Source organism: Echiichthys vipera (assembly GCF_963691815.1).
Source record: "Echiichthys vipera genome assembly, chromosome: 1".
NCBI classification, from domain to species: Eukaryota; Metazoa; Chordata; class Actinopteri; order Perciformes; family Trachinidae; genus Echiichthys; species Echiichthys vipera.
In genome coordinates this window covers 26,516,830-26,641,369 of record NC_139826.1, presented here as the reverse complement: position 1 = coordinate 26,641,369, position 124,540 = coordinate 26,516,830, and the positions used below count along the sequence as shown (strand labels likewise).

At 39.4% G+C, this 124,540-nt stretch overlaps 5 protein-coding genes across 5 annotated transcripts; 2 read left to right on the top strand and 3 right to left on the bottom strand.

The window, feature by feature from the left end:
* Positions 1-3,334: 3,334 nt before the first annotated feature.
* On the bottom strand, positions 3,335-41,026 carry mybpc3 (myosin binding protein C3; the record flags this gene model as incomplete). Its single annotated transcript, XM_083920362.1, has 30 exons — positions 3,335-3,683; positions 5,019-5,205; positions 6,594-6,730; positions 6,838-6,997; positions 8,671-8,810; positions 8,891-9,086; positions 9,733-9,821; positions 9,985-10,152; positions 11,247-11,381; positions 17,248-17,436; positions 17,532-17,636; positions 17,879-18,038; positions 19,963-20,102; positions 20,185-20,214; positions 20,308-20,414; positions 20,489-20,654; positions 22,616-22,782; positions 23,835-23,940; positions 24,047-24,171; positions 24,443-24,575; positions 24,706-24,869; positions 25,610-25,636; positions 27,144-27,203; positions 29,842-29,890; positions 29,994-30,111; positions 30,358-30,506; positions 31,078-31,155; positions 31,686-31,820; positions 33,573-33,842; positions 41,002-41,026. The coding sequence occupies 30 exons, from the start codon at positions 41,024-41,026 to the stop codon at positions 3,655-3,657; spliced, it is 3,744 nt and encodes a 1,247-aa protein (XP_083776488.1). The 3' UTR covers positions 3,335-3,654.
* A 2,473-nt stretch (positions 41,027-43,499) lies between these two features.
* Positions 43,500-53,045, bottom strand: spi1b (Spi-1 proto-oncogene b). The gene is made up of 5 exons (XM_083918647.1): positions 52,680-53,045; positions 52,142-52,232; positions 50,622-50,818; positions 47,435-47,585; positions 43,500-44,787 (listed from the first exon to the last, which is right to left on the bottom strand). The coding sequence occupies exons 1-5, from the start codon at positions 52,719-52,721 to the stop codon at positions 44,477-44,479; spliced, it is 792 nt and encodes a 263-aa protein (XP_083774773.1). The 5' UTR covers positions 52,722-53,045; the 3' UTR covers positions 43,500-44,476.
* A 14,363-nt stretch (positions 53,046-67,408) lies between these two features.
* Positions 67,409-83,682, top strand: slc39a13 (solute carrier family 39 member 13). Its single transcript, XM_083915711.1, has 10 exons — positions 67,409-67,567; positions 69,944-70,309; positions 72,519-72,626; positions 74,396-74,538; positions 77,567-77,677; positions 78,809-78,898; positions 81,638-81,688; positions 81,860-81,992; positions 82,559-82,658; positions 82,925-83,682. Exons 2-10 carry the CDS (start codon positions 69,982-69,984, stop codon positions 82,998-83,000), a joined length of 1,140 nt encoding a protein of 379 aa, XP_083771837.1. The 5' UTR covers positions 67,409-67,567; positions 69,944-69,981; the 3' UTR covers positions 83,001-83,682.
* A 2,834-nt stretch (positions 83,683-86,516) lies between these two features.
* Positions 86,517-94,201, top strand: tmem276b (transmembrane protein 276b; the record flags this gene model as incomplete). The annotated part of the gene is made up of 4 exons (XM_083914035.1): positions 86,517-86,913; positions 89,390-89,503; positions 93,576-93,713; positions 93,954-94,201. The coding sequence occupies 4 exons, from the start codon at positions 86,517-86,519 to the stop codon at positions 94,199-94,201; spliced, it is 897 nt and encodes a 298-aa protein (XP_083770161.1).
* Positions 94,202-98,837: 4,636 nt separating this feature from the next.
* gas2b (growth arrest-specific 2b) lies at positions 98,838-109,741 on the bottom strand (the record flags this gene model as incomplete). The annotated part of the gene is made up of 7 exons (XM_083920352.1): positions 98,838-99,047; positions 104,461-104,568; positions 104,655-105,252; positions 106,368-106,431; positions 107,879-108,020; positions 108,664-108,773; positions 109,519-109,741. The coding sequence occupies 7 exons, from the start codon at positions 109,739-109,741 to the stop codon at positions 98,838-98,840; spliced, it is 1,455 nt and encodes a 484-aa protein (XP_083776478.1).
* Between the last annotated feature and the right edge of the window lie 14,799 nt (positions 109,742-124,540).

Below are 124,540 nucleotides of genomic sequence, written 5' to 3'. Positions count from 1 at the left end.
ACTATCTGCTGCTTTGAATGTCCCAATGAGCACAGGGGCCTCCATCATTCGTAAATGGAAGAAGTTTGGAACCACCAGGACTCTTCCTAGAGCTGGCCGGCTGTCTAAATTGAGCAATCGGGGGAGAAGGGCGTTGGTCAGGGAAGTGACCAAGAACCCAATGGTCACTCTGTCAGAGCTCCAGCGTTCCTCCGTGGAGAGAGGAGAACCATGCAGAAGGACAACCATCTCTGCAGCAATCCACCAATCAGGCCTGTATGGCAGAGTGGCCAGGCGAAAGCCACTCCTTAGTAAAAGGCACAAGTTATTTATATAAGTCATGTTTGGAGGAAACCAGGCACTGCTCATCACGAGGCCAATACCATCCCTACAGTCAAGCATGGTGGTGGCAGCATCATGCTATGGGGATGTTTTTCAGCAGCAGGAACTGGCAGACTAGTAGGGATAGAGGGAAAGATGAATGCAGCAATGTACAGAGACATCCTGGAGGAAAACCTGCTCCAGAGTGCTCTTGACCTCAGACTAGGACGGCGGTTCATTTTTCAGCAGGACAACGACCCCAAGCACACAGCCAAGATCTCAAAGGGGTGGCTTCAGGACCACTCTGTGAATGTCCTGGAGTGGCCCAGCCACAGCCCAGACTTGAATCTGATTGAATATCTCTGCAGAGATCTGAAAATGGCTGTGCACTGACGTCTCCCATCCAACCTGATAGAGCTTGAGAGGTACTGCAAAGAAGAATGGGCAAAACTGCCTAAAGAGAGGTGTGCCAAGCTTGTGGCATCATATTCAAAAAGACTTGAGGCTGTAGAGGCTGCCAAAGATGGTTCTAAGTATTAAGCAAAGGCTGTGAATACTTATGTAAATGTGATTTCTTTGTTTTTTAATTTTAATACATTTTCAAAACTCAAGAAAACTTTTCTCAAGTGGTCATAATGGGGCATTATGTGTAGAATTTTGAGGACAGATTAATTTAATACAATTTGGAATAAGGCTGTAACGTAATAAAATGTGGAAAAAGGGAAACACTGAATACTTTCCGGATGCACTGTATATCTGAAATTTTAAACTTAAACTAAAAAAAATATTGTGTGATCACACCTTTCTGGCTAATGCAGCAGCTTAAGTCGCTGCACAGATTGATTTAAGGGACTGGAAATTCTGAACATTGCATTATGTCATAGAACATGAAAATATTGACTAAAATCTGACACATTTTTTTCACCCAGCAGAGTTCTTCCTTGAACATCTGTCAGACATGCTGCACAATGGTGGAAGTGTCTTAAACCGGCTCTCAGAGGAGAATTTACTGTGAACTCAGTGATTTGGTTTACATGGACATGCAGAACCTGTTTATGATGAGGTTTGTGGAGTATCCCGGTGATACGCTAGAGCCCGTTTATGAGAAATCCAAATATGCTTTCTGGAGTTCAGAGTGTAAACGCACTCAACAAGGTTTGTTCTTCTTACCAAACATTTTACATACTCTTACATACTGAGAACCATCAAATAGTTCAACCGCTGAAGAGAAATGATGCACATTTAGTTGGCAGTAAGATTAAGTGTCCCAAAAGTACAACGGTCCGGACTGAAATATCTCAACAACTATCGGAGGAATTGCCATAAAATTTTGTGCAGGTGTTAATGTTCCTTACTCTTCATCTGACGACATAATGAGGTCAAAGTTTAAAAAATGTAACCAGTCAAATTTCTAAACATATACTCGATAGCCAACAAACATTTTGATATATTTTAATGATTCATAATTGATTTTGAGTGAAATATCTTAACTGTTGAATGGATTGTTGTGAAATTAGGCGCAGGCATTCATGTTCCCCAGAAGTTTATTTGTAATAGCTTTGATGCTCATAATATAACTTTAACTTTTCATCTAGAGCCGTCATCAGGTTTCACTTTAACCAACACTCAGTCAACCTCAGTTGTTGTAACACTGAATTAAGATGGGGAACACAATAAACATGATTCCTGTTAAAACATCAGCATGCTAGCGTCGTGAGCATTTTAGCATGCTGATGTTCAGTGGTGGAGAGTACTCAAATACAATACTGGGGTACTTCATGCTTTCATGCAGCTCTGTACTTCTACACTTTTTACTCCACTACTTTTTATTTGACTCGCAGATTCAGATTAATACAAAATATCAACTAAGATATGTATTTATTTGCAGCACCTTGACCTGCTGCAATATTTAAGTGTGTACTGCATAAATAACTTAAAGTATGTGATAATTTTTACCTGTCTACCATTTTGACTGTACTTTAACTTGAGAAAATACTTTGGTATTTCTACTTTTCTGACTACGTTTTCTACCACTGCTGAAGTAATTATCTATTCTAAATACTGCTGCACCTCACAGAGCTACTAGCGGCGGACAGTATTATTAAACTGTTTCAGCTGAAGTTGCACATGAAGACATAACTTTAGGAGTGACATGTTTTGTCTAAAAGTGACCTTTCCAGGCCTGTTAACACGTATAAGACATTTGTGCCGTTCAGTGGAGTTTCCTTTCACCTCCAGTCATCGTGTCCACCACTGCTGGCTCCTTCTCTCGTGTTCTGAGCAGTAACTTGGTGATGAGTGAAAAATAACCTCTGGGATTGTATAAAGGAACCAACATGAAATTTTAGAAGCCCCGCTACCTGTGAACCGTGTAGCCTTTTCACATGTAATTTGTGGATTTTAGTGAAACCCCGTGTCAAAACACCCGTGGAAGTGGAGGCACAGGGGGGGTATTCCCCCGTGTACGTTAGTAGCTGTGACATGTACAAAGGCTCGCTGGCTCTTTTGCAGCTGTATGTCGAGAGACCACAGGAAGTATTTACATCGGAGGCATCAAAGGAATAACTGTCGAGTGATGTTCGACGAACAACGCCATGTGTTCCTCTTCACTGACGCATTTCCTCCGTGGTAAAAGGACATCATAGCTATTCCAGGCCTTCGCACACATCCCTCTGTGGCGTGCACATTAGGCACATGCCTCACACCTCTGGCTTTAGCGAGGCTTTATTACAATAAATTTAAAGCCCTCAACAACTCCTGTCCATTGCTCTGGACTTCTGGGTATCAGTGGTGTGTTCTTTGCATTTCCTGAATACCACAGCTGTTACAGCTTTCATGATGGCAATTTTGGGAATGGTATCAACTTGTGCACCGTTGCTGACTACACTGTAGCATAATGCCACTACTTGGTAACATGACTGAATGAAAAGTCTCACTCTTGTGTTTTTGGAGCATTTATATGGACCTTTTGAAAGCACAAACAAATCCAAACACTACAATTTGTCTCAGCTGTAATAGACGAGAAACAAGATGACAGTTCATAAGTTAATTTCATTAATACTGCAAATTCCTTTGACTATTGTGCATATTTACTGGACACCACTTTTCATTCATCTCTACTCTGAGAAAAGAGCATAGAGTTCAGTCTTCCAGTGGCACACACGATACTAGCAACAGTGAGTATGACGAGATGCAAGATGATTCCAGGAGGGAAGTGGTGCAGAAACAAAACAAAAACAAAACAAAAAAAAAAGGATATGGGCTAAAAACACAGTTTGTGATGCAGGTGAAGAGTTTCTTGTGAACATGCAGGAGACAAGTGGATCTTCTCTTCAGTCAGCAACTCGACCCTCTTTACTTTTTCTCATCTTTAGCAATTTGAGCTGAAAGACAGGAACAAAAGTCAAGATACAGAGGCCTTGATGCATTGACTAGTGGTAGCAGTTTCAAAGGTAATAGTACATGTTTTTTAACAGTGCATCCCTATTTGTGTAAAAAGGAAATACAATTGCATGACCTACACTCACGGTAACAGATTTTTTTGTCCACTTGGGGGCAGCAAAGACAAAGTGTGAACACATTTTGACATATTATCATCTGACTTTAAAGCCCTCCGACTTTTGTTGAAGACTGGACTGAGCAAAGAACGTAAGCCCAGCTCATACCAAAGATTTGCGACGAGATTAGTTGAAACTTGCAATTACGTGCAACGTGCGGGTCTGCAACATTCTGAAACCTGCCCGTTTAGACCAGTGACATGAGGTGAGACGATGTATCATCTCCATAACAAGGACTCTCTGTACTCCCGTTCTAACCTCCGACTTTTCAGGCTTTTTTTCGTAGCTGGATATAATTTGTAGCATTATAAAATATAAATGAGGACGTAGACAGTGAGATACTTGCTACAGCTGCATTTCTAGTTATGATGAAATGGCAAAAATACAGTTTTTACTTCCCGGATTCACTGCTTTGTTCTGGATTATGGTGCTCACTCTCCTTATTCATTGTATTGCTCGCTCGACCCTCTCTCTCTCCATCTCTTGTTGCGCCTACCATTTCAACCAGCTGACAGTTTAAGTGACTTCACCAGCGGACTTTGCTGTTGAAACAGATGGCATGTCTTACGTTCCAAAACCAGCTGCTGGCGATTTGAAAAGCTAAATCGCAGGTGACAACATCGGCCGTTGAAGTCCAGATGAGGCGGGTCAGTTCACACTGCTGCAACGCGAATCTTTGGTCTGAACTGGGCTTTAGACGTTGTAAGTGGTTAATATACCATGGCTATGAACCAATCAGATTGCTTGATTTGAGCTTCCTGTCTTATAATGCTTCATAAACAACAACAAAAATTGTATCTAGAGATGAGGCTTTTTTTTACAATATTATTTCAGTTTTCTGTAAATTCTGCAGTTTTCTCTGGGGATTTTCTTTCTTCCTGTAATCATAGACAAGTTCTTTTTTTTCCAGGAAAGTGTTTAGAGATTCCACCACAGGAAAATCAAGTGACATACTTAAATCTGAGGAACATTCTTACTACATATTGATTCTCATATATACACCAAATTATGTTTTTCTTAACAGACTGACATTCATGATAAAATATGTTTGTTTTTAAATGCAACAGAGGGGGAAATGCCAGAGGAAAGGATCGTCTAAGTGGGTTGTGAAAAAGAAAACACGTGCATTTCTGTCTCTGTACCATCCAGCAGGATACTTACGGCGGACCTCCAGTTTACACTCCACTATGTCTTCTCCGCTGTCGTTGACTGCTTTGCACATATACACTCCCCCGTCGAATGTACAGGGCTTACGGATCTCCAGGGTCAGAACGCCTTGTTTGCTGAGCATCCGGTACTTTGCTTCATTTGAGATGTCCATCTTGTTTTTATACCAGGTCACTTTGGGCTAACAAGTTAGGACAGAGTATTAAAGTATGTCAGGTGATACTTTCCACAATCTGCAATACTCTTACTACTGCACAATTCAGCCATCAATTAGTACTAGGCCATTAACAACCATGATCCCTGGTTCATCTGGTGGATTCGGTGTCACTGAGGATAAGTTGCTTATCAATTCTTACTCTGGAAACAGCTGTGGAAGAGGAAGTTGAGTTTTGATTGTTTTGCTGTTTTCAAAGTCTGGACTGAACTTCCATGTTTAACTTTTATGCAAACACAGACAGAAAGACCTAAAAGTAATCTGAATTCAATCATAACAGCTACTATGATAATGGTTGAAAGCCTATCATTGCTCTACTTTGTGCCTCCTCGTCTCCTCTCTCTCTTACATCCTCCTGCCTGCGTCCTTTCAATCAAATTAAGGATGTCGCAATTCCTTAAAATCAGCGAGGATGCACAGGTTTATCCTTTTGTGGAAGTCTCTTTGGCACTAGAGGCATCACATAGCTGCAATATATAAAATCACATGCGTATTTAACTGACATCTCATTTCATTAAATGCCTGTTGCCTCGACTCCTCATATCTCTTGCCTGCCTCCTCCGCTCTTATCTCAGGTGGGAGGAACTAAGACACGAGGATGTACAAACTGAGAAATGAGACGATGGGCTGGGAAAAGCTAGAAAGTGAGCCTCAAGTAGGGTTTGTTTTGTTGTTTTATATTTTACTCATTACAATGAAAGTTATGATGATTAAAGCTGTTCTTACCTTTCTGGTATTTTTATACTTTTCTTTTGTAATCTTAAAATGCTTCTAATAAGCATGTAAAACTAATATGTAAAAAAAACAACCACCAGGTGTTAAAAACTCATCAATAATCAATTCTCATAAATTTTTGATAAAAGTCGGACCAATAATTTTATTCGGTCCGAAAAAAAGTGATTTGCCGAGCTTCCTGCCTGTCATCTGTCGCTCTGTTTCACTTGCACTGCTCATGCTGGGTTCCAGTGCCATGGGAAGTCGGAAGATTCTGACATCCAACAAAGCAAAGTGCACTGGAATAGCTGTCAAAGTGGAACCTCCTACTAGCAAATTCAGGGTATGTCGACCTCCCTCGAATTGACTAGTAGGAAGTTCCACTTTGACAGGCATTCCAGCGCACTTGGAGGTCCGAATCTTCAGGTTACCCATGGCACTTGAACGCAGCATTTCTCTCTCAACAAATGTGTCAGTGGAGGAGGTACTTCAGAGGTCAGGCAGGGGGAAAAGGGTGGGACTTTGGAGGGAAGCGCTGAGTTTTCTAACTGACACATGCAAGAAAGGTAAGAACTGCTTTAAATCTGTGATTGAATTTGATGCCAAACATCCTTTGCATATTATGTGATGACCCTACTGACCTTTGGCATTCCTCTGACTGAGCAGCTGAGGGTTGTGCTGTATCCTGCTATGATAGAACGGTTCACCAACGGATGTGTGAACTTTGGAGCCTGGGAGAAGTCATGTTCCTTGTAGGAGGGCGGCTTGTACTCGATACCTGAGGGGAGAGAGAGACGAACAGTTGGGTAATTGGGCATTGTTTTCTTCATAAAATCAGAACCTTAACTGCTTTGTACTAATTATGTACGTGCAGTCAGAGCTCACCTGTTTTCTGGATGTAAGCACTGTCTACTGAGTTGCAGGGCTCGAGGCTGAGCCCCACCAGGTTGGTGGAAAAGCCTCGGAAGACGTACTCATTCCCCATGATGAGGTCAGACGCAACGCAGTTGGTTCGCCTGTACTGCTCGTAGACCGTGAACCACTCCTTCATACGAATCACAAACACAGGTTTCAGATTCAGTTGTTTTCAGTTTAAAATGTAGTTTATGTTGTACATGTAACTATAGGAAAATGGGAATAAATGAGCAAAGAAACAGCTTCCATATATGAAGAGGTTACTAAATGATCGGGTGGAAATGGTGTGGATCATATGCTGTGGCCTTCACAGTCACCAGACCTCAACCCAACTTTACACCAGTGGGTGTTTTTGGATTGATGTGTTCACAGCACGTCACAACACCATCTCAAAGTGTTTTAATCCTCCATGCATGGGCACAATTACACTGGACAACACTGCCTGTGTCTAGTTGGAGGCTGGATTAATTATTATAAAACACCTGATGATGTAACTACAGTCACTTTAAATCAAATATTTGTGCAAGTACAGTTTGTCCTATGATAATGAGAAATGCAAATGCGGTAAGGTTGATGGTGAGCTTAGTGGGGAGTTGTAATAAGGAAGTAATTTCTCTCTCTTATAATGTGAAAATCAATGTAAATAACTAATAATATAAAGGCCGAATCATGTTATTCGCATCACATGGCCTTATTTTTCTTCTAATTAAAATCTGGCAAATAACATCATACAAAAACATTCATATATCACTGATTTGATTTGTACCTTAATAACAAACCTGAAACTAAGTATTGTAATTGCTCACAGTTTAAATGTTTTTATTAAGGTATAAGAATGAAATAAGATATGGGCAGATTTAAACTGCATCAGCCGTTATCTCTGACATCTAACAGGTACACAGCACATTGTTATCGGTCATTTAATAATCAGCATCCCCAAGCTTGCTACACAGAGACGCAAGTGAAATTAATTTGATCTAATAATGGCTAAACTGAAACATGACCCATCAGATATGCCGGGCAGGAGAACAATGGCCTCGCATCACTGTACAGACAGTCCGCACCAGGTCAGGGCTACGAGGATAAGATTAGGACATTCCTGGCCGGCATCGTTCCTGGCAGCTCGAGGTGGAGGACGATGCCAGTTGGAAGTCTTTTCAACGGCCCATAATGCCTCACTCTTGGCCCGCAGAGGCGATCGTGCACTCAGTGTTGGCTGATTACAGTTTATGTGTCACAAGGGAGGCTAAAATATCCCTCTGTGTCCATGCAGCATTCATCCTCACACATGTACAGACGCACACATTCAGGTTTGTAAAAGCAGCTTCACAGTAGCTCAGATGGTGGTTGTCGGGTAAAACTAAAGGCTTGTAATGGATCATTGCCTTCCTCTGAGAAGACCTCTGGGTGTCACGTTTTTCCACTCAGTTCCCAGTAACCTTGGCTTGAGACCAGAGTTAGGCCAGGTCCAAACTACTTTCAATTTAATCCGGTTAGGTAGTGTCAATATGTCTAATATCCATGAAGTAAAACCGTAACTGATGTGCATTTTGAGGTGACGAATGCAGGAAAATTTGTTGCTCCTCATTTTGACTGCAAAAATTTCTTGCAAGATGGTTAAGGTTAGGCATTGACCTTGAATGGTTGAGGTTACAATAAGCTGTCGGGAATAAAGTAATGTTGGTAATGTCCTACGACCATAAATTTGAAGTGATTTAATTGCCATAATAATCGCCTACCATCAACATCAGAAGCCTGATTTTAGCTTCATTTGAATATGATATGAAACAGACGTAAGCTCACCATGGTCTTCTTGTCAGCTTTCTGAATGGTGTAACCAGTTATTTCACAGTTACCGTCGTCCTTCGGTGGCTTCCACTCGAGTGCCACATTAAAGCCCCAGATATCGGTGATCTTTAGAGCCATAGGTGGACCTGGGAGATCTATAGAGGAGAAATATAAAATGTGAGTAACTACAGAGATTGTTTCTATTCCTGTTAATCCCCACGGCCATCCTGCTTACCAACAATCTGCAGCGTGATACTTGCTGTGTCCTGCATGTTCTCAATCTGCACCTGGAGATCGTACTTCCCCGAGTGTTTTCTCTCCGTCCTGCGGATGAATAGGATCGTATCCACATCGCTGTTCCTCACGCTAGCGAATGTTGGGCTGAGAGTCTCCCCATCTTTGCTCCATGTGACCTTCGGCCTGGGTTTACCCTGCATGACCAAAAAAGGCAAATGAAGGGTTTCAGTTTAAGATGAAGTGAGTGGCAGGTCACAAGTCACTGGAGATGGAAGAAGTAACATTTACATGGAAACATGGTAACAACTTTTGGATGGATTGCCATGATATCGGGTACAAACATGATGCCCAACCCAGCCTGAAGACCAACTTATTCAGGCAGGCATTCATTTGATGTAGTTCTTTTTCTTTTAATTTCTCTGCCTTTTTTATTGGATATTTTTATTCCGTTTTATGAACTTAGAATATTTTACTTGTGTATGTTGTGTTTTGTCTGTTGTGTTCTGTTTTTAATGCCGTACTATCAGTTAATGCACTTTACATTTTATGTATGAAATGTGGTATACAAATATTTGTTTGATATCATATCATGGTTAATATATGTACATAACTTAGAAAACATTTGAAAAAGTTTAAAGTTCATGATTTTGTACCAGATAATAGAAGAAAGAAAATAATTTTGCTATGAACTTAATTTTAATCAGGATTTTATCCTTTTTTCCCTGCATCTCCCAGACTAACATACATTGAGTCTCTCTGGTGTTTACACTGTGTAAAGAAATAACTAAAGCATCTTGGTGTTTTAATTATTATTTCAAGAAAGTGTACTATTTACGGCACCTGGAATTGAATCACAAGGTTGACAGTGTCTCCAACTTTCTTGATGAGAGTCTGGCGGAGATTTCTTGGGAGCCAGATTTTAGGGCGTTCTGTAAAAGTAAAAAACACAAAAAAGGAGAAATCAAAAACGGAGGAAGCTCAAGACTGAAGGGCGAGTTTAAATCAGGAGCAATATTTGGTTTAATGAGATATAATGGTTGAAACTAAAGGAGCAGAGAGTCGTCAGAAACCACAAAATCTATATATACTAACGCATGATCTCTCTGATGGTGACAGGCTGAGCCAGGGCGGTGGGAGCGCTGGGTCCTGCCATGTTGTAGGCTCGCACCCGGAACTGCAGCTTGTCTCCCGTGGTGAGATTCCTGATGGTCAGTGCCGTCCTGTCAGTCAGACCCTCAGTAGCTGGAATCCATTCATCCGCTGTGACCAGGAAACACACGACAGGAGAAACAACAGTTCAGTTTGGCAAATAAATTCACATATATAACTAAAATCCCAGTCATTACAATGGCTAATGTGGTCATTAGATCACCGTGCTGACGGCCTTGAGGCAGCCCGAAAGAAATGCATTCATCTAAACTGACACGTTGACGAAAGCATGGAATTACTAAACTCTCGTATTAGTATGCATATTTATTTTTTTCCTGAGAAGTCACTCTTAGCCTTCCAGGTTTAAGATAACAGTAATTGATTACACGTTGCTTTTAGCTTGTTCCTTACACCATGTGGCATCAAAACAGCACAAATTGACTTGTCCAAATGACCACATTGCAAATTTAATCATCCGACTATTTCCCTCCTAATACCGTCACTGAGCCTCTGGCTTTGGTAAGCGGTATGCCTCACTATGTGGAAGTGACTGGCATTATTATTTCTTGTGTTAGACAACATAAAGCTTGACTTAAACATTGCTTTTCTAACTTTGTAAAACAAAATCTAACATATATAAATGTATTGGACTGTTGTTTATTATTACAATAATAACAAAACTTAAACAGAAATCACAATATCAGTAAATAATGTATATAGTATCTTAACATAGAATTGAACTAAATAGATTCAACTATTTGAGTCAGTATCGGTCTGATATCAGTATCAGATCGGTGCATCCCTAAGTGGCGTGCATATTTTTGGCCATGTACAGGATTTGGATGAACTGAGAACTTCTAAGGACTTTCAATTGAAAAGACTGTTTCGGTCTGTATTGGCTAGCTGTGAGCTGTTAGAGGCAAACAAAGTAAAAGAGAGAGGAGAACAACATTTGCATTATAGCATGTTGTAATAACACACACACACACACACACACACACACACACACACACACACACACCCCAGAGATTTTCTCATCCTTCTCTCATCTGACAGCTTCTGGTAATCTGACTGTCCTGTGTGGAAAGGTCAGTTGCTGCTCCACGCTGCGATTAACTGATGTGAACATAAACTTTGATGATACATGCTATAAAAAAAAAACCTTCCTTATCAAAAGCATGCAGGCGGATGGCTCCAGCACTTACTGCCCTCCTTGCAGTACTCAACCCTATAACCCTCGAGTTCAGCTGAGCCGATCCTCTCAGGCGGCCGCCACTTCAGCGAGATGGAAGTGTCACTGATGTCGTCCACGCAGAGTCCGATGGGCTCACTCGTGGGGGCTGAGGGTGAGGCAGAGGGCAGATTATTGGCTTTGTTAGTCAGTTGGATTAATACATTCAGAATTAAACACTGAACTGGATGAACCTGATCAGGAAAAAATAACAAAAACTGTTTCTTTTAAGGTGGAATGAGCCGCATAAACTTGCACAATTTTGGTGGCTTCTTATGTTCAATTGAATTTACTTACCTACGGAAAACAGAAATTAAAATAGCAAAAACAGTTGTGTTGTATTATTTGTTTATCATATTTGGTAATCTTGCATTAAGGAATACATTGGTGTAACTACAGTATAGTTTATGTTTGACATAAAACATGCTCACAATCCAGGGGAACGTACCTATGTTTCCCAGGTCCTATGTTCCCCGCTTTGTATGTGACCGGGGAACATCGGACCCTTTTTCTTAAAAAAGGGTTCTATGTTCCCCAGACTGTTAGTTTTTCCACAAATAGTGCTGAAATCCACGACAAATAGGCCTATGTAGACCCTAATACTACCCCCTAACCCTAACCGTAACCTCTAACCCTAACAAAATTCTGAATTAAGTCAGCGAAGGCAGAGGCTTATGCGACCAGGGAACATAGGGGTGACCCCCAATCGGGAGCCTGTGATGCCTGGTTGTGTGAGAAACCAGAGTGAACATTTAATTTACTAATAGTGATGTTAATTAGTACAGTTTAACAATAGACTGCAGACAACAGCCAACAAATACCACGCCAAGCTCAACCCTTGAAATATCAGTGGTTGTGTTATCAGTTATCAAACCAGTCTTAGCCTGTAAGCCTGCGCACGTCATCCAGGGAAAGATGAGCTGCCTGACTGACGTGGAGTTCATGGCAGGGCTGAACGTCTAAGTGCCTGCTGTGCTCTCTTTCCCGCAGGGATGAAATGACACTATTCAAGTTTGCATTAAAAAGTTTTGAGGTATATCAGCTACTTCCCACGCACCACTTTCACCACAGAAGTGTCAAAAGCCCAACGGCCAGTGTCACAGAAAGGTTTTAGCTGCAGAGACTAAAGTGCCTTGTTTCCAAGTAGAAAAACAAACAAACAAATGACGAGGCAATATTATTTTTAGTGTCTAGCATTAAGATTTAGGATCTCTACTCTTATTTACAAGCTTACTCATGTCAAATGTAAAACTGTAGGGGTCAGGAGGAATTATGGTGAAGAAGAAAATATCTATTATAGAGATAAATAATGGTCATCGATTGCTAAATCGCCATTCAATTATTAAGTGAGACTGAAGAGAATATGAATAATTCCTGCTGACACGTTGTGAATGTCACTACTGATTCATCATATCAAACACAGTCGATTCAAAGGTCACTTTAGCATCTAGAGGTGTGACCTCCAGCAGCTAGTTGATTCATATACTTTTGTTTAAACGATCTCTGCAGCGGTTTTACCCAAATTAAGATGAATATCCAGCGACTAATACTGGAAATATGATCACCTGGGATGAGTAACACTCATACTACAACTAGTTGTGCATGGTGCAGTGTACAAGTGAAGAATCGCCTAAATGGCATCAGAGAAGAACATCTCCTCATTGTTCCGAGGTAATATTTAGTCATCCATATATTTCCATGTTGACAACACAAGTTCTCACTGAAAGATGATGAATTTCAGTTGAGGCCAGGGCTCCATGTCACAGGACAGAGGTTAAGTATTCAGAGTAAAGCAAATGATGGGAACACCTGTCAGAGGTCAAGGGTTTCCTTGTTGGGCAGAAAGTCACAGCAGCAGGAATTGTTTTCATAAGTAGCCCCGGGTGCTCTGGACAAAAAGGTGCGGAACAAAAATTTTACTCAGATGTGTTTTTTTAAGCAAATCATCAACAGTGTGATGACTAAAATGTGCTTAACACTTGCAAACATGTACACAGCTGGGGGACTGGAATATGCAGCTACTTTTCCCATTCACACATATCAACATAATCAAGTTTTAGTTATATTTACTCAAAACTAAATGATAAATATCCAACATCTCAAAATTAATAATCTCTACTACCAACAGGTTGCGGCTCTGGCTCTGCTTCCACAGGGGTCTCCTCTGCCGGGGGACCACTTTCTGTTGGTGGTGTGTCATTGTCAGCCGGTGCGCCCTCTTCCCCGCTCGGGGCGGCCTCTGCAGGAGCGTCTGCTGGTGTTGGTTCACTACTGGATTCTGGTCCCTGTTCGACCACACAAAGTGGAGGCGTCTCTTCTGCAGGCTTGCTGGCTTCCACCACCTCTGCTGGTGCCTCCACTGGAGCCTTTTTCTCCTCTTCCACTGGCTTCTTCTCCGCTGTCTTTGGAAGTTTAGGCTTTGTCATTCTTTCTCTGTATGTAGCAGTCCTGATTGAAGCTGGTGGTTGTACGTGTCAGCCTCTTCTGCCGGATGCCTTGCTCTAACCTCTCATTCTCTCACGCGCACACATGCAGTCTCTCGTCCTCTTTGCTGTAGTGACAACAATGCTTCCTCTAGAGCAGCCTCTACAGTAGCATTAACCTCTGTGTTAAGCAGCTGGTCAAAGCAGTGCCGAGCACATCACGACTATTATTTATAGAGAGGGATGCCATGGATAGTTTCCTAATCGGCTGTCTCACAAGCAAGTGGCCATCTGGATACAATGATGTTTCCTCGTACATCAACAAGAGAAGGACAAGATAGTTAAAGAATCAGTGGTAAATTAGGAGACAATCCAAACCTGAGCCTCTGCCTTATAGGAGACTGTCAGGATATTGAGGACGGACATCTTACTAGCCTGGTCCCAGACATCAGGATCACCACACACATCTATGGATGTTCAGAAATTCAAATGGAAGGAAGTGAAACAAGGACGTGTTTCTATGTCCCGACATGGAGAGTGTCCAGGTGTTGTTTACTGGTGCCTGCTTCATCGTGTACTTTCTTTGAAGTATATACAAGATTTTCACGAGGAATATACATAGGAGCAGCAGAGAGTCTGGGGAAGAAGTGAGCTTTACATACTTCTGTAGCCCACCTCTCATAACACACCTGAATCTCCGTCAGCAGTCAAGTTGCATTGTGGATAATGTATGGGCCAGGTTCAGACAACAAAGAATGAATGGAATAAAACAGATGCTATCTTCAAATGAGTCTGACAACGTTCTGCTGTTTGATGGCAATGCTCAATTGAGTTCCCTTTAACTATCTGGACCAATAGAGGATCAGTGTCTTGCTCAAGGACACTGCAGACATGGGGAGGGGCGGACCAAAACACCAACTCTCCTCTACTTCAGCCACGCTTGCACTTCGTAAAGATGAAGTTGGAAACTGTCTGGAAAAATATCTTGTTTTTTTTTTCATATATGCTGAAATTGTCTCTTTGTCCTGACAGCACAATGAGACAGATGATAGTAATGTATCTCTACCTCTCTCTTTCTGCTCCTACTGGCGTCTTCAAGACACACTTCCCCCTATGGCAAGTTGTTTTAACATTTTAAAAAAATTACACTCCTATCTGTAATTAAATTTAAGATATCCATAGTGTCATTTTTCCTAGTCAAAATTGATTTTTTTTGTAGTCAGAATGATGATTTCAGATATCAACAACGTCAGTCTTTCTAGTACGGATGATGACGTCACTTTTGCCATTCATGTGTATTGGGCTTTCAATTTTAGATATCCACAATTACATCTTAGATAATCTAGGATGAACATTCTGGATATATGTAATCTCATTCTTACTAGGAAAATTGCAGTTGTACATATTCGTACTGACATTTTTGATAGTCACAAATTTCGTTACGGATATCTGAAATGTTTTTTTCATTTGAGATATCTGAAACAATTGGATTGTAGATATCTGAAATGGGAGTTTTTCCTAGTAAGAATCACATCACAGAAACCACGAATGTTCATTCTAGAAATCTAAAATGTATTTGTGGATATCTCGAATTAAAAGCAAAATACACATGAATGACAAACTTCACTCGTACTAGTAAGAATGTCATTGTGGATATCGGAAATGTTCTTTTTGACCAGGAAGAATTGGATTACAGGTATTTGCAATACGGATCCAGTCTAGATATCAAATGTTAAACGGCTTTCCATAGCACCCAACCGACCAGTCAGACAGAGGAGTCTCAGACAGAGTGTCAATGACTGCTCTAGCACCGATCAAATAAGATTAAATTTTCTGTTACTGTGATAAAAAATTCTCGCATAAAGTGTTTTCAGAAACATATATTAGTGTACTTTTTAGCTTTAAAATGAGAACTAGCAGCTAACAGCTAAACAGTTGTCTAAAATATGTTTCTGAAAACTCTTAATATCAGAAATGTGCAATACAATAACAGCTGCCTAGTTTCACAGTCTGATTGGAGTTCAGAGCACACAGAGAGGCTCTGGGAGCAGAGAGAAACAGCAGATGGAGATAATATATCATCTTTTCACAGATCATCTGTCTCATTGGGCTGTCAGGATACAATGACAGTTTCAGAAAATACGAAAAGAAAATATGTTTCATTGAAAGTTCCCAGCTTTAAAGAAGTAAATTAAAACTGTAACACTTTGGTGTGTTATTTCCTCTTCAAGACACAACACAGACACACACTGGCATTACTCAGAAATGACCTGTGGATCAAGTATGTGCAACCTATATTTTTGTTTCAAACACAATCCACAGATTACACACAGGAAACATGACCCCGTCCTGTCATGACCACAAATCAACCAGGCCCCATGACCAGAGTGAAACCTTAGACTGAACAAATCAGGCATGACACAACCAACCATCAAAAGACAGACATGGCAACTTCCTCACTGTCTACTATATTGGAACACTTTCAACAATAAACAGCTCCTGGAACATGCAATAGTCCAAATGTCTGAAAAGGATTCATTGAATGCACCAAGTAGGACAGGAGCTGGTGTAAACCTGTTGGTAAAGACCAGGTGGTGGGTCTGAAAAGTGAAGCCAATGTATTCTTTCTAATGGCCAGCAGGGGACGACTTCATTGGCTGCAAAAACAGTCTGATTGTATATAATCTAATAGAAACGAATAGAAATGAACTTGTTTTTGTGTGTTGTCCGCGTTTTTGTGTTAGAACTTCAGTCTTTTTCGGCATGAATATACCTCAAATAAACCATTGAGACAAGTTTTTTGGGTGATCACCTATTAATAGAGAAATCCGGGACAGTCTCTAACAGCCAGACATGGCTAACACTGATTAGCTCGGGGTGGAGCACTGAACCATACACAATGGCTTTTTTTAACCAATAATACTGCTCACAATTGCACCAAACCTCTGCAGTAGCATGATAACAGTCCCTTAACAGAAAACAAGCAAAAACGACGTGGTAGGCGAACCCGAGGTTTATTAAAAAAGACTGTTTAACAATGCTACAACCTTTAGCAGTCGGCTCTGTTCATATTGACAAACAAGTCGATTATTGAGTTCAGTTCTATTATTTTTTTGTGTGTAGGGACTGTTATCATGCTACGGCAGAGGTTTTGTGCTATTTTGAGTAATATTAGTGGTTAAAAAAATTTTTTTGGGATGGTTTAGCTCTCCGCCCCGAGCTTCTACACAATTTTTCTGTTAATAGGTGATCACCCAAAAAACTTGTCACGATGGTTTATTTGATGTATATTCATACTGAAAAAGACAGTGGGTTTGCCGGAGTTACACTTGAATATCACGTGAATTACGAATGTACCTTGCTTACCAAGCTAGGTGGCACTGTCGTTAACAGGCAACTTAGCCTTTAGCTTAGTGGTCATGTGGGAAAGCTCCACACTCTCGTCCAGATATAGTCCCTTCAGGCTCCAAAAAAACCAAGATGGCATCAGCCAAAATGCCAGACTCTAGGCTTTAATACTGTAGTCCGCAGACGGCTTTGGTAAAGACTCACCGATTGGCACAAAAGGCTGCGAGGCTTGACTGTGACGAGACATGCCGATGCCATTGACAGCGTAGACTCGCATCTCGTACTCCACTCCTTCAATCATCCGCTTGGCTTCATAGGTTGTTTCAGAATAGGGGTCAAAGTTCAGTCTCATCCACCTGTAGCTCTTCTTCTTCTTTCTCTCAAGCACATACCCTGAGAATTAAAATGTCATAGTAGGCTTGTCAGAAAAATCAATGGGAACACTTACTAATAATTTGAGGGAATGAAGCACTTTAATATGATTTTACCAATAATTGGTTGTCCACCATCAAACTGAGGGGGATCCCACTGGACAACACAGGAGTCCTCTCCTACGCTGAGGATTCTGGGAGCCTGCGGGGGATCTGGAACATCTAGTGGGGACAAATGGCTCATGGTCAGGAAAAAAAACATATATTTACACGAAGTACAGGTGATGAACTGATTGGCCAATCAGATTTACAATTGTCCGAATTTTTTAAGAAAAAAATTCCATTTGACATCTAATATTTTTATCTTTATGGCTACATGCCATGGGAAGGCTTTCGTCTACATGGTGATGAAGATGAAAACCCTGACTGCTCTCATTAAAATTAATGGGGGAGCTCAGTCTTACCAACAACTTTGACATTGATATCTGCAGTGTCCTCCCCTGCAGGGTTTCGAACCACAACAGAGTAGATTCCCTCGTCCTGCCTCTCTGTGCCTTCAATGGTGAAGATACAGTGTCCTCTGATGGTCTCAACATGGACTCTACTGTCTCCCTCTGTGATGACCTACAACACACAATTAACCAGTTACTGGATTGAGTCTAAACTGATTGATAGCTCTGTTGCACGTTCTGCAGGTAAAGACGTACATGTAGTACATTAACGTCATGCTACATCTGGATAGATGATGAAAACTTCCTAACACAAAGATTCTTGACGTATTTTTGCGAGTCATGCTCTTCAAAGCCAACAACACATGCTGATTTGAATATGCGACTCCAGATGTCAGCGTGCAGATGCAGAATCAGCGGCTGAAATTAAAGTTTCATGAGTTGCTCCAAAGGGTAATTGTGTCCATGTGCTGATTGCTTGTAGTCAGAATATTGTTATTATTGATTTGGTTGACAGGAACTTATCACTGAAATAACCTCAGGAGGAACCTTAAGCCTGTACGGGAAAAACAAATACCTGCAGTAGGTTGAGTAGTAGACACAAACAAATCTTGCCCCAAGGTCCATTTCCTGGCTTCATTTTATTGAATATGACGATAGCTGTGCCAATACCGTATTTTACCATCCCAAAAATGTGAAGGAATTTTGCACCACTGCAGAATATTTATCATGTTACTGTAGTTGATTATATAACTGTGTATGTATGTTTCCGTCACTTTTTAAAGTCCGAATACACAAGCTAGTCTTGCTTAGCCACACCTATCTGCACAGCGCTGTGTCAGCACTGGAGTATGGTCCGGCTACATCGGCTTAACATTCTGGGATAGGGGGAAAAATCTCTGTCTTGTTTGTATTTCTTTAAAACTTATCATAATCGTCTTGGGCAGAGCTAAGCCAATGGTGCCCTTGCAAAACAGATAGCGGAGATAGCGGAAGGGATAAACTTATCCCAGCCCTCTTCATCCGGTGACTATACAAAGACATACTTACTGCCCAGTTTCCTCTCACCTGTGTGTGTGCCTGTAGGATGATTCAGAACATGCTCTTACCTTATTGACATTGACAGGATACTGACCACATGCAGTTTTTGTTTATTTTACTGTGCTCTTAATGCTATGTAAAACTGAGAGATAAAAGCAAGACACATGCATGTTAATAGTCACTGGAAAAGCTACTTTTCATGTGTTTGGCTGCACCTGTTTGTCCAGTTGTAACTACTTCAGCATGTTCTTTCTCTGGGGTTGTAAAGCATTAAATCAATATAACACAACCTACTCAGTCAAGTAGCTGCATGATCAGTTACTTTGTGTCTTGAAGTGGAAACAGAGTTTAGAGTGTATGTATGCTTCTCCACTGGCTATATTTGTACATCCGACACATCACACACAAGCCTGTTTTCTTTAGAGTCGAGGTGGTAATGTTATTGTCAAAAGGCATAAAAGTTAAAAAACAATTCTGTCGACATACTGACTTGGATTTCATACAGGACATGCACACTTACTTCCCCATCCTTCACGGTCCAAGAAGACATCGGCCCTTCTTTCTCTTCTCCGTCAGGTTTTACAGAACTAGCCTACATTGAGCAGAGCAAAGCGGTAAAAGCCAAAGAGAACAGAGAGGGCATGCAAACCCTCTATTTCTCCTCAACTCAAAGATCAGCATGCAGCTTGGCATCATTGAATTGAGCTGTTAGCTGGCATCATTGAATTAAGCTGTTAGCAGCATTGTGCTTATTCAGCTTATGTTAAAATATCTTAATATCCCAGCACATTTTTTAGCAGGGAAGAATGCATTAGTTATCATAACATCTGTGTGTTTACAGAGCTAACCTCTGCCACTCAAAATAGCAAACAGAGAGTAGTTTCCTTACGTTTGTATTATATATCAGAACTGCAGTGTATTGTTTATATTGTATACTACTTTCTCAGTAAGCCTCAGATTTCCGACCTTACCTACTGTGCTTTGGAAAGACGGTACAGTAGATGTCAGATGATGGATGAGTAGTTGATTAATAACACAAGTCTATTTGTCTGTTTCACCTTCTCTCCTTTGGTCCAGATCACTGTGGGAGCAGGGTCTCCAGTGATAGGGACATCCAGTCGCAGCTTGTTGCCAGCCACCACCACAATGGTTGACTCAGCAGTGCGACCCATGCAGTCCAGGTGGATCTTAGGAGGATCTTATAGACGGTGTGAAATGGTTAAAATGAACAGACCCTTACATTTCATCCGGTTTACTACAAGAGCATAAATTTGTGGTACCTTGGCGCGGCACGTAATCAATCTTCACCTCTAAAAAACAAGAAAGTAAAAAACAAGTCAAATTTAGCTTGTAAAACTATGAATGATGTTAATTTTTAAGTGTAAAAGCCAAAGCATTATTACCCAGGAAATTGAGTTTAGCGGAAAGGTTGAAAGCGTGGCCATCTGGAACAAAAGTGTAGTCTCCCTCATCCTCTGGTTTAACCTCATCAATGGTCAGCTTGTGGATCCTAAAAAGGACAATCAGTTCATGTTTTTTGGGATATATGTAGCATATTTAATGCATGTGTAAAAGCGTCCTCACCTGCCAATATGTGTGATATTTATTCTGGCGTCGGGCTTGACTTCTACACCATTCTTGTACCAGGTTCCCCTCACGTTCTCATCCGACACCTCACACTTAAACATTGCCTGATCCTTTGCCTTCACTGTGAGGTCTGCAATGCTCTGGTAGACTTCCAGGTCTTTCTCTGCAGTCAGAAAAAAACACACAAGCTAAAACCACATGTAATGGAAACTATCGAGGCCTTCAGAGGAGGTGCTACTGTACGAGACAGCGGAATAAGATGCAATATGATGATGATGTGCGATGATAATATGATAAAAATTTAGATGCAGACATTGTAAGCGAGGGTAATATAGTAATAACATGTTTGAGCGTGGGGTGTTCATTATCTTTGTGTGGCCTTTGTGTGTTGTATCTTAGCAACGGGCACAAGGGGATAGTTAATTGGATTTAGGGTAGAAAATAAAGTGGGAAGATATGAAGACCAGATGCGGGAGCTTTGGGCTATTACTGTATATCACAAGAAATAATGTACACGTGAGTTATTAAAGCTATCCCAAAGGAATTGTTATCTGGGCAAGTTAAGTCACACCACGCTCCTTTTAAAGGTTACAGGAGTTTCACATTAGCTCGCTACCAGGGACGGATGGGAATGGCACTATAATGGGAGTTCTGCTGTGGACTGAGGTGTTGGACACACATGCGCACACATATATCACACATACACATGAATATATACGCAAAAGAGAGAGTATATATATTCAATATATAGAAAGGACTAAATTATGTTTTCTACAAGAAAAGGTCAAATTCTAACCATACACTGATGACTGTCATGTGATGATTTTCTGGTACATAATGATCTGCTCTGTGAGCTGATGACACTCAGATGAAAGGTTACTGGGTGGTAAAAAAGGAGGGTGAAACTAGCTGGGGTTTATAGTTTGCCTACGTCCATGTACGGATGAGTTTGAACTGTCCCCATCCAGCATTTTTTGATCACCTGTGAATTAAAATTAAGCATATTTATCCACCTTAAACCTTTACCTGCAAAACATGGCACGTCTTAAATACACTAGAAACCATCACAAGGTTGAAAAAACATTAAAATCTGACTACTATCTAAGAATCACACTTACAAAATTGTGAGAGGCCCAGTGCAGATCGTTCACCAGCATCACCAGGCTGCTGGGACTTGGTACTAGAGGAAACACTATCATCTAGTAATAAAACACACTTTAAAACCACAACTCACTCTTTATATAAAATAAAGACTTGATTTTCTACCCTCATGGAACGAATCTGCTGCAGCTGGTAAACATTGTGAAAGTGTAGCATTGCCAGTAGGACTGAGTATCTGTACTTGATACCTTTAAGGTATCAACTGAAATACCCCAGTACCAAGTTGTATCGAAACATCTCCCGCCAAATGAAACCTGCATTCAATCTTCTTTTTTTACCTTGATGTAGGGAAAATATGGTTTTGTGGCCAATAACGAAAGTGTTTGTCTTGTTAATGTGACTTGTGATGGGCCCGGTAACGCAGCAGCTTCAACCCGCACAGTCTTTTTTGTACAGTTATTCAGTACATATTTTAATAATCTGAACACTTTGAAAATGGATTAGTGTAGAAATAATGTAAAGGAGAGAAGTGAATGCTTCCATTCACATGGCGGGTATCAAATGATGTAGTACTGTTATCCCTATCACTTTAATGGTACTGGTTTTGGTACTGGTATCTTCATTTTTTAAACAAAATCCAGCCCTAATTACAATATTTTTTATCTTTCAGGCTTTATTTCGCCTGGTGACACACGGTGATTCTGCACCTATTTACTGACAAAGTGTGAAATTGAATCAACGCAACAAAACACAAAAAAATAAAAATAAAGACCAGAGAGAGAAACCGGGTCACTTAAGCAGACCTGTGGCCTTAAAGTGAAATATGGTCAACATCTTCTAACTTTAGCTGGCATGTAGACTTGTTAGCAATAACCTTGGCAGAATAATGTGGTGAGAGTCTCTATACCCCAAAGATAGACAGCATGCCAGGAGTGGCAAGGCCACGCGACTATTGGTAGGGTATAAGAATGTACACTTGAAGTGTTCATCATGCTGTACTCAGCACACGTGATTGACACTCACCCTGCACCAGGAGTTCAGCCATGGACTCGCCACCATTCGTTTTAACCTTGTAGTGGCCGCAGTCTTCTTTCGTAGCCTCATTAATGATCAGGACATGTTTGCAGCCGTCTTTCTTGAAACGGTACTTGAAAGACTCGTCTCTTGTCAATTCTACACCGTCTTTCTCCCTGCACAGAAATTCACACACAGCAAACCAGGATTAATGTGACTAAAAAGTATCATAATTAATCTCATAAGAAGGTCCTTTTAGAGCTGGTTAATACTTTGATTTTTGAACTTTCAACCACATCTCACATTGTTCTCCTGCCTATTCAGTATATGACCTATTGTTTTTCCACAAAATGGAAAGTCCACATTTAGGTCTTATGATGACAACAGAGTTCACTCCATTTGCTGAATGAAGACAGTGAGATTTAGTGAATGCTTTAAAAAACTAGCAAATGGACCTTTGAGTTTAGTAACACACCATACAGTACTGTTCCAAATTGTCAAAAACAAACATGAGAGGCATGAGACACATAGTACTACTGTAAACTGCTGATGTGACCTTTTTCTTTGAGGTGATAATTTACACTCTGTCACGGTGCTCTGCAGATGGACATGACAAACTCAAATGGCATCTGAGCAATGAACACCATGTAAGACTGATGGAAATATGGCTTTGAATTCAAAGAAACATTAATTATACTTGTTTTGATTTACTGACTGTTAACCTGACAACATTGGTTTATCAATCCTTGAATAATTAACTATCTTTTAGTTTTTAGTAAGCCAGCTTAGATGGATAGATTGCTGCTGAAAATAACAGACAACGATTACAGAGGCCACAAACATACACAAAACATCTACAAACAGCACAAAATGACCACAAAGAGGCACAAACGACGGCACAGAAAAGTAAAACGACTTAAAATAGACCGCCACAAAATCAGCCCAAAGACATGCAAAACAGTCATAAAGGGACACAATATAGATGCAAAACAACTACAAAGGGACACTTCATGACAAAAGTAGACTCTTTGAGACTCTTTGGGTGTCTTGTTCGTATGTAGACATGTAGGTAGAAGGCCTACGTGTCTGCGCCCAGGGGCCCATTGTCTCATAGTCTGTCCATGATGTCAGCAAGAACAGATTTATGTTTAGGATTTATGATGCAATAGCATGTGCATGTGACTCCTAACAGACAGTTGATTTGTGAGTGTAAAGAAGAATATCTAACCATTTAACGTTGGCTCCTTCCTCAGAGACTTCACACTCTAACTCCACCCGCTCACCCTTCATGACCATCTGATCCTCCAGATTCTTCACAATCACCACAGGAGGCTCTGCAGAAAACGGAGAAGAATTAGAGGTTGAACTGCTCCTCTTCATCTTGCAAATTATTTTTAAAATTATTTGTTATGTTGTAATTGTCCTTTAATCCTTAAATACCTTTAACAAAGAGCTCAGTGGTGCATTTCTCCTCTCCAACCACGCAGCAATATGCTGCATCGTCTGCCAAGGAGCAGTGGTTGATGGTGAGGTACCGCATGTTGCCAACGCTCTCAAAGATGTACCTTTACAAAGACCATTAAGATTTTTTACAGAGGTATGATGAAATGGTAAACATGAGCTCATACAGTTTTTATTTGCTCTTTGACACTTACTTGCTAGTGATGTAATGAAAGATGAAGTTCATCCATATATGGAGAGAGACAGAGAGGATTAAAACGTAAAATAAAATAAAAACGTTCAAGAACTTAATCAAGTATTGCTGCTGTATTTGGATGTTCCATGATTTACAGCTCCAGCTTTGTTTACGGAGGTGAGGTATTTCTAAATTCTAACCTTCCAGTTGGTTGAATTTCTTGTCCGTTCTTCAGCCATTTCACCTCAACATCTGGATTGGTGACCTCGATGGCCATTTTTATTTTCTGACCCTTTGTTACTTGGTAAGCAGGGTCCAACTTTTTGAGGAAAGCTATGTTTCAGGGAAGTTAGACATACAATAATCAAGTTACAATTATGTCTAAACTTTATCTGGTCAGAATTAGATCAGGTGCAGCCTTGGTGTTGTGCCTTGTGTCGCCTACTAGGAACTCTGCACGAACCTGCACTTTTCTTCTCTTCTTTCTTCATCTTCTTCAGTCTCTTGAGCATGCCTCTCAGGTCGGTAATGCCATGCTGAAAAGCAATCTTCTCATATTCTGAAGAAGGAGCATGGCTGAGGATATCCCACACGTCCGTGTCAGGCTCTGTAGTCACCTGCACGGCTCTAATAGACGTGAACCAACCAGAGGAGTAGGTTAAAATCAGTCACTTAGCACAGAGTTTGAAATTGACTTTATGAAAATAGACTAAAGGAAGCAGGATATAAAAGAGGGACAGTAATACTAACATGATGGAAACACCTCGTTAACAGATTACACTATTAGCTATTAATGAATAACTATCAAGCAACTGATGATTAGTCAACTTCATACATTGTTTACTAATTTATGGCAAATAAAATGGCGTTAAAAAGATGTTGACAAATGTTTTCTATACAAAAATGATAAATTCTTGCACCGCCGAGAAAGTGGTACGATTGCATGGATTTGTAATTGCTTTGGTTTATTATTTTGCGTGGTCATGAACATCATCATAAAAGGGACAATATAATGTTCATGTGTGTTTAAAGCCCTCTTGCTAATTAATCCAAGCACATATTATATTTATGGCCTACCTTCCTCCCTCATTAGAGTTGTTTTGCTAATAATTGTGATATATTTGCTAAAACGATGACACGCTTAAAATGTGTTACCAGTTATAATCCCCATATAGTCTAACTGAGAACTAATGAAAAAAGGAGCTTGATGACTTTTCTACTCCTTCTCTCCACTCCATACGATACTACTAAACTATAATAGAGTAATAAATACATAGATGACTTTAAATAACTGAATCCTGACAGATGAAAACATGCACAACAAAGTTTTCCTGCGACACTCACACATCATGTTGGCAGTTTCTTACCGATTTGAGGATTTTAAGAAACTGCTGCTCATTCAAAGGGAGAACCAAGAGGCAAATATGGCAAAACAAACCAGACACGTTAAAACACAGCATTTTGACAGCAACAGTCAGCATATTAGAAATATTCCTTTAAAGCGGATTAAATATTATACCAGGGGCTGCAGTAAAAAGCGTGCATGCACGGGATTAAACAGCGTCGTTCTTTGTTTGGGGTCTGACATGATGTCAAATTTGCTTGTGCCGTAGTATCAGTGCCCAATAAAAACAGGGTTCCTACACATTTTCCATTTCATAGTTCCATACTTATCCAGACCTGGAAATGACTCAAATTAACTTTCATACTTTTTCATATTTTTCTCCACTGCATAGGAACCCTGTAATTATCTGGTGATGGTGTTTGATGCACAGATTGATTTTTGATGTGTTGTGAAAGTGACTTGTGTTTCTGAGGACTAGTCCACATGTAGGTAGGTCTTTTTGTAAACGTAAAGCTTTTTCTTTGCTCACTTAAAGGTCACTGAAAACGGATCTTTTTGGAAACTAGATTCTCGGGGGTACGATTTTTTCGTGGAGACAACAGTAGCATCAGAGTGTGCACCGTTATCTTCTTTGTGAGGTGTCACAGATCGTCACGCGCAACTTCACGCAGTGTTGGACGTGACCAAAATAGTGGTGATTCTAACTTTGCTTACAGAACTTTTTACTGAGTTGTCCAAATTCTCCGGTAATACCTTTGGTTCCTTTGACAACATCTTCTCCTTCTTTGCGTGATTGGCCACTATGGCTTTAGGGTCAGGGTATATCAACGCCTGTCAGTTTGGCATGCTCTCGACAGCCATTCAATGTGTTAATGCATTTTCTTTTGGACAGAGATTTTTTGTACAGTGCTTATGTGGACGGATATTTTGTTTTGGGAATGAAGGAGGGTTTTCAAAAATACTCGTGTACATGTAGACTAGGAGTGAAGACCTCAAAGTGTCAGAGAAAGTCGACTCTTGGGAAAACCAAGGGAGAGAACAACTCTATGCCTGATTGGTACTAAAAACGTGTGAGTCATTGTCATATGAATGAGGAGGCGAAGAGTGCAGTATTAGTGATCTCAGGATTAAGATAGTGTGATAATAAACGTGAGATAAGATAGGGTGACTAGATTTTAAGAATCCCATACGGTGTGAAATCAGGACTTACCGCACCACGCTGCATGTGTATATATTTCAATGCAGCTGTACATTGTATTTTCACGGACAGTTTAATGATTTGAAGAACCTTTTGCTAACTCAAAAGGATGCTGAACCTAACTTTCAATTTAAAATCCTGATCATGTCACCCTAACTTATCTTCATGCTCAGGCTTTTTTTTTTTTACCACATCAGACTTTTAGTTTGCAAATGCAGAAGTAGCTTACTCTCTGAAGAAACAGGACGATCCATAAAAGAATCAAAGTGAGACAGAAATAGATTATCAAAAGCAGGGGGAAAAAGTGACCTTTGTACCGAAAGTCTCCAGTTACTGTCACAATTTTGTAATAACTTACCTCTTCTTTAATAAGGTACTGAAGTCCAGCTCTCCGGAGTCTTCTTTTCCATCTGTACTACTGCAGAAACATCAGCCACCAGCAGCACAACATCAACATCAACATCAACATCAACATCAACATCAACATCAACATCAACAGCACAGTGGCTTCTTGATTGCTCCAAAGAAAAGATGCATGTAAATATTTCACAGACATGGCTTGTTTATAATATAATACATTTTACCACATTTCTAGGCTTTTATACAATATGAATAATTTTCTGTGTACTCATGCTCCAATTTGCAAGGGCAGAGAGATACTGACCGGTGCAAATATTCAAACACTAAAATAAGTTTGAAAAAGAAAACTGAGAGGAAATGAGTGCTTTAAAGGATAAAAGAAGTGACAGGCAGCTGTTTTGCTGGAGGAGCAGGTGTTGCCATGTTTAAAGAAACATTATTTTTGTACTTTGGGAAATGCTCATTTTTTAATTCATTCATACCACTTTAAAGTTTGTGTGTTAACTATGGAACCAGAGCTGAGAGTCCATTAGCTTAGCATAAAGACCGGACGCAGTGCCGTTACAGTCGTTCCCAAACTGCAATGACCGTGCGGAGATGCTAAGACCGTGGAAGACCCGGTAGGTGCTGACCAATCAGAGCAGACTGGCCTTGTTTGGGAGGGGGTCTTAAGGAGACAGGCGGTATAATAGAGCGTTTCAGACAGAGGGTGAATACAAGTATATTCAACACAGATAGTACGAGAAAAAGACTGTGTTTTTTTAACTGTATGTTATGTCGTAAAAATACAAGTATGAACGTGAAAATTAGTATAAACATGGGACTTTTAAAAGATATGCCAACCAGGACCTCTAATTAACACATTATGTTTCATTTGTTTAATCCATACAAGTGTATGAACGACAAGTTGTGACCTCTCTGGGCCTCTCTGCACCTTAACTATTAGGCTACCAGTTAACTAGCCAGGTTTACCCCTCCAGTCCTGCTAAGTTATTTGCTTAAAGTTAAGTCTGGCTCTAGCTTCAAATTTAACACACACATTTGAGAGTGGTCTTAATGCCAGACTCTCAGAAAGAAAGAAAATGTACAATTCCCAAAATGTCCAATTATTCTTTAAAGCCATGAGCAGCAGCAGCCATCCAAGCAAGAACAATGCAAAACACTCAAGGTTAAAGAAAACAAAGGTCACCATAGGGTCTGCTTGACTCTAATCCTCGGGATTAAAGATAAAGACAAGGGCATAGATTTGACTGTTTGCTTGTCTCCTGCCTCTGATCCGACAGCAGGATTAGAAGTTGAGTCTGGTTTATGTGGTGATGTTACAACACACCATAGCTGCACTTCCTCTATGTGGAAACCCTGTGGAAGAGCTTGTTTACTGAAAAGCCCGTGTCTTAGCACATCATGCCCTTTCAGTACGATCAAACCACCGTCAAAGCTCACTCTGCCGGGTAGCTGTTTGTGCAGCTGGCTCTGCTGATTTGATCGAGACCCAGGAGTAGTAGATCAGAGAGAGCTGATGGCTGCAACCAGCACACGGTACTCAAAAGTTTAACAACCAAATCTCAATGTATCCAGATCTGCCTGAGTCAAAGGTTACCACAATGACAGCTACTATCGACTACATCCCGGATTTTGAATTTGAGTTCTCTCAGCTCTCTCATGGTCTTCGTTCTGTGGTCGTTCGCTCAAAATTCAGCAGATTGGAGGCTGCACCATCCACAACACTGGTTCTGTTTGACTTGATTCAGAGAAGAAACAGGCCACAGAAGAGGGACAGAGTCTCTGATCCTGGTCCTGGTTTCTCTGTGCTTTAACAATCAGAATTCTCAGAGTTTGAATACGAGCCTCCATTGTTGCAACAAACCCCCTTTACTACCTTGATTGCGGTCCACTTCTCTTCTTACTGGCTTCGCTCCTAATAGGTTAGCATTTCCACAATAACTTGTTACACAAAACATGGTCATTTTCCACCTGAACACTGATGTTTGGCAACTCTGTTAATCTCTTAAATCCTGACCACCCAATATAATGATTAATATAAAATCTGACGTATCGAGTCTGACAACAAACTAATTTTGCTCTTGTTCAAATTTTGCAATCCACCATAAGTTATTCAGAGGTTATTTTTATGTCTTTTTGGCACGTAATTGGCTATTGATTAGCCAAAGGAGGCAAGTTTAAGTTGCATTACATGAAGTTTAACTTTCATGTAAGTCATAGTTCCTGATTAGTCATTAACACACATTAAACAAATTGTTAAATGTAAAAGCTTTGCAGTGTTTTTGTTTATTTATTAAAAACCAACAAACAGTTTAGATCTTAAAACTTTGAAAACAAATAAATGTGATCTATTTTCAAATCAATTTAAAGCAGAATAGCAGCTGAAACAACATTTTAGCTGAATATGTATGCATATATCAATTGCATTACTTTTACTATAAAATGATTAGTTAAAAGTGAATTTGTTTTGTAACTGAAGTATTTCAGTACCTATGCTGTAAGATTTTGTTAAGCCCTGTAAGAAAAAGAAACACATTGACTTTTATAACTGTGTGACACTATTGATGAAATGTGTCGGGGGACCAGCAGCCAAACACACGAAAATAAAACCAATCAATCAGCATAAAATAATTGATAATGTGACCAAAGGTACTGTGTTTTTTAACAAAGTAATAAAGTCTTATAAGACTTACGTGCGTCTAAAAGCTGTTCTTATGTCGAAACCTTCAGGAGCACAAGCCTCTGAAATACAAGAGAATCATTTTAGAGCCGAAAACGATTAAATTAGAAATAAACATTAATGAGTGCCACAAACAAACTAGCCTATAACAACAGCCCCACTCACCATGTACAGTTAATTCAAAATTACAGCTGTCAAACTTGTCTCTGGATGCGACCTCACATCTGTAAGCTCCAGCAAAGTTTGGCTTGGCTGCGATGATGTGCATCTCAAACGTGTAGACCTGCAACCACATGCCCGACGAGAGATGAGGGAGGGATTACAGGACACATTGAGACTAAAGTCTTCGATTCAAAACCTTGTTGTTCTGTACTCATGCTTTGTTGCATGCTTTAACTTCTAATGACTAAATACATATATTTGAATAAAGAAAATCACACAGGCCTACTATGTGTTTCCAGACAAAATATGATTTATGTTTTTGCTTATATGTTCTTGTGTTAGTGCCTACAGCATTAGTCTGCAGTACCTTATTGCTGCGGTCATACGTCTCCTTTAGCTGCAGGTGTTTTCCAGACTTGCTGGCGAGGTCCATCCACTTCCCTTTGAACCATTTAACAGTGGGTTTCTTCAGCAATGACTCAGCATTCACTTTAGCCACAATTGTGATGTTTTCACCTGCACAGAAGATGAATGTACCATGTTGTTTATTGAATATAATAAGAATTATTCCCAAAGGGAAATGTCCTGGGCATAGTGCTAGAGTCTGTTGCTTCACATAAAACATCTTAAATCCTAAGAGACATTTGACATTAACACAGGGCAGCTTAAAATAAAAAAAACCTGCATGAATTAAAAGTGCAAAACTGCTTGTGTATGTATTTCACTGATGCAACATACATGTCATGTTATATATCTCTGTGAACCTCCATTTATTGTATCACTTTGATCTAGGATGAGCATATTGGTTTGGGCAGGTGAAATAAACAAACATTGATCAACATTAAGTATTCAAATTTACTTTAATAACTTTACTTAATAACGTACTTTAATATTTCCATTAATTACCCTTCTTGTGACATTTAACAAAACCTTACCTAGCTCAGTGTTTGAACTAAAAGGATATAATAATGAAAGCGTAAACAGTCAAGTTTAACCTTTTTATTGCACAGAATGTGATAATTCCCTCCACTTCTGTAAGAGACAATTGACACACATTTTAGATTGTTTCCCATGAAAAGACACTCACCTACAGTGACCTCTCCACTATGGGGTTTCTCTGTGAACAGCCCTATCAGGTCCTGTCTGGTGTCCGGAGGCTGTCCATCTGAAAACGCAACATGGTCAGAGCAGAATGCCACAACATGAAGTTGAGGGATCAAAATCAAACAATATTTAATTTAGAGCTAATGAAAAACCATCTTCATTAGGTATAGTGAAGCAGAATGTTTCAAGTTGCTGAATTGCTAATTGTTTATTTATTTTGTTATTGGTGATGGAAAATAAACACAGAAATGTGTAACATGGAATTACAGGCTGCAAAAATAATACAAAACTGTATTAGTTTCAGTATGAATTCAAGGGTTATCAGGCTCTCACATGCTTATAAGACAGAACTTACACTACATACAGAGGTGAAAGAAATAAAAAAAAGGTACAGCGTGCATATGTGTCAAAGCATAAAATATGAGATATAAACCTGGTGACAGCTAAGCCCTTGTGTGTAAACATGTAATGCACTTATGAATTATATCAAACAGCCTGCAATGTTCTTGGCATGTCCAGGGAAAGCTTAACTCAAAGATAATAATGTTTTATTACAATGACTTTACAAAGGAAAGGGACCGAGTAACTCACCCTCAGCTGGAGGAGCATCATGCACTGGGGCAGCAGGCTGGTCCTCTGTGGGTGCTGCTGCAGACGGAGCAGGGGCCGGTTCTGGTTCTGCACCAGACTTTCTGGGCACATCACCAGGGGCCTCAACTGGAGCTTCTGTTAACACCGAGATAACAAGTCACAAGTAAGAGGCACAATGCACTGTACGAAAGAAATCGTCTCCAAAAAAACAAGTGACCAATCTGCCAGACTTCATTTATATTTGTCTAGAAAGTGTGTGTAAAATACAGAACTTTACTTTACTTTAAGTGAAACTTTGAGAAAGATTGAACATGGTGTACACCAGGACACAATATCAGTCAACTTTATACATTTATACTATTTCATTTATTTGATATTCTTCTAAACACTGTTTAGAGTGAAATATTCCTTGTTGAACATTTATCACACAAATATTTCTTATGCGTTATCATCTTTGAATGGCTGAACGATTTTCCATGCGTTATCAGCTGCCTCTCATGCCTATCCTGAGCGCCAGTCAAGTGGTGGTTACTCATGAGGAAATAATGTGCTGGTGTGAGGGTCAAGGTCTCCATGCAGACAGAGCGGGTGGCTATGATATGAGCCACAGACAGCTGTAGGACGTCTCTTGTAGCACGCTGGGCCCATTAGTTTGCTGCCTTTCTTCAGGATTTGTTTCCACCTTATCAAATCCAAACAAACGACCTCAGCGGGTCACACTGACAGACTAATGGCGCAAACGTTGCTCAGTGACACACTTAGCACACAGTCATTGCATCCCACAGAACAGTGCACTTTAGACTGTGAGTGGTGGAAGAAATGATAGTGATTCAAGAAGTGAGGGTAAATATCTTAAAGGAGTAGTTTATTTTGGTAAAACTCGTCTGTTTGGTTAATAGGAAGCTGCAGCCAGACAGTTAGCTTAGCTTAGCATAAAGACTGGAAGCAGGGGAAAATAGCTGGCCCACCTCGGTCTAAAAACAAAACATCACCTCTAAAGCTCATTTAACTTGTTATAGCTTGTTTGTAAGAAATGTCAAGCCCTGAAAAAGTTTCCGGGCATTGCGGCCCACTTCAAATGCCTATTAGTGTTTTTCCTGCTGGTCCACAGACATTTCATTCGGATGAAGTAATACACCTAAAAAAAGTTCAAACAGTATTACAAAAAGAGGGGGAAAAAAGGCCTAACTCTGCTCTACAGCAGTTTTCCATAATGGTTAGGGTAATGATAATGGTTACAATGGGGAAATTATTTTAAGGGAGATTTTCTTCATTGCAATACAGCAAGTGGCCTCTAGGGCAAATTGGCAGTAAGTCTACAGGTCTTGACTCGCTCGAAGTGGCCATTTGAGGAACCACAATTATTTTGCTCCTTTGCATTGGCTTCACTTCCACTCCCGGAGGTTTCCGCCAGGATATAACGTGTTAGTTAGTGAGCTGTAGAGGTGCTGGTGCGTAGATTTTATTAGACAGAGCCAGATTGGCTGTTTTCCCTTACTTTCTGTGTTTATGCTAAGCTAAGCTGTTTGTTTGCTGGCTTCATCCTTACATAAGCAGACAATTATGTGAATGCTATCAGTCTTCTCATCTAACTCTTAGCAAGAAAGCTATTATAACATATTTCAAAATCTTAAACTATTCCTTTAAGAGCAAACAACTCTGAAAGACAGACAGCACAAAGCTGTTTCAGAGACTTGCTGTGAGCAGTTGCCAGAGTGAGCAGAATGTGAGTTCATGTGCAGAAACATTAAGTGCATTCAGTGCATCAAGTATTTACTGCCTCAGTGGTCTCCTGCAATGAGTGCTATATTATGCTTTGTGCTCTGTGACAGCTAGGAGAGCGAGCAGAGACATCAAACACACAGCTGCAGCATCAAAGTCTCTCACCTGGCTTTGATATGACCTTCAGGTCAAACTTGACCTTTGACCCCCCAGCAATCACTGCATAGACATTGGCATCTTCCTTGGCGATAGCTTTGATAGCCAGGGAGTGCTTGTTTCCGTCAGCTGTGATCACGTATTTGTCGCCACTGGAAATGTCCTTTGAGTTGCACTGCCATTTTACTTTAGCATCAGGCTTCTCGGTCTCTGCTTCAAAGACCACGGGCGACCCCTCCTCTGCCTCCTGAGACTTCGGTTTCTTGGCAAATGCTGAAACTAAAGAGGGAGGGTGGGTTCAAAATAAAAAAGTAAGCTGTTTGAAGTGTCAATTAGACTTTGTTTTAACGAAAATCAAATAATCTCATTAGGAGTTTTAATGTGGACAGAACTATGCTGATGATGTTTTAGAAAACCTTTGTTCAGAGTATATTAACCTTTTATACTCAGTGTTGTGGGTGGGATTAGAGGGGCACTGTCTGTACAAAACAAGAACAAGGGTTGTTAAACTGAATGGCAAGATAACTGGGGAACCGTATTACTTACATGGAAGACCAGTACACCATGAATTTAGCTCACAAGATCATAGATTCAATGCAGTTTCTAATGCCTGAATATACACTTTAATCTTCAGCACAAAGGTATATTGTAGCACGCCCTGGATGTGGACTAAAACAAGTCACATTCTTTGTCCGACACAGCATTTGGTTGTTCTTATGACATAGTCTGAATTTGGCACGTTCTTCAACCTGCACTTGGTTTGCCAAATTATGCTTATTTTTAAGGACAATTTTATGATGCTTATGTTTTATGTTTTATTATGTGTGGTTGATATTGTTCTGTAGAAGCATATTCCTCCATTCAACCATTCATCTATTGAGTTGTTCATCATTGAGTAGAATTAACACGTAGCATAAGTCTTACTCTATGTTCCTTGAGTGTTTTCTTAAATGAAATAAAAGAGAGAGAGAGAGAGAGAGAGAGAGAGATAAGGCAGTAATGAGGGGGCTAATGGGCAATTCATATTTTAGCAAATGAAGAAGAGAAAGGCTCATGAGCTGAGAAAGTACAGTGTTGTACAGTCTGCAGCACACTGGGTGGGGCTAGCTGAAAACCAATGAATTTGCCTTTTCCCCACTCCACACAAAACGCCTGAAAGCACCAAATATTTAGCTACTGTAAGTCTTATCTGTGTAGTCTTGGATTTATCTGACATAGTTTCCATTTTGGGCTTAGTAAATATTACTCAAGTAGTAGACAGCAGACAGATCAGAAGAGAAGAAGTTAATAGGACTGAAAACCTAGAGGGTTATTCAACAAAAACACCATTTAACCACAGTCGTGACAGATTTAAAGGTGATCTTAAGACTGTCACCTGAGAACAGTGGTGGATTAAGTATTCAAAACTATTACTGCAGCACTAGTCTTAATGAAGTGGAAAAATAAAGTAGAAGTCTCCTTAATTTCTGTAATTTCTCTCCTACAAAAGTATCATTAGCTAGCTGTACTTTAAAGGCATATAAAATAATGTTTAGACTATAAAAGCATAGAATGAAGTCAAGTACAAGTAACACAAAACTGTACATAAGTACAGTACCTCAATAAATGTACTTAGTTACATTCCACCATTGTCTAAGAAGATGTTGGTCATCACATGATGGCACACATACTAAATCCATCTAGTGAATTAAAGCCCATTTACTTGAACTAATCAGCATTCAATCAAAACATTAGCTTGTTTTTTAATCGTGGTGTAGAGTGGAACTAAACTGAACAAAAGTCTGATGAAAATGAGCCCAAAGCCAAACCAACGATGATCAGAAACTCATCTGGAACATCTACAACAACTGAACGTCAGCACACAATTACAAAACTATCTACACATACTAACAACAGCAACAGACGTGGGCCGTGATCCCAAACAGAAAAAAAAAATCAATACATGGTGTCTATGGTCAGTTTATTAATAGTACCTTTTAAACTCATCGTGTAAAACACCAGCTGTTGCCTTTCCTGCTGTGCAGAGGTCTTTTTTCATTTGAAAGTTATAGCAACGTCACTGTCCAACACTTGTCACTTTTAAAAATAACCTAAAAATACTGATAGTCACTGACAGCCCTGAGAGTGAACATGTGTTTCACCAGGTGTTTGGAGTCATGAAATGTTCATAGGCATAATTCAGATGCATATTGTTTCCAGGTGTGTTTATTCTGTCCTGAACATACAGAACAAAAACTCCATGTGTTGCAAGATGAGCTTATGAGTGTATATATATATATAGGATGTGTACCAGACGAATAAATGAGGCTGACGGGCTTCAGCTGTAACAGGGTCGCAGGTATCAAAGTTGAGGGATTAACTGGACTCTATTTTTGAGACTCTGGAGGCACAGAATGAATGATGTGCCCTCTGTCTGTCTGCAGCCAGCAATCTCTGCTGCTATGCTGTCAATCAGTCGTGCTGCTTTACCTTTCACACCATTATCACGGTTTATGTAAAAGGACTTCAACAACTTGGCTTAGTAAGGCTAATTTAAGGACATGAAGAATAGTGTTGGTAAAGTTTCTTGTGGCCAGAACAGATGATTGTTCAGAGTCTGTTGATTAGTGTCTCTTTGTTCGTCTAAATACAAGATACTGTTGAGAAAAACTAAATTCTTCATTCATTTATTATCAAAAGTTTTTAAAACAAACTGAAACTTTAAAGTTAGAATCGGAAGGAATTGAGATAAGCCTGTGGATGTTCTCATTTTTCCAGGTCATCGTTATCCCCAAAGCAATTTCAGTCAAAAGCAATTGGACTTGGTTATTTGTCTAGGAAGACAAGTCTGGTCCAACAATTGGACCTTTGGACCAGTCCCAGCCTGGTCAGATGCGTACATGAACTGGTGAAGCCTCTTGGATGAGAGGTGACACGTCCTCCTACACAAATAACCAAGTTCAGTTGCTTTTGACCAAAATTGCTTTGGGGATTGGAATAGAGATGTGTTGTTTGTAGCGGTCACTTTGGCGGTAAGATGTAACTGCGGGCGAGCCTCTGGGACCCCTTCTCCTACAGTTCCTGCATCGGTCAGACAAGAGCAAGCCTGACTGGGAATTCAGACTTGCACGTTCCCTTGCATTGCACTTTTACTTGTTGGAAGTTGGAAGTTCACAAATTCTGAGTACAATGGAACGCAGCATAATAGCCAGTGACGAGCTCCACCTGGGCAGACCAACCGCTTTTTACTGACGTCAAAAGCATCACTAACATTTGCAGCGCATTTGCATTCAGAGAGGGAACGTCGCCACAGACTCTCAGATTGAAATACTGGGCAAAGAGGCAAGTAGAAGTGCTCTGATAGTGTCAATGATAAATAGTAACCTTAACAGACAATTAACTATATGAAAATCTCACGGATTATATCTTTAATATTGATACCTTACAAGGTTAACACTTGTGTTTTGTCTGAATATAATAATTCATTAATACATCCATTTATTTAGTTGTTTGTTTTACCCTGCAGTATTTTTTGGTTCCCCATTTTGTTTGTATAATGCACACATGAATGGAGATATAAACGGCTCATTCTAAGGTAACAAAAACAAAAGATTCTTAGTTTCAGGTGATTATACCCTAAGGAAAACATACTTTGAATATTATATTCCATTTCTGCAAAAAGTGAAACTGCACTAAATCCTACACACTTAACCTTTAAACCTGATTATAACACATTTTTTGGCCACTTAGGGGCAGCGGAAACAAGTTGTGAACACAACATTGACATATCATCACTCTCTAAGTTGATATGGTAAATAATTTACACATCCAGCAGTTACAGAGCAACATAATCATCCATTTGTAGTTGTGTTTGTAGCAAACTGACGAATGTAAATCCAATATTAACTCTCTTTTAGGTCTACAGAGGGAAATATCGACCTCTTAAGCTGCTCTTAACTGTGTCTATCTGCTGTTTGATGCTGTGGAAGTATTTTACAGGGGGGCTTTAAGGCTTTATTGCTAAAAACAGCTGCCTGCTGCAGCTGAAAACAACCATATATGAGAGTGGTGAGAGTGATCCAAATCAGTAAAGTTGTGAGCTGGGCAGCTAAACAATGAGCTTGACCTCTCTGAGCCAAGGAAAGCTGCAACTTCAGGTGACAATTCTGTGAAGGTTCATCACTACAAGCGACAACTTTCACACTGTCATATTGTCATTTTTTATTTCAACAATATTGACCATAGATGCTTTAATATACATGTTTTACTTTAAAGTTACCAAAGCAAACCATGTATACCATAATACTTTAAAACACTGAAAAGCATCCTGTTAAGTGCAGATTGTTAATAATAATTGATAATAATGTACCAGGCGCGAGGCGATCATAACTGTTATTGTCCTGAACAAATCCACGACACTAAAAGTCTTAGCACACACAAGCTGGCCATTTGGGCTGCAATGTGTCAGCTGATATGTGATATGTCGAGCCCCTCACTCCACGAATGACAATCCTTCCTCACCATAGAGAGGGAAAAAAACTGGAAACTCATTTGTCAAGTTGGAATCCGCTCAGGCATTTTCGGATCAGTGGTGCATTTTGTGAATGCAGTGATGCTGGAAATACGACCGTGTCAATTTCACTTCAGACGATGTTTCCATCTGGATGATGTGACGAGTTGATGTGACGTGTTGATGTGACGTGTAACCTGGTTGGTGACACGGCCAAAAGGAGTTCAGAATAACTATCGCACCATGGAAAAACTTGGACTAAGGATGGATAATTGCACGCAGTATGCTGTGATTTTGGCTGCTGGAGAGCATTCGAACCAAGCTCCTTGTGTCATCTTATTATGGGATGTATTTGAACTATACTGCTACTGGTCTACTGCGTAATAATGTCTCAAAACAGCTACTTTTCATATTGGTTTACATAGCATAATGCCCTGTTTGTATATTATTTCATGATGTTTTAAAGTTACGAATCAATGCATCTCTTATTGTCCTACTGCTTCAGTTTCACTTTGAGGAATAACTAAAATGAATATTTTATCTTGTTGTAAAAATTGTAATTTTTCTAGTTTACATATTTCTTTTATCCGGAAATAATTAACCTGTAAAATCAAGTGATAAGCTGGTTTTATACTGCTGTACATACTTATATATACAGTGGGTACGGAAAGTATTCAGACCCCCTTAAATTTTTTACTCTTTGTTAAATTGCAGCCATGTGCTAAAATCATTTAAGTTCATTTTTTTCCTCATTAATGTACACACAGCACCCCATATTGACAGAAAAACACAGAATTGTAGACATTTTTACAGATTTATTAAAAAGAAAAACTGAAATATCACATGGACATAAGTATTCAGACCCTTTGCTCAGTATTGAGTGGAAGCACCCTTTTGAGCTAATACAGCCGTGAGTCTTCTTGGGAATGATGCAACTAGTTTTTCACACCTGGATTTGGAGATCCTCTGCCATTCCTCCTTGCAGATCCTCTCCAGTTCTGTCAGGTTGGATGGTGAACGTTGGTGGACAGCCATTTTGAGGTCTCTCCAGAGATGCTCAATTGGGTTCAAGTCAGGGCTCTGGCTGGGCCATTCAAGAACAGTCACAGAGTTGTTCCGAAGCCACTCCTTCGTCATTTTAGCTGTGTGCTTAGGGTCATTGTCTTGTTGGAAGGTGAACCGTCGGCCCAGTCTGAGGTCCATAGCACTCTGGAAAAGGTTTTCGTCCAGGATATCTCTGTACTTGGCCGCATTCATCTTTCCTTCAATTGCAACCAGTCGTCCTGTCCCTGCAGCTGCAAAACACCCCCACAGCATGATGCTCCCACCACCACACTTGACTGTAGGGATGGTGTTGGGCAGGTGATGAGCGGTGCCTGGTTTTCTCCACACATACCGCTTAGAATTAAGGCCAAAAAGTTCTATCTTTGTCTCATCAGACCAGAGAATCTTATTTATCATAGTCTGGGAGTCCTTCATGTGTTTTTTGGCAAATTCTATGCGGGCTTTCATGTGTCTTACTCTGAGGAGAGGCTTCCGTCGGGCCACTCTGCCATAAAGCCCTGACTGGTGGAGGGCTGCAGTGATGGTTGACTTTCTTGAACTTTCTCCCATCTCCTCACTGCATCTCTGGAGTTCAGCCACTGTGATCTTTGGGTTCTTCTTTACCTCTCTCACCAAGGCTCTTCTCCCCTGATTGCTCAGTTTGGTTGGACGGCCAGCTCTTGGAAGAGTTCTTGTCATCCCATACGTCTTCCATTTAAGGATTATGGAGGCCACTGTGCTCTTGGGAACTTTAAGTGCAGCAGAAATTTTTTTGTATCCATGGCCAGATCTGTGCCTTGCCACAATTCTGTCTCTGAGCTCTTCAGGCAGTTCCTTCGACCTCATGATTCTCATCTGCTCTGACATGCACTGTGAGCTGTAAGGTCTTATATAGACAGGTGTGTGGCTTCCTTAATCAAGTCCAATCATTAGAATTAAACACAGCTGGACTCCAATGAAGGTGTAGAACCATCTCATGGATGATCAGAAGAAATGGACAGTACCTGAGGTAAATATACAAGTGTCACAGCAAAGGGTCTGAATACTTATGTCCATGTGATATTTCAGTTTTTCTTTTTAATAAATCTGTAAAAATGTCTACAATTCTGTGTTTTTCTGTCAATATGGGGTGCTGTGTGTACATTAAAAGGAAAAAAAATGAACTTAAATGATTTTAGCACATGGCTGCAATTTAACAAAGAGTAAAAAATTTAAGGGGGTCTGAATACTTTCCGTACCCACTGTATATATATATATATATATATACTGGTAAATGGATAAACTGTCCTTTAAATTGTGACAAAAATGATGACTTAAAGAACTGTTGTAAGTCAATTAAACAAAAAATAAACATTATATAAACCTTTTTATGTGAAATGTAATAAACCAATTATTCTACAAAGAATACAGTGTATCATAACAATATTGTGCAGGTCTCAAATGAGCAGTTTTCTTGTGGTTTACAGTTGCTTAAGAGGGGTGTGTGTAAATGTTTTCTCACACATATTGTCATACCACATTAGTTTCTTCGAAAATATTACACAGACAATGTAGAACAGAATACTTTATATCCAGTTGCAGCATATTGATAAGTTTACCATTTTAATAAAAGGTCATATGCGCTGTAGACTTTTTCAGACATCTGGTCTGACAACAGAATTATGCTTATAAATAAAATGTTATTCAACAACGTACTGAAAGTTGCTCTATTTTCACGTGTTTATAAAGTCTTATTAATATGTTTAATAATAAGAGATGGGATTTTTAGTTCGCCATTTTAAGGGACCCAAGGGCGCTTTACATGACAGCAGGACAAGAGACAACACACAAACAGAGCAAACACAACAAAAATAAAAATATATGTAAATAAAAAAAGTAGTTGAATGAGAGTGAGAGCACATTTACCTGCTTTCTTGACTGGCTCTGGCATCCTGAATGATCTCCTCTCCTCCACAGTGTGACTCAGTGTTCCCAAACAGCCTGCCTGCCGTCCAACTCCACCTCATGCCTTTAATAGTGCTGCCCCCCCCCCCACCCCCCTTCATGAACCATCCCACCTCTACTGCCATTTTACTTTTCCCAGGCCGACACAATGTCCAAAAACACAACAACCACCCCCTCATACTCCCCATTCCATCCCAGCAGCAACCCGGCCCCCAGCCCACCCCGCTCACGTCTGCCCCACCCCAGGCTATATTTCAACCATCCTTTCCTCCAACACCTCGGCTGAATGACAGGCCTTGAGAGGGAGGGGGAAGGATGTATGGCAGGGGTTAAATTTAGAGCCTTGAATCCAAAAAAAGTTTGCTCTCCCCACATCTGTGCTGCACCCGGTCACCCCTGTAAATCTAAGAATGATAACGAGAGGATCGTTGAGAATACGAGATCTATAGGTTTGTTTTATGTGTTGGCAGGGATGAGTGTGTTTCCCTTTAAGGAATATTTCCACAGATGAAGAAGCAACGTTTCGTTTTGGTTATTTCTTTTCCAGACTTTCTTTACGTTCAGTGTTGTTTAAGGACAAGCTACAAGTCTGACTCATTTTGTCAGTTTAAAAAAGCTCCCAGGAACAGAAAATACACTAAAAATGACACATATACTAAACTACAAATAATTAAAGTAAATAATAACAATTCTCAATATTATACTATGTTTTGCTGTACTATACTACACTATGCTGTGTTTTACAATATTATAGTTTTTCTTTACTATATTATAGGCCGACTATGTTTTAAAGTACTGTAATCGACTATAATGTTTTATTCTACTGTACCGTAGTATACTATATCTACTGTACTATACTACCGTACATACTTTACTGTGTTTTACAATATTATGCCTTTACTAAACTATACTGTATTATAGGCCTACTATGATTAAATGCACTGTAATGGACTATGGTTTACCGTGTTGTACTATAGTATACTATATCATTATATTTCACTGAAGTATACTAATACTTTACTGTGTTTTCCAATATTATACTATACTATAGCTTTTACTATACTATACTATGTTTTAATGCACTGTCATATACTATAATGTTTTATTCTACTGTACTGTAGTATACTATATGTGCTGTACTATACTACAGTATAATATACTATACTATACTATGATGTTATACTATTTTTTTTACAAAACTATGCCATAATACATTAAAAATGACACATATACAAGTCTACAAATAATTAAAGTAAATATTAACAATTCTCATTATTATACTCTGTTTTACTGTACTATACTACACTATACTGTGTTTTACAATATTATAGTTTTTCTTTACTATATTATAGGCCTACTATGTTTTTAATGCACTGTCATATACTATAATGTTATTCTACTGTACCGTAGTATACTATATGTATTGTACTATACTACAGTATAATATACTATACTATACTATGATGTTATACTTTATTATTTTTTTTACAAAACTATGCCATAATACTGTATACCTATCAGATTATAAATCAACTATAAATATATAACTATATTTAAAACCAGACTGTAATTATCATAACTAATGTGACAGGATGAAGAGGATATCCCTCTTAAAAGCTATTTTACGTTGCAGTCTCAATCTAAATCTAGTCCGTTTTTGCTTTATGATCTTAATCTGGAAAACTAACTCTGTACCAGCTGAACCCTGCAGAGGACATCAAATTGTGAGAAGAGGTTTTAGTTTGACCACAGCAATGACCAGGGCTTTATTCATAATTTGAGCTGAGAACTGTCTTTTGTTGCTTACAGTAAGTCAGTTTGCCATGGAGCACTTGTTGTGATGTTTTTACTGACTTTTACTTCTGTAAATGTCTTTATCTTTTCTGACACGTGATCCCTTTTGATGGATGTAAGTAAGTAAGTAATGGTCCATTGCATTGTTTTCTATTCTTTTCTAATCACAGTCATTGCTTTCCATCTTCTCACCTGTCAGTTCTGGGCATCAATTCCAACATGACCATTGTGGGGAGCTGTTGGCTCTTGGGACAATAGATGCTGTACTTATATTTACACACAGCATGTTGCATTTTAGCAAATTATTACTTACTTACTATTACTATAGCATACTATACTATACTTACTACTTACTATTATTCTTTGTATAACAGTGTTTTTTTATTGTGTTATATGTATTATTAATTAATACTATTTATGTTCTACTCTACTATTTAAATGTTAATGTTTGAGGTTTTTAGGGCTGTTCTATTATATGTTATTGAACTGAATTTAATCTGCAAACGTGGTTTTGAAATGTAAATTAATGTAATTAAAGGAATACAGTTAATTTCCTATTCTTCTAAGTGTAGTGAAGTTGATAAGCATTTCGTACAGGACAGTTCGGTGAAAAATGCTTTGTTGATGAAATGATGAATGAAACAGTTGCTATAATTAGGGCACAAACTATGAACACTATACAGAAACACAGAGATTACAAGCCATTCAAGAAAAACTACATATTCAATGCAGAGAAAAACATCTGGATGCACAGCTGCATGGCTCCTTTTACAGACTATTAACATGAAAACTTTGGGCTTTGCCTCTGACAGTAGAGAGCTGCTGCAGTGTGTCAGGGTACACAGGCAGATATATGTAAGAACAGTTTTCTGTTTAGCAGAAATAAAATATGAGACCTCATCTAAACCTAAAACAACTTTATACAATGATTACTTCTTTTTCTTCCTCTTCTTTGTGTTTAACCTCTGATGTGAGATGTTATCACTTACATACAATTACCACACACAGTTTTCTTTACAAGCAATTCTTATTATCTTTTTTATTTATAATGCAGATTTTTATGTATTTGTACAAAACCTTTGTCCTGTAAGTAATTATAGTAATGGTTTTATAATGGCCCTCAAAGGTTAGTTTATCCCATTAATGACTACTTTGTGTCTCCTGGCATTTTAAATATGACATTGCAATTATATATACTGTATATACACATAGTAGTACACATGGTATTACACACAAGAGAACTTGAGCCCGTCCAACACAAGGAGAGTCAGACAGAGAAGGAAGAAGGCCTACTGGGACATTTCAACTCTCACTAGTTACATGAAACAAAACGTTAATATTGAAAATGTATAAACAGACTTTTTCCAAACAGTGCACGCAGTGATAAGTGTGTGCACTCACATTTAAAAATGCGTACTGAGCAGCACAGTAACCCAGGGTATACTTTAAGATGCATAAAGTGTTTTTCCCTGTTTCCTTTTCACTGTACACTCTCAATTACTGATCCCACTGTACAACTGTACTGGTGCTATTCACAAAATGCTATTTACCAGATAAGCATGTTTGATTAAGCATCTAAGACCACAGACTACAACCTAACACTTTTCGTGCATAAATCTTGACATTTCAGATCTACTCCTGCCTACATATATTTCCTCTCCAGATGAGTCTTCCCCAGCACCTCATCACTGAACTGGTACGTCAACTTCTTCTTTATTTTTTTCACCTCTCCAGTTTTGCCATAGTTGCGTAAGGCACGAGCCATCTTCTGATAGGTCATTTTTTTGCGGTTTCCCTTCTGGATTCCCCAGCGGTGCGCGAGAGCCTCCTTGTGTTTGGAAGAAAACTGGAATGTCCCTTTGTCTCTGTCCACCCACCAGATACTGTCCTTCATATCGCCGTTCCTCAAAAGGTCCAGCAAGAACTGGTACAAACGGATCTTCTTTTTATTGCCTGTTGGAAACAACAGATAGTCGCACTGTTACTCATTTTACTGAAATGGACCTTAACTATATTGATTATGTACAAATTTAGTTACTTACAGAAACCCTTTCATGCCAATAAAACAAAATAAAACCTAATTTATAAGCTGTTGAATAGTGACTATAAGGTAGGTGGTTGCATTGTTTTGCTAGTTTCAACCAGCCTCACTGATTTTCATGGCACAAAATATTCTGTATGTTGTCTTTGTCCTCTTTTATAACATTTAATATGGTTTAACTTAAAAACAATCCAATGATTACAACAGAAAATCCTAAGAAATAGTGGCAGTTGCAATCATCGGTGAGTCACCACTTTAGTGTTTTTCCACATTGTCATGGTGCAATGTGATAAACCTAGTTGATGATGGATTAAAGTTTTTAAAAAAGGTTATTCAAGTTCTTAAATATCAAAATAAGATTAGATAGTGTACATGATGACTGTCTGTACCAATATATTCTTGTGTAGCAACTATGCTTTTGCTAAATAGGTAGCAGAAGGTCCCCAACATGTGCCAGATGTCAGGTTTAATTCCAGCACTGTACAGTGAGCCAGACTCGTACCAATGATCAAACTCAGTGTTTGAATGCTGAACTTAAAAGAGAAACCCAGGAAAAAAATAATGCTCACCATGCCTCAAAACCACCAAAACTATGATCCTCATTATCTGTATTATTTTAATATTAGTGCTAATGAGACAGTTCTCAAATTCACTGTGACTTAAAAAGTATTTGTTATAAACCATAGATTACCGTCTTACAGTCCTCCTTGAATATTGTATATTTCTGCTACCACTTTGTAAACGGGCAAATGACAAAAACTTAAATCTGATTCTAGTTTACAAAAAAGTTATTGACATGCAAATGATCAACCCTGTCATTGACAGCTACATACGTAACCACAGTTTTCTTACTCTAGACATACAGTATGTTCTTTGTGTGCAGTGGAGACGTGTACTCTTTTAGACACCTCATTGTTGCCATAACTTAAGGTCCAGGCATGTTGCCTTCGAGTTAACCTCGTTTTGAACATAATTCTTAGATTGATGCCTTGAGCCAGACAGATGGTCTCCAGGCTCTGAGAACCATGTTTACTCATTTATTCATCTGTTCTTTATTCATCACTGCATATTGCACAGGGAAATGCAGTGTAAGGCCATGGTCAGATTAAAAAATGGCATTACATTAACAAACAAGAGCTGTCCTGATGTGGGCATGATATAATAAATACAGTGAAGACATAAATAAAAAAGAATCTCATGCAAAAGGTATACTACGCACAAACCCCTTGGCTACAGGCACTGTGGACTCCGTACCAGACACTACTCAGGCTCAGCTGCCCTGTAAGAGCCAGGGCCAAAAGAGGAAGTGAAGAGCATGCGCTTAATCGCAGCATGTCACCTCCCTCCTAATATGTGACAAATAGAAATGTGTTCCCCCTCAATATTTGTGCCTCCAAAAACGAAAAGAAAGCTAATTTTCTCCCCTCAACATTCAGTGTTAAACCGACTCCCAAACAAACTGGATGCTCACTGAACTCTTCCTGCTTCATGTTTGTGTTCATGTCAACCAGAAGTACTGAATAAAACAGCTGTGTTGGCGGCTATGCACAGTTGATTACTCACAGGTCTGCTACAGAAGTCAAACAGTCTGTTTGAATTGCAACGTCTGTGTTGCACACTTTGAATATAAACCAGTGTTTTACTGGTGTTGTTGATGAACACAAGCATCTTGACGGGTGTTTGTTAGTCTAACAGGCTGGAAGATGATCCGAGTTTCATTGTCAGTCTTTTGAAAACTGGGACTGTTATTTGTAGTGTGACACTATACTGTGTCGCTGCAAACCGACCAGATTATCATTGTATTGGTGGTCAAAACGCACACAATCTGTGTCCTATGTGTTCTTTTTTTTTTTTTTTTTTTTTTTTTTTACAAAACATGCTCTAAATGTGTGGTGCTGAGTTGGACACAAATAGGAACTAGTACAGACAGCCTAATTTCCCAGATAAGCAACATTAGCCATTAGTGCTCTATAATAATGTGCTGATGGCTGTCCACATTTATGCAGCAGAGCTTGGTTACAGTAGACAGGGCAAACAAAAGATCACTCCTTAAATTCTCTGACAAGAAGTCGTCTCAAAGGGTATCCCCTACCTAACACCTACTGGTTTATTTCCACAATCCAATATAAAAATCTAGGCTTGTTACCAAGAACATTGATAAGAGACGAATAACCATCTGCCTGTTTGTGACTGTACGTCTGTTAAAGATGCACGGCCGGCAGTGTAAAAGCAGTTGTGCAACCAGTGGCTCATCCTAAAAGTGCATCTTAAATAGTCAGCAGAACAAAAAGCTGACATGACTTAATGCCAAACCTCCACCATCCCAATGCAAGGAAGACAACACTGACCTACTGCAACACTGCTTTAGAGTCTCTACACTGAAGAATTTAAAGCAAGTGACTTAACACTTCTACATATACCATGACCTGGTTGGCTGAGAATGCTCACATGGCCAGCACAGTTGCTTTGTCTTAAAGTATCCGTGTTAACTGCTCAGTAGAAAGCTGGAGCGCTTCCCCCACTGCACATTTGCGAGGTCCTGTAAATATATATCCTTACCCAGCTCTCCGGGTGTGATGTAAGGTACTCGATCTCTCAGACACTCCTCATCAGACACCTCCAACGGGGGACTTCGTCCTCCGTGCTCCTCATCATCAGAGCTGCGCTGGGACACGTGTGGTTGGTACACAGGCCGAGGGAAGAACGCTACCTACAAACACAGGCGTCAAAGTTAATACGTCTTAAATGGAAACATCATTAATGACTTGACTGGATTCCCAGTATGGTGCTCCAAGGTTGTTGTTTTTTCGTTTGCTTTTTTAAAATACAGTTCCCATACTGTATGAGAATGTTACATGTATAATCACTATTGTATGTAAAGAGAATATGTCATGTGGGTCAAGCATTATTTTATGTATTTGGAATCTGACTGGGAAAAATAATACAAACAGTCCATCCATCACCCTCAACCGCTTGTCCCTGATAGGGTTGTGGGGGGCCGATCCCAGCTGACATTAAGCATGAGGCGGGGTACACGCAGACAAGGAGAGAACGTGCAAACTCCACACAGAAGGGCCCCAGCCCAGATTCGAACCAGCAACCCTCTTTCTGTGAGGCGACAGTGCTTACCACAGTGTTTCAACTGGTGTCCCTTAAATTCAGAGAATACATTTACTCAAAGATTGTACTTAAGTCAAATTTTGATGTACTTGTACCTGCGTATTTCCATTTTAAGCAACTTTTAACTCCTACTCCATTACATTTCAGGGGGAAATATTTGAACATTAGCTCCACTGCATTTATTTATTAGCTCTATTTTTCAGATAAACATTTTACATAATAAAACATATGAGCAGTTTATAAAACATAATGCCTAAACTAAGTAACGTTTTGTGAATGAATACCAACCATACAGACAACACTAAAACTAAAAGCATTATCAGTATTTTTGCTTTTGATGCAAACTTTGATACTTAAGTAGATTTCATCGCTAATACCTACAGTATGTACTTTCATTGAAATATAGTTTGGATACAGAACCTTTAGTGGAAATGGAGTAATTTTTTTTATAGTGGGGTATTAATAATTCTACATGAATCCGATGTGTGAACTGTGTGAAACATGTTTCCACATAACATTTTAATTGACGATGCTCTAACACCTTTTTATTTTCAACATATGCATCTTTTTTCCTGTGGCAATCATTTTTTTAACAGGGAAATTTGGCACGCACACCAGTAAAAGACATCATCTGACCTAAAAGCACACATGCTTTGTGGCTTCTTTGTAAAGGATACAAACAACAAAGGTTTTGTAACTGAAATAAACATTTCTTGTGTTCTAGTCCCCAAAGCAATGTTAGTCAATACAACTGGACTTGGTTATTTGTCTAGAAAGACGTTTCACCTCTCATCCAAGAGGCTTCATCAGTTCATGTACGCATCTGACCAGGCTGGGACTGGACCAACTAACTGGTGTGGAGATCCAGGTATTTAACCTCTCACAAGGGTTGGTGGGAAGTAGGTTTCGACTTTGTCTAACCTCAAAGAACAACTGTTCACAAATGCCTCCTGTGACTCCAACAACTGTCGTTAGGACTCAATAGAGCACTAATGAAGTCGAAACCTTCTTCCCACCAACGACTGTCACTCTAACGACGGTCGTTGGCACTTGGAGCACAAAGGGTTCCAGTGACATCATCGGCCTTGTGAGAGGTTAAATACCTGGATCTCCACACCTGTTAGTTGGACCAGTCCCAGCCTGGTCAGATGCGTACATGAACTGATGAAGCCTCTTGGATGAGAGGTGAAACGTCTTCCAAGACAAATAACCAAGTCCAGTTGCTTTTGACTGAAATTTCTTTGGGGATAACGATGACCTGGACAAATGAGAACATTCACAGGCTTGTGTTCTAGTGCGTCTGTGCAGTGTGATACAATGAAAACTGGAATATAATATCTTACTTTTGTTAATATCCCATTTGACTTTGAATGCCTTTCATATATTAGAAGTGGGTGTTATATTCATAATCCTAATCAAATTGAGGCTTACATGTGACTTGTGAAAGAATAACATTTTTCATCACACAGGATATATTTTCTGTTTCATATCTGACTACTTCACATATACTGTATCACATATATTGCATGTTTCTAGCACTTTACTTGGTGCTACATCACACGGTGTAAAATATTTAAAACTGTGACACTTTTGGCCTTACTGTAACCTGAAATAGAGAAATTGTTGGTGTGTTCAGCCAGACAAATCTGACATGTAGCCTGTAATCTTGACTAGAATTTCAAATATTAATAATAGAACCGCAAAAAAATAGTTTTGTACTCAAGTTTACAGTTTTTTTTAAATGCACTCTATAGCAGGGGTGTCCAATCCGTGTCCGTTATCAAGCAGCCGAAGCTCGTCACAGGTTTGGTTCAGGTGTGTTAGAGCAGGGAGAAACCTAAAACATGCAGGACAGTGGCCCTCCAGGAGCAGGATTGGATACCCCTGCTCTATAGTCTATATATATATATATATTTTTAAATACATGTAAAGAACTTTAAATTTGCCTTAAGTGTTTGAATTGTGCTGTATACTGTTCGTCAACACAACAAGAGCTTGTAATTATGGATCAAACGTGTAAGTGAAGAGGTTTCAAATTTGACTACTGTGCTTTAAAACCAGATATCTGTGTTCAGGTTCACTGGTTCACAACTGGAGGGCTGGAGCGTGCAGTTGTGAACTTAACTGAGCCTTCAGACTCTATTCAAAGAAAATGTTCTATTTAAACCGAAAAAATAAAAATGTAAAGTTAAAGTTTTTCTTGTAACTCAATGATTCACTTCCTGATTTTTGTCAAAGGACCCTAAAAAGGCCTCCAATTCCCTGAATGTTTGCTCTGATTTTAATTGTGCTGAGTTTGAAGACGGCTGCAGTGAGCCGGAAGGATATTTGTAGATTTAGAGGTGTGTATGAAGGTCATAAAGCCTCTGTGTTGTTGATTTCCATTCAATCATCAGTTGCCTGTTCCTTGGAATTATGCTTTGAGTGAAATTACTGAGGAAAGTTTTACTTTAGTCCTCAATGTTATCACTTGAACAATGAGGGATTGCAGTCATTGCAGTCAACTCACCTGTACCTCTAATGTAACATTGCATCGCATTTCAGTTTTCTGCATTTTAATTAATTGTGTTTAATTAAGTGTTGATGTACTGAATGTCTGTTTTTGTTGGGTGATAGAAGGACTTACTGGTTGCTGTAACACATGAGAATGTGCCCCAAGATTTGGATCGAGCAGGTTTTCTGCTTCGTACCGAATGGCGTCGTGTCGTATGAGGCCGGGCGGGTGAAGAGCCTGCACACTCTGCAGCTCTGTGAAGTTGGCCTCTTGGAGGTTTTCAAACTCTACTTGGTGTACATGAGGGTGAGGGTGGTAGTCCCAGTGATCTAAAGAGAGACAGGTGACAAACAGCATAATGGCCACAGCTTTTTTTGAGGTGTTTCTTATGCTCACGACTTTCCTGTCCCAGAAAAAGGACAGTAATGTACCAAAGTAAGAGTAACTGGAACACACAGCTTCCAACAAAAGTCATGAACATGCCTTTGAAAATGATTTTGGATAGCAGAAATACAGATACAGATGACTAAGTCAAAAGCAACTGAACTTGACGATAAGTTGCTAACTCATAGTGCTTGAGTTTGCATAAACCGCGTGAAATGAGGAGAATAATAGAGAATTCAGCATGAAGCGCTTTCCTGTTTGTTGCCTCACTAACATTGTTGTCACAGCCGTTGACTTTGCGCTCTTTTTCATGTCTTGTTTTTTTTCCTCCTTTTTTTCAGAGATCAGATTGAAGAAGTCAAGTTTAACATATTTCAAATGTAACTGTGGAAATAAAATGGCAATATTGCACATTTTATTACACGTAAATTAAATTATAATTCAATTTAAAAAAAAATTGGATTAAAAATAAATAAATAAAATTAAAAGAGAGACAAATAATAAGAGAACAAGTATTTCACATGCAAACTATTGCAACTACTATTACACTAAAGAAAAGTCAAGCTATATAATAGAGCCTTGTCAGACATCCACAGTTCACACTGTAGGATCAGTAGTGTTTCCATTTGTTTAATTAGATATAGGATAGGATATTAGATATATACAGTATATTAAGATATACATTATATATATTAATATATATTTAAACATTAAACATAAGCTATTTTTATCACAATGACAACCGGCACTTTCTCAGTGAGGGTTTTTTTTTTGCTGTAAGGTCAGAAAGCGCTTAGATTGTTTTGGTTCAATATTCAAAACAGTCGATTATGAGAGAAAGTAAAGTACCTCTCATGTATCAACAAAACCCCATGGGGCGAAAAGTTTGTTCTATGTCTGTAAGTTGTAGCGGCCGAAAGAAATGGCATCTGTTTCCTGTGTTCCATACACCGTGATGTGGTGCGCTCCAGCTGCACACACTGCAGGCTTTTTTATGTACGATATACCAGAAAAGACATCAGGTCACAGTCATTAATTTGAAGATTAAGACTAGATGACTAAAATGACAGTATTTTCCTTTAAATGAAAATTGGAAGCACTGTGAAACAGGACTCGTGTCATGTTATGTTTGCCCTCACCATCATCCTCATCGTTCATTTACATTTTAAAAATTGTTTTAATTCAAACTCTAATTGGAAAGAACAGGTGGAGGTTTCAATTGAAACATTGTTCATATGAGACACAACGCATGTTGAAGTAAAACTCACCTGCCTGGATATCTGCCTCTAGAACATATGGATTATAATATTCTGCAATTTGATGTCTGTAGATCTCAGAATCGTACATATCTTCTGAGTGCTGCAAAAAGAAAAAGAAAAATATTTTCACCCATAAAATCTCATGAAACTGAAACATTTTACCGGATGAAGTATATGATGAATATAACACACATATGAATAGTTTTTAAATTCTTTACAGGAAATGTATGTTTTCATTTGGAAGTCACATGAAGCATTAGCAATGTTTGTGTTATAATAATGGCTTTTTTCTCTCCGTTGCTGTTCTGAAACCCTCGTAGAAGTTTCATTTTCACGTCGCTGTAGTATAAAAGACTTACAGTTTGTGTGCTGTATTCAAATTGAAGTAGACTCTCATTAGGTCGTCTAATTCTGAAATAACACATTTTCTCCTGCCTCTCTATTAAATGTGTTTTTCTTAATGCTGCATTAAGAAAAGTATTTTAATCCTCAGATGTTTGAAAGTCTTCAGCGATTTTAGATATTAGTACAAATAAATGATACTTACAGGCGGGATGAGGTAGCTCTCCATTCTGTATGGATGCAACATGGAGACCTCTTCTCCAACGGACCGAGTCTCAGGCACTTTGCAGCCAAAAACAGTCTCACAACCTTTCAAAACTTCTGTGGCACCATTGCACAATGTTTCAAAATTTCCTCTCACTCAACGAAAAACCAAAAATGTGTCTCTTTCTTATTGTATAGGACACACTTATGACCTATACTCTCGAAGGCCCTCAGCTGAGTCAAATAACATGAAATAACCAAGGCCCACTGTTTGACTGTAAAATGAAAAAGGAACTTTTGACTTCTGTAAAAATGTGTGTGTGGGTGGGAGCAACAGAGTGTGTCTGCTAAAGGTTCCTGGCCATTGATGATTTGTCAGGGGAGACCATGCAACTTCACATTTATCAGGGTCTATATAGGCTACTGTCCCCTCCCTTAACAGCCAATCATCATCATCATCAAAGGTTTCCTCACTGTCAGTTTCTCCCCCACAACAAAACACAAGTGATAAACTCAGGGTGCAATGAGCTGTTGAATATTTAATGTTTTCAGTTTGGCTGACTTTATCTATTTTGTCTGCTTTTTAAACATTTCTTCAATTAAATTATGGCATGGTTTGGTCTCACTACTGTGCAAAAATGTGGTTGTTTCCATGCAGGGCATTTATTAGCATTTGATAAACAGTTTATTGCCCACTATTATATAGTTTTATGCAAATATAAGGACACTTTACAGTGTGTTTTTATGCAAATAATGATTGGAGGATGTCTTAATTGGAGGAAGTTATACTGTTACAAATGTTGTACATTAATAAACACTATCAATAATATATTAATAATAACATACTTATTTGAGAGATATTATTTACAGCGCACATGCCCAACAAAGACAGGATTTACTGTGACAACGGACAACATAGATAGTTGTCAGCACATGTGTGTGTAAAGTGTGAGTGTCAAACTGTGAAGAGCTGCACGTCCGGGTTCTGACTGCAAACCTGAAACTGATGGACTGAAACTTAACGGTGTAGCAAGATGACTAAAACAAGTTATTTGGTGATATAAACAGGAGTTTGTTGAGGAAAAATGTCCACACACACACACACACACACACACACACACACACACACACACACACACACGCACACACACACACACACACACACACACACACACACACACACACACACACACACACACACACACACACACACACACACACACACACACACACACACACACACACAGACACACAGACAGCTGGAAGATAAGATGAAGGTACATTATCTGTGTTTTAACCACACTGGAGGTAGATAATTATTATCACAAAGAGGATATTCTGTAGAACAACTCCTGCTGGGGAGAGGGGGGGCACTGAGACCCTCTGTTACTATGAAACTGAAAAAGTCAGTTGGGTTTAGTAATGCATTGTCATGCAATATACTGTGGTGAATCATGTGGTACTGTATGTTCTAAGGCATCAGGGCAAAATGAAAATGAAATGCAACTATAACAACTAACAATAAAATAGATTTTGCAGATGAAGAATTGAATAGTACAGTAAAAGCATAGCTCAAATCTGAGTGTGTATTGTTAGCGCTGCCTGTTTAAGAGGAAGACTGCAGCATTGTGATAAGGCAATGCGCTTAAAATATTACCTTCCGTAAGATTAAAATACTAAGGTTATGATTTTCTTCTAACTGAGGTCAGTGTGTTTATTCCCATGGGTGCTGAGATCTCAGATACGCATTTTAAACATGGTCAAATTCTCATTCAAATACTACTGTTGTACTTAATGCAACACAGTCAGGTACATTACATTACAGTACACTGAAGCTGCAGCAGATAGTGGTTGTCGTTGGACATTTTCACAAATAGTTGTACCATCTATCTACAATATGTATCTTCTTATGCACATTCAGTGTTACGTGCTGTTTGACTAGACTGTAAAGTAGTTTGTATAGATAATTTAATCTTAAGGTCTGTGGATCAATATGACACCCTGTTGTCCTTGTTTACTGATGGATAATCTCTGTTTGAGGAGCTGTTAAAACCACAGACTGTGGGCAACCTCGACCGGCACCATCTTCATCACAGCTGGCTGAGCAAAACTGATGACATACAGTAGCATTTTCCGAGGTATTAATACAAAGTGAGCAGCAGCACGCCACACACTATTTCCATCACAACTATTTTCAGTGAAGCAAAAAGATAATGTTTTCCCCCCTTTTTGTTCCTGTCGTGCAACAAAAAGACTGAAAGCATCTGTTTAAAAGTGAGTCTAAGTTCAGTTAAAGCCCAGCTCATTTTTTACTGAATGGAATCCAACTTACTGTACAAAAAAATGTTTGATCATTTAATAATAAGGTATGTGTTAACATTAAGTCAATTAATTTGATGTATTATGTAAAAGAAAAAGAATGTTAATGTTATTACTGTGGCTGTTTTGCATTTTTGGCACTTTCTCTCGCTCATCCAACGGGTCAAGACAAATGGACACCCACCAAGAGCCTAGGGTCTTATGTTCCCGCCTGTTAGAATCTCCACTGTTGCTCATGGGGGAATTGTTGGGTCTTAGTAAATCATAGAGTGTGGTCTAAACCTACTCTATAGGGAAAGTGTCCTGAGATAACTTTCGTTACGGTTTGACACATTTGCGTAAATATACTACTGATCATTTTATATGAAACCCTTTTCAATTCAATTCAATTCAATGTTATTTACAGTGCCAAATCATAACAACAGTTATCTCAGGACACTTTACAGAGTAGGTATAGACCACACTATATGACTTAGTTATGATTTACATAGACCCAACAATTCCCCCATTGAGTACGGTGGCAACGAAAACCTTCCCTTTAACAGACAGGAACGTCGGACAGACCGAGCCCTGTGGAGGACGGCCATTTGTCTTGACCGGTTGGGGAGGAAGAAAAGAAGAAAGAAAAGACGAACAGATGTACAGAGAGAGACAAAGACAGACAGACACACTTCCAGAGATGCAAGTAACCACAAAAATAACAGTGACTATAGTGATAGCTAAAGCAATGTGAATATGACTTACATGTTATGGCATGAGAGTGGCATAGAGTGACAGAACATGGCGATGATAATAATTAAGATGGCAAACATGGAGTTGAATTAGTTATATGCATTGATGAGACATGAATGATAAACACAGACAGGATAAAAGCTTCCTTTAAAGTAACACTTTTTAAGCAAAACCATCTGACGAGTCAAAGAGTTACGTCAACTGTTGTGGTAACCCGGGATAATGAATACTTTTCTCCAGTCTTTTGTTAAAGTATGCACATTACTTTTGGCACAAATTGAACTGAAAAAAAAATTGGACACATATTCATCTAATCTTTACAGCACCGACACTAGTGTGTGTATAGTGTATAGTGTAAAATTAAAAGAGACTTGATGGAATTTCCACTCTTATGAAATCTTAAAATCGTAAAACATTACATTCCCATAAAATTAAACTGCATCTTCAATTACGTTTTGAGAGAAACACATGTTCCAACAAGAAAATCCATTACTTGACCCGACGTTTGTGAATAGAGGGACTGATTAAAGAGATGATCAGAATATAATATTGATTTGATCATTGTTGCATCTGCTGAAGTGTAACTGAAAGTTGTATTTAATTCAGGTGAAATGCAGTTATGTTGTAAGTCTTCCTTGTGGCCTGAGAGATGAAGTACATCCAGAACATGGTGCACACAATGACATATTATTAAATGAGGAACTGGGAACTTGTCTTTCAGATTCAGTTCCTTGAAGGTTGCCTTTAAAAGAATCTATTTACGTGTCAAATGGTCAGGATTATCCAGACCTTTATACAGCTCCGTTGCCTTGTTGTCGTCTGTAGGAAACCAAGGTCTTAAAAGATAAAGAAACACTGTTAAATCATGTTCATGTCTGTGTACAATGTACAATATAGCTGTGAACTGGAACTGCAACTGCAACAGAAAACTGTGATCTAATTGACATTATTATGCAAGTTAAATTAGAAATTACAGATAACCGAAGAAGGCAGATAACAGTTTTGGCTTTATTAAATCAAAAATAATGTTCACAAAACCCCCAAAAAACAAGTACAAGTACTGCCACAAACAGTATCGAGTTATACTTCTGACTAACAAAAAGTTAAAGAAATGTAATTGATTAATTTAATACCTGAGTGTTTTAAGTCTTCAACTTGTCTTTTTCACTTTTTTCAGGCAGATTTCAGCTTAACAAAGACTGACAGATCACATGCTGTGCATTGCTTTTCCAAAAACATTTCCACTGGTAATCTGCATATGATTTTCAAGTGACTGTATCACTGTTATTGCTCTCACTGACTTAAGCTAGTATTGCAAACCCAGTGACCACTTTACTGCAATCCTAATGTAATCTAAGACAACAGCTAAGCCGTAAATTCTACATTTACAGAGATAATAATGCTCAGTTTTGATTATCAGTGTAGAGAAGTATTCATTTAACTATTGAGGTTGTAGTTCGGTGTAACTGGACTACTCTATATTGAGGTGTTTCTAATGTTTTGCCCAACCCATTTACAAACAGAAGGGGTAAAGAATATTAAAAACACATTTCAATATAAAACAGTACAGTAAAAAAACACTATCTACGACTACTCAGTAATAAACATATAGTTGAATTAACACCTTTCTGACAATGTCAACAAATAAGTAAACAGTATAATCTTTATAAATGTAGAATTTGTGCCAGATATGTTGGATTGCAATACATTTTATAGGTCTACATAATAGTGGCATGGGCTTTATCACTGACTCCTTCAATCATGGAAACAGGGATCCAGCTATACTACCCATACGTAGGCCTATGAATAATACAGCGGTGGACACAGTAACACTTGCTAAATATAGTGAAATCCAATACAATCGCCCTGCAACACATGTGATTCTTACAATGTACAGTTTCAGCCAAGTCTGTAGCCCTTTTCTCACAAAGAACAGTACCGCAATGAGGAACATGGCAATACCGGCTTTTTGTTTATTCACACACGTAGTTAGACCTTGGCATTTGGGGTTATAGCCCCAGACCTCTGTGCCATTTCATTAAAATAAAACCATAATGAGGATGAAAATAGCCCCCTACAGTAGACTTTTTTTTTGGTTGAATTACCAGCAGCCATAGATGCAACATTGTAGTGATGTCTTCTAGTTTGCAAAGTTTCAGGAGACCTGCAGTGGTTTCAACCCGGTCCACTTGACATCGGGTCAGTGCATGACAGTGTTTATGAGGGTATCCCACATGACCGTGAGTCTTTCCTTTCCTTCTTAAACTACATCAGAATTGCATGTTCATCAGCCCAATTAAAAAAAATTCTCAGGGAGAACCCCCGTCTGGAAATATCTCTAACTTCTGGTCTACACCCCTGAATGTTTCAGTAGCTAGCAACTCGCCTGCAGAGTAGGACTTAGATGGACTGCAGCGCCGCAGAACCTGCGCATGAGTATGTTTGAGAGCTGTCCAGTGAGCTTTCCCATTCACAGACGAAGGCTCTGCACTGTTGCGGCTCTGTGACTATCTCTGTTGCCAACTCAGAGATCTGTCTCACAATCCCATCTCTGCACCTTTCACACAGACAGAGGGGATAATAAAAGCTGTGGTTTCCCTGCAATGAAAAGGATAAAAATTATAATTTGCACATTTAGGCTACTCAAGTAGCCCGCATAAGTAAACATTTTACATGCTAGTAAATTATCTTACTTTATTTGGGTATTTCCAAACATGTCAAATGTTTCTTTACATGTACAGAACATAGAAGTTTGTAAAATATGATACACTGTTAAAGATTAAAGCAACATGGATCAGGAAGGAGCCGGCCAGCCCAGTGCCTGGGTGCATTGGCATTATGAGCATTCCTAAAACTGTGTTTATCTTCATTAAATTACCTAAAACATGGACATTGGGCTGCTGCAGTATAACCATAAGACTGCTCAGTTATAACGTGGCTCAGCCAGACATTCCTCGCTGTGACAGCACTGCAGTGTTTTAGTGTTTACACTCAATAAAGTAGCCTCGGGCCTAGTGGACTTCCTTTGCCTAGAACTTTAGAAAAGGGTTAATATCAGCCTGCATGCAGGTTTTTTAATCCTAACATTGTTGAAACAGAGCAGCCAATACTGGTAGCAGAGCATCAAGTTAGCCACTGCTCTCCAGCAGCTCTCTGCTGCGCATCAAGCCCTAGCGTGAGGAGAGGAGGGAAACATGACCGTAAATGATAAGTTGAAATGACAGCAAAATGCACATGCATTAGAGACTGTTACACAGAGCTGAAATGGAAACACTGCTGCAACATGTCTTTAATTTAATTTAACATGTAGTTTAATTTAAGAAGTTATTCCTAATGAACAATTAACCGAATGGTCGAACATTCGCGTCCAGCCCTAACACTGAGCAGGTGTTCATGTTTTTGTGTCCACCAGCAGTGACTGAATGGACTTCTCTCACTCTATAAAATATGTCCAAAGAGGTATACTGTATAAAAAAAAGTTGTTGGCATTGTTATATTTGACACACTGTGAAGTTACACACTTGACTGACGGAGTGCTGCTTTCTGGTGTGGTCCCACCACAGGGTGTAACTGAGCACTTAACAGTTTTCCGTCTGAATGCAGTCACAAGATACATATCTTTGATAGCTGAAACCCTCACAAGCACGCAAACAGTTACATTGGCACCTCTTAATACACTTATAGTCCCTCAAGTCTTTGGGCCTGCTGTGTGAAGGTGTCAATGCTCTCATCACTATCTTTGTATTCACTTATTTTAAGAGGCTACTAATATATACTGAAGGAAGCACTGCTGGCACTACAGCCTACTTAACACTTCAAAACATAGGGATTAAACAATACAAATTATCTGTTATTTACTGTAGTCTTCCTCATCAACTGTCAGCAAGACAGAACAAAGTCATTTCTCAACAGTTCTGAATACATTTATTGTGCTGTTATAGAGATTTTTTTGCTGACATTTAGAGTTTTTCTCAGACATGTGGAGTCTCCCTTGATTCAGTCTCATAAGATTCACAGTGCAGGGTCACGAGATTGTGCCAACACGGCAAAGGGGAATGACACGCATGACCACTGACTGTGGAAAACAGGATACAGGCTAGGTCGCAACAGGAAGTGTTGCACTCCTCTTCTGCAGAACATCAGTTTGACCAGAATGACTGCAGGTTGATGTCCACACTCTGTAACTCCTGTGGCAGTATTAAAATTTCGTAATCGTCTTCGCTCACCATTTCTTCTGAGGTCGTTGAGTAATTCAGTTAAAAAAAAAAAAGGAAAAAGAAAATCCCCCCAGGGCAGTCTAGTCTTTATATTTCATTTAATTACTTACTTTGTTTAATTTACAGACGGTATAATGTTTATATTTAGTAGGCTTTTATAAAAGAAAATACAAATACATTAGCAACCCAACCTAAATAACTGGAACATAGATTATTCATTATAAGTAAATACAACATGTTTCAATCTTGCACATGGGAATGGATATAAATTAAATAATCCATTTCTTACTTTATATTTATGTTTTATTCACGCAGGCTTTGAAAAATAAACTAAGCTATTTTAAATTATTTTTTACACAAATTCAAACACAAGCAAACAAAGAAATAATGCAGTTGTGTACAAATACAAGAAAAATACTGTTTAGGAGATGTATCAGCTCATAAACTCAACACTGTAACTACAATTCACAAAGTAAAACCAAAAAACACCATCTCATTGCGCGCTTGTATATAGAATGTCAGGAAACGCCCACAGTCTCACTCAGAGAACAAAATGCTTCAGGCTTACCGTCGCCCTGTACAATATCCAGTGATGAGCTGTAAAGGTGTCCACAGGGGAGTTGTTGAACTACTGGAAGCAAATTGCCGAAGGTGCTTGAAAAATGCAGGCTTTCTATATATCTCTGCATTAGCAGGGGAACTAAAAACTTCCTTAATTCTACCAATTTAGGTTGGTACCATAAGGCTGCTTCTTCTTCTCCTTATTCTTCTTCTTCTTCTTCTTCTTCCTTATTAAAACAAGAAGGTGACAAACTCTTCCTACAAAGGCTGCTGTGAATCTAACTCCTGATGCTGATGAGTTCAGTTCATTCGCCCGTCAAGTCAAGCCTGTGGCCTCCATTAGACTTAAGAGCTGAAACTATTTTCATTGTCAAATTTGCTGTATATGAATTACCAAACAAACAATGACATTTCCACTCTGAATGGCCACTAAGAATATTTTTTGTTTTGGTAAAGAGTATAAAGTTTCATGTTTCAATGCGATGCTTAAAATATATGTGCAGTTCAAAGAGCTGCAGGTTGTGTGTAAACATATTTTAACAAAAGCGGTGCCACACTTTAAAATTCAATGAAAACATGTACTTGTTTTTCTCAGCTAAAAAAGACACATGCTTCCCCTTTATATCACTGAATTTCAATAAAAAACATTTTGAACTATATTTCAACAAGCAGAGTGAAAGAATCTAGAAAAACATATTGTAGCATGTGTTTGCAGCATGTGTTTGTGAAATAGACACATGAGTGTGACTAACCAAATTCATTATGACCAGCAGCAGTGTCACGGCAGCTGTGACACCCGTGTTTTATACAAAGCTAGAATACATAATAAGCATTCAAATCAGCTCATTCACTTTCATTTGATCTCACTGAATGAATGAGAGAAGCTCATTTGAAAAACAGTGCAGTCGCTACAGAACCATGGTACCATTTTGTGTCCAGACCAGCTTATTAAAAAAAGACATCTTTCATATGGACGTGGAAACATGCAAATACTGGACAGAAAGTTAAAATTAAGTGTCTAAAAGTACTAAAATGCTTCCATACACATAATAAATCGCAAAGAGTTTTAGAAGAAATTTTACAATTATATTTGTTTTGTGCACTGAAATTATCTAAAAAGAAAAAACGAATTTAAAAACTCAAGTGAGCTAGGCAAATATGAACTTACTCATGTGATTATGTGAAAAGGTCTGCTGTTTATGCACATGAACATTGGCCATTTAACAATGCAAATAGCTGAATTCCAGTGCCGAAATGAAGGCAAATGTAATCTACTTTTTATGATTTATTACATATTTACACCGTGGCAGGCCTCATTACAGTGTGAGCCAGAAGTTAATAGCAGACGGAAGAAATTGTCACTTTGACATGCGGTGCAATTTTGGGCTGCACAATCTGAGCTGTCAACAGGCACAACACCATCAGTGAGCTTGACAAGCAATCCAGCAAGCATCTACAGGGTTGTATTAGTCTAAAGGTGAATGCGCATGGGCTTTAAACAAAATGCATTCTGTCACAAATAATTCTTATAAAATCTTTAAAACTTATGTGGGTGGACAGAGTGGGGCCATGCTTCCTGGCTGATAGTCACCAGAGGTTTCAGTGGTCATCAGGTGTTTCACAATGACATGGAACGGTCGCTTGACATGCGTCGGGGGGACATCCAGCCCTCTCACTTCTTATTCCTGATTCCTCATTTTCTCTGGACTACAAGATTCAACTATCAGACAAGACTGTGGGTATTATTAGACAAGGGTGAATCACAAGGCACATGGACACGAGCGCATGCGCACGAACACACACACACACACACACACACACACACACACACACACACACACACACACACACACACACACACACACACACACACACACACAAACACACACACAGCTTTTTTTTAACATGAAGCATTTGTGTACAAACTCGGCAAAAGTAGGTCTAATGCCGTCTCAATTTCTCCAATAGCTTTTGAGTATCTTCAATCCCAAACAACACACTCGCACACACACGCACACACACACACACACACAAACACACACACACACACACACACACACACACACACATTTACCGATATACACCCATATAAGGCTTTGGGCCTTTATCCCACCAAACAACTAAGTTCCTCTTTCTTTATGTATTGCTCAAGTCAGAGACAGATGACTCAGTGCGGATATTAATCATGTTTTTTTTTTGTTGTTGTTATCTGCACATCTCACTCTGATAAGTCCGCCTGTCAGAGCCACAGTTAGCCAGTCTATTTATAAAAATCTGAGAACTTAAAGATCAATTCTTAAATGTTAAAAACATCTTCTCTTAAGAACATGTTGTTCATTTGACTCAGACAATATGTTTTTACTCTCAGTAATTAAGAGTGTTTACCATCATATGTTTGTATATTAAGGCCATTTTATGTTATTCATCGTTATGGTGGAATCGCTGAATATGTAGACCAATTCATTCTGCAACTCCTTAAAACTCCCTTTAAACATCTCAGGTTGTGAAAAAAAGGCAGAAAATAAACAGGCTCTTTCAAAGTTGATCCGAAATGTGTAATTAAGGTGGACAAGTAGTACTACTTCATCTTAGGAGTGACTGCAGAGTACCTGTGTGTTCAGTTACAAGTGCAAAACACGTTTTTAAAGCAAATGTAATTGCTGTGATAATGTAATGAGATTCGTTTTCTGGGCTGTTGTCAGGGCAAATGTTGCACCACCTGCTGGTTAGGCAGTTTATCAAGAGCACTTTTATTGTTCTACAAGAGGAGAGGTTAGGACATCGTTGCTGACCACATGGGCCCCCAAACATGAGAGCAAAATCCCCAAATCGTTGTTGCTGAACTTTTAAAAAACTATGAGTTTTAAGAATTGCTTTTGTTAGAAAGCTGGGTATTCACTATTAAGTTAAGACCCTTTAAGAAAAAAACAATACCAATGCATGATTCATAAAACTCCACAAGAAGAAAATTTCCTACATACACAATCTGACTTAAATTAATACTACGTTATATTGTCCTAAAAACAATGTATAATATATGTATAAACTAGGACTACTAGAAGTACATGGTGGTGTCTGTATCTGCAGAGATCCTGTCCTCTGGCTAGGTTTTCTCTTTTCTTATTATTTTTATCTGTAGTCTATGTCAACAAAGAGGCACTCACCCCACGTGGGTGTTTAACTCCCAGCCAAAAGCAGTGTGCATAGTAAGCAGCCCTGCAATTCCCAAACGCCCCTCACGCCCCTCACCCTCAGCATCCCTTACTGACACACAGGGCATGAGGCAGTGTATCTGTTTAAGAAGGAGAAGAAGAAGAAGAAGAAGAAGAAGAAGAAGAAGAAGAAGAAGAAGAATTACTTTTATTCATCCGCAAGGGAAATTAATTTTTTTCACTCTGTTATTATTATACAGGTTACACACACATAATTAATTGTGAGATGATTAATGAGGCAGGAAGAAAGACAAACCAACTACTACACAAATCTTTGGGTTTTTTTCTGAAATATTGGATAATTTCTCCTCTTTGTGTCTCAATCACTTATCTTAATGAAACTATCTGATAATGTTTCTTTGGTGGAACTGATAACCTATAAACATCTGAAACATGACAAAAGCCCCAGCAGGACGTTGCTTCTTTTTGTAAAGGGTCAGAACCTTTTATACCATCTATGGTCAGAACCCAACCACTGGTTTAGTCTTTGACAATGAATTGTGTTTTATAAGCTTATCATGGGATTTTATGTACAATCTTAATATGCAAAGTAACTACAGTTATCAAATATGAGTAAAGAGTGCAATATTTTCCTCTAAAATGTGGTGGAGTAAAAGTAAGAAGTAGCATACAATGGAAACATTCAAGTAAAGTATACAGTACATACAGCACTTGAATAAATGTACTTTCTATCACTAATACGATCTCAATCTTCCTGTGCAGGCTACAACAACACACCCTATAGAGACTGAACTGTGGATGACAGATATAGGCACACTAATAGACGCAAGCTCTGTAATTTATTCACATCCCTGCCTGGTTTATATCTGAAATATGATATATGAAACATGTTTTCCAATAGTTATTAAGGTTTATTTTCACTCAGAGTTTTGTAGCTGCTTAATGAGACACCAGCCTTTGAAATCATATATGCATTTTTACTTTTTATAGCTGTTTTTCCAGTGGCTTTAACTTCAGATATCTCATGTGGCTTGTTCAGCTTATTAATAAACCCCATTTTCTGAGGAGGTTATGGATTATACCTCCATATATATATTGATGTCTTACCTGACTCTTAATTGTTTGTCTATTTACTATCTGGGTTTATGGTATCTGACAGTAATACAGAAATAAATTATCTATTCAAAGGTGCACTGGGGAGCTTTTGCCTTATGTTTACTGCTATCCCCCTTTGTATGAGATGTTTTTGGCTCAACATGAAAGCATGTGAACATCACACTTGGCATATCCCAAATTCCATCAATCTATAAGTAGCTATAAAAGAAACACTGTACTCAAAGATAACGTGGAAGCAGCTTTTAGTGAGTATTGCATGCAAAACACCATCTTTATGTTCACTTACACAGCCTACAATTACAAGTACATTTTTTTAATCCTAATGGGGCCCTTGAGGAAAGCGTTGACAAAATGTCCTCACTATTTATTGACAATAAGTATGTACATGTGTGAATATTTAGGGGTTTTGTTTCACTTGATGGTAGGTTTGGTCTTGTTTCTTAAGAAGGCATTTGTAGTTATGCCAGGCCAAGATCGCTCTGAGTCAAAGATGATTCCACATTGAGATGGTTACTTAGACTTTGTTTCCACTGCATGGTGTAGGTCCGTTCAGTTCAGTAAGGTACGGTTTGGATTGGCAAAGCCTGGCCTTGCAAGCATTTCCATCGCTAACCACACCCTCATTTGAGTGCGAAACGGCTGGGATGAGGATCAGCACCTCTAAATCTGAGGCCATGGCTCTCAGCAGGAAACCGGTGGATTGCTTACTCCAGGTAGGGAATGAGTCCTTACCCCAAGTGAAGGAGTTCAAGTACCCAGGGATCATGTTCACGAGTGAGGGGACGATGGAGCGTGAGTTTGGCCGGAGAATTGGAGCAGCGGGGGTGGGGTTGCAGTCGCCCTACCGCACCTCTACCGGAGGGTGGCCGGAGTCTCCCTTAGAGATAGGGTGAGAAGTTCAGTCATCCGTGAGGAACTCGGAGTAGAGCCGCTGCTCCTTTGCGTTGAAAGGAGCCAGTTGAGGTGGTTCGGACATCTAGTAAGGATGCCCGCTGGGCGCCTCCCTAGGGAGGTGTTCCAGGCACGTCCAGCTGGGAGGAGGCCTCGGGGAAGACCCAGGACCAGGTGGAGAGATTATATCTCCACACTGGCCTGGGAACGCCTCGGGATCCCCCAGTTAGAGCTGGTTAATGTGGCCTGGGAAAGGGAAGTTTGGGGTCCCCTGCTAAACCTGCTGCCCCCGCGACCTGACCCCAGATAAGCGGTTGAAGATGAGATGAGACTTCTCCTACTGTTACACATGCTCAAATGTCTCCTGTGAAAAAGACCTACTTATATTATTAAGGTTAAATAGAAGTTTATCATCTGAACGGCCAAAGATGATTAGTAAAAATAGTAAATTATACTGTATGCAAATAAATTACAAATGAATATACATGTAGAACAATGAACGACAAATTATGACGGTGCCTACTGTATTGTTGTCCTCAAAAGCCTGATCTGAGTCCACTGCTGCTGTCCAGTATGCAGGCCACCTGTTGGGAATTATAATTAAGAAACTGAATTGAAATGTGAGTGAGTATGGTGCATCACTTACACACTTTAAACAGCTCCTGACTACGATATCAAAAATGTTGGTTTTCTAGTATAGTCTAGTATTCAAACTCATTTGGGTTCAATAACTCATATAGGTAAACTTTCTTTTAAAGTCCCCCAAAAGTAACCCAGCTGCCTATGTACCCTAATGGCATTGTCAATTTAAATCTGATGCTTTAAATTTACTATATAAAACCTCTTCAACAATTAAAAATCTGCTCAAAGATTGTAGGTCAACCACTTAAGAAATTGTATGATTTCAAAATGACCCCAACCACTTTCTGAACAGTGAGTACAATTTGTTACCATCAAACCAGAGATATAGGTTTCCAAAATGTCATGAGGTCAGTCTGAAGCTCTTTTGTGCACCAGTCAATCCTCCAATTAAATAGTGCACTAAATCCCATATCAAATAAATGCTGATGGGCCTTAAATGTTGTCTTGTGATATTCTAATGTAATGTTGAATGCATGTATTGTTATGGGTCCTGACCTGATGTCTTAATGCTTGTGCTTTTTTGTCTCTTCTCTGTTGCTGTACATGGAGAAAAAATGTTTAGGCTCTTTCTGGCAATAAAGTAATATCATATCCTACTGTCAGAGTGACTCTGTGTGTTAAATGTATTGCAAGCTAATGTATAAGCATGGGAGATTCTTTCATTTGGGTTGGTTTATCTCTTTTGTTACCCACCATTTTAACGACACATCACAACATTTCCTCCTAGAGGGTGCTCCTGGGTATGCAAAGAGGTGCTCACTGAGCTCCGGAGGAGACTAACTCTGGACAAATCACAGCTCCTTCCATGGAGCTCTTTAAGCTTATAACACAGCACTTTAGAAATCCTCATGCACACGATACGCACTTTTACTAACTTTGCACTATTTTGCACCTGCAATTTTATTTTCCTGTAATATGTACTGTATCTTTTGTCCTTGGTTGTATATAACTTGTAAAACTGTAACTTTCAATAAAGCTTACTTTTAAAAAAGAAAAAGTTTCTGGGTGCTTGGGGCAGAAAAAAAGCTACTTCCTGAACTCTTTGGCGGGGCGGGATCCTGATACGTGGCTGTTTGGGAGAGCCGTGGTGACCGACAGTTACTTGTGGGCTGCAGTTAACGGGTCGCTCCTGCCCTCCGCAGCTGGACTCCGGTGAAACTCAGAGGCGCAAGCCTGCCTTCATCAAGCCGGCCTGGATGGCAGGGGCACACTGGTGCAAAGACTGCCGAAACCACAAGGTATTTTAAAGATAAAAATGTTACTTTCATGTCGCAGTTGAATGTTTTCGAGATTTCCTGGCTCCCAACGTCAGTTAGCGCTCCACTAACTTATTTAAACTGACGCTGGTTTTAGCCGTTATATCCGTTAGTGATTGCTTGTGTCTGAGCTAACGGCTACATGGCTCTGACGTTAACCAGCTAACGTTAGCTTGCTAACTTTAATTCAGGTAGCTAATATACCGCTGTCAAAAGCAGGGGGTTCAGTAACAGTTTAGGTAAGTTAGCTTGTCACTCAGTTTGGCACTGTGGTGTTTTTATTTTCTGTACATTTTATATTTGACTGTGAGTTAAACACTTTGATACTTCATCTGCAGAGGGGGAAAAGATAAGCAGCAGTTGCTTTGAAACACTGATTTAACGTTAATTAATACCTGTAACATTCTCTAAAATATGAATGAACAGTTGCAGTGAGGTTAACGCTACCTAAACTTTTCACTGCACCACTTAAAGAGGCATGGCCGATATCCACAGGCAGCTGCCAAGGGGGAGCAAACGCTGGTAGCACTGGTTTTTCTGGATTTTTCTTTCCCCGGGACAACTTCACTTTAAACAGTGTGTCTGCAGCTGTTCATGTCAATTTACATCGTTGGAGTAAAAAGAATCACTACAAGATGACATTTATATGGATCAAGCACAAATGCAAGCTCTTTTTAAAATGTTTTGCTTTGGCCTAGTCAGAGATCTTCAACAGGGGGTCCTGGACCCCCAGGGGGTCCTCAGTTACTCCAGGGGGTCCTACCAATTGTTTGCTAATCTTTCCAACGGTTTTCTTTCTGAGAGTATGTCTAAAAAATATACAGCATAAATCAAATGTATTATTAGCAACGTTATTTTGGGGAAAAAAAATAATTTACACAGCCTTTATGTTAGACTTGCTGGCTTAAAGGCCAGGTAGCAACTAAGGCAGCCATGCATAGACACAACTGAGCTGAAGGATTCAATGTGCCGTCCAAATTTATGTTTAATATTAACATATGATGCATAATTTACACACATTATGAGGCACTGGTTTTTAATAAAGTGTCTGTGTGGTCTTCTGCTGCTGTTCGCTATCTGCTAGAAAGTAGGTGGTGTTGTGTGTTCACAGATGCTCTCCTGCATTCCTTGGTTGTAACAAGTGGATATTTGAGATACTGTTGCCTTTCTATCAGCTCAAACCAGTCTGGCCATCCTTTTCTGATCTCTGGCAACAACAAGGAATTTGCGTCAGAACTGCCGCACTGGATCTTTTCTCTTTTGCGGACCATTCTCTCTAAACCCTAGAGATGGTTGTGTGTGAAAATCCCAGTGGATCAGCAGTTTCTGAAATACTCAGACCAGCCCACCAACAACCATGCCATGTTCAAAGTCACTTCAATCACCTTTCTTCCCCATTCTGATGCTCGGTTTGAACTGCAGCAGATCGTCCTGACCTTGTCTACATGCCTGAATGCATTGAGTTGCTGCCATGTGATTGGCTGATTAGAAATTTGCGTTAACGAGCAGTTGGATAGGTGCACCTAATAAAGTGTACATGAATGTGTTAATAATGATCATTTTAATAGCGTAGTATTGTATGCACCATAAGAAGCTGCGTGTAAAGGCTTTAGGATACCTGAGCTGTTAGGCCCAATTTAATATGCAACTCAGTTATATACAATGTTTGTAGCAGAGGGGCCCTGCTTCCTCTCTCTTTCAGCTAAGGGGTTCTTGCCCTAAAAACCGTTGAAGACCCCTGTCTTACCTGATAGAAAACTGAATATTATAGGGCTGGGGGGTATGACCAAATATATTGTCAAAACAATTTAAAATGACTCCTATTTATTTAACTATATTGTTCCTATTGCAGTGTCAAAAAAACAGTAGCAGACCTGTGTTATGGCTAAAGCTGATATATATTTGATCCCTACTTTATGTTCATTTTACACTGAAGTTCATAAATGTGAATATTTTCTGCTTTCTTTACTCCTCGATGATAGTAAACTGAGTATCTTTGAGTTGGGGTCGTAAAGACATTTGAGGACCTCGTCTCAGGCTTTGGGAAACACTAAACATTTTTTACCATTTAATGGAACGAATATCTAATTGAGTAATCGAGAAAATAATCGATACATTGTCATAATGAAATGTGATAGTCTTTAGTTGCAGCCCAAACTTGAAGACCACCTTGGGCTTTAGGATATCGTGACAGGATTATCTTAAAACACTTTTACTTACTGAACCACAGACCAGATTAATTGATAATGAACATAATTGTGAGTTGCAGCCTTGTTTGATGCTGATTTAAAGTGTTTGTTCATACATGTTTGAGAAGGTGCAGCTGCCTGTTTGCCTCAAAGTGTGCTCCTTTTGCAGCATTACTGGTTGCAGGTGCTTTTTGGACCGTGGGACGGATGAAAGGTGGAAGCTGTATGAAGCCCAGCTGGGCTGTAGCTGCTCTGTTTATCCCAGTTACCCTGCTGATGCTGACCTCCAGGGGAGCAACAAGCAGCCACAAGATGACACAGTCAGCCATGGCTCATGCAACAGCCACGGCTGCAGGACCAGGCCCGAGCCTGACCGAATTCCTCCCAGGCCTCCGGGCAGTAGCAAACTTCTTATCCAGTGAACATGCTCATGTGTGGCTCTTGTCCCTGGTGGGCTCTGTGGCTGTAGGCCTCAGTGGGATTTTCCCCCTTCTTGTGATTCCCATTGAAGCTGGAGCAGCCCTCAAAACAGAAGGTAAGAGATGGCAACGTGTAACCTTAACATGCATGTGAATGTTGCAATATTCATAACACAACATAGACAACTCTTTAATATAATATTTCCCAAGACATTCATTAATGATGCATTGTGATATCTGTGTAACTGAAGAGAAAATATCCTGGTTGAATGTATGATATTTTAAAAGCAGGTATCAGTCATGAACTGTGTCTGAATACTGTACTGCATTATGAAGAGCTTTTCCTTTAATACGACTATTATTAATTGCATCATTTAAAATAAGATTTAGTATTTTAAATGCATTCATGTCAGCATGAACACAAATGGCACCAGGTCAGTGTTAAACAGCTATAAACTGACAGGACTGCAGTGTTGAAAGCTGAAGAGTTCAGAGTTCAAATTTCTGCAGTAAAAGATGGAAATATGTTTGCCTCATTAACCCGTTAACCATATATGTAAAATTCTTTTCCTTAAGTAGTTCCATAGTAAATCCCAGCTCTCCACACCCCTTAACAAGAGAAAATAACCTCTGTCGGGCCACGAAGCAGTTCTGCTGGGTCTTTGTCAGCCAGTCCTAGACTCAGCTGCACCTTTTCCATGGTTTAAAATTGTTAGATGGTGCAAATGAAATGCTTCCTTGTATACAGAACACCTTCAGTCATGAAATCCTTTGCAAATATTTCTGCATAAAACATGAAACTTAAGGCTTTAAAAGCAGACTGTCAAGAAAATGCAATAAGTGGTGTCAATACACAGAAAACCTTTACTGAAAGATTTTTTTCCTCTCTTATAAAATGACAAAATCAGTAGCAAGAGCTTCGTGTTCTACCGGAGAGGAAGAATGTCAGACTGCCAGTTAAGAGGTCACTCAGTTCCACACTAAATGTAAATGAATGGAAAAATAAACAGTGTCTGCCAGGGAAGCATAAGGGTCTAAAATAATGTTGTGCCAATCCATGTGCTAGATTTTGAGTAATCACTGATTACCATGAACCTTTCACCTGCTGGTTGTATGTCGGAACAGACGGTGGTGGCCTTGACCGTTTGGGGGGGAGAGAGAAAGGGACCCAGAGATGCACAGCAAGCACAAAATTAACATTAACAGCTATGATAATAATAGTTATGACCGAGGATAGTTTAGAAGATGAGGATATTAGAAATAATGGCAGTAATACCAACACAAATATAAAAAATAACTATAGCAGTGAATATACTAGAATGATATGAATACAGGAAATAATAGCAGTAATAATGATGTATACATAATAATAATAATAATAATAATAATAATAATAATAATAATAATAATAATAGAAGCAGGAAGCATAAAGCAGGACAACGGCATCAGGCAAAACCTTGAGCCAAGGAAACCTGCGAGAAGAGAAGTTCATTTAAATCGGGGAGGGACTGCTCTGGAAGAGCAGAGAAGTATGTAAGACTGCTTCTCTCCCTCCAATGTGGGATGAATGCCTTCTCTCCTAATCAGACCAGATTTTCCCCAGATGACATGATGATGACATGCGGCTAAACATGTTATCACTGGTCAAGTTTCAATCCCCCTGTAAAAAAACAAACAAATAAAACGCTTCCGTAACCAACCAGGCCTACGTTTCTGTAGGTCAGCGTATGGTCTCTTGAGTGGCCCCACCACAGGAGCGTTGCATTCCAGATGTATTTTAGGCTGTGGGGTTTTCAAGTGCAGTCCTTACCGGAGGGAGGTTAGTCATGAGGAAACTCTAAAGCATAAAAAGTTTCTATGGAGCACATGAGTAATCACTGTGCATGTTGGAAGCCTGAGCCAAAAAAAGCAAATCATGTCCCGAACTGGCCTAAAGTACTAAGACGAAAGGGAATCACAAAGTAAATACATTCTAAACCAATTGAATGTATTTTAAACTTCAGTGTTAAATAAAATGAAAAATGACTATGCATAACATATGGGTCAGTAATGAATTCAGCTAATGGATGTGTTTGATAGATGCAAACAAAAGCCATTACCAAACCATCTGGTGGAGACCTTGGAGGAAGCGAAGGCAGAGGTTATAGATGAAGGCACTGTAATGAGCTGAGGCCCAATTTACTCGGGTGTAGGCAGTTTCCTGATGTTCCTCCTCACTTTGCCAAATCACCAATACAAGCAACTGGCAGAAAGGGAGGGTCATCACATTCACTTGAAGTCAATGTTCAGATTCTTTATTAATAAAACTATACTGTGTTTTCTCAGCGGGTGGCTGGAAGCTGAAGCAGCTCTTGAGCTTTGCTATTGGCGGTCTCCTTGGAGATGTATTCCTTCACCTCCTTCCTGAAGTGTGGGCGCTCTCTGGCTCTTCAGGTGGGTCTCCTTTCCACGAACATTGTTTTTGAAGTATTTCTTATGTATTTGACGTGACTCTTGAATTTTCATAGGGTATTTTTAAGATATTTTTAGTCTAAATTGTCTGATATATAGAACTATATGTTTACTGCCCCATTGCTTTGCCTCACCAGTAGTTTGCTCAATGGGATACTTTTTGTTGGATTGCACAAGGTACTATAGATAGTCAGTGTATTACCTACAGTGGGTTACAGTTAGCACACTGCCAGTTTGGAGAAGCAGACAGCAATACCTAAATGGATGCTGCTGTGGACAGGGGCAACAGGAAAATCAACTTTACTCACTTTAAAAAAAAAAAGGCCAACCTAAAAAAACATCAATATCAGTTTAAGGGTACGCTATATTTAAAATATTTTCACTGCTTTACTGTCACTTGCCAACAGACAGCCCTTTCCTTTGGCACTAGATTTTCTTTCAATTTTTTTAAGCCACAGATCAGCCTGTCTGCAACTTGTGGATAAACAAATCCAAGAAAATAAAAAATGTGTGATTACAACAGCGACAGCAAAATAATTTTCATTGTGGAGAAAAAAGGATCCTTTAATGAGCTGGAGCATACAAGGAAGAACTTTTGCAGAGGGAGGCTGAACGAAAGAGAGAGAGAGGGGAGACTTCTATACAACTGGAAAAGCCTGTCTGACAGCAAGGTTAAGCGGTGAAAATATTCTAAATATAGCATATACATTTAAAGTGAAATGGTGCTGCAACCATCCAAAGCAGTACATTACTTGTCTTCTATGTCCTTTACTCCTGTCCAAACTGGCAGCATGCACATATATTTATTTAAGCTGCAGTAGGCAACATTTTAGATCATATTCACTGAAACTGACACCATTTTCCGATAGAACAACATAAATCAACGGTTTTAGAAGAAAAGTCGCCTCTACGTGCACCCAGAGCTTGTTTGTTTCGCAAAATCCACGGCCACAACACTACACATGCTCCAGCTAAGAATAAAGAATCAAAGGATAAAGTAGCATGTAAATAAAATACTCAAGTAAAAAGACAAGAGCCTAAAACTTTACTTTAGTCCAATAATTGAGTGCAAACCTCTGGTTAACAGGTTTGTTCATTCAACAAGGATTGTTTTTTGACATGATGTTGCACTTTGAGGCCTATGACTACCATTTACATTGATACAATAAAGACAATTTACTGTATGCACTATGTCGCTGCAATATCAATATCAACAATATCCATTAATGGGATGCTCATATTTTTCCAGCCCCTCATTTTGGATCATTTTCGTCAACCGGCACCAATTCCAAATGACTTGAATAACCCTGATGTAGCCTTCATTCAGTCAGTTCAGTTATGCTGTTTGTGCTTATTTTAGTGAAAGAAAACCTATTTTCTTCATTTTTTTTAAGATTTGATAATGTAAAAGTGTTTGTTGTTGCAGTAATCCCTTAGCAAGCTGCCTCATTATTTCAGTTTTTGCATGACATGTCCTTAAGAATATCTGATTTTTTTTTTTTTAATTATTAGGTTATAGATCTGAAACATGGTATTTTTAGAATCTTAAAGAAAGAGAAAAAAAAACAACCGAACTGAACCCAAAATCCGGGACCCCAAAACCTCGATATGAACCGAACAGTGGATTTTGTGAACCGTTCCACCCCTAATAAACAATATTGCTTGTAACACTCACTTATTTTGTTGCTCAGTTGTCACTCAATCGATTTGTTCACTCAGTCTTATGTAAAATCTGTCTGCTTCCATGCCAGCTGGTAAGCACAACCACTACAGGACCCAGGGCCTGTGGGTTATCTTTGGCCTGTTGGCCTTCCTCCTCCTGGAGAAGATGTTCCCAGACCAAGACAGCCACGAGGATCCCTCTTCAAAGTCAGATCTGAATTCTAACTCTGCTGTAAGTGTTTCAACGGAAATGTTTTTAGAAGAATATGTTCATTGCAATCCAAAGGAGTCTCACGGCATACAGACATGTCAACACAAGCCTTCACATATTTCTTTTTTTGTAGGTATGTTTGATCTGTTAGTGCTTGGTCTGCAGTGTTCTTGGTGACTGTAGCATCAAATGACCTATTGTGAAACGGCCTATCAGTGATCTCCTAACTGCTAACTTAAAAGGAATGGGTTGGCTTTTTTTTTTGCAAGTCGGAAGGCAAAGCTCTTGATTTACCGGTCCACCTACGTCCATACCTCACCTATGATCGGAAGCTTTGGATAGTGACCAAAACAATTCAATTCAATTCAATTGTATCTATAGTGCCAAATCATAAGAAAAGTTATCTCAGGACACTTTACAAACATGGTAAAGACCACACTCTATGACTTATTTAGGATTTACATAGACCCAACAATTCCTCCGTAGAGTACGGTGGCAACGAAAACCTTCCCTATTACAGGCAGGAACGTCAGACAGACCCAGCTCTGTGGAGGACGGCCATCTGTCTTGACCGGACAATGACAATGAGACTGTGGATACAAACGGCTTAAATTAGTCCTCTGTAGGGTGGCTCCTACAGAGATAGGATGAAGAGCTCAGACATTCAGAGGAAGCTCATAGTAGAGCCGCCACTCCTGCCAAAAAGGTACTATTTGAGGTGGTTCAGGCATCTGATCAGGATGCTTCCTGGCTACCTCCTGTTAGAGGCTTTCCAGGCACATCCAACTGGAAGAAGGCCCCAAGTTATACCCAGAACATGCTGGAGGGATTTATGTATCTCGTCTGGCCTGGAAATACCTTGGGGTCCCCCAGGAGGAGCTGGAAAGCTTTGCTGGGGAAAGGGGCTTCTGAAATACTCTTACCCCAAATATTTTTTTTTACACCTATATCAAAAGAGAGATTAACATTTTAATTAGTGAGATTTACCTTGGACAGAGTCAGGCTAGCCGTTTTACCCTTGTGATGCTAAACTAAGCAAACTAAACAGACATGGGAGTGGTATCAATCTTCGCATATTTCCCAAAATGGTAAACTATTCCCTAACATCGGTATGAATAATTATGATCAGTGGTCAAACTAAACCATATGAGATATTGTCTGGAATTTCTCTATTACTGGGTGCTTGCCCTAAAGAGCATCAAAGTTTATTATTTAGTAATTATATTATACCTAGTAGAACATTAAATATGAGTGCAAGATTAAAAAACACAACCTTTTTATCACATGGCTCCTCTGTAGACAATGAATGGCTGGTTGTGTATGTTTGTAAAAGCGTCTCATCCTCTCGTATTGTCAGTGAGGGAGAAGATTGGAATCCACGGCTCAGCTCCTCCACTGGTGTCTATTTATAGTGCCGGGGTGAAGCAGCTGCTTTAGCCATTTTTAAATGTCCAAAGGAGAGCTTATAAACAGAGATCTTACCAAGAATTGTGACAAACTGAGCTTCTTCTAACTTGAATTGGGTCAGTGTTTTAGAAGGGCCCATCATATGAGTGGAGAGTTACAATATGCTCGATGTAAAATGCAAAGAAGAGATTCAATCACTTTCTCATTTTTAGGTCATTTTAAATAGGGTGTATTGCAGAGATAATTTAGCTCCAATCTGTTTAAAAGTAGGAGGAGATTGATAGCCCTGGGAAAATCCCACCATTTTATTACTTACCTATGCATCAATCATAGAAATGGAGCAAACATTTCATTGCTGCGACCAGAAGACAGCAGGCTAATTCTCTCTCAGTTAATCTGACTATCGGTCTAAATGGCAATGGAAATGGTTTCTAAATGAGGGAAAAAGGAAGTTTGACGCTTCTCGGAAAACACAGGCTAGAGCCCGAAATGAATCCGTCTCTTCTTTTAGATTCAAAATATGGATATGTTGAGTAGTGTTGGAATTTAAAGGTCATCTGTTATGTCTGGAAACATTAAGCACTGTAGGAAGTGCTACTTTTTTCAACAGCTGTTTTTTTTGCAGTGGGTGTAAGTGATTGATTCCTCGAGTAGTCCTTGTTTCAAACTAACTTGATTAGTAAACAAAGAAAGTTCTCGTGTGTGTGTGTGTGCGTGCGTGCGTGCGTGCGTGCGTGCGTGCGTGCGTGCGTGCGTGCGTGCGCCCAGCACCTCTCGCTTCTGTGCTTGACACAAACACCTTTGATTTTTTCGAACCGGCTCTTCGCCTCACCATGCGGGAGAAGTTGTGTGTACTACATGACGCGGTTACTGTGCAAGGCCCAGACGACATGGAGGGGGTGAGCAGTGATGCTCGGGGCGGCAACGTTGTGAGCACAGAGGCACTGGACACCGTCTTTGGGAAGAACTATTTAGAAAATATGGATGTCAACGAGCTAGAAGCATTGTTTCAGTTCCTTAGAAAAATCCACAGGAGTGTTTGAAGTCCAGCAGGCACTGGGAAAAAAAAAAAAACTGAGAGCTCTGGCAAAGCAGCACCTGCTGATACCTGGAGTGCCTGTTCTTCACAGTGGGACTGATCATTAACTGAAAGCGAACATGAATTTAATCACGTTTTTGTGAGGAAACAATGTTTTTAAGTTGTGTAAAAAAAAAACACTTATAGGGTGACTTTTATGATTGAGAATAAGCATTAGGTTTTGGGTAAGCTGCATTGCTGTGCATCATTATTCCTGCAGGAAGATGCGTTGCGTTCTAAAAATAGATTTGGAAAGAACTACTCAAGAACTACTCTTGAGGAAATTATGCGATTCTTCGATTTTGGAATTAACTACTCGTGCCCATCCCTAGTTTTTAGTAAGACTGGTGTCAGTGGCCAAGGTTGTTTCCTTAGGGCAGACAAGCCCTTCCAAGTTAATGGCTAATTACAGATGGTGGACACTGATGGATAAAGGGTAATACATATAGATAATTTATAAAAACAACACTTTTAAAATGTATTTAAAACAAAGAGGGTGTGGTTATGGTGCACAAGGGAACAACATGTTCATTTTTGCCGTGTTTTTCTTCCTTTTTTCTTCAGTCTAATTCAGCTTTAAGTGGGAATGCAGCGGCATCGTTCAGAAATGTGGACCATGCTGAGTCATGGAAATCCTCCAAGCAGAGTCTGCCGGAAAGATCAGAGAAAATCAAGGTAATTCTGACAACCAGAACATTTCCAGACCTAAAATGTTTTTAAAAAAAAAACGCTTTTATATTGGTTGCTTATATAAGAGATGCATTTTTTGCCTCTTGAGCATCTGATGAGAACAACACATTTCATCTCACCACACATTACTTGCATATGAGCAAGTTAACCTTTTTAATCCTTTACATTGGATTGACTTGGTTTACTTACGCACCACTCTGGGATTAAAATAATGTAAAGGAAAAACGGTCACAATCAGAAAAGTGTGCAGGTTTTGGTGACATCACAGATTATAAGGACATTTAATTCTAATATGCCGTTCCTCATTTAGATCGTTTTGATAATCACCAGAAAGCACAGGGGGTTAAATAAATACTGAATTAAATAAAGTCAGTGTGGTTTAGTGCCTAATAAATAATCAAAATGGCCAATCAGGAAGATTAAATCAATCAAAGAGCAACAAAAATGTTTTAATTATTTCAAATAAAGCTATTCTGAAATATATGGAGTAAAATAAGTTTTAAAAGTTTAAGAAGCAATCTGTTATTTTTTTACTTGAGACTTCAACAAAAAGAAACATATAACAAAGAAATATCCTGAACAATCCATCCACCCAAGGGGGTTCACCCTACAACAACAACAACAAAATTGACTTGACGTTTGTGGCACATAACCAGCAGCTGTGCTTTGTTTCCTGGGAGGAAACGGATCATTTACAGCCTGGTTTTAAATGGGTCGGACTACAAAGCTGGGAGTAACAATACACCAAGAGATCTATTTGGTCTTTCAAATGAATAAAAAGTTCTCTTCTACATGTTTGTTTTTGTATTTGTTATAGGCTAGTCTTTATTGTATATTTCTCATATTTCATTATCATATCTTGTCTTATTTATTTTATATTTATGTTTTTGACTGTTGTAGTACTGCTTTTTTATTCCTCTTAATATTGTGCAGGGAATTCCTTGTTTGTTTAAACTTTCTTGGTTATAAAAACCTTACATATTTAAGTATAATGGAAATTATAGAACCAGAATTGTAATTGTTGTGAGTGATAAATAATTATGACCATACATGTTGTAGTTTTGACTAATCAAGGCCAAGGTGAGTAACAGTGTTATTGTGTTTTGTGTGTCACAGACAAGTGGATACCTAAACCTACTGGCCAACTGCATTGACAACTTCACACATGGACTGGCAGTAGCAGGAAGTTTCCTGGTTAGCAAAAAGGTAAGAAGCTGTGATAATTGCAACACTTAAAAAAAAGAAAATCTTGGAATCTATATATTTTTCTTAGTGAAATGTGGATTTAAAAAAAGAAAGAAATATTTGTTTTCCAAGAAAAAAAGAACAACCACATTTTTCACCTGGTTCTCCTTTTGGAGTTATATGTAATATGTAGCTTTAGAACTGGCTTTGTGTTGTGTAAAGTTTAAGTGAGAGAGAAAATGAAGACAAGTAAATATTACAATAATGCTTCGACAGTCTCAGAATGCAATATATGTAATTAATGTTTGTTTATTTCATGCAGTCAGTCCTTGAATCAGAAGTACGTTTCACTGTGACATTTCTTTTTAACTGCAACCTGAAACAAATCCAGTTTTAAAAAACTGTTTAAAAACATTTTTTTTTATACTGGCACTTCAGTTAGTGTGTAAGCAGAGTTTTGTACTGATAATGTGTACGTTTCTGACCACGCTGGTTTAACAAATGACTTGTGTGAGAATGTGATTACATTCCCATTAAGTCCTCAGCATGCATCTTTATAAATGAGCTCCTTGTCTTCATAAAGTATAATTGCAGGTGAAATAGCTCCCCGGGGCTGCAGACCAAATTAGCACTAAATCATGAACCAACAATCATCGCTAATAGATATAGTGCATAAACTGAAACTATATATATATATATAATGATGGAGAATTGTGGTTAAATAGTAAAAGGCTTGTAGATTTGTTTCCCTATAAAATGCAATTAACTCAAATCCTGCCCTCAAAGACAGTAAATACAAGACTGGTTTTAAATATCCATTCAGTCTAAATATTGGAAAGCATCTTCTATATTTTTTTAGTTTGAGCTTCAAAGTTTGAGTTTTAGGTAGGATAGCTGCAAATTTAAAACGATTAGTAATCGATTCATCAGTAATTTCAGTATTCTTTTTAAGAGAAACGTTAAAAATCCTCAGATTCCTGCTTCTTAAAGGTGCATATTTTTTTGTTTTTTGTTACATCTCTGACAGTAAACTGAATATCTATGCATTGTTGATAACAAGACATTTGAAGATGTCATCTTGGGCTTTGGGAAACACAGATTTACATTTTTCACTATTTCCTGACATTTTATAGATCAAACAGGTAATCTATTAATCAAGAAAATAATGGACAGATATTCGGAAATGAAAAAAAATCAGTTGTTTCTTGAAAGCTGTAAAATGGTCAAGGGACTCTGTAATACCTAATGAAAGCAAAGGGCAAAAATGTATCCAGGGACTTTGGACATGGCAGAGCAACAGACCTGTTGTATCAGCAGTTCCAGTCTTAAGAGTGGCCTCCTCAGTGGACATTCGTTACAGAATACAACAAACTTTCTCAGTTTGAAACAAATTTATGTTGGATTATTATTAACGGGACACTTAAAACTGCAGTAACATGTATTTGTGTCGCTTCAGTAGGTTACTGTGTATTTCTAGCTGTGGGAAGGAGAGTCCAGCTGGAGAGACATAAGGCTAGCAGCATGAATTACGGATCAATGTGCCAGAGAGGAAGTTAACTAGATTTTTTAAAACATACACATGCAAGGCATCTCACCGGTGTTTTCTGTTTACTCTCATATGCATTTTATCACAATGTGACTGTGCCTCGATGAAATGCCCTAAGAAAATTATGTTAATTAAACATGAATAAGTTAGAGTTCAGTTTTTAGTTCTGAATGGCCAATGAACATATTAAACTTTAATATTAAATCTTTTTTTAGTAAGTAGTGTGTAAGGATATCAAAATAATGTAAATTTGTGAATTTCCCCCTGGCAGTCAGTAAAGTCTTCCCTTAAGGGAGCTGGTACCAAATTGGCACAAACCACATTACATCATTCAGTTACATTAAGTTTGAGGCAGAATACAAAAAAACCCACCAGAATTTGGCGTATCTCTATCCTGAGCCCTTCCCACTCGAGCAAGGGCTTCATACTGTACAACTACTCTTCATTCATTTCTCCACCATGACGTTACATAGTGTTGTGGAAATGGATTCTTCAGTTAAGATCAACAAACAGGATCAGCTTTTTCTCCGTGGTTTATTTTGCCAAAGCATTTTCCTCTGCAGACAAAAATACCTTCATCCCTGCGTCCTAACAAAGTTAGGGTCAGGACGCGATAAGCATTGGTTGGGTGACGTCTTTAGACCAAACAAAAACATGCCTTTGACATTACTGAACATTCTGAACCTCTCTCATCACACGGTCTCTAACACAGGGTACACATTATACCATCATGAGTTAGTTATTTGCATTATCCATTAAGAAGGTGAGACAGAGGAGACACTGAACTGTCTGACCTGACAAAACTATGATTACGAATTACAAATATCCAAAATTCCCTCAACAATAGCAACATATCAATGAGGATTACGATCCTGTTTTCTTTGTAAATTTGTGAGCCTGTAAAACGCTCTGAGATGACACGCTGTGATTCAAGGCTCTACAGAAACATTAACTTTGTTCTGTATTTTGCACAGTCTTGTTGTATTGCATGTGTCAGACGCTCTTTTCTGTCGGACGCTCTTCTAGACCGACAACAAACATGTCAATATATGTGAAGTACTATTTCTGAGATGGAGAGGAACTGTTGCTAATAGCCCGCTACCCGTAGTCTCACAGAGCCGCCTGCATGTATGCAGCAGCCACTCCTGGTCCGATTAACACGGAGCTAATGTTGGTTGTAATTTTGATAAAACATTGCAGGAATTTTCTTGCAGGTTGGGTTCCTCACCACCTTTGCCATCCTGCTCCATGAAATCCCCCACGAGGTAAGATCACAGAAACTGAATCAGGAAATTCAACAATTTAATTTATATAGAAATTTGAGATTCACTTTCATGTTTACAAAGCAGGAAGTACATAGGGTGAATCAGACTGCTACAGTGCTTGTAAACATGCTGGATGTTAAGCCAATCCTCTACTATGGGAAATGTCTGCAGGTGGGAGACTTTGCCATTCTGCTGAGGGCCGGGTTTGACCGGTGGAGTGCTGCACGCATGCAGCTGTTCACGGCGCTGGTCGGTGTTTTGGGAGCTTGCTTTGCGCTGTGTGCTCAGTCACCAAAAGGCACAGGTAAGAGCTTTAATCAGAGTTCATACAGGTGCTGGAAATCCTTGAAAACACTGGTATTTTAAGGTGGTGTTTTCAAGGTTTGAAAAGTACCTGGATTTTGAATAAAGTTTGTTAAATGTATGATATGGGATGGTATAAATGATATAACACAGAGAAAAGAAGATATGCAAAATGACATTTGACAGTAAACAGATTATCAAAACAGTTGAAGATTATACTTTAGTTGATTATTTAGTATTAATGGCAAGTCTATTTACAAACATGAAACCTTTCATTTTCACCCCTCTATAGAAAGCTGTCTCGGTTTTATAGCACAATTACATCTAATTTAATGTGATGAACAAGTGCAATAATAAGTATACTGAATATACTGTGTGTACCGTAAATACATTTGTAGTGTACCACAGCTGTAAAGTGCTGGAAAAGCATGAAAATGTTCTTTGAAATGCTTGAAAAGTGCTTGAATTTGATTTTGTAAAAGGTGTAGGAACCCTGTTTAATATGCACACAATCAAACCATTGTACCGTTGCCAGAATGACGAATAAGTCTTTCCTACCGTGTGTAGAAAATGCCACTGCCTGGATATTGCCTTTCACCTCTGGAGGCTTCCTCTACATAGCCCTGGTGAATGTGGTGCCTGACCTGCTAGAGGAGTACAGTTTAAGGTAGGCATCCTTTTGCATCATCATATTACAAACACATAGGGGACCACTTTATAAAACATAACTCCATAGCGCTACTAGTGGCGCTCCAAAACTCCACAAGGTACCTTTAACCTGTTCTGTATTGTTGGAGTTGCAACAGTGGTGACAGCGTAAGAAGGCTGTTTACAAACAGTACTTTGTATATGGTGGCGCAGAAATTGGCAGTTGCCATATTTATTTTTATATACGCTTGAATCTTTACCCTTCGTGTTTTGTTTTTTTACCAGGCAGTCCCTCCTGCAGATCCTGCTCATTTTCTGTGGGGTGGCCGTCATGGCTGTGCTCTCTGCCCTGATTGACTGAACATGGAGGAAACCCCGTCTCGTATTAACCAAACACTAAAACTCTGCATTCTCCACCAACCTATTACATTTGGTACCTCTCATTCCTGGCAATCATTAATCATGTTACACTAAAACGAATATCTCATAGAGGGACGGCACTTTATGGATGGATGGCTGAGAGAAAAACCTTCTTGATCTGCTGACGGGACATTTGTGTGGACACTTTTAAAATGTGCCTGACTTGAACATTAAGGGAATTTAGAGGGTTTTGTATGGATCTCTGTTACCAAATTGTCTTATATTGGCCAGACAATCGTGTTGTTTTGCACATACATTTACACAGGTACACCTGATGTGCCAGCTCAACAGAACAAGTATTATTGGACAGCTACAAGGACCTTTTTTCAAATGTATTCTTAAATTGTTTAAACATTGTATGTATTGTTACTGTTTCTAATGTAGTTGCAGCATATTTATTGAAAAGATAGACAAGCAAAATATAGTTTTATCAGACGTGCACCACCACCACTCCATCATTTTGTATAAGGTAATAAAAGCCAAGGTATCAGGATGTTTTTATTACTCTGTCAGGTCAGCACCAAAGTACAATTGTTTTTTGTTTTTTTTGTGGTTTGTATTTTCCTCACACAGTTCAGTCTGGGCCTTTTGATCTCTGCTTAAATAATTGTAATAAAAATAAAAATTAATTAAAGAAGAATATTAGTACTGTTTAATATTCAGTTTTGATTTATACTTTTCTATTTATACTTTTTACAGATAACTCCTACGGACGTAACCATCCAGGATTATTCAAAAACATGTTGTTGATACACCCCTTACAACCCGTTCTTCCTCCCAACTCATCGAGTTTGGTAGCTTGATCAGTAGCCAAAACACAGGGCTTTAACCCAGGAGACTGCTATCTGTCTCCTGTAAAACCAAAATCTATCGTTGACTTATTTTAACTCATGTTACATTATGTAACCTACATGAATTTCATATCGTACTTAACTAACGTCAGATACACAGGTTACGTAAGAAATGTATTTTAACCCAAACCATGATCTTTTCCTTAACCTAAACCAATAGTTTTGTTGCTTGTTAAACCTCACCATACCCTGAATGTTTAAAAATGACGGGTAAGGGGTACTAAGAATGTTAAAGGAGCTGTGTTTGAAATACTGAAATAAAAAGTAGGCTAGGATTGCCTCCACACGGCTCTCACAGACTATACCCCAAATACTGACTTCTTGCCACAGCTCTCAACGTCTGATATCAGACCGGCTCTCAAAACAAAGAGCACAGACGCTCAGATTACACACACTGAGATAGAGCAGCTTCATTCTCTACTCAGGAGACCGTTACTCCACTATATCTTTACATAACAAAAAGTTGTTTTCTGCTTTATGAATCAGGGCTTAATGTTCTCAGGCACCATGTGTGATTTCAGGAATAGAGCCATTTTAAATTCATATAATACTTAATTCAGTACGTTGTACACATTTCCTCCTGGACTACTTTTCAGACTCACAAATTGATTCTTGCTTTAATCCCTGATTGATGGCTTGACTAAATGACTGTGTGTAACAAGTTGGGCATGAGGATGTGATACCTCTTGGGGAAAGTTTCAAGCCCCTGAAGAAATGAACTGTACATTTCATATATATATATATATATACTGTATATATATATATATATAAATACATGTACATACATACACACACACGAGCAAACAATTAGTATGAAGATCTAGGAAGCAGGTGTTGAAATGATCCTGGTGGGATTAGGATTTCCTGATATTGATTGGTAGACCTGTGTGAAGGTGCTGAGGCAGCCCGGCGTGATGTGACCTTGCTGCACAACACCATGAGCATATTTTTACTGCAAAGATCCTACGCCTAAAATGTCATATGGGAGTGGAGGCAGGGGGGTATTTATTGTGTGTTCACACTTGTCCAATTTCAACTCAGTCTGTTTGGCAAGCTTCTGTTGCCATAACGACTCCACCGCGGGTTGCCTTCCTTAGTCATCAGCCTGTGGGCAGCCTATTGTCTGTTGGGAGCCATCCTCGGTCCCTGCGCAGGGGGACAACAAACAACCACTTTGCACACTGTAGTGCAAACACGCGAGTGAAAAAATCTGATACTCAGCTGCGTTCCCGTAACTTCATAGTTTAGTCCAAGTGTTGTTTTCTGAATTAGAATATCTGATGTTGTGGGCGACAAATATAACTGCTCAGTTGTTTTGTTCTTCTCACAAAATCCTAAAATGTTCTATCCGCTTTTTTGATTTATTGCCTGTGCTGAACCATTTCATAAACCACAACTGTGAAAGTGTCCGACACGACCCAGACTTTAAATCACACACACAAAAACAATCATTAATATCAGTGTTTTGCACTCGAACATGGTGCTGTGCTATCACTTCCAAAAAGCTGTGTAACAGATGGTCTATTTACAGTGCGAGTACAGTGTGAGTCTCATTTAAGTGCAAGTCCATCAGAAATATAAGGACTTAAAGGTGCATGCGTTAAGGCATAGAATAGGTATTTAAGTCAGTTCATATCAGTTTTATTGACATGTTTATAGTTTAGAACAGTACAGCCAAAGTACGCTGTACAAGGTTTGAAATGTGATAAGAATTCAGAATATAACAAAAACAAGCACCGTTAAGCTACACCATAGTTATATAACGGATATATTGTTGTAAAGTGACTATCTATTTCTATCATCTGCTGCATGGTGTAATGTAATGAAAGAAAAAGGTAATTAATTTAACAAATATTAAAAATTAAAGAGAAAAAAAATATTGATATACACTAGCAAACTCCTCTTCTGGAGGTCAAGTGAGGTGAAAGGAAATGCTTTAAACTGGATCACCAAATTTCTGTAGCAAAGTCTTAAAGTCTTAAGTGACTAAACCTGCAACATATGTTATCCGCCACGATTGTAGTCAAATGTATTTATTGCTGGTTTGATGGTTTGATGCCCTTCCTTTATTCATTCTCCTGTTATATTTACTTTGTATGTTTTGTCTCAACGTTTGTTTTGTTTTGTTGCCTGTGCACGTTCCTATTCCAAGGTGGGACAATAAATGATTATTGATACAAACGCTTTACTGCTATAATAACATGTTGACCATTCAAGCATCCCAAATGACCCCCCCCCCCCCCCCCCCCCCCATAACAGAGCAGCACTTTCCTGTCCTCCCTCATCCCGCAACAACCTGGAGGAGAGAGCGCGCAACTACATCCCTTCCTCCTCCTCCTCCCCCTCCTCCTCACAGCGTTGGTCGCCATCCATCCCCTCTCCTCCTGTACCATAACAGATGGTGGGAACAACATTGCATCCACCGGGTACCACAACAATAGACCGCAGCATCCAGTCCGGACGACGCTGGCCTTGCACCATCATGCTCCTAGTGCAGGACTGCGCGCGGCTGTGAGTGCCGTCGTGATTCATTTCACGCGGTACAACCACCACGGCCACGGAGGAACCTTCTTGAGACTGTTCGGGCTCTCCATCGAGCGGGGAAGATGGCCGCTATGAAAATATTAACAGGCACGGGGCTCTTCTTGGCTTTCTGTGCGCTCGGGCTGCTCGCCATGGCGATCTGCACCGATTATTGGTACGAGACCGACGCGAGGAGACATCGAGAGAGGTGTAAAAACTATGCCAACAAGCGAAACGACCCGGGCTACATCTACATTTCAAACCACAACCTCCCCCTCCAGATGCCTCCAAAGAGCCTGGAGAGGAAAGGTGACGGCCCAGATGCTGGAGCTCTCGTCAGGGGGAAGCGGCACTTTCTGGCCGCTGCGTCCGCCATGGAGTCTCACTGCAGCCGGCAGTTTAACTCCACCATCTCCGGGCTCTGGAGGAAGTGTCACCGGGAGGGATTCGACCTGGAGACCGAGGACCTTATTTACAAAGGTAAACACGAGCAGTCTGGCTTTTTTTTTCTTCTTGTGTGTGCACCAGGCCCGTGATGCTCAGCGATGAGCTCACACCTATTAGCCTGACACAAACAGGATGGCACAGAGGCCCACTGTCCTCCTCTCACATTCATGTCTGTCTGCGGGTTTGTTTTTTTAATGTGAAGGCCATGGATCTAAAGGAGGTCTTTTGTTAGAAGGTTATGTCTCTCTTCTTGATTTGTGCACGTCGCTGTCCATGGTGCTGAGTGAACCCCGCTTTTGCCGAGTCCCTCTCTGAGATAATGGCTGCTCCTCTATTTTCTGAACCCGTTTCACATCCCTAGAGATTAAGAAGTATATTTTAAAGGTTAATGTCATAAAACACACTGCAAAGAACACTGAATCTTTGAAAATGTCGGTCCATAAGCAGAGAAAACATGATGCACAGCCCTCCTCGGTGAACAACAATGAGCAGCCATATTTCAGGCCTCACTCATGTAGTCAGTACCTGATCCAGACAATATCCTAACACAGAAACACAAAGAGAGGGGATTAAATGCTGTTGTGTTTGCACGAGTCAAAGCAAACGTCAGTATAAAACAGACAGTTTTCTCTTAAAATGGCTTTAATAATGCTAATTTATGTTTAACCATTGAATTCGTTTAAAAAATAGATACAATTAAAATCTATACTCTCTTGAATAACATCATCTAACACTTTCAGTTTTGCTTGTTAAAAATCACGAGATATTGACAGCAGTGTAGAGGTATGTGCATACAATCTATGTCCACGCATGCGGTTTACATACAGCAAGTTATGTTTTTGTTTCACTGACTGCACCTCTCAGTCCTACAGACATATATATATATATGTAAGATATTGTGTTCACCAACATGTAAAAAACAAGGTGAGGACGTAATATCATGCACACATCTATAATTCATATCCAATACAGTAGCCCTGCAACTAATCACCTTTGTGAAACTTGTATTATTAATACGGTAATGACACCATGTATGTGTTGCACAGGTTTTGCATTGGATTATTGCGTTTTTGATATATATATATATATATATATATATATATATATAGATAGATAGATAGATAGATCTCACACCACATCAGAGAGATGTTTTTGTTTTAGGGACTACCTTACCTGTACTTACAGGTGAACAATAAATACACAGCCTACTGATGCAATTTAGAAAACTGTGTTTTTTCGTGCACAGGAATGAAGGCGTCTGATGTTTGTCTTATTATGATTATAGTTACGGTGATTACAGTGTTGTGAGAACAGTGGTGTCAGGATAATAATAAATTCTCCGGGTGTTGACTCACTGATAACATGTTAATACACACACGCTCCGTGTCACTGAATGTTGATCTCTGAGTGCCATTTTCTTGGGCCTTTTATACCCACACAGGTGTTTTGACTTAGATTAACGGTGAGCTGAGAAACATTGGGAATCACATGAGCTCACCAAACTCAATGTACCAATAAGAATTAAAAAAGGGGTTCTTTGTCCCGCCCAAACAGGCACAACAAAACTAACTAGGAGAAGCATGGAGATGTCAATCAAACACAGTCTGCAGATTCTCACACAATCCTTAGAAGAGGTCTAATCAGGCAAAATAATTCAATTAAACTGCAATTTGATATCACATGGTGGCTTTTCTCTACATTCCCACATCAGTCTGTCTGGAAAACATACAATTTTCGGAGTGAAATGCCACTCTGATAATACAAACCTCTTGTTTAAAAAGTGGCCTTGGGTGCCTCAATAAAGAACATTCAGATCACAAACCTGACCGTCAGAAGGAAAGAGTTTGAAAATCCGAAATTGACCAAGTTTGATGACATTTTTCCGAAAGTTATGGGAATTTCTAGTAGTATTATCAAACTATTGTGCTCCCAATACAAGAAGAGAGGTGTCTGCCATGGTTTCAGCCTGCTTAGAGATATGTACGTTACTGAAGAAATAACCCTGCTCTTCCCTAAAATGTGAAAATGCAATGCTTTGCTGGGAAATTGAAATCTTAAGTTATAGTGGGTCATTTGGAGTAGGACCAAGACTCCAAAAGGCTTTAAATTCTAAATGTATGGGCCTCAGGATGCTTAGTGTGAATGCAGTTTATCACACTGACCATCAAGTCAATATGTAGAGATTCACTTTAAATGAGAACAATTAAGGTTCTTTATGTAGCCTTCGGTAGAGTAATCCATATTGTTTCCTAATCCACCCCCCCCCCCCTTACTAACAATATAGGAGCGGTTGGGAACACAAGGTTAATAAGACCATGTCAGTAAATTAAATCCGAGCGAGGGCGTAAAATAAATATGAAGCTTTTCTACCACGTGTTTATATTATTTCATAATCCTGCAAATTGGGTTCAGAATGAGATTGTTACTTCATTTTCTTCTTCGTTAACTCTCCCTGGTGTTAAAGATGTTGGTGCTCCAGTTATAATTGTCTCCATGTTCTCTTCGCCAGGAATAATTCAAAGATGTACCCCAGTCAAGTATCACTACTCTTCGTCCATCCTACCAAGAAATTTACCCATCAACATCACAAAGACCATACGACAGGATGAGTGGCATGCACTCCGTAAGTCTCAGCGTTTCTCTCTCTCAGGCTTGTTGCTTTAATCACTGATGATCTGTTCCTTACATCTTTTGTATTTATCCACATTAACTTTTCTGATTTCTGCTTCTTCTGTATTCAATTAATAATGAACTTAGTTGGCTATTTTAGCAATAAAAGAGAAAAACTAGAGATCATCTTCTGAAGAGATCACACCAGCTGTGATTCCAACTCGGACCATGGGTATAAAGCGGCCCCTTTATACCCATGGCAGTGGTCCCTTCCCTACTTCCTACCCCCCCCCCCCCCCCTCCTCCTCCCCCCACTGCTGGCACCCTTGCTTGTACCAAACCCAATTTCCAACTAGCCCTTAATTTTGTGATGAACTACACACCGGAAAAGTTTCATTACTGTATTACACGGTGGTGGCGATATTGTGGCTGCAGACAGAAATATAAACACCTGGCAAAATACTCAAAACCGCATCTGGGGTACTAGTGTCCGCTGCAGTAAAGACACAGCACACAAATAATATCACTATAAGCAGCATAAACAGTACATTGCAGTGACTGAGAAAAAAAAGAATTGCCAAGAAGGTTACTCAGATATTATGTAGCAAAACATAATTTTTTACCTTTTACTTGTCAAATTTGTAATGTCTGACGGCAAACAGCTCCATATTTTCATTCCTCTGAACGTAACAGTACGTTGCACTGCATTAGTTTTTAAAACAGGAAGTGAAAAACAACCTCTTGATGAATGTCTGATATTAAAGCTATGATTATCACTACCATATGAACACTGTTGGTAAAGGAGATTAGGGATTTTAGATAATCAAATAAATGATTAAATGATCCTACCCTTCAAAAAACCTAATGGTTTGTGCATCCTGATGATGTTAGCTCCTCTCTTACAATTCAGAGAGTTGGTAACAGACTGATTGGCCGGCTGTTTGTACCACTAAATCCCTCTGCTGCATTCTTTGTTGTAGCGGAATAAACTTTTCCATTTTCAGTGTTGAAGGGAAAAAACTATTTTCTATGCTTGTGTAAAAAATGTGGCAAACAGATCCAGCCAAACAGGTGGCCACTAACTTAAAGAGCTTCCCATCTAGATTAGCCATCCCTCCTGGTTTATAAGTGTTAAGAGTTGGTAGTTGTTGTTCCACTTGTTTTATATTTACTTAATTTAATTTAAAAATTAAAAAAGAATTGTCCTTCAGAAGATGTTTAATACTGCACTCATGTGATGGGGTATCATTCGTAAATGACATTTCCTGTCTCAATTTGTCCAGTGTATAAATAAAAACAGTATTTAGATCATTTGCAATTTATGTGGTTTTGTCAGTTAAAGATATAATCCGTAAGATTTTAATCTAGTTCATTATTTTCTGAATTAATATCTATAATAGAGTGAGTTAAAACAATGGTGACCCAGTAGGGAGCGCTTCTACTTGCCTTTGATTATCACAATATCCATGTCTGTAGCGACATTCCCTCTCTAAATGCAAATAAACCGCCATGTTAGTGACGCTGCTGACAGCGTTTGGTCTGCTATGTGGAGATCATCAATGCCGGTTACGCTGTGTTTCATTGGGGCACAAGTGTAATAGGAACATATTTGTGTGTATGGATTTAACACCTCATCAGCCCTTCTCTTGTCTATGTCTAGACTCATGACCAGAGGTTATCGGGCCATCACTATTAGGAAGCCATTAGCTTTAGAGTGGCTTATCTGAGGACATGAGGTCTGAAGGATCAATGATAGGCTTGTATTTCTTACTTGATGTCCTTGTTCAAAAAGAGTAAAGGAGTTGTTTGACCTTGGATTGCATCACTATGATTTTCAGTTTTTAATTCTGTGTTGTGAATCTGCTGATATCTGTTTTAAACATGCTATACATAAGTTAACTAAGCTATTATTCTTATTCTATTATTCTTTCTAATTATTATTATAAGTATTTATGCATCCCCAAACTACAGTAGAGGACACCAGTGTAATGAATGATAATAATATAAACAGGAATAAGTAGGGAGATACAGTGCCTATAGAAAGTCACGATGCCCTTTTGAAATAGTCACTTTTTTTTGTTTTACAGCCTAAAAAGATAATACATTAAAAAAAAGAGATCCGCCCTTTTAGAATAACCATTATAAACATTCTCAGGTATAACCAATCACCTTCCAGATTACACACTAAGTTAATTGGCCTCCACCTGACATCAATTGTGGTGTTTTTGATTTTACTTCAGAATAAAATCAGCTGTTCCTTGAGGAATCCACTCCTAGTAGAGCATGGTAACACAAATAATTCACCATGGTTGGAAAGATGCTTTCAAAAGAGCTCCGGGATAAAGTTGTGGACAGGCACAAGTTAGGAGAAGGATATAAAAATATTTCAAAGGCTTTAACTCTCCCTCTGAGGACCGTTCAGAGGATTATCCAGAAGTGGAAGGCCTATGGCACCACCCAGACATTTCCTAAATACGGCTGCCCCTCCAAACTGGATGACCGAGCCAGGAAAAGATTGATCAGGGAAGCTACCAAGAGGCCCATGGTGACTTTGAAGGCGATACAAGTCTTAATGGCAGAGGTTGGTCGATCAGTGAATGTGACAACAATTTCACAAGTTCTACATGTTTGGCAGGGTGGCAAGAAAGTAGCCTCTTCTGAAAAAATGTCAAACAGAGTCTTGTAAAAAAACATATTGAAGATTCTGATGCCATGTGGCAAAAGGTTTTATCGTCAGATGAGAACAAAATTTAACTTTTGGGCTGAACTCTAAGAGCTATGTTTGGTGGAAAACAAACACAGCACACCACCCAAAACACACCATCTCTACAGTGGAGCATGGTGGTGGCAGCATTATGTTTTGGGCTTGTTTCTCTTCAGCAGGGACTGGGCAGTTGGTCAGGATTGAAGGGAAAATGAATTCTGCCAAGTACACCCAAATTCTTGAAGAAAACCTGCAGCCCTTTGTTAGACACTTGAAAATGGGCAGGTGGTTCACCTTCCAGCAGGACAACGACCCAAAACACACCTCCATAAAAACAACACAGTGGCTAAAGGACAGGAAGGTGAATGTCCTAGAGTGGCCCAGTCAGAGCCCTGACCTGAATCCTACAAAACATCTGTGGATGGACTTGAAGAGTGCAGTCCATCGCCGTTCACCACAGAATCTGACTGAACTTGAACAGTTCTGCAGGAAGAATGGGGAAATATTTCCCAGTCTAGGTGCACAAAGCTGGTAGAGACAAATCCAAACAGACTGATGCCTGCAATTAAAGCAAAAGGTGCTTTTTCAGAACAATTTTTTTTAGAAATTTAGAAAAAAAAAAACTATTTCACTGGAGTGATGTAAGGCAAAATGTCTAAATCACGATGGAAAAAATATAATTTTTTTTATGTATTATCATTTCAGGCTGTAAAACTAAAGAAGTGACTACTTCAAAGGGTATCATGACTTTCTATAGCCACTGTATCTCCCTACTTATCACCGTTTATATTAGTATCATTTATTACACTGTTGTCCTCTACTGTAGTTTATCAGGGGAAAGCTAAGAGGTCAATTAGTGCACTTTTGATTAATTGATTCAAGTTAATTGTTATTAAAATGAATCTAGACAGTGACCAGCTGGTCAGCTGAATATGCAAAAATCTATCAGAAATAGTCCCCAGATAAGGATTTAGCATACATGAATAAATTTCTCATTTAAAAATAAATTCCTATACTGTTCTTTCAAGAATACTTACAACAAAATGAGAAATAGAAAATTACGGAGCCATAAAATAAAGTGTAAGCCTCACTGGTTTAGTTTAGTTACTTCTTTGATTTTCAAATAAGAATAATACTAGTGCATAAAAAGGATCACACGTTTTCTGATTGACAATACAGTTAAAGTCATTTTATAATAAAGTAACCTGGTTGGTGAAAAAAACATTTAAAAGTAGTAGATTGATAGAGTCATAGAGGCTTCACCATCAGCTTAGTAGCTTGAGGGTAATACATTTTGGTAATTAGTAATTACCAGTTTAAACAGCATTGTTCAGTTTGACCGTTCAGTGTCATTGGTGGTTCTTGTCACCCCTGCCTGCAGATCTAAGAAGAATGACGGCTGGCTTTGTGGGCATGGCCGTGTCCATCATTCTCTTTGGCTGGATCATTGGAGTGCTGGGATGCTGCCAGCAGCATGACCTCATGCAATATGTAGCTGGGCTACTCTTTCTCATGGGAGGTACTGTGAGAGCACATATGCCCACATACACACACAAATAAACAAAATCCACTTGTATTTCATTGTTTTTGGTGAAAGCTGAAAGCATCTTTGTGTTAACATGACATAGTACAAATTAGATCAATGACCTGCAGTAACATGATACCTGTCCTGCAGCAGGATGCACAGTACATGTAGGGATTTAATCATCAAACTGGAACCATTTTAAATCACTGCTTGTTTTCTCTTGTGTTCACACAGGAACATGTTGCATCATCTCCTTGTGCACATGTGTGGCAGGAATCAACTTTGAGCTGTCCCGCTACCCCCGCTACATGTACGGCCTCCCTGAGGACATTAGCCATGGCTATGGCTGGTCCATGTTTTGTGCCTGGGGGGGCCTCGGTCTCACATTGCTGGCTGGCTTCCTCTGCACATTGGCCCCCTCCCTGAGTACGCCCACTCGCACAACAACCCACAAGCCGAGGCAGGAGAATGGAACCGTGTGACAGAGGCGTGAAGCGACTGACCCACCGAACGCACAAACGGCACCCTTCCAACCTTGATGTTTAATCTTTGAAACAGTTTTTGTCTGATCACCATCTCACACCACCCTCGACATCGCCATCTCCCTTCAGTGTTCAGTGTGCCTGAGTTGTGACAGAAGGAGCAAAGTAACAACAAACTTCACACACTTAATCTTGAAAATCCCAGAGGGACACCTGCAGTAACGTATGACTGGGGCACGGCTCTCATAGCACAAATGAGACTTTTTTTTTGGTTCAGATGTTTGACATGCGGACTATATGGCGATCTAAAGGTGACTGTTTTCTCTGAGGAGAATTTGTCTTAAAATGGTGCTCTCTTAAATACATGAAGCCACACACACTTCTACGCAACACACACACACACACACACACACACACACACACACACACACACACACACACACACACACACACACACACACACACACACACACACACACACACACACACACCAGCACATGCTTTTCCACACAAGCTCACTTATTCCAGATGAATTATGGGAGAAAAGTCTCCAAATGGAAAAAAAACACACACAAGCATCAGGCCAGAGCATCTTGTCAGCATAACTCTTTCAGTCGAGTGATGTGCGCTGTGTTATTGTTCGTAATGAAAAAAAAAAAAATCTGCCATTGACTGCCCATTGTTTATCAATACATCAAACATGAGCCCTGGGGGTAACGTCCGCAGCCTCTGCAGAGCACAAAATGAAGTGAGCAGCGTGTTCAGTACGATAAAATACACTTGAGTAAATCCGCATTGAAAAAGAAAATCCTTTAATGCTTCTTTAAAGATTCTATATGTACAAATGCATCTCTATGTAGATCCAGATCATTGTTTGTGTAAAGTAGATTTTGACTGAGAATGTTTTTTTTCTGTTTGTTTAGAGGTGATGATGGCTGACAGTGAGAAGAGGGTAGAGAGTTATTGTGCAGGGTGGTGCTATGCTCATGAATCCATTATTGGATTCAGCAACGTAAAGGTATTTTGTGGTACCAAACTGACAGACACAACCGGGTTGTTTGCTGACGAGAACAAAACCCAAACTGTGGAGGAAGTATTTGATTGCTACATTGTTTACCCTCAACATTGGTCAGCCTTTTTGTGTAATACAAGCAAGCTAAGCAATTTTAGAGGGGGAAAAAATGCAACTTCAGTGATCCCTCTAAAAACAAAAGCACAAACTGCGTTCCAAATCATCACCTGCACTAAAGTACAGTAGCATGGTAACATCGCACACTGGTAGGGGTGTCATCATGTCTTGGCTAAAATCTGTCTCAGTAACAATGAAACAATTAGAATATGGAAGATAACATTTTGATGATTAGAATGTTCCCAGAATGCAATGCACACTGGAAATGGGGGAGCTGTTTCTTCATAAAGATACGGACGTCATAAATCGATAAAACATGTTTGATTTAAATGTTTTTGATTTACGAGGCGTTCCAAATTTCCAGTTTAACTGATGTGTGGAACACATATTTTATCCTTTTTATACGCAGTAGGATGCGTATTTATTGTGTACTAACTTACAAAATGGTACGCCGTATATTATGTAGTATGCATACTTTTGTGATTCAAGGGTTGGATTAAAAATACCTCCAAATCTGGTGTTGAAAAAAGCACAAATTTAGAAAGGACTGCAGTGTTTTAAAGCAGCACTTCAAATATACACTGTATACTAATGTTGTGTTTTGGAAAACTACAAAATAAAGTGTACTTAAAATCACCATAACTATACATAGTATCCATACTAAAATGGCTTGATTTTCAAGTGTTATCAATGGACAACATTTTAAAAACAATTAAATGAGTGAAAATAAAGTAGTATTTAAAATTGAAATTGCCATTTAAAAAAAAAATACAGTTAGATTGCTGTGTGATGCACACTTTGAATTGTGTGTAATTAGTACAAATCGGAAAGATATGCCAGTTATTGTGTACTAACTTACAAATAGGATGTATAGGAAGGGGCCGCGTTAAAGGTTTTGAAAATGGAGTGTAGCAGATGATTCTCTTGGTGATGATAATAACTCACAGCAGCCAGTTTTCTGTTACGCAAATATGATTTTTTTCCCCCTCACAGTCATTAGAAGTCATTTATTTTGAAAATGTCAAGCTCACTACAAGTTCACAAAACAAGAATATTACAGCCATGTGTGATGAAGTTTTTATAAATTGCTGAAGAAAACTCAAGAGATATTCTATCGGCTATGTCAATTAACTTTCTTAGAAAAAAAAGGTGTTAAAATAATATGTGTTGACAAAACTGTGTGTGATGTTCAGTCCTTTCACCATCACCATTAACCTCCTCATGAGGCTACCACTTTTCAGAAGTAGAGGAAATTAACTGAGGCATGATTGAAAACTGTATCTTCAGTGTCTTGTTGAATCTTTGCACTTTGCTGGGTCTGAGCAGGTGGAGTTATACATTATATGTTTGCAAGGTCACACATGGGAGCAAAAGATGATCAGAGCATGTAATAAGCACCCTGTTGTGTCTTTTACAAAGAGTTTGGGTTTATATCATGTTGTGTATTTAGGGTCTGGCGTATATTTAAGGACGTACCATAAATATAAAGATATTTATATCTATGGTCATTACACTAACAACTGAGTCCTTTGACTCACAGAGTGCAACGCTGTTTGATGTTTCGGTTTTTATAAAGTTTTACTTTCACACCCGAACCGATGCACAGTAATGTAAGTATTACTGTATGCAGTAAACTGTAATGTATAAGTACATGGTGCAAGTTTAATGTGTTGTTAGGACTGAAGCACAATTGCACACAACTCTGTGTATTAAAGGTTGAGAAATCTGACTTTTCCAGTTCTGATGTGCCACCGCTGTCTGCACATGTGCAGGACTTTATAATTACAACAAGCAAAAATGTTAAAGCACCTACAGTATTTATGCCCCTGTATCTTAAATAGTAAATTCAAAGTGCACCAACAATAAAATGATGTCTGTATTTTAAAACGAAGATTTAGTAATTGATTGGACTTTGAGTGCAGAAGAACAGTAGCACACAGTAGCAAGATTGAGAAAACATTTAGAATGATGTGCTTTCGAGAACGGTTGAGGTCAACACAGTCTGAAAATGCATTTGAAATTGTTGTAAAATCCCTCTCAAGTGGCAACTTCCTGTTTTATGAGGAACTTAGAAATATGCTCTGTGCAATGAGAGATGCCCTGTGAAAACGCCACCGTTTAGAGTGGCACTTGTTTCAGTAGCACAGCTATTATTTTCTACAAGTCATTTATACCGGTTCAATCCACTGCAGATATGTGGGGACTTAAAAGACATTGCAGTCTTGCATGATCTCATTACAGTTAGTTTCTTTCAATATATTAAAAATTGTGTCCATTTTTAATTTATTTATTTTACTGAAATAAAACATGTAATTACTAAAGTGTTGTGACGTTCTACGTTTGTATTCTGTACTTTTGCTCTCCAAAGATGTCCACTGTCACTTTTATCTTGAAAATGCAGATTTTTGATGAGGCAGAAATGTGTTTTGTGCTCTACTCCAACTCAGACATGAACGTCCAGGGGACTTGAGACACGTGTCGACAGCACCCCCCTCCAGAAAATCACGCGACGAGGCTTGGCCTTTTGTCACTTAGGACATGGTGCCATCTAGAGGGAGGACCTGATGTGTTGTGTATTTGCCTCTTTAAGGCTGAGATGATACAGGCTCATAATATAAACGTAAATAAAGAACAAGAAGTGGTTCTTGGACCCATCGTGTTTTCAAGAATATTAAATAAATGACAAATTATGATCAATACTATTAAAACAAAACGGTATAAGCTGTATTTAGGAGGTGCACAATTTTCTATCCATCTTTAACATTATTCAAAGATACTTTTTTGAAACAAGTTTATTTTTAACAGAAACCAACGGTGGTTTTATCCAGTAAAATACAGAAAAATAATTATATACTTTAAAAGTCACTATGCTACAACTACTACTGAAACTGTTATTGGAATAAAATACAAAAGCTCAAATTCAAACTAAAGTACCATGATACATAAACACATAGCTGTATGTTAACAAACTAAACTATCAGTACAAATGTGTAATTTAACTCATAATAATGACATTATTGCATTTAGTGATACACAAAACCTTCCTTGAAAGTTATGATATGCAATACAACTAATATTGCAACCAAACATTATTTTCTCAATTTCATATTTACTCTGTAAATGCCAGAAAACAGCGAAGATTTCCTGTTGTAATGTCTCACAGCCCAAAGTGGAGAATTTAGATTGTTTTTTTCTAGCCATAAGTCCAAAACCGAAAGATTTTCAGTGTATCATCATAAGAACAAAAGCAGCAAATACTCACACTGAAGGAGCCAGAAATGTTTTGTGTTTTAAAGTTATTAGAGTCACTGTCAAGTAAAAGTCTGCTCATCATTGCATACATACAGTATAGTCATGTGAGGAACAAACCAGTCATAAATATGACTTTTAAATAGAGTTGGATAAGAATTAAATTTCCTTTTAAACTTGAGGTAAAAAAAGGAGTTAAATCATTGACCTTGTACAGCTTGGTCTGATTAAGTGAAAAGTTCAGAGCAGTTTGAGAATCTACTTCTTGCCGCGGTAATGGGCACCGACCTCCATGTAGCTGTCAGGTGAGATGTTCAGACTGGGGGACTTTGCTTTGTTCCTGCAGACCCTGATCTCAGATCTGCCCACCGGCCCCCCTCCTCTGCAGGGGTCGTGTTTCTGCAGGTAACTTACAAAGGTCTCCCAGCCTCCGCCTACACGCACCATCACATGGCGTTCATTCAGCATCTGCAAAGATGACACAACACGGCACAGTCAAGGAGGGAATGCTGGGCACAAAGTCTGCGTGCATTTTCTTCCAGGATGTGTTTATGGATAGAATTCTCAATTATATGAAAAGCACACACACACACACACACACACACACACACACACACACACACACACACACACACACACACACACACACACACACACACACACACACACACAAACACCAATCTGATATTTACAAGCTTGTGTAGCTCTGGTTATGAAAGGCAAATGATCTCCTGGAAAGCTTTGTCAAAATCTCATTAAACCAAATGAAACTACACCTCATGGCACCAGCTGAGCACACACGTTGGACTAATCCACGTATGAACATGCATACACACACACACACACACACACACACACACACACACACACACACACACGCTGCAGTGACGCACAAAGGCACACCTACACAGATCTGCAACACAAACCACCTAATAAACACTATTTTGTATAAAACATCCACTGTATAGCTGATATATCTGTTAGCAGTATAGTTGAAGAGAGGTAAGTTGTATCTGAATCAACGCATCCGTCAAAGACAGCCGTCCTTACAGCTGAAAACCAACTGCTGCCATGGCAACTACACTAAACCCTAGGAAAAAAAATGAAAGGAGAAATTGAGATGAGTTCAGCGCAGAGGCTCAACTCCCAGTAGACATTAACATTCCCAGGAGGCCTTGCAAAGCCATCCATTGTTCCGTCAGCACCGACCCAGCCCCCCTTCTTGCCTTATCGCCAATAAACCCTTCATTATGGAGCCATTAAGAACGTGATAATACAAGCAGATCTACTCTTCTCATGTGGGGAGGTGTGTGTCACGTGCATGGAATGAAACATCAATGGCACAAGCACGAATAGAGGAAAGCCCAGACGCGGTCCATCTCAGATGTCATCCTGCAGATTAAAATGTTGGGGTTGACAGGGGTCAAGTCTGACATCCTGAATAAACGGCTTTCCTGTCAGATGTGGAGCAATTGTAATTCTGACTGGTCTCCATTCTCAAAAATTCACTACATCAGCCAAGTCCTTTTTTTTTTTTTAAAGAAATGAAATATAAAATGAATCAAGCATTAATTGTAATCGTTTTTGTCAGTATTTACGCACCTTTTCTCTTTTGTATACACTGTTCTGTTATAATTAAATTAAGGTGCGTGATTCTCTTAAACCAGAAAATTGTAGATTTTAAAACTTTTATCTGATTTTTCTTTTTTTAAATGACTAATACATTTGTGTTCAACCTGTGCCATTTGAGTTGTGGTAATATGTTCTCTGTTACCTGAGTAGAGATACAACATTAACTGTCTTTCGATATAGGATTTGTAAATTTCTATCGCTAAATTCAACTAAAACCTATTGTAAAGCAAGTATTTGTTGCCAAGCACTCTACCAAACTGATCGTTTAATGAAAAACAGCCTCTTGCTGTACTGTAATATTCAATGCAAGCCCTCTTTGTCAGACAGGCTCCTTTATTTCAGGTCTCTGTACAAAGTGTGCTACGTCTGCAGCCCATAAAATACCGTCTGGATTCCCCTGTGTCCTCCCTGGCAGCTCCATTGATTCCCTCTCTCCTTTTCTGCTGAAAGATGCATGAGTGTACTCAGAGAGGAGGAGGAGGAGGAGGAAGAGAAAGAGGAGGAGGAGTCATTTAAGGACCCGCCAGTAGGAGGCAGGCTTTAGCCACATCCAGTGCTGTTTTTGAGTAGTCAGTCCTTTTTAAAATGTACTCTAAAGAGACAAACTAAGCAGCATTACAGTAAATGAGCTGATGCAGGCACACATGTCTTATCTCTTATCTATATTTCTACTGCTCCTGCTATACTAGTCTGTCTTCATGATTGAAGAATACTGTACTGAGAGAGATTTAACAAATACTGTACTCCGTGTGGGGGCTACTGTATGTTTGACAGCACAGTAAATGGTGTGTAGACAAACCTGAGTGTTTCATTATTATTCATTATTAAATATTTCTGACCTTTTCTGTCTTGCTAAGAATAGATGGTGTTGTATATTCTACAGATCGTAAAACCCTTGAGGCAAGTTTTCGATATTGGGCCGTATAAATAAAATTTACTTTGAGAAATATGTTAGCCATGCTAACAGCACAACATTGTCAGTCCACCACTTTGGTCCAGACTGAAATAACTCAACAACTACAGCACGGATTGCCACAATTTTGTTTAGAGACATTCATGGCCCCCAGATGATGAATCCAAATGACTTTGGTAATTGTCTGACTTTTCCTTAAGTGTCACAGTGAGTACACATTTGTGGTTTTGAATTAAATCGTGTACATACATTTATCTTCCCGTCAGGATGAATTGTAATAACTAAGGTGAATATTTTATCTAATGACAAAATACCTGCAAAACTAATGAAATTCCCATGAGCTGTACTTTGTGTTTAGTAGCATGATGTAGCAAGCTTACACTAAACTAAGATGGTTAACATGGTAAACATTATACCTGCTTAGCATCAACGTGTTCGCAAGCTGCCGTTAGCATTTAGCTCAAAGCACTAATGTGCCCATTCTCACTCCACTGTAAAGTCAAAGGTCATGGTCACCTCAGGAACAAAAGACCCCGGAGCTTCTATGGAGTCAACGTCTTGCTCAAGGACACTTGAGAAAAAAAGGATGATGAAGTGGGTTGTCTGCCTAAATGCTATGCTGAAGGCGAGAAAAACCATTTCATCATTTTGGTCCTGACTTTGCTTCTATTTTTTGGGTTCATCTCTTATACAGATAGCATTATAAACAAATAATCGATGCGGCATGATATTGTGAGGTGTTTGAATGTCTTTTCCTTCCATTGACACAGTCAGACAGTTTCAATGGTACAAAGCAGAAGGTGAGCCTAATTAGGTGCAGAGAAGAAAGAAAAGCCTTCCTCTTTTTTAACACCAAAGAATGGTGGAGCACTCCAGGGCCAGCGTCACTGAATAGACTCGAGAGGGAATAGAGAAGAGGCGGGGGAGAGGTGGGGTAGAAAGTTTACACGTGAGGAGGGGCGGTCATGCTCAGCCGCTCATTAACAAGCTGTCTGATTAAACCCCTCACTAATGACTTTGTCTCAGTAATCAATAGTATCTGCTCTTTAAAAAGGTCTGTACACACAGAATGACATGCTCTCCTAGGAGCTGCACAGGGGTTATTGTGGAATATGGTAATTGAGGTTTATGGCGTGTTTCCCTGCACACACGTAGGCAGCTCAAGGTAATGGATGGAGTGAGGGTCGACGGGCTGCGGCGCCTCTATTCACACAGACGAGGTGTTTTTGAGAAAAGAGACACGAGAAGTGCAAGTACGTCTACAAACTAGTAATTATACCTTGAAAGCGACAGATGGACACAGAGTTATGGTGAAACATTGCATCTGCAAGACTGTACAGAGAAGGTGAGCACAAAAGGTCAACAGTCAAGAAAAAGAGTAGAAAAAGTATAGCTATTGATATATTTAATAAAGGTGGGTTTTTTTTCTCCCCTTCTGCTGGACCTGGCCATAAACTAATAACCTAGTTTGGTTATCACAAATCTATTGCTTTTCTTTGATGTGGTGTTCAAACACATGTTGTTGGCAGGTCTACGGTGGAGAAACAGGTGTTCTGCGACTTGAAGGGAGGCATTATTTTCTAAATGGGCAGTAAAAATATGTTGTCTGTCAGCCAGTCAAAAATGCAGCTGTAACTCTGTTGTACGCAAAGGGACACTGACAGCCTTGATTACTAGTGTTGGGTCAATACAGTTAACAAACCATTAAATGGGTTTCAACTAGTGACCAATTATCCCTCAAAGCTGTGACACACCTCTGTGTGACTCTGTTTGATGTAGAAGATTTACACTGTGACATCATATCCTGTTGAAAAATAGACTCCATTTTAATTAACACCATGGATTTTTTTAATGGATTTATGGATAATTCCATACTTACGAAAACACTGAAAGACTATACAGTGACCACTAAATATATACTGCAGCTGAAATATTTTCTCTTTGAATGGATGGGTGGTTGTATATATACAGTGAAGCTACACACACACACACACACACACACAAACACACACACCTAGGGGGACATGAACTCCCAAGTGGGCTGCCATTTGAACCACACACCGCGGGCATATCTTCGCCAAATCATCCTGAAAGAGGTGTGTTTGTTTTTCTTCGGTTTTGAACTCTTTGCTCAAGGTCTATGTACTGAATAAAATCATTGTCAGCTTAGTCTTATCCTGACCATTGGTTGCCAGGCAACCCTGCCTCCCCGAAGGCCTTTCCTCGAGCTTTTGTACAGATGCACACGGGTGGTGCACGACTCAGGGAGGCTGAAAGGCACAGATGGCTCCATCACATATGATTGCAGATCAGTCACTCTGACACACTGCACTTGTTGCTGACTCAGCTGTTGATTAATAACCCGAGGGCCTTCGCACCTTTACATCTCATTATGTGTTGTAGCATCTATGATGCATCTTCTTTCAGAGAGCCATTAGATCAGATTAGATGTGGTTTGTATTGAACAAGTCATGAAATAAAAGTATGAAGTTATGATTCCACACACCAGGTTTAACATTAATGTATTCAATTTGACATAACTGTAGCTTTCATTTATTAATTTTACTACCTTAATACCTTATAGAACAACATATAAGCAGTCTTATCATCAATCTAGTGATGGAGGTGGGCGTCAACAAACTGGTCTTCTAGAAAATATGTATATTGCAACACATCCACAACTCCTGAGACAACATATAAGACCACTTTATTTATCGTTATCAAACAGTCACAGTTTTAAACGTGGTTAACATTGTGAAACGAAACTACTTGGTTAAAGAGTTACTTTAAGAAAAAATGTGCCTTGGGTGAAAGTCTGATGGTTGTTTGACCCATCCTTCCAATCTATTCTCTATGCTGACATTAGCGTTCTTGATACTACGTCACCTGACTCTCTCCTTTGCTCACGCCATAATTCCTACATCCACTAGAGGTTGGTTACAAAGAACATAAATGAGCTGCTGCTACCTGTATATGGTTGTATTTTTGGTTATATTTTGATGTGTAACATAATTGCAACTGGATTTTGGTTATAGCTAGGAAAAGATTGTAATTATGGATAAAAATAATAAACACACGTGAAATCTCAATATTTTTTTTAACCCTGTTACGAGTGCCTAAACATAAGAAAGTTTAATTGTGCTTTAATTGCCACAAAAAAAACAAATAAATGAAGTATGAAGCTTTCAATGAAAAATATCAGATATCAATATTTTGTGACTCTTCTGATAACAATAACATAATAACACTACATTGATAAAAATGTAATCCGGGCATCATACTGTATCTCAAAATGTAAACACAATTAGGTGACAGGGTTTGTTTCAACATACTTACCCGTATATACAGAACTTTATCCCCAACACGGTAGCAGCCTTTAGGTTGCTTCTCAACAAGGAACCTGGTCGGACAGCTGCAGGAGGGATTTTCAATAATGTTTCTCACCTGGAACAGGTTAGAAAGAGAGTTAATCAAACATTATACAGCTTACACTTGAAATACGTATAGCCTACTGGAAATAAAATACGCACAATATCATCCAAAATGTTGTTGGTGCCTGTGCTCTTCCTGCTTTTGGATCTGCTTGAGGAACGAGGAGCTGCAGGTGGGGAGGTGACGGGAGGTGTAGCTGTGGGTGTGTGGTTGTTTATTGTGATAGAGGAGACTTTGGGAGTGGATACCAGGGTTTGGCCTGGCGAGGGTGCTGGCAGTGGAGCAGAAGCAGACGTGTTAGTGGTGCAGGATGAAGAGAACAAAGGTGTTTGTGTTGAGGCTGTGGTTGTGCAAGGGTTAGAGGCTGAGAGGGAGGACTGAGGCGGGGATAAACATGTAGGTGCTGGGTTTGTTGTGGCTGATGGAAGATCAGAGGCGAGGGAGGCGGCGAGGGGCTCAGGCAGATAGGTTGTGCTTGGAGTGAGGGGCGCAGGTGGTGGAGGAAGAGGAGGAGGAGGAGGAGGAGGAGGAGGAGGAGGAGAAGGGGCTGGGGGTAGGGATGATTGTGATGATGAATACAATAATGCAGGAGGAAAAAAGGAGAGGGGCAGAGGGGATGATGGAGATGAGCACCCTGCCTCCTCCCTCTCTATCTCTCTCTCCAACTTCACCAGCCCTGGAGGCTCCACTCCGTACCTAAGAGAGAGATTTTAAAAATATATATATCAGCAATTGCATAAGATGAACCAACACTAAATCACACAGTAGAGGATTTCCAACAGTGGCGGCTGCTGGTCTTTCAAGGAGGGGAAGCTCATTTTTCCAGCCTACATCATACATGTGTTTGTTTATTTATATGTAAATTCTACCCTTTGTTCCTTTTCAAGAAAATGATCTGTGACCTTTTCGAACCAACTAGGCTTCTTTTCCAGGGACTTGACCAGTGTCCTCTCAATGGCAGCAGAGCTAGGCTGCTAAAACGGCCTTGGCGCAGCTGGAGCTGCTGCGCCAGGCTACTGTGAAGTGTGACCGCCTGTGAGTGATCATGACGGGAGGAAAACTCTGCAGCAGTCGCTGCTCGTTGGGGAAAGAATACGCCGATTGACAGAACAGAGTTGCCAAGCACAATGCTAGTCATTTTTAACAAAGACAAAGTCGCTGGGGATGGGTAAAGTTTCCGGATCAGTTCAGAACAACGTAATGAATAACTTAGATAATGCTCCGTTGGGTGTTTATTCTTCAAGATCGCTGATTTGCTCATTTAGCTTTCAATCAAAAAAAGATACCGCCTCAGACAGCTCATCCAATCATCATGCAGAAGCCGATTGTCCGGGCCAGTCCACTTTCACATAGACCCCCAGAGATGCGTCTGAAGGGGCGGGACAAAGCCCAGCCTTTATCCAATGACCGTGGAACAACCCGCTCTACGCTTCCCTCTTGAAGTCAGTAGAAGCTGGGCGTCCGACTGTGTAAATTAGGCAGGGGATCCTCCCTCAAGAAATTTTGAGCATCAAAATTTTTGGAAAAATTTAATTTCCTTGCAGGAGTCATCCCAAAGGGATCTATAAAGAAAAGTCTAAGTCTAAGTCTAATGACATGATTGGTACCAACAGCTCCAGCTGAAGCAAGGCAATGAACACACCCCTGATGACTGTTCAACGTATGGATATTAAATATTTAAAGTTATTTAAAGTAATGAGTACATTATTGATTAGTTTAATGTTGTGTGTGGAAAAATAAAATTTAACCCAGAGACTTGTTTCTGTTTAGGGAGATTCAGCTGTGAACGACTTTTCAGGTGGGGCAGTTACCTGGCTGCAATCCGTCCCAGCTCCATCAGGCACAGACACACCTCCCGAGGCTGCTTGTGGAGGACTTCACATAGCACGTGCAAGAAATACAAACAAAGAGGGTGGAGGGGTAAAAATTTTAAATTCACTCCTCTGAAAAGAAAGATGCTTCCGGAGATAAACCTTTGTCTGTTTCTAAAGAAAACAGGAACTGCAATCTGAACTGAGAGGGCACATTTCAGGAGGTACTCTGTCTCTATTGTGCGTCTCTATCTTTGAAGCTGAGCAGAGTTCCTGGATGTGCAGCTGAGGGCATGAGGGAATGAAAGCTTCATAAACAAGACAACCTCTCCTGCCTCCAATCTGCGATCTATACATTAAAAAGGTTTCTCTGCACTCAGCTAAGGCCCGAAAAAGTCCCAGCTATTAATTTGTTAAGATGATTTGGTCAAGCATGCATAAAAATGTTAACAGCATGTGGCGCAAAATCTCTAAAAGCCCAAGACAAACAGAAACATTTAATGCACGGAGAATATGTCATTATCACTTTCATTCACCTGTTTTTGACATCCACCATTACCATCATCATGGCTGCAGCAAGAAAAGGAGACGAGAGAAAAAAAGAGAAAGAAAAATCATCTGTGTTGTGTGTCAATGAGGCAGAAAACTGAAGCCTGTCAATGTACAGTAAGTTTACTCTTTCCGTCACTCAGTTAGTCAAGTAAAGTAGGTTAGTCAGCATGCAGGGGGGCTTATTGTTGGTGGGGATTAACCTGCACATTATCATTCTCACGCATCTGCCGCCCTGCGTAGACATGCCCAAGTAAGAAGTGCACAGAGAAGACTATGTTTAATGAGCATGTAAACTGCATACACAGAGCATCATACATGCAGAGGGCGCAACAGGGAAATCCTACAGAGAGTATAAGAGCATAGAAACATATAATCATCACACTGACTTATCCATTCATTCATTCATCTGTCGTCTTGAATTCTTAATTTTAAATGTTCTTTTTTACTTCTGGCTGCTTTATTTTAGGGAGTTTGTGAGTCGAGTTCTTTGAGTTTCATACCACTTGATCTTAAACTTAAAAAGAACACATTCTTTTATTTGGTACAAATAACAAATGGTGCATAATGTAATATATCTTTGTCAATTAAGACACATTATGCTGAGTCTATCCCATTTAGTCAGACAGAGGGTCAGAGGTGGAAAAAAGAGATAACATTGACAGGATTTGTCGCTCAACAAAACACCACTAAAGAGACTGAGAAGGAAAGGAAAGATGAAAGAAGAAGTATAAAGGACATGCTGTTCGTACACAACAAATAGACCACAGTGGATAGATTTACACAAATTTATAAGTGCCTAGAAACCGTTCTTGTGATTTGTTATGTTATGTCTACCTCAGTGAGATGAAAGTCTTAGGATTTTAGTTTAATTAGTTAATACTTAAAGTGTTGCATGACATGATTCACTTCAGAGATCCTTAACTCAATGATGTTAGGCGCAATCTCCTGTCTAAACTCACCCAAATCCTCAGACTCAAAAAGGTAAGCCTCATCAACGCCAATCTTTCGACACCAGTAGAGGAAGTTGGCAGTGTTGTCTCGGGCGAAGAATGATCCAGAAGTGGCATCAGCTCGCCAGTGGATTACTCTTCTTATTAAAGGCTGTGATATAAACACATACAGAAATAGTGGGTAGCTCATTGGGAACATGTTTACTGCAAAAATGGATGGTTATTATTTTTTGTGTGCCAGATCAGGAACACAATCTTCAAATCTTCAAAACACTACTTAAACAAAAAACTACTGTTGCAAGACAGGGAACAGGAGACATGAACAGACATGGGCTACTGAATGCACCACCATATACTGAAATACCTGTGGCATCCTCAGAGTTAAATATTTTCTGTTAAAAAAGCTTCAGCCAAGTTTTGGAGCACATTTTCATTCTTGGCAACTGAGCTAAAAGTTATAGTTTTTAAAAGTGGGAAATCTATTATGAAACATCTTAGAGTCACATTAAGAAAGTGGAGGAGGGATCACAGATTTTCACATGTTGGTACAGTAAAATGGAATGAATTACCAGCATGATGTGGCTTTGTTGTAATGATTTGTTTGAGTCTTCTCCTGTATGCATGTTTGTGTTTGTGTATGTGTGTGTGTGTGTGTGTGTGTGTGTGTGTGTGTGTGTGTGTGTGTGTGTGTGTGTGTGTGTGTGTGTGTGTGTGTGTGTGTGTGTGTGTGTGTGTGTGTGTGTGTGTGTGTGTGTGTGTGTGTGTGTGTGTGTGACTTTGTGTTGTCACAGCACCTTGCCATTGTTGGTGTGCATCATCTTCTCCTGAAGCAGCTGTGCCAGCTGACAGAGGACAACGCCGTTATCCAACCTCTCCATCAGACTGTCTGCTGTGAGCTCCGCACCTGCGGATACACACACAAACAATGAAGCATGTGCAGTAATTCATAGAGTTACTCAAGGCTCATCAATTTGTTTTGTTTTAACAATTTTCACAGAGAAATACCCAGATCTTTCCACAGGAATAGTTTAAACAATGTTTCACAGAGACTTAATGTTTCAATAAGTTCAAGTATCAGCTACCTTTTAATATATAAATTAATCTTTTGAAAAATTTAACTAAATAAAAATAATGAGGATTATTATAACTACCATATTTATGCATCTCAAAACAGTAGCAATGTGGCTGATGAGCTGGTGATATTGTCCTATGAACACACATGATCTACATGCATATTGCAGTCATCGTATCTGTTACAATATTATCCCCTTCTTTCTGATTTATGGATTTAGAAAAACAACAGCAAATGTAGCTATAGGAATGTCAAAAACAACTGTGAGGTGGAAAATAATTAGGAAGTTCACATCTGATGCATCCTTTTTTTCTTTTTTGTTCATTAAGCATAAACTCATCATGTTGGAGTCAATTTTCAGAAACCGTCCAACAAGTTGTGGCATGTGCAGACTCTTCATGATTCCACTCACAAGTTGCAAGAAACACCCCTTTACCCTGGAGACGTAGCCACAGTTCCCCTCATGGAGAGGTATTTCAAGGATTTCTGATAATAAGTAGGTTAATGTGCCTCTGTGGGAATCTTTAATCTAGTAGTTAACATGATTTTGAAGATTAATTACACTAAATGGTCTCACCCATGAGTGATTTGAGCCAGAAGGCCAGGTCTTCCTTCATGGGCAGCAGACTGGCGTCATGGCGATAAGGCAGCCACTGGTTGTACTCCTGGGGGCTGTTGAGGCCAGGCCCAGAGTGTCTGTACTTCTGTTCAAGAAGACAGTTCATCCCCAACCCGGTCAGGGGCATCGGGCTCAGAGGACTGTCAAGGCTGGTGTTCATCGCTTCCACTTCACTGCCCATGCTTCAGCTCCGATCTGTCTTTGTTGGACCCTGGTGGACCAGATAGTAGATGTTTTCGTCACAATTGTTTGAGGGTGTGGTTTTAGATTTGGCTACAAATCAAGAATTAAACTTGATTGAGCTGTACTCTGCCACCCCTATGATTGACCATTTAACTGAGTTTCTTTATTGTGTGTAAGTCCCTGTGATGAACCAAGGTTAGAGTTAAAATGCTGTCATGAGTGTGGAAGTTAATGCCAGTTTGTCTTTCACTACACCTTCGCAAAGTACAACATTGAAACACTAAAGACTATCTTGTAATGGGATCAAACCAGCCGTGAAACCAAACTGAGCCAAGGGCGCTCCCTACTTCCTAACCCCCTAATTCCGCTGCCTTTGCTCAGACCAAACCCATCTTCGACCTTGACCTTCATTTTTATCTCAACTACACACATGTAACGTTTCGTGACTCTATCTTGCGACTGTATCGGGGTGACGAAATCTGGCTCCAGACAGACAGACAGACAGCAGACATAAAAACACAGAGCACTTGGTGGTAGTTCCAGGTGTCTCTACGACAACGTTTTACCATGATGACACACGCACACACACAGACTCACAAGATGTATACAATACTATTAGCTAACAGAGGTGGGAGCAAGGAAAAAGTCAATAAGATAAAGATAAAACTACAATTTCACATTTTTAATTCAAATTGTAATTTGAAAGGGTTTTTGTGACGTTTGGTAAATATTCTGACACTCTAAACCTGTACTGAGCTATTGAGCAACCTCAACTTAAAGGATAGGTTCACATGTTTACCTTAAAACGTCAATCACATGCCCATATCTGAAAAAGGTAATGATTCCTCCCGTTTATACTGTCTGTAAAGAGGTCCCTTCCTCAAAAGAAAAAGTTCAGGGACAAAATGTAATTTTCATGCAGAAATATGAGGCTTAAGCGCTCCGACTTCAGTCCAAATTAATGGGTATTTTCTAGTCATTAAGTGCAAAATTCCCTCTTTCTCTTTCCGACCTTGCTGAGCTGTGATGGAGGATTATCAAACAAAAAGGGACTTATGACTGCAGTTATCCTTTAATAAAGCAATAAATAATTAAAACATGTTTTTTGTGTGTAATAATGATGGGTTATTTGCCATGAAAACACTGAGCTGTCTCGCCCATGTACAAAAAGCAACAATACATGTTGAAACACATTGGCTACACACTGTCCTGACACTCACAACAACACAATACACACAGCCATTAATCAAAGGGATTAAACTGACTGACTGCAGGTTTAATAAGATGTACAGCTCCAGCCCTGAGACAGTCTCCTGGTGCCGCTACATGGCTCATTTGTCCTGTTTTCAGAGCAGTCTCCATCATAAAGCTCAACCCCATGCAGAGACATGCTCTGACTGCCAGTAATACTCGCTGCTAATCAGCTGGAAGTAAGACAACAACACATGCAGTGGGTCACTGGGTCTGCTGAGGAATATACAGTAGAGACAGGGGCTCTGTTTGCGCCAGATGACTGACTTTAAAGTTTAAATTACAAGACAAAGCAGGCATTCAGACCAAAACCAGCCCCATGTTAAAGCAATGCAGTGTGTTGTTTAAGCTACTGGTTAATTTTGCTGAGACATGACATATATTCTGGAAAGTTGCATAGGTTTAGAATACTATGAGACTTTCTGGAAGGTTATCATGGCAGAAAATATTTTATCTTTCACTGTGGCGATTACTTTGACACAGCTTTGCTTTGGGCTAAAACGTGAGTAACAATGCTAACATGCTCATGTTTAGCAAACATACAGTTTACCATGTCCGCATTCTAGTTGAGTTAGTGTGAAAGCAGACATTTGGTCGCTAGACTTTTTTTTTTCTTGCATTGCACGTTTTTACAAACCACAGAAACGTTGAGAAGACACCTCTGAAGTCATGTGACGTAGTGTAAGTAGCCTCAAACTCTGCTTACTGTAGGGAGGATGTTGGGATGGACGGTTGGGTCGAACACACACAGGACTTTCACCGAGGAGACAATGGTTTCCTGTTCATGTTCTCTCCCATGTGAAAGTAAATAATTACATAACAGACTAATCTTAACCAAAACCATATTTCCTAAACCTAACCAAGTAGGTTAAACCTAAGTAATATTAATAGTTTTTGTTTGAATTCAATTAATTTAAAAATGTGACTTTGGAGTGTCAAAAAGTGTCCGTATGTGAGCGTAGGGAATATGAATGAGTTACAGCGGTTCAGACACATTAAGATCCAATGTATCTGTGGTTCACAAAAACGTACAATGACAACTTATTTTCCTGGCGACTGGGTTGAACGCGTACTAGTTAGCACTAAACCCGATGTACAGCTGAGCCTGATGAGAATGTCATCAATTTTGCAGGTACTTGGTCATAAATCAAAGTATTGTGAGGAACAACAATGTTTGTATCAAAACTTCATGGCAAGCCATCCAAAAGTTGTTGAGATATTTCATTCTGGACCAAAGTGGTGGACTGAGGAGCAGAGGGACATCGCTAGAGTTGCCAGCATGTCTAATAAAAATCTTCTCTCGAACAAAGACTTTATCTCTAGTAGAATAGTCAAGTACAAGCACACCTGGAGGACAGCTGTTCACAGCTGGCCTTTGGAGCTCCTTTAGTTGTATACCACTCGTGTTTTTGCATTAAAGTACATGTAGCTCACTGGTGTACATCCTCACTACAAGCTCAAATGTAGTTTGTCATAAAGTTGCCTTATTATATCAGTAAAAAGCTGGTCAGAGGGAGTAGGGGAAAGACGTACATGCAGTCATGTCTGTCAGTGAATTCTGGGCTCAGCATGTGAGAGATTAATGTGAGGATGTTGTAGACACACGGTTCTGACTGGATGTAGTGAAAAGGCTCTTTTGTAAACACGTCATGCAGACATGGGACAGAGACGAGGTATAACGTAGAGGGAGCTGCCTGCCAAGTTTGAGGCTGGTTTACAGGTTGACCAGCAGGGCATGAGAGCGTCTGCCTCTAACAAAACATCCAGGTGCAATATTCACACCTCTGCTACAGGATGGGCTCTGTAGGGAAGGGAAGGCAAAGGTCAGCTACTGGCCTAGCTTTCAGACACTAGGAGTCTTTATACTCCTGCAGAGCTGAGGGTCCACATCTGTAAACACACGACAGACACACACACACACACACACACATACACAGGTCCATGCATGTATCTGTGTTTCTATTCCATCTCATTTACTTTGCGCAACCTTTAAATACGATTTGCTTTCACAGCCTTTAATTGTGTTCTTGTAATAAAACAGAACAGCTTCACAGCCAAACCTGCTGTTACAGTTAAAATTACACACCAGCCTACTTGAAAAATGTGTGCAAAATGAAAGATCTGAGCTGAAGCGTTGGCTTAAATACCTGAACATGTTCTGTAAGATACACTGATTAATGATTTGGATGCATGTGGCCTTCATAACAGCTCTAACACCGAAGTCTCCAGAGAGTGAAACCAGAGCTCACGCCTGGTAAACACCCAACTTCACAACTAGTTAACAGAATTATGTTTTTTGACATGGCTGACGTGGCTTTCATGTTTACTCTGGAAAGAGGTTTCAAATCTGTCACTGAGAATCATCACTTCAGTCAGGAACATGTGTCGCTGTTTCTACAAGCATATTTCAGTGGGAATGCAGTCACTGTGTCACCTGCAGGCTTGTGCAGTCTCCTTCAAAGTCAGGTTCTGTACTCTGTGGTAACTGTTTGAAAAAAAAAACTATTCATAAAACGTCACTGATAACTTCAAGCGGATGTCCAGCAGCATTGCTTTAGCTTTCGTCAATGATGTGCTGTCTCAGGTGTCCGTTTGTTGGATTGAAACAGCTTAAAAGAGGTAATGTAAAACAAGTGAATGAATAAAAGGTATTGAATGGATACGACAGCGTGGTCGGGGTATGTTTCAGCTACAGTGGTGCTCTCCTCACACCCTGTGGCTTTCCTTCAGCTGCTTCTAGACTAAATAAACCTCATATCAACACAGGATGGAAAGGTTTGTCGCCTGCTGCTCCCAGCTCCAGTGAAACACAATCAAATCAAATAAAAGTTTTAGTGTGACGTAAATGAAATAAACAAAGATCACCCCTGAACAGTCTGTTCATTGAGTAGGTTCTGAGTCAATCAGACATCATGAACATGGTGGATTCATTTCTGTATTGATGTACTGAGCACCAAAGTGATAATAAGTCATCTACAAAACTCACATGCCAACATGTTTTCTTCTGACTAAAAGAAGAGCTTATGCTACAAAGTATTCATATTTACTGTTCAAAAAGAAAAAATAAAGAAAAAGAAAACATTCAGAGTGCTTTAAGGTATCTAATTGTGCCATTAAATAACAGAAAAACACACATTAATGAGGACAAATCCCAATGTAAAATACATTGGAGAACAATGTGATAAGTTTTCAATCAATTATATTTAAATCTCAAACTGCTGTTATCCCTGTCATGAACAAAATGATAATAATAATAATACTGATAATAAATGATATCAAAAAAACTTAAATCAGAGTTAATGGCCTACTTTAAAGAAAAAAAACGTTTGCTGAAAGTGAAATAATCAGTATTAATGAGGGAGTTACAAATGAATTGTTAGGCTACAATGTTTTAATCATAATCTTCAACATCTGCATCAGATTCCTAACTTTTAAAACAATTAAAACAGTAGCTTAACATGTAAAAACATAGCCAATACTTACTCAGCGCTAACAGAAACCGCAGATTTCAGCTCTCAGTACCTTCTCGTCCGCAGTTTCCCTCTCACACACATGCCTCTCCGCCAGATGTTCGTCGCCCTCGGGTTCGCCACATAACTAAAGTAAACTACACAACACTGTAACAAGGTGGAGGCTCAAGACACACTATGAACACGCCTGCACGTTTTTATGGTGTCAACTTACAAGGTAACGTTAGACTCCTGAGGGTGGAGGGGGAAAATAAAAAGAAATCACATCGGTTGTGGTGTTTCGATAAAAAGTTTCGGTGGAAAACTTTATTCGACATAGAGTTAATAAGCTTTAAGTTCGTTTCTAATAAAAAAAAAATGAAAAAAAAAAACACATTAAAATTAGGCTGAAGTGGAAACTCTCTGATGTGGTTCTTTTTTTGCTAATGTCGACAGCTAACAGGAAGTAAACTTGGTTTCCATAGCAACGCAATTGCTATGAAACGTTCCATAACGTTAGAGCATGATATACGTATATGTAGCTGCTACTGACTTTATGTTTCTTTATTCAGTATTATTGTGTTTAAGGGGAGACTCCACGGGTGAATAGTGTAATTTTTAACTAATAGATGTCACCATGAAACGTCCCCAGTTGATCACTCACATAATTGTTTTAGTGTTTTTTTTTACTATTCGCGTTTAAAAGTTGAATATGTAGAATCTTTATGAAAAGCTATATATTTAAAAATAATAATAATTCACCCGCGGGGATTTTGAGGGATACAGAATGAAAGTAATGCTTTTCGATCGAAAAATATATTTAGTATGAATCTTTTTTTTTTTTTTTTTTTTAAATTGGTGGGTTTGACAATGACTCTCTGTCACGTTCGGTTTCCATGGTACCAGCCAATAGCAGCTGGCATTGCAGGTTGCCAGGGTTGTCTTTTGTTCAGGGGCAGCTGCTGTAGGCTGGCACCGGGTGAAACGGCATTAAAACGCACACCGAAATGGCTACGTTTTTCCTTGATCGGTAAGATAACTTGTCGGTACGGTAACTGTCAGTCAAACTCCTCTACGATACGTGTTTCTATGGTGCGATTTGCCGGAGAGGACGGGTCCAAACAGGCTGAAAATGACTCCGGTCTCCTGTAGGCTACTGGACCAGATCAGACCAACCTGGCAACCTGAGTGCTTTTAATTATATTTTGTTGTTGGGACTACGATCTTGAGACACTAGATGGCAGTGCTCTGCTCATTCTCCATATTCAACCTTTAAATATGCTAATAAAGTCTTATGATATGAAATATGCGCTAATTTGCACAAACATTTCCACAAAAAGAATCCTTGGATGGAGCTGGGTTCAAAATTATTATTTAATTTTGTTGACATATTTGAATCAAAGGTTTTTACAGAGGGAAATTTGTCATTGTATCACTCCATAAATAAAAAAATACTGGCATAAAACAAATCAAAACCATGTTTTTAGGAATGAAAAAACCCTCTACCGTCACAATATAGATGGGAACAAAACTGGAAAGTTTGGATTAAGTGCTACTGAAGTGAAGATGTCTGGCTAAGAGTGAGAAAGACACTCATTTTGAGAAAATGGCCTTTAAAGGTACTGTAAAAAAAAAAAAAGGACAATACAGGTGTAGTGGGTAAACATTTTTAACCAATAGATATAACATGCGAAAAGAAAGGTCTACAGTAAGTCTAATTCTATGCACCTGAAGTACAACTTTCCCAGCTGAATTTACATTAAGACAATTATTTTTTGTATCACAAGTTTTCTGAAAGTTTATGTCTAAATGTGCAATTGAGGCATTATCTGTCATCATCTGCATGGCGCCAAGAAGTGGCTTACATGGTTAATGTTATGCCCTGGCATGATTCTTGCAGATTTTAAGTGATATCTTCATGGTTGAATACACTTATTGTACGTCGCTTTAAATGAGCTAACTGAATGTAATATAATGTAACATAGTGGCTTTGAATTTGAGGCTCAGGAGTGTAAATTATAACTCTATTCCAATTACACAAGTGGGTTATATAATCTCTGCATCACAAGCCTCAGTAACACTTTTAATAATAACAGTAATTACCGGACCACTCGTACACAGTTGGTTACAAATGCAGAGTAGAGGATATTATGAGTGGTCAAACAACAGCTTCTTTTACAGTTTCCTTTCAGATTCAGAAATACAAACATTGCCCACAATATCAGATCATTTCACACATTCATCTTTAAAAAATGTATTTATTTGTCCGCCGATGTAATTTGTTGTAGATTTTCTTTTGCAAAACAGTTCTCGTAACGCCTTCCAAAGACAAGAGACCAAAGAAATGAGTTTACACTCAACTTTTATGGATAGAGCAGTGACATAAAAAAAGAAAAAAGTTGCAGAGATCTACTGTTTAAACAATACAAGCGCTAATGACAAGGTGCACCTGGCGTTCATCGTAACTCCTCCAAGGACAAGGTTTTACTAACTTATCGGTGTGCGAGTGAAAGAGATAAGAGTTCCTCAGAGGAGGACATCGAAGGCCAGACTGACGGTGAGACACAGCCATATCCCACTACAACATTTTATAAAATATAAAATATAAGTAAACATGGGGAAATAAGCACACCTTCAAATCCATATTGTTACAAAATTGTATTGAAGTAAAATGATTACCAGTATTGACAAACATCTCTTGTAATATTTCTTGCTCATTAACATTTTGATTCCTGCTGCCAGGATGGTGCGAGCTTCAAATACACTTCCTCAACAGGATTTCTTTTTTAATATTAGCAGAAAACAGCACGTGTGTGTGTGTGTGTGTGTGTGTGTGTGTGTGTGTGTGTGTGTGTGTGTGTGTGTGTGTGTGTGTGTGTGTGTGTGTGTGTGTGTGTGTGTGTGTGTGTGTGTCGTCCCAGGTGTGGCTGCTGGTTAATTTTCAGCCGTCTCCCCGGGGACGGCTCCCTCATGTCACTACTCCCCTCTTCCTCCATCAGGACACTTCGCTGCCCTCCTGCTCATTTGCACTGGTTAGCATTCATCTGACCTGCTACTGTGAATATTAATGAGTGTGTGTTTTGGTGCATTAGTCTCGCTCCATGCAACATGCATATTAGATTAAATATCATTAAAACATTTTTTTTAAATGTTTGAACTCACCCCTTGAAATACAGAACAGAAATGAGTCTTTTGAGTGAATTGTTACTTTTTGAGACGCTTCTGAAGAATCACATCCTGTCTCTGTTGTAGAGGCGCTGTGCTTTTGAGCAGGTACAGTGTAGCAGACACTGATGATGTTTTAAAGACCTGTTAAACCTCTTTAATAATGACTCAGAAGCACCCGCTGAGTTAATAATGTGGAACAACTTTTATGTATATTTATATAGATTTTATTTCATTTTATAACCGTTTTAGCCCACTTATTGTCAACAAATCTCACAGTAATACCAAAACAAACAATGAATTGATAAGCAAAGTAAGTATTTTTTGTGTGTAGCCAAAGCCTGATATTTTATTCCTCTGTGTGAATCCAATGAATTGCATCTCATGCATAAGTTAATGCAAGAACAAAATATTAATTGATACAACTACTAAGGTGATTTCTGCGTTATTAATAATGTTCATGTCCCCCTAATAGATAAGTCTGCACGGAAAAGTCAAAATAAAATTTGAGGGGTCGCAGCAATGTCTGAATCAAATGATTCATCGTTAATCAAAGGTGATTTATCAGGTAACCACTTTATTTGAAAGGCCACAAACATGAACATGTCACAAACACTCAGGATTTAACAGGTGCACTGTTGGGACTGGCCAAGAAGAAGACACAAACATCCTAAATAATTTAGAAATCATGATTACCGAGATACCTTTGTAGTTGCATTCATCAACGTATTATTCTCACATTAACTCATGCATGAGATACAATTCATTATTGTACATTACTGATAGTTCATATAGTAAAACATGAATGGAGTCATGCTTTTTCTCGCATTTCACGTCCTGCATGAATTTGAAAATACACAGCTGAAATTTCAATGAAACCCCATCATATAACTCAGCCCTGCTTTTTTTTAAAGTCACACATTCTGTTTGGTAGCAAGAAAATGACTGAATGAAAACAATGTCTCAGCTACACGATGTGGTTCAGCACACACATGACAGATGGCATCTCTGGTTGCCAAGACAACTGAACCCTAATCCGCCTCCCTCTTATCCCCGCTGCAACGGTGGTGGTGGTGGTGGTGGGGATAGATAATTCAGCACAGGGCACCATGTGCTGTGTACCACTCAAATTGGTCCCCTGGGTCAAGAGGACCCGGGGCCCATCAGATGGGGACACACTTATTAGAGACTCACAAGTGTTTTATCATTCTGTCAGATTAAAGCAGGTCTCATTTTGAGGTGGAATGAGCTGCGTTCATGTAATTGATTTGTGTGTGTGTGTGTGTGTGTGTGTGTGTGTGTGTGTGTGTGTGTGTGTGTGTGTGTGTGTGTGTGTGTGTGTGTGTGTGTGTGTGTGTGTGTGTGTGTGTGTGTGTGTGTGTGTGTGTGTGTGTGTGTGTGTGTGCGTGTATGTGCTCATATTTGTGCATGCATCAATTTACCGTTCAGGTTACTAATGCTTTGTAGTTGCCTCTTGTGTAAAAAATGGCACCTGTAAAAACTATGAACTCGAGGCGAGAGTTGATTTTCACACATCGACAGTTCTTCATGGTGACTTTAACATTCAACTCAGATGTGAATGTTTTGGTGCAAAACTGTCTTTTTCTTTCCCCACATGTGAACATTATAAATTTTAACCTGATAACTGTGTTCATCTATATTTAAAGGTTAATTTCAACAATTTTACACATAAAGGTCAGGTTACTTATCATGAAGAACTACTCTACCTGTGAAATCAGTTGTATAATGTTATGAGTGGAGGAACTGTCAGCATGGTCATTTAAGCACAGGCTTATGGGGCGACACATTTATAATAGAGTGCCTGTGTTTCAAACAAAGGACAAGGAGTTTAAAAGATGTTAGCATTTATCAGATGCTAAGATGCTATTGGTTCCATTATGGGAAAGGTATAGGATCTATTGTTTTTGGAGCTTGACTTACACTGACGACTACAATTCAGGATATCTTGTCCTTTGCTGAATCAAGTTGCACCCTTTATTTTTTAAATGTGTCTCTTTTGAGTCCACCAACTTTATGGAAGTGCAATTATAAACTTTAGACAAAAGCCATTGATCAGACTGCTGATTGCAATTTTGTTAATTCTCTCTATTTATTTAAACCTGACTTAAAAGACAAACGTTACCTTTTCTCCTCCATTTATCATCTCCACTGACCTCCACACTATACCTGTATCTTGCCTCTTAGTTTCCATTAGGAGAAAGAAGAATCCTGCATGCAGATGCACACAACCTAACAACTTTTGTTTCAATAGGGAACCAAAAAATTCCAGATTGTGTGCAAACCGGACTGTGGTTTGTGCAGTAAACAGTTAATTTTTTTTACCGATCCATTTTACATCCCTAGTAAATACCACGGTTAATACTCCTTCAGGACCTTTCTTACATAAAATGCTTTTTAACCTGACAGAAATTCCCTACAATGTGATTTAAATGCATTTAAAGCAGCAACGGGAGTTCCTTGGGATTTCTCTTTACTTTGCATCGTATAAAATGTGCTCCCATTGTCAAATCATGTAGCCTATTGTGAGGAAATCCTCCACTCCACTCCATTTTTTTCATCTCAGAGGGGTTTATTTTGATTTATATCCTGCCATAGCCTCGCCTTAATTACCACTGATTATCCCTACAAAGTATTACAACCCTGTCTCACTGTCACAGCCTGTCGGTGCGTCTGTGGCTGTGAAGCGTTCATATAGATGACTAATAAATAATATATCAGCCAGTCGTGCAAATGACAAATGAATACTGGTTACCTCAGCTCAGGCTGGCAGGCCAGGGGGTCAGTAGCTGCAGGGCAGACCTTTACTTTAATTAAACTACCTGTCACACTGTGCATCTAATGTGGAGCCAATCTGGACTCAGGGCCATGGAATGACTGTTTTTTACTTTTGAGTCTACAGCAGGAATGTGAGATAACACCTAAAAGCATGTATTCATGCAAATGTGTTGCATATTGTTGCACTTCACGACACTGTATAAAACAAATATTCAATATCCTGAAACAGCAAAATGGTTTCTAAGGAGTGTTAAGAAATGGCCACTAGAGGGCAGCATAGCAACTTATTCAAAAGCCCCTGAAGCTCCACTGAAAAGGAAAAAGGAAGCCATCTTTACTTTGAATGGAGTGGGGCGCAGCCATTGTGTAGTGTTTTCATCTGCTTTTAAGTAAAAATAAAACCCAAAAAACCCCATTGTGCAGGTCCTTCACTTCATCCTAAAACTGCAGACAGCAAATGGACAGAACCTAAAAAGGGAATACCTGCATGTAAAAGTGCATTTCAGTTCCTGTATGCCTATGCAGCACCATGGTTACCAGACAAAAGCTCAATGCACTTCAAAACCTTCAGTCAGATGTGGAAGAGAGGGCTCGGCTCCACGGGCGTCTGCCTCGCTGTCATTCGTCTCTCTGTCACTGCGATTCCAATCACTGGGATTTTAACAAGATTACCAGGAGCGAGTAGAAGCAATGGAGTACCAGTGTAATGTAATTATCAAGTGATGGAGTGCCTGAAACAGCTGTATTATCGCTGGCCAGTCGCTTAACCCCTGTCAACACGTGAAGGATCACACCCTCACTCACTATGTGATGATGAACAAAGGTTTATCAGCATATTCAAACATAATTGTGGGTTAATTTCCGTTTTCCATTCATTTGCAAACACAAAGAACTGAAGGATGGAAGGGAGAATGTCTGTCTTTGTAGCTAATATGTTGTACTATGTACTGTACTGGAGAAAAAACCTGAACCATGGGTCCACACACAAACACAAACACACACACACACACACACACACACACACACACACACACACACACACACTGCAGGCTCACTCTTTTAGCATCAAAAAAGAATGAAATAGTGGGGGGATGGAATCGTGCTTCTGTGAAAGTGCGTTTGTCACAACACCTGTACCTGACCTCGTTGTCCCTTTTGCCACTTCCTCCACAAGTATCCCAGTCTCCATAGCAACTCGTCTCGGTTTTAGAAAGATGCACAAAAGACAGAGAGGGAAAATAAAGAAAATAAAAAATAGGCAAGGACATACACAAGTAATACATGTTGACGCGCATTAATCAATAGAACATGCGCAGATGCAGAGGCACACAAATACACCCACCACACCTTTTACTATCGACAAAGGATTTGAAAACACAAAAATGTTTTGGATTTGAACAATGTTTCATTGCATATTGCTATTTTATTCATTTTATTTCCTGTAGTCACAGAGGGATCACCAATGGCTTCACCGAGACATTTAGTCGTTATAATGACATCACTCCAGCAAGAAAAGGCTCTGATTCTAATTAAGATGCTTTGTCAGGTTAATTAAATTGTCAAACAACTCTCTTTGTTAATTTTTACAAGTGCATCCAAGTTGATATGAACTATGACAGAGTCATTTCTTTATTCCCTCTCTCTGTTTTCCCCAATCAACTTAGCTCTTTCAGATGTTTTGTGATGGGGTATGAGCCACATCTGTGATCGGACATTATTAACTTCTAAGATCTCTTTTAACGTCAGTCAACAGCTTTATTTGTTTGGGTTCACTTGCAGACAGTGGTGGGAATTTTTTCTGTCAGAATGAGCCCCTCATATCTATACAAGGTCCTTCCCAACCAAAAACATGTTCCTTGAATAGTCACTTGAGGCCCGTTCCAAAAGTGAGTCAATCCCATTAAGCTCAGGCTGTTCTCATTCACTGTCCGTACATATAACTACAGAAAATAATGCACTGTAATTTGTGTGTAATCCTGGTATTTATTACTGTAGAAATTATGTTTATGGAGCAAAAAAGGAAATCAGGCAACGTAGTGTAAGACCAAGTAACTCAACGTAAGGAGGAGCGCTAAGGTGGTGTCTAGGCCCCCAAACACAGGACTTTCACCAAGGATGTTCATGCCCCGGCTGTGTTTGTTTCCCACTAAGCCAGGGGTTGGGAACCCATGCTCCTGGAGGGCCACTGTCCTGCATGTTTTAGGTTTCTCCCTGCTCTAACACACCTGATTTTAACGCTCTGCTTGTTATCAAGCAGCTGAAGCTTGTCAGGGGTTTAATAAGCTTTAGACTCAGGTGTGTTAGAGCCGGGAGAAACCTACAACATGCAGGACAGTGGCCCTCCAGGGGCATAGGTACCCAACCCCTGCATTAAGACAATCCACAACCTTTTTCTAACTCTAACCGCAACCTTATGTTGCCTAAACATAACAGTCGTGGTCCGCTTCCAGTCGCCGTTTCACAGCTTTAAATAGAATGTCATATTTCGTAAGATATGATACGTACCTGACGATGAGAACTCAGTGAGGCTTAAAGTTCTGCATATTTACAGGAGGTGCCGTCACATGTGGCTAGCTAGACTGTAGGCTTCATTTGGCTCCATCCATTTGTGGCCATTTTTAGATTTGCTGTGAGCTAGGCAGAGTTAGGCACTGCCAAGATGGCGACAGATGGAGCTGCCCACATTGAGCTTTACAACGGCTCTTCAGAAACCTGTAGGTGAATTCATGGAGACTACATCCATATTATTATACAAATCTATTGTCCTCTTCCTTGGAGCCTGCCATGTTTCTAAGGTAGCCCAGAACAGACAAACCAAACACCGGCTGTATTGGCCCTTTTGAGTTTTTAGGTTACCCAAAGGTCTCTGTTGGTTCTACAACATGCTTAGAAAGGGAAGAGTGAGCGTGGCAATCTCACCACTTGATGGCTCTAAATTATACACTATTCCCTTAAATAGATATTTACCTTTCAGTGTTGTATTAAATAAAATGAAGCTCATATAACTGCTTTATAAACTGTTGAGCAGATCAATAAAAAAAAGTGAAGAAATAAGTATGAAATAGTATAAAATGGAAATTCTCAAGGAAAGTACTTAAAAAAAATTACACTACTTGAGTAAATGTCCTTGGCTACTTTGTCGAGCTTGACTGACTTGTTGAAGCCCCTGAAACAAAGACTTTGCATGTGTTTATGTGTGTGTGTGTGTGTGTGTGTGTGTGTGTGTGTGTGTGTGTGTGTGTGTGTGTGTGTGTGTGTGTGTGTGTGTGTGTGTGTGTGTGTGTGTGTGTGTGTGTGTGTGTGTGTGTGTGAGTTTGTGTGTGTGTGTATGTGTGTGTGTGTGTGTGTGTGTGTGTGTGTGTGTGTGTGTGTGTGTGTGTGTGTGTGTGTGTGTGTGTGTGTGTGTGTGTGTGTGTGTGTGTGTGTGTGTGTTAGTGCAGAAAGCAGGGTGTGTAAGTGGTTTAAAAGACTGACAGACGAACAGAGAGAGCGAGGGAATGTGGAAAAACCTTGCTCCTCTGTGGAGCAGTGGATTGACAGATATACAGTGTGTGTACATGTTTCTTGTGTAGCAGCAGTCAGGCTGGTGTGAAGACAACACCATTAAAATCTGCTTGTTTAGTCAGGAGGGAAGGTGCAGAGGAGAGTTTGAAAATAAGCTGTGTCCGATACGTCCATCAAGGCACTTCCATGTCTACAGAGCCTAATCTGATGGAGTTAGTAGTCCTTCAGAGGTTAAAGCCTGCCAGTGTGTGTTTGCGTACTTCAGTGTGTAGAAAAAAAACTTTTCAGAGATGGACAGCGTCTGATAGTTGGTGTGACTCATCCGATATACCATTCAGATGTAGCATCTCTGCAGTGTCTGAGTCACCATGCAGCAGTGACAGAGTGAGGAAGAGGGAGGGAGAGGGGGCAAAAGAAAAAGAGCAGATAACAAAGGAAACTGATATGATGAAAGAAAGATCATGACATTATCTTATCCTTTTCATCTGACTCTTTTCTGCAGCCTTCACTTAGCTTACTTTAGTCTGTCAGAGGCGTTATCTAGTCTTACGAGTGATATCAATCTTGAGCTCCCGGGAGCCTCTGTGGGTGTTTTAAAGTTTGACAGAATTGTCAACATCTGGCAAAAAAAC

Coding starts and splice junctions, on each gene's coding strand:
- slc39a13 (XM_083915711.1), top strand. CDS start 69,982: ATGAAAGGTGGAAGCTGTATGAAGCCCAGCTGGGCTGTAGCTGCTCTG. Junction 74,539..77,566: donor ATCTGAATTCTAACTCTGCT/GTAAGTGTTTCA, acceptor TTTTTTCTTCAG/TCTAATTCAGCTTTAAGTGG. Junction 78,899..81,637: donor GTTTCCTGGTTAGCAAAAAG/GTAAGAAGCTGT, acceptor ATTTTCTTGCAG/GTTGGGTTCCTCACCACCTT.
- spi1b (XM_083918647.1), bottom strand. CDS start 52,721: ATGTTGCATCCATACAGAATGGAGAGCTACCTCATCCCGCCT. Junction 52,233..52,679: donor AGAGCTACCTCATCCCGCCT/GTAAGTATCATT, acceptor TTCTTTTTGCAG/CACTCAGAAGATATGTACGA. Junction 50,819..52,141: donor AGAGGCAGATATCCAGGCAG/GTGAGTTTTACT, acceptor GTCTCTCTTTAG/ATCACTGGGACTACCACCCT.